Genomic DNA, 144,179 nt, shown 5'->3' with positions numbered 1-144,179 from the left:
AAGGTGCCCCCTGTTAATACTTGCTTGAGCTACAACAGACTCTAGAATCTCCACTGGTGAGACAACAGTACTAACCAAATACCTTGAATCTAGTTCAGACGAGCAAAATGAAAGCAAGACTCAGAACATCTCGATGTAAAATGTCGCTGGAGTTTATCTGATGGATTACATAGCCACAAACCTCTCAGCAGAGGAAACATAAGCTGTGGTTTTCTACAGAACGCTACAAAAATTTAATCTCTTCAGACAGGCTGCAAGACATGTTGAGCAATATTAAACATTATTTCTGTTTTTTGGATACGAGCTTAAATAATGTCCATGCAGTTAGAGATTAATAGCTGGCCTGATGAGGAGAGTCATTAATAAAATTATATCCCTAAAATTTAATCAACGTTACTTCCTCATTGTGTGGAAACTACTTTTGTTTTAACTAATTGGTTGTTTATAAATTGCTGCATTTATGAGTGCAATCTTTTATGTGAAATAGCGCTACATAGTTATTTTAGATCACTTGGTACAACATTGCAGCCTCTACTCTCAACAATACCCATTAAACAGTGAGACTTAACAACATCACCATAATAAACCCTCATTGAGTGGTTTCTCTCAAGACAACAAATCCACAGAGGTGATGGATGAATACTCATACCTTTCATACTGGATAGGCTGATGAGGAGGTTTTGTTTGGATTATTCTCTACTAGTTAAGAGTTAATGAACTGGATTTCTTGATTTTATGTGCTTTTGGAGAGCTTTTTGTTGATTGTCTGACAAATTATATGGTTTTACTAAAAGACTAGAAAGTCTGTGGTTTAATTTGGATGACTGAAATCCATATAGTGCATCCTGTCATGCATTCAACTTACTCACTATGATAACTCTCCCCTCTCATCCATATCCACCACATCATTGTTTTTTTTTTTTTACCTATATTGAGGTTCTGTTGGAGTCGGTGCAGGACTCAGGGTGCTGCTCTCTCCTCGGTATAAAAATTGACTAATACATGAAAAAGTTAACTAATCCTGGTATCAAAACATTGCTGCATTAACTATACTTCATATCAGACACAGGCACCCACCTGTTTGACATACTATGGTCCAGCTCCATTTTCAGCATTTTTTAAACGTGAGAATCCTGCAAAGTGAAAAGAAAAAATAAACACATTTCATTAAACTGATATGCAGCTGCCTCCACTGGCTGCTTCTGGCTGTCCAGCAAAAAAATACAAGAGTTGCACTGATCATTATCACTGAACTATTTTCTATTTTGATTTAATCTGATTTAACAAGAAATTTGAAAAGATAATCATAACTTGTATTCAGAAGTATTCATAAGTCATGGGATGGAGAATTTGGGGACTCTGCTAATGTCACTCTGTCGGCTGTGGATTTTTAGATGTTATCTGTGCAAAATATGGAAGAATCTCAATGTTGTCTTATTTTTGAGAAATGAAAATGAATGTACTTACGTTTATAGATAAGGAATAAAATGATTGCAAACATCAGCTGCAACACAACCACACGTAGGATCAAGGTCATCACTACATCAGAGAAATGTAGAACAGAAAATTATTCAGCATGACATTATTATTCAACTGCCGGTGCTGAAGAATATAGGAAAGATAAACCTTTTGAAAGTTTTGAGACTTTCACATCATCAGTCTATTTCTATGTTTTCATAAACTGTGTGAACATCTTCAGCACTTGCCTTCATAGCAGTTTTAAGATATTAAATAAATTAAATAAAGTCTCTCACCAGAACTCTGAGGAGCTGCAGTGGTTGCTGTGGTTAGAGGACCTGTTTCTGAGAAAAACCAGAGTCTTCACCGTTAAAGCTTTTTCTTTATGTTTTTATAAACTGTGTGAACATCTTAATCCAGCTTTGTCACTTCTTTTCTGCTGTATTTTTAAGATACTAATTAAAACCATCTCTTGTACAAGTGAGACATAAAAGATGTTTACCTAATGCAAGAGATGAATTAATTATTACTGCTGAAATTATTTTGTAAGAGTTCTATGAAACTCAATAGAACAAAAACATGTTAAGAATTAGTGATAAATTGTACAACTTACTGAAAGTCAAATGAAATCCATCAAAGAAGTCGTCACGTGTTTGATTGTGTTTGTGAGGGACTCTTGCTCCACACCAGTATATCCCGCCGTCGTTTGCTGTTACTTCTCTCACTGTTATGGTGATACTCCCGCTGTTCTCTTTCATTATAAACCTCTGTTCCACATCAGGCTCTGTGGTGGTTACTAGCTGTTTGCATACAGTTGAATCTTCTCCTTTGCAGATGAATTTTGTAAGTGAGGAGGCATCCTGGTTGTAGTTACACTGGTGTGTGAAGTTCTGTCCAATAGTTGGTGTAAAAGTTTGAATATCTGAAGACAAAAAGACAAATATTTGGCTTTAGCTTATCAGCCAGCTTTTATCATTTAAACCTCAGAGACTGAACATGTGGAATACTCACTTATAACTTTCAGGTGTACATGTGTGTGTGAAAATCTGTAACTTCCATCATTTGTTTCCACTCCACACCAGTAATCACCAGCATCCTGTGAAGTCACATCCCTGATGGAAATGTTAAAGGCACGGCTGCTGCCTGTGAGAGTAAACGTCCCTTTTGACTTTGGAGAAGATTTTGTTGATAAAATGTCCTCACAGTGGAAATGGTTCTTTTTACAGAAGAACTTTATGTGGGGCTCGTAAACATCTGGATAATCACATGTGATGGTGGTGTTAGCTGTTTTGTACACGCTGTGAAATGTTCGTGGGCAGTTTTCAAGCTCTGTAAACAAATCAGAGAAATAAAGTATTTAAAATTTAGCTCCATAGGCAGTGACTTTAAATCGATGAGGACTCGCAGACTATGGAAATTGATTAATATATCATTATTATTATTATTATTTGAACAGATGTCACATTTCTTACCATTCTCAAATTTTCCTTCCTGTATGTCAGATGAGTTCGATCTTTGGAAAAACCTGCACCTGTACTCCCCAAACTCTCGCTCGTTAACATGTTTTATTGCAACCTTGAGATTTTTATTTTTTGTATCATGGTAGAGGGAAAATCTGCCTTTATCTTCCCACACATCCTTCTTAAAGCTTTGTATGGTTGTTTCATTGGAAAGAACTACATCAATGTACTGATATTTGTTATTTGTTTTAGGATATTTGCAGGTGATTTGAGCCCATCGATGGTGACATGCTCTCACTTCAGATTCAGCCTCACAACCTGAAAATGAAAGAAAATAAGCTGCTTTGCTTACATGCCTTTTTTGAGTTTGTGAGCCTCGAGCTTTGTGTAATCATAGATTATTTTTGTATTACCGTAGAACTTTACACATAGTTTTTATACAAGCAGATTAAAAAAGATCAAACTAGAACTAAAACAAACTAGAACAAAATGTGTTGAAAAAAAACTTTATATATTAGTAATATAATAATTAATATTCAAGTCTGTTATCACTGTAAGCAATTGTTAGTAATCGTATTACCTGTGGTCAGAGAGAGGATGAGTAGTAGCAGTAACTTCATTATACTGGTTTTGAAGCTTCACGTCTCTGTTGTTTGTCTTCAGTTCGTGTCTCCAGTCTGTTGCTCGGCAGTTTTGTTTGTTGATTTTCAGCTTTTGTGGCCAAAATTTTTCACGCCTACCGTTCTAACCACCCCTCCCTCTTCCTCTCATGGCCCATTCACCACCGCCACCTCTGACAAACACAAACACAACTCTTTGCAGTAAACAGGAAATGAGTGGCTTGTGTTGGGTTTGGTGTTTGGGTGTGAAAGGGCAGTTTGGTAGAGGCATGTGACTGAACATCAGAAATAACTTAATAGTTCTATAATAAAAACTAGGAATTGAATCAGTTATAAGTAAATGAATCTCTTTACACTGCCGACTGAAACTCTGACGTTTTAGGTTTTAATGGCAGGAGACTCGGTTCATTTTTAGCCACACTCTGTGGTTAATGTGTCATTAAATACATAATGAAGCATCCAGATCTTTTTCATGTTTTTATGAGGATAATAGTACGTTTAATGTACCATTATCCTCACACACACAGACCTGTTGTTGTGTTCCTCTTCCTGTGGTGTTCCAGCCACACCTGCTGCTCGTCACCTGCAGCCAGCTGCAGCAGATTACTCTCATCAGGTGCAACCTAAGAGTGTGGCTGAGCTCCAGGCAGTGCGGGATTCTTGAGTCAAGCCATACGGAAAAGAAACAGAAAAAACTTATAAAAGACTTGCATAAGATGTGGCCTACTTCATATAGTGAATCATATAAGGCTTATATGATTTACTCATGAAAGTGGCCACTTTCTCACTACTTTCATATATTGTTTTAGTAAGTATCCAAAACATACAAGTTTCATTTACATAATTTTCAAGGGATCTTATATCTGTTTTCACTCTTGTATGCTTTTCATACAAGTTTCACACAAGACAGATACAAACTTATATTTATATATTTAGATTTATATATATCTTTTCCATATGGGAAACCCGTTAAGTACAGCTGTCGACTTATATGTTTGAATGAGTAAAGACTTCGTTATGAATTGTGGATTACCTGCTGAACTGTGTGTGTGTTTGTGTCACCAGGAGTCGGGAGCGGAGCGTCTTACCACAGAGAGAAGTCACGGGTTGGATTTGGGGTTTTGGAGTGGCCATCTTTTCATCTTTAGGAATATTTGCACTGTTAGAGTGAATTGTTAAATGTTGCCATTATTGTACTTAAATTTGTATGCCTTGGTTCAAACTGTATGATCAAAGACATTCTTCAATTTCTATTCTCCTCCCCCACCTACATCTGCGTGGGGGAGGCAATTGGTAAGTGTTTAACTGCAGACATTCCATGTGAGATTCTGGTTTCCTTATCTGGTAAAGGATGTTCACTCCCAGCCTTTTAGGGGCCTGCCTATGCGTGCATATAGTGAACCATTAAAGTTAAGCCGTATACAGGTGTGGGGAGATGACCTTTGGATAACTAGGAAATATGGTTAAACAGTTGTAAGTATATATTGTGTGGCAGGAAGTCACTAATACAGAGACACATACACACATGCATGCACACACACAGACACATACACATTCATTCACATGCTCGCACATGCATACAAACACACACTCAGTGCCTTAGCTTTTATGGCACACTATATGGGTTTTACATTGTGTAACCAATTTAAACCAGTTTGACTGTGTTTGTATAACCCACGGTGGTCAGCCTGGAGGGGAGTCAGTTTGAAGTCAGCTGAACATCTTGCCGGACTTCCCTCGCTAGCAAGTGAGAACCGTACAGAGTGTCTTGCTTTTGTCCACAGTGACGAACCTCTACGCAAGCGAGGTCTGACGTTAGACCTAACATGCACTGTGTGAGATTCATGGAGGAATCACCACGGGAGCCACAGTGCTGAATGCTGGACATTGTGTTTTTCTGTAAATAAAGCCTCACTGTTCTTCATTAACGTCCTGCTTTTGGGCCCAATTTCCTACCTTCATCTCCTTCTCTCTGCTGAGCCTCTTAACAGCTGTGACTGTAAGAAGAGAAGTGTTGAAACAATAAATGTGCAAGTGAGCAAGCTTTTATTGGGAAAACTTTTCTTTGTCTAATCAACTTTATTTAACTCAAACTAGAACCAATACTTACTCAGTGGATCTCCAATGTGTAGCCTCAAGTTTAAGAGAACAAGATTCTGGTCAATTTTTTCCCCATTTGCTTTTTTTGGACCTCCAACTTTGCCTTGGTGCCTTGATCAACTCCAACTCAGATAATCCAACTGGTAACAGCAGTGGTGATGACAATAAAAGGGAATATCAAAAAGAAAGGGAAACATCTCTCACAGCCTGCATGTTTTTTTTTAACAAGTATGTTAAACAAGTAAACCAATATTATCTATTATCTATTTTAAGATTTTTTATATCATATATTATCTGTTTCCACAAACACAATATCTAAAATCTGATTTTATTTTTTAAAATATAAATTAAGGATGAATCAGGAATATGTTTTAAAAAGTTGGCGCAGGGGTCTTCCATCACCTCTTCTTTCATCAGAAGTCTTTGGAACAGAATTCCACTATTTGGTTCCCTCAGTCATGGCCTCTTCATGCTTATTGGGGTCAGATTGCTTTATTTGCTGGTTTGATGCTACAAAAACATTCCATGAAAATTAGTTATTCAATTATTCATAGTATGGGTTAAAATTCCATGGCTTCATTAATTAAGTAAATGTCAATGTACAAAAAACCATAAAAAAAACAAAGATCACATGGCAGCTCCTGCTTGGGTTCGAACAAGGACTCTCATCAAATAGCTTGAGTCTAACTAAGACAAGCAAAGTGAAGGCAACACACAACATTGTTTTGATAGATTATCTAGCCACCAACATGCAGTGGAGGAAATGTAGACAGCATTTAATTTGGCTATAAAGAGAAATGAATTCCACAAAATTTTGGAATCATGTTGAGTTTATTGATGTTTTATTGATTATTGCTCCAGTTTGTTTTTCTTCCAGCTTCCAGATCAATTTTAATACCATTTCTGGAGGATCCCTCAAACCTTGGTGAGCAAATAGTAGTAGTATCTGAACTCTCTGAACGGGGCAAGAGAGTCTTTGTCTTTCAGAGAGAAAACTAGCATTAAAAGAAAAGGGGGACTTTTAAAAGAACTGCATGTTTTAAAAAGGCTCGAGGTTGACATGACATGAATCCAAAATAAGACATCTAAGCCTTGTATTTGCTAATCTTATGTAAAAAGTGTAGTAGTAAATAATACCCACGTACTTTAGTTCTGTTTTTGTATTTGCTGTTTATTTGCTCTCAGACTGTTTAACATCTCTGGGTTGCAGCTGAAAGAATAAGGCTACAATTTTTGTATATTGATTTTCTAATCTCACTACAGACCCTAATACTATATTCAAAGAGCTATTATAAATACTATATAACTGCACAGCACTACTCCTCTTACATACTGCTGCTTTGGTTGTGAAGTCCGTAGTTATGTGTCTAACATCTTTGTATAATTTGATTTTTTTTCTAAAATATATCACTCTGTTGACAGCACACCTGTCCAAGTTTGGGATTGTTTGTCATGTACTGCCAACGACACTCATTCATGCTCAGAGCTTGCCTGGGAAACCCTGAGTTGACTCCTGGACTTCATGCGATTGCTTGAACTGATGATTGATGTTAAGTGAAACTGAACGATGGACAGATATCCTGGCTACCTGAAACTTGCTTTATTATACACTCCACAAAACTACATATAATTACAGGTTAATTTTTTGAGGACACCTCCTCTGCCTAACAACATTTGAACATCTTAAAATAAATTATCTCTTTTTTCTTTAAAAAAAAAAATACACAAATGGAGCTTGTCATAAATATAAACATGATATACAATAAACAGCAGTCGATGAAGCTTCAATTTTAGCATGATCATAGGCAGATTTCTGCTCATTAGAAACTTTTTGAAGCAACCAGGAATTAATTTTTAAGCTCTTAACTTCAAATTAATTTTAATGGGATAAACTCCTCGACGTCTAAACAAACATTTGTACAGAACAATACAGAACACATAATACAACAAAGGCAGATCGTATATAACAACTAATTCAGAACAACGACAAACAAAAAAAATTAAAGGTGACAAATTCCAGTCAGCAGGAACCTAAAACATAAAGGTTTTTCACAAACTTCTGTCAGTACAAAAGACACCTTAATGAGGAACTGAACAGAACGTTTTAGAGGATGACTTGAAACAGAAGGAACAAAAAAATTGTTTTAGACAATCAAGATAAGAAAATCGAGTCTGTAAAACATAGTGAAAAGAACAGCCTAACAGAAATTTACATATCAAAAAAAATATATATATATCAAGAAAATGAAGACAATCTTTGTCTAATGTTGAATGAGAACAATGATCATCTCTGGTGTAGCACAATGAGAGAAAGAGAGGACTGAAACCACATCAGTGCATGTTGGGAAAGACCAATAACATTAAGATCATCTAAAGAAAAAAGAATGAACCAAGTCAAAAGCTTTAGTCAGACCTACAACTATCGCTCCTTTAAGATGACCACGATCAGCAGAGAACACCGGATGTTAAGAGAGCATTAGGTGGGAAGTATTTCAATCTGAAACCAAGTTTATGCTGTGAGAGGATACAATTATTATTAAGGTACAGAAATAGTTGATTATAATTTTTTTTTTTCAGTCACTACATGAAAGAATGTGATTGTGGATAAAAGTGATGGAAATGAGCTTCACCTGGAGGAAGGCTGGGCTCAGCCTTAAAGACAGAGTGAGGAGTTTGACCACTCAGCAGGGGCTTGAAGTAGAGCCACTCCTCCTGCATGAAAGGAGCCACTGGGAGAAGGCGACAGAAGGTGGATGGACTTTTCCAAAAACTTCGGTAGTTCAACTAATTTAAATAGTTCTACTTGAAAAAGGTAAGTTAGGTAAAGGTAAGTAATTCCCTCTACTGGGGCCGCCCATATTCGTCTCTTCTCTACACGGGCTCCAGTTAGTTCAAAACGCAGCTGCGCGTCTCTTAACTGGTACTAGAAATTATGATCACATCACACCAGTTTTAGCCAACTTACATTGGCTCCCTGTTGAAAATCGTATCAATTTCAAAATTCTCTTGCTTACCTTTAAAATTCTAAACAATTTGGCTCCCAGCTTTCTATGTGAACTCCTCCATTTGTATATTCCTAATAGAGCACTAAGATCTTCCAATCAGATGCTCCTGACGCAACCGAGGTCTCGTCTGAAGTCCAGAGGTGATCGGGCCTTTGCTATCGTAGCACCCAGACTCTGGAATAACCTCCCTCCTTATATTCGTTCCTCCGAGTCCATCCAGTCTTTTAAATTGCATCTTAAAACTTATTATTTTAGTCTGGCTTTTGATTCAAACTAGTTGGTTATTTCGTGACTGGTTGCACTGTTTACCCATATTGTTTCTTGCCCTTCTTTTAACTGTTTTTATTCTAACTGTCTTATACTATTGGTCTGACCAGCTGTGAAGCACTTTGGTCAACTTTGTTGCATTATTATGTGCTATAAAAATCATTTTTGATTTTAGTTGATTTCAAGAGTGACATTGTGAGTAATATGTGCACTTTTCCAGAGAGATGACATCGAGTAATCGAAAGATATAAATCGGGATTGTTGTTTTTAAAATCATTGCTTAAATAAAATTTACAGTAACCTGATTTTGACTTTTGCTAATGTTAGTTAGCAAAACACACGTCTACACCCCAACCCAAGCTGCCTGAGCCAAAACAGCTGCTTATGATGGGTTTAAACTTGAACAAGTCTAATCCCAAAGTCCAAACAGGCTGGTCAGCGGGAATCCCTGTTCAAACGAAGCAGCATCAAGTGTGCCTCGTATCGTTGGGACTCTACCAATTAATATCTAATGGCTCAGTATGGATCAGTGTCAGACAGGAGTTATGTGATTTCTGTCTCCATCAAGCCAACATCTAAGAAGTTTGGTGTTAATCAGTCTTAGATGGACTGATGTAATGACACAGATGTAATGACCTGAATTCTTGGCCATACAGGTTCTGTAATTTATACATTTCTAACAACAGAAATTAACTCAAATATCTGTTTTAGTTTTTTCCCGTCCTTTTTACTCTGGAGTACAAAGACTCCTCTGTAGGTCTGTATAGCTGATTAAGAGATGAGTTGGTCGGACGTTTGCTGAATGTCACAGCAGAATATTTGTAGGCAGAGGAGCTGGGTTTGACAGTCGGTGTCTCACCACCAGCTTTGTTAGACCTGCTTTGAAAGTTGATGGTAGAGTAATGCAGTGAGTCAGGCTGGCCTGGGGGAGTCACAGTGAGATAAACCGTGTTTGTTGCAGTTTCCGAGTCTGGATACTGAAGCTGCTCCTGGAACTCTTCATAGATATTCTCCTTGCAGGAAAGAATGAAAAACACCGTTGAACAGTTTATATTTGATCTAACAGTAAGCCTTTTCCATGCAAAGTGCAAATAAAATTGCTGGCCTACTCGCATTTCAATTGTGATTTTTCTTGTGATAACATTATCAAGCAAGATGCAGTTATCCAACTAGCTATAACTTAACATTGATGCACTGATCTGGCAATGGTTAGGTCATAATTTCTTGAGTATATTCACTCAAGATCATTAAGAAACTGGTTTCCTCTAACAATCACATTTTCATTGGTAAAATGGGCTTTATTACATGAAAACAAGAAGCAACCCAGCTGAAAAATCCCCACCCCAATACACCTGCGTCTTACTCCAAAAGCAAGGTAATCTCCATAAACTACCACATTATAATGACCAACAATACAGGATTGAAACGCCTGAACAAAAAGTGGTTTTGGCCTCATTGTATAGTTTCTCCAAGTATGACAGCTCTATGGAGGTCCCCGCCTCTCCTCCAGTTGTACACTGAGCAGTAGCTCCCCACGAGTGTGTGTGCTGAGCCCACTGCTCTACACCCTCCACACTACAGACTGCAGACCTGCTCACTCCAGCAACAAGTGTGACAAGTGCAATACCCCATAGTTTTTTTTATTTATTATTATTGTTACCTATTCAAAATGCTGCTACTGGGAGTTGCTTCTAATTTCGTTGAACATCTGATGTTTAATGACAATAAAAGAATCGTGATCCTTATTCTGACTTTTTATAATTCATCCATATAGATATCGTAGTTAGAGCTGTGACAATTCTGACTTGCGTTACATTTTAAATCAGGAATCTTGAACTGGCTCAAGTCAGACTTCCAGTTCATAAAGATATAGCAGTCCCACCAAGCCTGACTTAACACCGCACGGCAGTGAATGTAAACAGTAATAAAACTGTAAGACCTGCCACCATAATGTGTTCGTTTGTGACTCGCTAAAACAGACATGTTTAAGAGCTTTATCCAGGCTCTGTATGTGAGTGCGCTGCAGCTGCGGTTTTAAACAAAAAACAAAAGAACAAGCACTGCGATGTTTGTCTACTGATGAATGAAAGGTTCTACCTTTTCTAAAGAGAGAAAAATCCTGCATTTTCCTGCTTTTACAACTTTATGCTTAGTTATTGTTACTGTAACAAGCTCAACTGAGGAGTGATGTCACTCCCAGCTCAACCATCTGACTTCTGAGGCGAATACAATACAATACAAAACAATGAGCAGTTCAAACATGAAATGACACATGACACAGCCTAAGTCACTCACCTCTTTGATATTCTGTACTGCTGCTTCATTTCCTGTGTTTTGTAATTTTGAAATTCCTGCCAAACAGAAAAGAAATAGTGCAAATTGAACAAATTTCTACAGATCTTATAAAAATGGAATTTCTTCCACCAGCTCAATGACCTTTAAAGAAAGAACTGTAAGAGTTTCATCGATAATGTTGTATTTACATATTACACATTAACATATCAACTTAAAAAAGCAAACAAAAAAATGAATAGAAGCTGCTAACATCATCCTGTCTGCTGTGGGATTTTAGACGTCATATGTACAAAACACAGGGAAGGAAGTGATGGTTGTTCTGTGCTGCGCAAATGAATAATAAAATGTACTTACGTTTGTAGATAAGGATCAAGACTATCACAAACACCAGCAGCAGCAGCAGCAGCAACGCGACACAGACGATCACAACAATCCCTACATGTGAGGAAATGAAGGCAAACAAAAAGTCAGCATGGCTTTATCTCCCAGACTGTGGACGCTTGTGTAATTTTATTTGAGACTGTAGAGAAATTTAAATGACAATGTTTTTTTACACTTCATGAACATCTTCATCCAACGTGCCCACTCGTGTTCAGCAACAGTTTTAAAACATTAAATGTATGGAATTGGTCTTGGTTGGAAATCAGTTTTGTTGTTAGTAGTGAGAACAAAGAATTAAAACATTAAATATAATTTCTCACCATGACTTTTAGAAGCTGCATCAGATGCTGTGTTTGAAGGCACATCTGTTTATGAGGAAAAACATTTTATTTCCTCCATATAAAACAAACAAACCAAATATAAATGCATAAACACATGCACACATAGATATGTATACACATACTAACACAAAATAAACAAAATATAAAGGACATTAAATACCCGCTCAATTATGGAGTAGGAACATGTATGTACATACTTCCTACCTCAGGCTGAACACGCTATCGATTCACCATATTCGTCATTACCCACACTTCCCCTCAGTGCTTGTAAACACTCGCCCCACACAAAAAACAAGGTGAAAAAGAAATGAAAAATCTATGTATAAATATAACGCTAGATAGAATTCTGATATGAATTTGCATAATAATACTTACTATCAGTCATCAGTTTCGTTAATTTCTTATTTTTCTAAAAGCAGGTTAAAAAACAAAACAAAACAAAACAAAAAAACACTTCCACAGTTTTACTCCACAAATGGAAACACAAAAGGTTTTAACTGTTGTTTGTACATTAAGTCTTCAGATTTATCCCGAGGTTATTCTCTCTGAAAAACAACATCCTCTGTACATTTCCTGGTAACTAGGGATGCACCGATACCGGTATCGGGTATCGGCCTCGATACCACATTTTCTAAAGTACTCGTACTCGTTAAAAGTCCCCCGATACCGGGGACCGATACCACGGTCTGAGAAATGTCTATGTTTGAGCGGCGTGTAAGGGGTTAATCACAGGCGCCGAGTGCCCGCCCCCAGGCCCCGGCTGCAGCAAACTCTTGCAAGAGGAGAGAAAATGTCCAGAGACAATCCACGTACTGTGAAAATAACACAGGCAATTATAGAGTACATTGCATTGAGCGACCAGCCACTCTCGGAGGTAGAAAATGTTGGATTCCTGCGTCTCCTCCGTGTTCTGGAGCCCAGATATGATGTCCCAAGCCGCCACTACATGACTGACACGGAGTTGCCTAAACTACACGAGTCCGTGAAAAAACATATCCACAGCCTACTGCAAGCCTCCTCTGCGTTTAGTTTCACCACGGATATTTGGACAAGCAGTGTTAGCCCGGTGTCGCTAATTAGCCTAACCTCCCAGTGGATAGACGAGTTTCACGCCGCAACGAGTCATATTACATGCCAAACAATTCCGCGGCTCGCACACCAGCCAGGCTATAGCGCATGTGTTTCAGGAAATGCTCCAGACATGGGGTATACATAAAACATCAGTACATGTTGTGCTTCGTGACAATGCCAAAAACATGATTAAAGCCATGAATGACGCAGGGCTCCCAAGTCTGCCGTGTGTCGCGCACACGCTCCAACTGGCTGTTCACGAGGGCTTATTAGCACAGAGGAGCATAGCTGATGCTATAGCAGTGGAGCGGAAAATAGTTGGGCATTTTAAACATTCCGCCTTAGCCTACTCCCTACATTCAGGGACAGCTCAACCAGCCAATAAAGAGACTGCAGCAGGACGTACAGACGCACTGGAACAGCACGTATTACATGCTCCAGTCCCTCATAGAGCAAAAGCGAGTTCTGGGGGTGTATGTGTCCGAGCATGAACTCCCTGACTATCTCACCGCTCACCAATGGGCTCTTATGGAGAAGACTGTTGCCATCCTCGCCCCTTTTGAGGAAAAAACTAAAAAAGTGAGCAGCTACGACGCACTAGCCTCTGATGTCATCCCAGCTGTGACTGTGCTAGTGAGACTTCTAAACAGAGAAACAGACGAACAAATTTAAAATTAAATTTTGTTTTTTTTATAATTATTTATTCTGTAATATGTTGCATACAACATGCTTTTCATTTTAAATCAATGTTCTTAATTCCAAACTAGTCCCTTGTTTGTTTGTTTTTTGTTAAATTATATGACTAAAGCTGTTACCTGTAAATTTAAATCATGTTTTTATTAAGTACTCTGTATCGGTATCGCGAGTACTGAAATGCAAGTACGCGTACTCGTACTCGTTTTCCAAAAAGTGGTATCGGTGCATCCCTACTGGTAACATATCATAATTATACATGTATATAATTTGGCAGTTTTATATTTTATGAAGTCCATGAACTTCATTATTTTAGTCTTTAAAAGTAGAACATTAGTGTGGTCTCTAAATCCAGCTTGATTAATGATCCTAATTGTTTTTTTCTGAGGTTTACACAATAGTTACAAAGAAGTTTTGTGTGTGTGTTACCTCAGACTTCTACACAGACTATCAGGCAGCCTACAATGTAACAAAAACCACTGAACAACTACACTGTGTCAAACCAGTGTTGCTGAAAAAGGAACGATATATTATGGATAGGAAGTGTTGTTGTCAGTGTTGCAATAACCTGAAAAATGTGAACTTCATGAGGTTAATTTAAACTGCATTTTAAAATACAGATGAAAAAAAAAAGAATTTCAAAACTGATGCGATGTCAGCGATTTCAGTTGTGGCTGATAATTTCCTGCTATCGCATTTCTGTGGGTTACAGGGGGTGCAGGAAATGAAAACAAAAATAGCAGCAGCTTTACATGCTACTGCTGATCTGTGTTGCTGTTAGCGTTATAATAACAGAATTGACTTTTTACAGGAATGGGTCTTGGTTGGAAATCAGTTTATCATGTTCATAGTGAGAACAAACAATTATTTATTTCAGTCACTCCACTTAGAGAAGGACCGTGTTGTTTAAAATCAAGACTAAGTGTGTTGGTCAAGCAGCAAACTTTGGGGATGATAAATGATGCCAGTGTGGAACTAACACAATCTATAGTTCCTCTAATAGACTATGTGCGCCTTAGCATATGCTACTTCCGGTGGGGAAACTCCTGTATAGCGCTTCGTTTCCAGTGTGATATTCACTCCTTGTTTACGGTCGGGTTTTCCAAAACAAATCAGCCAAATGGATGAATCAAGTGGCGATTTACATTTCTCTGGATGTCTTGGGCATTTACCAAATATATCTGTAGATGATGTTCATCGACTTGTCGATATTTTTTTCCCCCGAGAGAAAGGATTCAAATTTTATATTTTTCATTATTTGTCTACAGTGGTCTCTTGTTCATCGGGGGTGTTATGTTCTAAAAATAACCCGCAATACGTGAAATCCGCGAAGTAGCCAACTTTATTTTTTACAATTATTATAGACGTTTTAAGGCTGTAAAACCCATCACTACACACTTTATACGCTTTTCTCATACAGACATTAACATTTTCACATTTTTCTCTCTCGTTTAAACAGTCCCAAGGTTCAAACCTTTGTAGAAAAATAAGTCCAGTGTTATAGAATGAAACCAAAGATCAAACCCTGTTTTCAGATCCAGAACATGGGAATAGAGCAACTGCCAGAGAATTCAACATTAATGAATCAATGAATCGGAAGTCCAACTTTTTGTGCGATGGTTAGCATCTTCCTCTGCCTTTTGGGTGCTACCACAGGTGCCTTTGCAAAACGTTTCGTCGGCATTGTGTTTTTTGTACTGTGAAGGAGAGACAGCACGGAGGAGATCGACAATGGTCTACAACTGATCAGGACACAGAACACAATGCATTGTAAAAAAATAAAAAATAAAAAAAAATGCAAAATTGCACTAATAAAAATCAGCGAAACAGTGAGGCCGCGAAAGGTGAACCATGTTATAGCGAAGGACCGCTGTAATTTTGAAGGTAAGTCACAACATACCCTTTGTAAAAACTAATATATAGAGACCCTTACCAGCTATCATTCATTTACTTGTATATCGTGTGTTTTTTTTCACGGTTTGTTGACATGCTGCGTAGGTGTGTACTTGACTAGCTGATATCGACATAACGAGGGAAACATCTGGCTTTGACTATTCTTCACCTGTAGTTTGAATGCTGAACATTTGCCTGTTTAAATCATAAGAACTGTCAGTATACAGAGATGTGCTTCTGAATGTGGACGATGTGTCTTCTGATTTTGTAATGCAGTTCTTCTTGTGTTGAGTGATGTAAACAACCAATCGATCAACACTCTTCAAACGTCAAAATTGATCATTTGATGTTTTTATGACACAGCAGTGGTGATTGTTCCCACCTTCTGCTCTTTGTAACTTAACGCGATCTTTGTGTTTTTGTATTTTGGACATGATTTTGGAGTCCATCTTCACAGTAGCGATTGACCGCAAAATAAAGCTACCGGAAATGTATAACTCTACATCCGGTCTTAAAACAGGGAGTTTGCATTTTCTCGTGCACTATTTGCCCCCTGAGGCTGGTTCCAGATGTGAGTCTATCTCTGGTACAGCTGCTACTAAAAAATCCTTTCCTCACATCAGCTGTATATGGTTAACTGTTTTTAAAATAATGATTGCATTTCTCGCAGTTAGCAGCTGCTGTGACTGCAGCACCTTTTGTGTGGTGCAGATCACCCACGTTTGCGCTAAGTATTTCATTAGTACATTTATAGTATTATAGTCTTTCTCAGCATTGATGAACAGATATTTGTGTGTTGCAGTCATATAGTTCAAAAATGCAGCTTGCTAGAATTAACTAATAATTTTGCACTCCATCATATTATGTAAGTATGATCACCTCTGGTTCCAAAAAACAACCTGATGGTGTCCAAAATCCAAACATTCAGACTTTTAAAAAGTTTAGAAAGAAACAGATGGCAGGTCAGCGGATACATCCATCTTTCATGTTAGGGCAAACTTTAGTTTAAATACGTTTTAAGAATTCCTGTCATGGAACTCCTTTTGTGGTTTACTGTACATCTCAAAGTGGCTGCTTTCATGGATAGCCCTTACTAAATTATTATAATAATTTGAAATAATATAAAAATCATGACTCACCTACAGTGAGGAACAATCTGCCAAAGAAAACGTTGCTTGTTTGGTTGTCGGTGCTTTCTGCTCCACACCAGTATGTCCCACTGTCATTTATTGTTATTTCTCTCACTGTTATGGTAAGGTTATTCTTTCTATGGTTATCATTCATAGAAAACCTGTTTATGTGAGTCCCTCTGGTGTTTATGAGAGACTTACATATAGATGGATTGTCTCCCTTACAGAAAAATTTTTTAAGTGAGGAGATATCCTGGTTGTATTCACACCAGTAGGTGACGGTCTGTCCAACAGTGGCTGATTTCTTTATTGCAGCTATAGAAGTAGAAAATAGAAAAAAAGAAAGACATGTTGTATTTGAGACTTGTTTTCGTGTATTTGAAACTCAGAAGCTGAAAATGCATAATACTCACATAGGGGCGCTGGGGTTAAGAGGTTAATCTTTACTCGTTTGAGTGAAAATCTTCCATCATTTGATACCACTGCGCACCAGTAGACACCAGTATCCCATCGGGACACATGACCGATAGAGGCGCTGAAGCCATGGCTGGTCAGAATGAATAATCCTTTTGACTTTTGAGGATATTTTGTTAATAAAATATCTTCACAAGTGAAATTTTTCTTTCTGCAGAAAAACTTGAACCCAGACTTGTAATCACCTCCAGGAAAGTTGCATATTTTTTTGTACAAAATGAGATTCAATGTTCCTTGGCAGTTTTGGAGCTCTGTAAACAAAACAATGAAATCAAAAATTTATTCATCTTATAAAGACTTGGAATGTTTCTTTCATGTTCAAATACATTTCCCTAACTCTTTAGGCAATGATTTGGAATACATGGGAAATAGATCTCTTAGGTCTCTCATGATCCAGTAAATTTTTATAATAATAATAATAATAATAATAATAATGATAATAATAACATAGTAACAATAATAACTACATTTCTTACCAGGTTCTGGTTTCTCTTCCTTTCTGTCAGTCGAGTTCGCTCTTCGGTTTAATTTACACTTCTCTTCAAGGTCTTTAATGGCTGCGTGGAGATTTTTAATTTTTGTATCATGGTAGAGAGAATATCTGCCTTCAGTTTCCCACACATCGTTCTCAGGGCTTTGAATTGTTGTTCCATTGGAATCGACTATATCATTGTCTTGATATGATTTATTTATTTCAGGATATTTGCAGGTGTCTTGAAACCATCCTTGGTGACATGCTTTCATTCCAAAGCTGACTTCATAACCTGCAAATCAAAGAGACAGTTATATCTCATCATATTCTGCAAAAGGAATGTCGTTCTCGTTTTACACTGTCAGCCACACACAGTCCAGTGTGATCTTAACCTCTTAATGCCTAGTGTCTCACGTTTGATATGTGAGATTTTGAGAGTTTTGAGAGTTCTATATCATCATTGTGAGTCCTTTTGAAAAATCTAAAAATAATTGCATAATACATTTTTAAGTAATAAATAGAAAAATAAAAAATGCCAGAATTAGCAAATATACAAATTAATGTATTTTTTTCAAATGTCAGAAAGTTTAATAAATGCTCCATTAAAAAATATATATATATATATATATTCTGGTAATCATTTCATAGTTCAAACATAAGTGAAATTGCCCTTCCAGTCCAAAAAGTTTTGTTACACATTTAATCACTGATGTATTTCAATTAATGAAGAATTGCAATTTCTGGACCTGATAAAGAAATGCTGACAGCACAAATATTTGAGCTTATATTGTAAGAAATAAATAATAATTAATAATAATAATAAAAAGTGACAGAAAAATTTACATCCTATATTATAAAACAAAAATTATTTGTTAATATAGAGATTTTTTTCTTTTACTGTGAACCCATTTTTTTCACATAAAAAAACAAAAGATAGACATATATGTCGCAGAAATTACTGGATTTTTACTAGTAAGTAGATAGTGATGAAAAAGCATGAAAGGTAATATTTAGCATTTCTTATCCCACAGAAATAATATATTTGCACCACAGTGATATGTTTAACATGCTGATTTTATAAAATTGGCACATATTAAGAATCGTCCCTGCACCACATGTAAATGTTTAAATTCAGATTGTTTATTTTAAGGTTTTGTGATTCTTGTCTTTTTATGTAGCCTTAAGCTGCATGTAACAGGGTGTATTTTCAGACAACATGCCAACAGTATCCAACGTCAGAAATTTTCGTGCACATATGTGATGAATGTAAATAATGTTTACATGTCTCATTTACTTTTTAAATTGTCCCAAATAATTTTTAAATTCATCATTAATTGTGTGTTTATGGTTATCACAACTGTGTGTATGTGACAGCAAATTTTTAAGTAAATTAAAATATTGTCTTTTTAAATTATTGTTCAGTTTGTGAGTCTGAGTATTTTATTATTTGCAGCTGGATTTCCTTTAGGTTCACTGTCAAACCGTTTCTACATATAGTTTGCATTCCTTTAGTGTTAAGCGGTCTTAAAAAAGATTACGACACATCAAAATATGTAGGAACAAGTTTATATGTTTGTTATCTATAATATTATACATTCAGAGACACTCTGAGTGTTAATGTGTTAGTAAATGAATGTTTGTACCTGTCGTTATTGAGAGGATGAGTAGTAGCAGAAACTTCATTATGTGGTTTTGGATGTTTGTTTAAGATCTTGAAGTCTGAATTATTTATCTGCAGTTTGTTTCCTGATGTCTGTTTCCCTCAGTCTGTTGGTCTGCAGTGATCTTTCATTAATTTCGGTTTTAAGTTACCTAAAATCTTCCTTCCCCACTTTTCAATCTATCCATTTTTTTTCTTAAACAGCTCCTTCCGCTTTGTAAGTTGCTTCTTCTAATTGGTGGTAAACAGGAAATAAGTGGCATGTGTGGTGGAGAATCATATCACGCTTTGATTAACAGGAAGTCTTGAAACTGCATGACAAAAATAGCAGTTTGTAGCTATTATAGAAAACTGTTTGTATCAGTTAGAAGGAGACAGGTTCTTCTGTTTGCACAGTTCAGTAATGTAAACTGAGCCTCATGGGTTTCAACACTTGTAAAGGCGGGCTCAGTTTGATAGTACCAAGCTAACTTTATGGAAAAAAAATGTAAACATTTGTCTGCAACTATACTCCAAAAATTATAGTACTAGTAAAGCCAGTTTCCCCATCTACCTGCTTACAGCTTTCATTAAATCTTCAAACTAATTTTGAAGAACTTTCTTCCATCTAGATCCACAAATGACATTTTAATTTAACTGCTGAACTCCAACATGGCAAAAAAACAGCCCTGGCATTTTTGGTCCAGACGGCCCACCATACATATATGTCATGTATATATTTCATTTTGTTTGATTATAGATATTAAAAACAGGTTTTAATCAGGTTTGTACAGTTAATCCCAGCTCCCAGCTCCCAGTCATTACACCCACCCCCGGCTTCTGTGGACTCCAACATACACACCCCTCCCCCAAAACCCCCTCTCTCCATCTCAGCACTTCAAGTGAGGAACGAGCTTCGCAAGATCAAGGTGCGGAAGGCTGCAGGTCCAGATGGCGTCAGCTCCAAGCTCCTGAGGTGCTGCGCAGATGAACTGTGTGGCATCCTAGGTTATCTGTTCAACCTGAGCCTGTCACTGGGGAAAGTACCACAGCTGTGGAAGACCTCCTGTGTGGTACCGGTACCAAAGACCTCCCATCCCAAGGACCTCAGCAGCTACAGGCCGGTAGCCCTCACATCGCATCTGATGAAGACCCTCGAGAGGTTGGTTCTAAACCATCTGCGCCCCCTGGTGAGGTCTTCATTGGATCGGCTGCAGTTTGCTTACCAGCCTGGCATCGGGGTGGAGGACGCCATCATCTACCTCCTGCACCGAGCTCTGACTCACCTGGAGAAGCCTGGAAGCACTGTGAGGATCATGTTCTTTGATTTCTCCAGTGCTTTTAACACCATCCAGCCACGACTTCTGAGGGACAAGCTGGAGCTATCGGGAGTGAACCACCACATGTCCCAGTGGATACTGGACTACCTCACAGAACGTCCACAGTATGTGAGGTCACAGGGCTGTGTCTCTGACACGCTGGTCTGCAGTACGGGGGCCCCACAGGGAACTGTGTTGGCACCGTTCCTCTTCACCCTCTACACTGCAGACTTCTCCATCAACTCCCCACGCTGCCACCTACAGAAGTTCTCTGACGACTCTGCCATAGTCGACCTCATCACAGGTGAGGACGACTCAGAGTACAGACAGTGGACTCTGGACTTTGTGGACTGGTGTCAGCAGAACCAGCTGCTGATCAACGCCGGGAAAACCAAGGAGTTGGTGGTGGACTTCCGGAGACGCAGACCCACCACACTGACACCGGTGAACATCCAGGGAGTGGACATGGAGATAGTGGACTCGTATAGGTACCTGGGTGTTCACCTGAATAATAAACTGGACTGGAGCCACAACACTGATGCTCTTTACAGGAAGGGTCAGAGCAGACTCTACCTGCTGAGGCGGCTGAGGTCATTTGGAGTCCAGGGAGCGCTTTTAAAGACCTTCTATGACTCTGTGGTGGCATCTGTCATTTTTTACAGTGTGGTATGTTGGAGCAGCGGTTTATCGGCAGCTGAAAGGAAGAGGTTGGATAAACTCATCAGGAAGGCCAGCTCTGTTCTGGGATGCACCCTGGACCCAGTGCAGGTGGTGGGAGACAGAAGGACTCTGGCCAAAATAACATCTCTGATGGACAGAGTCTCCCACCCCATGCATGTAAATGTTGCTGAACTGCAGAGCTCCTTCAGTGACAGACTGCTGCATCCTAGATGCATGAAGGAGCGTTTCTGCAGGTCCTTCCTCCCTGCAGCTGTCAGACTGTACAATCAGAACTGCTCCCAACAAACATAGATGTTTACATCAGCACTGTAACTGCAATAAGTTAATTAACCGAGTTGCACTACAACCTGGTTTGCCTCTTATCTGTAGTTATTTTTATTTAATTTAATAACTGTACAGTACTCTGTATATAGTAACCATTGTCCTTAATGTAAATATTTAAGAAAAATTGTGTATGTTTCTGTTCTGTGTCCTGTGTACTGTTTGTTTGTATATGTGTCTTTTTGCTGCTGTTACAACCAAATTTCCCCTTGTGGGACAATTAAAGGATTATTCTATTCTATTCTATTCTATTAATGTTAGTTGGGTTGGTTCTTACTTGTACCACCCTAAATAATAGGAGTGATGATTTCTAAAGCTCCATGTGCGTAAACAGACATGTGTTTTCTTACTGGTGTCAGCTCAAAATAAATACACAACAACATTTTATTTAGGCAATATTTTATTTGCAAGAAGCAGGAACAGAAAAAAATGTTGAAAGTTTCAGATATATTGTACATGAAACAGGAATTAAAATCTGATCAATGAGCCAAGTGAAGATGTGTCGGAAGTTAATCTGGTTCTAGGCAATGGCTCTTTGCTGCAGGTGGCATTAGTGGACTGGACTTCACTCCATCTGAGTACAGATAATGTACACTGTATGCTTTAGCTGCAAGGTTAGCAACCCTCAAATCCCACTGGAGTGATAACAATATGTGGGGAAAATGAGACAAGAACAAATCAAATCAAATCACTTTTATTGTCACATCACATGTGCAGGTACACTGGTACAGTACATGTGAGTGAAATTCTTGTGTGCGAGCTTCACAAGCAACAGAGTTGTGCAAAATACAATAATGTAAAACAAGCAAAATATAAAAATGGCTAATCTAAAAAGTAATAAATATATGTACAATATGTAAAGGTATATACATTACTGAATGTATATACTGAACATTTTCTCACCATATGCATGGAAATATCACCAGTTAAACAAAAACGTTTTTTTTTTATTAATTTATTTTTGCTCTAAACAATGAGATGGACATCTTGTTGTGTTTAAATTAACCTCAAATGTCCTGAAAATTTGCGCCCACAGCACATCTGTTTCATTCTCCCCAGTAAAAAAATACCAACTAATCTGAACCTCTAGCAGAGGTTTTTCTGTGATCCCTGTAAAATGCAAATCATTCAATATTGGCACTAGTGAAGACAAATGCTGAAATGGTTTGTGAATTGTTTATATGTACAGTCTGTGGGATTGTTAAAAGGATACCAGGGATGTGTCAGAGAGGAGATTAAGCACTCAAATAATGTCTCAAAAGTGTTTCAATAAGGAGATTTAATTTAAAAGAACATGATTTACTGACATAGAGAAATGATTGTATTTGGCAGTGAGACTCCAACAGCCCATCATGGCAGAACACAATCCCAGCAGTGATAAGATTTGGGACAGGACCCCCCAGAGTCTAGGTGGTGGATCTGAGGATGAAGACTGAGGTTTGGATGGCTCCAGCTGAGGTGTGTGTGAGGTGGTGAGGGGTGGATTTCATGAGTGAGAGTCTGAAAGGGAGAATGACGGAGAGTACAGATTTAAACCAGTGGAGGCTTGACATCCTGATGCTTTGTCATTTTATTAAAAATTATGCTGCTATGTGTATTTAAATAAAATTTTCTGTAATTTTAATTTAATTCATTTTGACTGACTCCTAGACCACGTTTTGACTTCCTATTGGTGGAGAGTCACAGGTGAAATAGTCCACCAATAGTTCTCTTTCTAGGTAAAAGCTTACCATTGGTACAGCAATAAAATATATGTTTTTTTCATAATCTCCAACTTTAACGCACCATTTACATGATCACGTTTTTTGTTTTTTTTGCTGAATGTGGAGTCTTTTAAGTTAAACATAACCACGCCAAGAGAATAAAGACATTTCCAGTTTGATTTGAAAAGAGATTTCATTTCAATTCTTAGATTTAACCTATTTTTATCATTTCCAAATATCACAAGATTCCACTAAGAAATGCGAGAACTGTGATCATAGAAATATTACAATCTTGTGTGAATCCTATCACTATACCAGCATTCATGAAAGCACAAGGACAAAACAGAAACGCATGCAAGCAGATTCATATTTTGTAACCAAAAACACCTCAAGGAAGGAAATGTAGACAGAATTTATCTACACAACAGAACACCGCAGGTTTCATCTTATCAGACTGGTTTCAAAACATGTCAAGCTCTACGTCGATACACTTCCTTTTCAGTTTGGGAGGATGTTGCCAACATTATGAGACACTTGTTTTGCACCCTTTTTTTTTTTTTTATTCCTATACACGATTTGACATAAATCAGTGAATGTATTTCATATTTCTTCACAGACCTTATTTCTGTTTTGGCTTCAACGTGTTGACTTTTGAGTAGAGAGGCTCCTGTGGAGGTCTGGGTGGGTGTGTGGCAGTCGACGTAGTCAGACTCCTGCTGTGCTTCACAGTCGAATATTTGCAGGCAGATGAGCTGGGTGTGAGGATCAGTGTCTCAGCAGCAGCTATGTCAGAGCTGATCGGAAAGTTGATGGTGGAATAATGGAGTGAGGCAGGATGGTTTGTAGGATGATCGACGGTGAGATAAACCGTGTTTGTGGCATTTTCTGAGCCTGGACTCTGGAAATGCTCCTCTATTTCTTCATAGATATTGTCCTTGCCAGAAAGAGGAGAAAAAAATACAGTTTATATTTGATCTGATGAGGTTTACCATCAATCATTACCTGTACATCTTGAAATTGGTGTTGCTAAAATTGTTAAGCAATGCTTAGTTCAGAACGCTGGCAAATAAAATGATATGAAAATGGCCAACAAAGCTAAACCAGGGATTTTTAATCATGTATCCATTAAATCAGTTCACTATTTTTTTTACTTGGGAGAGCTTGCAATCAGTCAGTGTTAGCAGGTACTATTAGCTCAGGCCTCGGTCGCACAGGTCTAGAGACTGGCAGGTGATGATGTGGCAGTGACTCTACTTTCATGTGTATTCTCTGACAGGTTGCTGTTGTTGCTGCAGGGTGCTGGCAGTTGCTAGGAAACTGCTTATTCCCTGGACACAGTGGACTAGAGAGGTGTCAGTGACCACCTGGCAACCACAGGTCTTTAGGGAAAAAATATGCATTGAGTGATTGGTTGGCATGTGGTTGCTGGCAGCCAAGTATATGGTACTGTTACGGCCTCTGGCCTCAGGTGGCCCCGCCTTCCTCCATGCAAATCAGTGTTCCAGGACTCACGGGGGATTGGCTGGCCCCGGACCTATGCCCGCCTCAACTACATGCAGATTAGAGTGTGCCAGACCACTCACACCATTGGCTGCTGCAGGAGCCTTGAACACAACGGACCAATGACACGGCTGCCTGCATTTACCGGGGAATACAAAAGGCTGGAGGTCCTTCACTCAGTGGCTGCTGCTTAGGACTGAACATGCAGTTTGCCCTTCGTCCTTCCCTCGTCAACCTTTGTTGAACTTGTTCATATTGCTGAACTTTGACAAACCTTGGTGCATGCTTGAACTTAGCCTGATTAGAGCTTTGAGCTGCTAGCTGGCTGTGAGTAGAATATTGTGATGCTGGCTCACCTTAGTTTACTCTTAGCGTTTATTTTGTGTGCCGCCAGCTTGCCTTAGTTAACCTTTAGCTTTTACTCTTGTCTTTTCTTTTGTCTTTATATAATAATTGTTTGCCCAGCGGTCTGTTGAACAGCCCTGTCGGTTTTCTGTTTAAAGTTTGTTATTAAAACCCTTCTTTACTCAGTTTTGTGTTCGGGGCTTGTGTATGTTACTCCTCCCCTGACGCCTAGCAGAGGGGGTCGTAACAGGTACTGCACCAGAAACCTCCCTGTGATTGCATGGATCATTAGCACATTGCCACAGTCACACATAGTTTGCATGGAAAATGCTAACTTGTGTGCAAACGCTCACCAAGCAGTAGTGAGACACTGAAACGTGCGATGTAAACCAGAAACGAGACAGATTTCTCTGGTTTGTGTCATGCTTTTCTCAGTCTCAGACAGCTCAGCATCTGTAGCTGTTAGTAACATCAGCAATCATAAGGTTTTTGTTGCAGAACCCTCTTAATGTGTGACCCACTATCACAGCCAGTCACACACGAGTACATGAGCTTTAGTAGAAAACTTGACCCGAGTCCTTCACATTAAAATGAAAGATCAAAAGAGAATTTCAAAGACAGCGACAAAGTTTCCTAATTCACTTTTGATCCTGAGTTATACTTTAAACTATCCAGTTCCATAACTATGCACCATTCACTCACCTCTTTGATATTCTGTGCTGTTGCTTCACTTCCTGTATCATTTGAAGGTGAAAGTCCTGAGAAATCAAAAAGAAACAGAACAACGTAGATTCATTTCAACACATGTCACTGAACTGAGACTTAACTAGCTCTTTATTTGACATCTGTCAGGATCCAGTGTGTGTGTTGCTGTTTTGGCATATTTTTCCACAATGCGCTCTGGAAGCTCCGATTCCTACATCCAGCTTCCCTCAACTACAGCTCATCTCTAGTAATAACCCGTCAGTATTTAAGGACCGGCTGATACCTTCACTTTCCGCCAGATTGTTAGTACCACTATAGTGATGGTCGGCCTCCTCTGTCACTGGTCCTTCTCGCCGACATTTTACCTGCTAGAAACTAACCACCGCCTTCTGTTGCTCACTCCGTCTTGACATCTTAGATCTGGAAATCTCACCTGTCTGCCCCCCTGCTCATGGCAACTTTCTGCCAGATGTATGATTAGATGTAGGTGTAAAAATGAAGGTAAGTGATAAATGAACTTACGTTTGTAAATAAGGATCAAAACTATCACAACCATCAGCAGCACTGGCAGCAGAAAAGCTATACAGACGATCAACACGACGACTGCCTCAGAAAAAACAAAGAGTCAGGATGAGTGGAAACTTATTCACATGCAATCATCTCACAACACTGTCGTGACGTCATGAAAATGTCTGTTAGTTTTCTGCGAGATAGTAAATGTACACTCTCACCAAAATTCTTATTCTCATGTGGATGTGGAATACCTTCTTGTGTCAGACCTTGAAGAAAAAGAGAGTGTTCAGAAAGCCGTATGTCTTATATAACTGAAACAACTGATGTTAATATGCAAACACACACAGTTTTGAATATTAAGTCTTATTCCTTTAAGAAAAGGCTCAAACGATGAGAATCTGTTTGGGTTTTTTTGTTTGTTTTGAGACAGAAATATTTTGAAATCGCTTTCACATCCTGCACAGCAACATATTGTCAAAGGTTCAGCAGTACAGACATTAGACATTATAATAACTTCTCTAAACTAAATTCTTCTGTTGCAGTAAAGCAGGTTACAGAGTTTCAGATATCGTGCAGATTAAACTGTGCTAAGATGTTTAAGGCTGATGGACTCTAGGACTTGTTGTAATAAACTAAAAGCTAGACTAGTGCCCTCCCCAGGTGGAAACACTGAAGCTGTGAGCATGCTGTTTGTTTTCCTTGAATATCAAGAAGACTGCACTGTGGGGGAAAAAGTTTTTCTAAAAAGTATTGTGTTCTGAGATTTCCCCTTCATATTAAATATATATAGGAAAATGAATGTTCATCAAGATAAACCTGTAAATATTTGACCTTTGAGTCACGTCACACCTCTGCAGGTGGTGCAGGAAGACTGAAGCATAAACAGCAACAGCCTCAGAGGTTATTACATTCATAGAGTTAACTTTGTCAAGTGCTTTTGCAGAATAGACTTTTGCAGACTTTGTAACCGATGCAAATGATGCACACGAATTGTTCTTTGTTGCTCGCCTATTAATTAATTCCTTGACCTCACTTTCACTAGTTCCGGGTAACTGATCCAGACCTTTCAGTAGCATCTGAGGTGTGTGTGTGACTGAACAGATTTGTATAGCCTGCTATGTGGTGCACGCCATGCAGGTAATAGAATGCTAGCATTAGCAGTCTGTTAAACTGTGCTAATAAGCAGATATCTGTGTGTTTCACTGTTACAGTGTATGGAACAACATGGTGGCCCCCAAAACCTTATCAGTCAGACTTCAAAAGTCTAGAAACCAATGTATATTTTTAATACACAGTTTCTGGTGTAGATCGTTATCGATAATATTGATGTTAAATAATTAACTAAAGGTCTTGACTGCACTTTTAGGTAGAAGTTAGTCCTAGGGGTGGGAGATCAACCTTTTAAAATGATGTCATATTTTAAGGAAATTTGGGATATTTCTGATGATATGTTGGAGAAAGGAGAACATTTCATCATCTGCTTGCAGGCTGCATATTAGGGCAAGTATAATTAGGGCATTTTCCACTTTTCCCAATGATTTGCTATCACTGATGACACAATATTGGGAAAGGAGGACTTATGCGGTGATGCAACATAAGACAAATGCAAAGACAAAAGTGTCCTAGCTTAAGTATAACATTTAAAATGCTGGTATTTTGTTACTAAACCTTGTAACTCTACAGGTTAAGCCTGCACAGTAAAATTTAAATTAAACTTTTATTTATGATGTTGTATCCTGGGTCAAGTTTTTTAACCAGTAGCTTAAATCCTTTCTTTCCCACCCTGTGATGATCATATCAGTAATTTCTATCCATTGTTATGTGCACTAGGGAAACTAAAGATATGATGTTGTTATATCACAAAAAAATTACCCTGCTATTGCTGTTAATTATGATTGTGGCATAGCCCTAGATATTCCACTTATAGTCCAGGAGTAAACAGTCACATTTTCTTTTTATTTCTGACTGACTACGAGCAAATGTCTTAAAAAAGTGACATATATTTTCTTTGAAAGGTTGATCTTGACAGTCACCCACACAACAAACACCACAACTTACTGAAAGTCAAATTAAATCCATCAAAGAAGTCGTCATGTGTTTGATTGTGTTTGTGAGGGACTCTTGCTCCACACCAGTATATCCCGCTGTCGTTTGCTGTTACTTCTCTCACTGTTATGGTGATACTACCGTTGTTCTCTTTCATTATAAACCTCTGTTCCACATCAGGCTCTGTGGTGGTTACTAGCTGTTTACATACAGTTGAATCTTCTCCTTTGCAGATGAATTTTGTACATGAGGAGGCATCCTGGTTGTAGTTACACTGGTGTGTGAAGTTCTGTCCAATAGTTGGTGTCAAAGTTTTAATATCTGAAGACAAAAAGACAAATATTTGCCTTTAGCTTATCAGCCAGCTTTTATCATTTAAACCTCAGAGACTGAACATGTGGATTACTCACCTATAACTTTCAGGTGTACATGTGTGTGTGAAAATCTGTAACTTCCATCATTTGATTCCACTCCACACCAGTAATCACCAGCATCCTGTGAAGTCACATGACTGATGGAAATGTTAAAGGCACGGCTGCTGCCTGTGAGAGTAAACGTCCCTTTTGACTTTGGAGAAGATTTTGTTGATAAAATGTCCTCACAGTGGAAATGGTTCTTTTTACAGAAGAACTTTATGTGGGGCTTGTAAACATCTGGATAATCACATGTGATGGTGGTGTTCGCTGTTCTGTACACGCTGAGAAATGTTCGTGGGCAGTTTTCAAGCTCTGTAAACAAATCAGAGAAATAAAACAGTTTATTTTAAGGACTTGTCATGTTTCTTTTATGTTCAGGTGACTTTTTGAAACGTCCTTTGCTCCATTATTTTGAATAGATGGGGACTCACTAACTGTGGAAATGTATTAGAAAAGTTCTTACTGCAGCTCAGGACTGCTCATGAGTCAGAAAAAAAGTTCCCAGTGTTTCCTACACTCCTCTTTTGTTCTGTATCGATTTTTTAATCAAATATTCTGATTTCCTGTGTGTGCCTCCTCTGATGTCTGACACAATGATAATGGTGATGATGATGATGATGATATTTCTTACCAGTCTCCAGTTTTCCTTCCTGTATGTCAGATGAGTTTGATCTTTGGACAAACCTGCACCTGTACTCCCCAAACTCTCGCTCGTTAACATGTTTTATTGCAACCTTGAGATTTTTATTTTTTGTATCATGGTAGAGGCAAAGTCTGTCTTTATCTTCCCACACATCCTTCTTAGAGCTTCTTACAGATGTTTCATTGTAAAGAAACACATCAATGTACTGATATGTGTTATTTGTTTTAGGATATTTGCAGGTGATTTGAGCCCATCGATGGCGACATTTCGCTTCAGATTCAGCCTCACAACCTGAAAATGAAAGAAAATCACTTTGTAAGATTTTGGAGCTGCAGTCACGTAGTCAAAGTAAGTCAAAGTAAATTTTATACATGCATGTTTGTTCTGGAAATATATGAGAGAAATACAATTTTTAGCACTTCTTGTACCACAAACATATTTGTACACTAAGACCTGTTTTTGATTTGTTGCCTGGTTGATGTTGTGTCATCCATGTAACTATTTAAATTCAGCGTTTGTTGTAGCGTTAGACTCAGGGTGTTATTTTCAGATGGTACGACCCGAGATTATCCAATCAGACATTTTACTTCCTAAAAGCTTTAATAACCAAGGTGAAAATGCATTATGTAAAAAAAAAAAGGTGCACATAATTAATATTAATATTTTTAAATAAATATAAAAAGCTTAAACCAATCCAAAATACATATACCAACATAATATATATTGTAATGTAATATTCAGTAGTCTGTTGTATTAACAAGTGTTAGTAATCTTTTTACCTGTCAGTGAGAAGATGATTAGTATCAGTAACATCACCGTGCTGCGTGTCGATGCTTCTTTAAGCGTCTGAATTATGTATCCTCGGCTTGTTTCCTTTCACTGGTTTGTCTGAGACTCTTCAGGGTTGTTTCTTGAATTTCACTCGTATGTGACTTAAAACTTTCTTGCCCCACCGTCTTTCCTTTTTAATTTTTTTCCTTAAACACAGCTCCTCCCTCTGTGTAGCTTACTTCTTTTGATTGCCAGTAAACAGGAAATAAATGCTGTGTGCGTGAGTGTGAATGAGTTGGTGAAAATTTCCCTGGTTGAATTGGAAAGCTGTGACAGCGTGGCACTCATGTCCAACAGTTGTGGCAGTAGCATTTATTATATTGACTTTCTTTTTCAGACTTTAGATACTTTTTATATGTTTCTATGAGCAGCATGAAAAATCTGAAGCATTTCACATATTTAAGATTTTGTCAATTACTGGCAAATCCTTTCAGTGTATAAAAAAGTACAGTTGTGTTCCGGAAACAATTAATAAGCCACTTAAAGATGAATGCTCTAAGATACATTAAAATGCAGTTTCAGTGTCTTATTATGTGTGCATTACAATTTAAAGTGCATTTACAAAAAAATGTAACTAAATTAAATATTTTTTCAACATGACCAAAACAAGAATTCAGTGTTGGGATGATTCGAACGCTTAATGTTTTATAAAATGTCACACCTGGGATCATTAGATTGCACATTTGATTTAAAAAATGAGAGAGAGAGAGAGAAACTGCAGGTTTGGATCCAGGTCTGGACAGCGCTGCAGATTTAAGACCTCTAGTTTTATAAGCTGTTTTAAAATTTGCTTTTCTAACTAAAAGAGCAGCTGGTTTTGTTTATTGGGAAATGATATCTTACATCAACAGCTTCAGCTAACTGTAATCTCAGAGATAATTTTGTACAAAAATAAAAGCCTGCTTAGTTTACCTTCATATCACAGACCCACTGGGGCTAAGACAAGAGTTTTTTTAATACCTCTTTTTTGAGATAATTTATACTCTACTCATATTCTACTCTTTTGTATTCTACTCTAAAAATCTGCCCTTTTTATGTTACGAAATCTATCCCTTTAGTCAGTTCACTATTCCTGTGGTTTATACACAGTACGTATATACTTTATTTATATACCTCATTACGGTAGGTAGTGTCATTAGGGTTCAAAATCTCTTTGCATGTAGTAATATATCTCAAACACACAAAATTAGCCCCCACCCTTCAGTTTCAAACCACTTCCTCTGATGTTTTCTGTGGTTTACAAGAATGTTTCCTTTTACATGTACAGGTTCAAGGGTTATTGGTTCTATGGCTAAAAGCATATTAAGTTAAAAACAAAGATAAAACGTGCATGATCACCATCGTTTCATTTAATGTACATCTCGCACCAGGGTCACATGAAGTTTGCTGAGGCCACAGCGCATAACAGCGACTAACATTACTGACTCAGTGACTGCAGACTTCCACACCTGTTCTCTCATTATCATCAGCAAACACCATCAGTAAAAAACTGCACCTGGAGCTTTGTGGTGTTTCCATGGCTGAACAGCTCCTGTAGGTGTAGTGTGTACAAGACTTGTATTTGTTGTCCATATAGGTTAGCTCTCATGTTTTTGCAAAAATTGTTACTATCACAGTATCTTAAACATAACATGAAAGACAAAACAGTTAATTTATTTTTATTCATTTAATGCTATTTAATATCCACTCTCATGTCATCAACGTACAATAAAACCAGCAAACATTAATGAAACTTTAACACTACATAGTCAAAGGAGTTAGCAAAGAAAAGCGTCTGGACTTCTTAAAGTTGCTTGAAGACGTTTCACCTCTCATCCGAGAAGCTTCTTCAGTTCTAAGGTCAAATGGCCGGGAGTCCCAGATTTAAACCCAGTGGGAGTATCCCCCCAAAGAGGGACAAAGGACCCCCTGGTGATCCTCTAATCACATGAGCCAAGGTGTGAAAGCGGGTGTGGGACCTAATCAGCCAGGGTTTCGGGTGTGCTCATTGTGAAACCTGGCCCCACCTTGTCGTGTGAATTCCTGAGGTCAGATGGCCCAGGATGTGAGTGGGCATTAAGGCGTCTGGGGAGGGAACTCAAAACTGGATTATAGATGGCAGACAGTTGGTGTCGTAAACCACCGCCTCTGTTCAAAGATGGTCGCTCACAGTGGAGTGTGATTAGAGGATCACCAGGGGGTCCTTTGTCCCTCTTTGGGGGGATACTCCCACTGGGTTTAAATCTGGGACTCTCGGCCATTTGACCTTAGAACTGAAGAAGCTTCTCGGATGAGAGGTGAAACGTCTTCAAGCAACTTTAAGAAGTCCAGATGCTTTTCTTTGCTAACTCCTTTGACTACGATGACCTGGATGACTGAGAACCTTCACAGACTTTAACACTACATGATCACAACTTTAGAAAAGCAAACAACAAAAACTGCACAGTAGATGTAGAAATAGTGAAATTGTTGTAGTAGTGAAATGTACAGCAGAGTTCCAGTCTCTAACATCCCAACAAATATTGATATTATTGCAATGAAGAAAGCAAATTCATGTTTGTATGTGCATTTTTATTGTTGTTTTTAATGTGTTGTTTACCAGTATACATTCAAAAATCACCCCTTCACCCCTGACCCCGTGGTCCTACTAGATCACTGTGGTAATGAGTTAGCCTAAAATCAAAAAAAGTCCAGTGGATAACAGTGTGATGATGGCATAACATAACACAACATGATTGTCACAAACAGTTTAAAGCAGGTAACAAGGAGGCAGATTCTTATTTCAGCAGAGCACACGAAGCGATTTACATATAGATTTTTTGTAGCTTTTTTGTTATAGACGCCTATAGCTTGCCCAGGTAACATCAAGGTGTTTCCAGGCCAGTCGAGTGATATAATCTCTCCAGCATGTCCTGGGACATGGCCAGACCACCTGACCCAGGAGGTGCCCAGTAGGCATCCTTGTCAGAAGCCTGAACCACCTCAACAACTGGCTCCTTTCAATGTGAAGGAGCCAGCCACCCATCCTGATGGCTGACCTCTTTATCCTATCTCTAAGGGAGAGACCAGAGACCCTTCAGAGTGAGCTCATATCCGCCGCTTGTATCCACAATCTCATTATTTCGGTCACCAGCCAAAGCTCGTGACTAGAGGTGAGGGTGGGAACGTAGATCAACCAGTAAATTGAGAGTCGCTTTTACAATCAGGTCACTCTTCACCACGATGAAGCAGAGACATGTTTTTAGACTTCTCTCTGTTGAAGCCACACATGTCACAGTGAAATGTTTGTCAAATGGTGTGATTGTACCAGTGTGTCAGACAGAAGTGTACATTTATACTTGTGGCATAGTAACAGTATCTTCATTAAGACATGAGAGTATTGGGCTTTGACACTGAATTTATGATACAGGTGAGCTGCTATGTGCCAGTTTCAGGTTTGTATGGTGGAATGGGTGTTATATGTCATATTGTATTATTTAATTACTATTGAATTATTATCTTCTGCCAAAACAGTTTGGTTTAATGTGAGAAGTAGAGAAGCAGCACCTCAGTTTTGTTTCTGTTTTATAATAAAATGATAATAAAAGGCATTCTGCTTCCGAAGATCATCTTGAGTGTTTTCATTTTTATTACAGAAATAACTACACGAGTCATCTGATATTTTACGTATAAAATATCATCAAAACTAGATCTTTTAAATGAAAGTTGTTATTTCACCCACCGTACCAGCACTACAATAAAAACTAATCCCTTCTGTCTGCAGAGTTCTGAAACTGACAATTATAACTACAAACTGTAAAAATGAAATAGCTTTATTGCCTCTAAAACTGAAAATGTTTTACAGAGTAATGACAGACCTGATAACAACAGCAGTGATTATTATAAACAGGAATTATGAAAAGGGTGATGACACATCCTCCACTGTCCCCCATGTTTTTTAGTTTCAGTCAGCCTACGTAAAGACAACAGGATGTGAATCACATTAAAGTCACTGAGCAGCAACACATTAAAGCAGATCTAAGCACAGGAAGTCACCCAGTTGTCTCCAATGAAACTGCAAAATGAGTGCAACAATTTTCAAAATTATTTTGCCACCTCCACGGGACAAGACTCGGCGGTCCATCTGCATCTAAAGGACAAAGGTCACTCTTTCGAGGATGCCAATGTTCACATTTTGGACAGAGAGGACAGATGGTTTGAAAGAGGAGTGAAAGAGGCCATCTATGTCCACTGTGAGCGACCATCTTTGAACAGAGCCGGTGGTTTACGACACCAACTGTCTGCCATCTATAATCCAGTTTTGAGATCCCTTCCCAGACGCCTTAACGCCCACTCACATCCTGGGCCATCTGACCTCAGGAAATCACATGATAGGGTGGGGCCAGATTTCACAATGAGCTCACCTGAAACCTTGGCTGACTGTGACCTACACCCATTTTCACACCTTGGCTCATGTGATTAGGTAGAGGATCATTAGGGGGGGCTTTGTCCCTCTTGGTGGGATACTCCCACTGGGCTTAAATCTGGGACTCTCCACCATGTGACCCTAGAACTGAAGAAGCTTCTCGGATGAGAGGTGAAACGTCTTCAAGCAACTTACAGAAGTCCAGACGCTTTTCTTTCCAAGCTCCTTATATCATACTGTGATGTTACTTATCATGTTTTTTCATTGGCCCATGATCATTGCTTATAGCTTTTAGTCATTTGCAAATCTTTTTTATTATTCTTGTTTACTCGGTCTATTAATAATTTTATTTGTGTCCACTATGTTGTTTTTTGTCTTCTGTTGTAACTTTACTCTTTGATACTAATGTCCATCTTTCTGTTTAAATGTAGTATTTGTATTTGCATGGTTGTCAAAGCACTTTGCACCAAGTGTTTTTAAAGATTTTTAGATAAGTAGAGTAAATTACAGTAAGTTACTTTTATTAGTTTCATTATGGTCTTGTGATGGTCTCCATGTCTCCCTGGCTGACCTAGTTTCAGGCCATGTGTTTGTGTTGCTGTCTCTCCCTCTCTTCTATCTGCCTGGCCCGAGCTCATCTTGGCAGTTCTCATCTCCCGCCCGTGGCCCAGGCACCTGGCCTCATCAACCACCTGCCGTTGATCTGTCTGATTGCCTGAGCCGCTATTTAAGATGGCAGCAGTTTTGTCAACTAAAGCTCATTAATATCCTCCAGCACATCAAGCAGTGCTGATGTCATTACCCCAGTCAAATATAATCACAACAGGAGTAATGTCTGCATGCTCGATGAAAACATTCCCTTATGCAATCACTTGTAGCTCTTTTCAATCAGATGTTTGATTGTAACATTTCTAGAAATATCCTGTCACTGTAAACTAACATGAGATAATATCATTTGGTCGAAATAGGCCCACCTCCTTCAGAGTTAGATGAGGTTAAATCATAACTCAACTTCCTCAAAGAGGAATGATCTAATGATCTAGATATTAAACTAAACCAAAGAGGTGGTAATATTAATTTTATCCGTAAAAATAGAGAATCATTTTGGATATTCTGTTTTACGAGTCTGCACTCTAAAGGTATGAATGAGGATTTTTCTATCAATGAGTTTTTGTGAACTGTACCCTTTTTTTATTCTTTTTTACCAGTTACTTTGCTCTGTCAATCATTCTCACACGGGTAATGTCTATCTATTTATCTATTTCTATTTATTTTTTCAGTAAAAGGAGTAGCATTCTAGATGTCTCGTCTAGTCTAAATTTGAGAGACATAAATGAGGACCTTTCCACAAATGTTTATCCATGTGATGATGTCCTCTTGTTTTTGAATGTAACTGCTGCACTGACTTCTTTTTGAATTAAATGTTTTTCTTTGTAATCATTTTTTTGTATATTTGTAATATTCTTTTTATGTATTTCATGCATGTATTTTAAGACAGGTGGGGATTATGTCTCCTCACCCCCGTCTTCATCATTAATGACCTAGTCCAGTATTTACTTGGGCGTGACTTAACCAATTAACTGTTTTTAATTTAAGCACACTTTTACTATGTGTTACTATGACCCTGATAAAGGCCACAAGCCGAAACGCATTGGTCAGGCAATAAAGTTGTTCCTCTTCCCTTCAAGTGTTGCTGGAGTTCCTGTATTGTGATTTTTTCATCCTTTTCATGCACCTTGGAAGTAGGTGAAGTTGTGCCAGAAATGTTTGCTGTGGTTAACTCATAACTCAAATATGTGAGGGTGTGATTTGAAAATGAGGAAGTGATGAAGTAGAAAAAGATGGTGGTGGTGATTTAAATAGCTGTGGTTTTAAAAGAAGCACATATAAGCAGTCCCATGACCAGAGACACAACCTTAGATTTGAAAGCAAAGACAGAACATTTGTACGCTTTAAAGACACAAAAATGATAGAAAGTGTGTGTTTATATCTGTTTACAATCTTTGTTTAGTGACTTTGTGCAGGACAACTCACTTGTCTCACAAAAGTATTCGTGTTGTACCATCTGTCTGACCCTCTCTTTGCGTTCATTATCAAAGAAAATTTGAAAGTAAAAACTAAAAACCATCACCAGGTTTGATCGTTTCCCTTATTTGGTTTGAGATTTCATCTTGAGTGTGGATGTACAAGTGTGTGTCAGAGTGTGGTCACAGTGGTTAGCACTGCCTCCTCATAACAAAGTATATATCATCAAGTATATGAAACTAAATGTTGTCTACATTTATGGTTAAAATTTGTCTTCGTACTTAGAATGGTCAGTCAGACTAGTTTGCCTTTGGCTGTTTGTCTCTCGGGTGTTTGGCGTCCAGTGTTGTTTCTTGATTGTTTCTCTTCTCTGACCTAAAATTTTGTTCCCTCATCTCTCTCTGTCCTTCCCTTTTAAGTTTATTTTCTCACCAAGCCTTATTGCTTCTTGTTGATAAAGAGGAAATAAGTGGTATAAGTATAAATAACAGGAAGTGTGTGGCACAGTGTGACAGAAATAGAGGTTTAGTACTTTCATAGAAAATTCTATTTTTGCAAGGAGAATCAGTTGAGCCTACACAGTTCTCACATGCAACCTGACAAAAAGATAATAATGACACATCCCCCACAGTCTGTATTTATTTCCCAACTTTACATCATTAACAACACTGCAAACAAACTGTTGCTGATGAAGTGACCAAATAACAAACCATGAATATCAATAATGAAAAGCTGGTTTGTGTGTCAAACTCACACCATCACTTGTGTAAAACCTTTGATTGTTTTCATGTTACAAACAGCTGCTGACCAGTTCACTCCCTGAGTAACTGCCCACTATTCTGACTGGTAGAGAACGGTGGATCGACCTGTCCATGTGGTGACACAGTTAGCTTCATGAGTATTTGTGCGTCACATTTTTTGTACTTTTGTCTCTGTAAACCACCACATTCAACTGTAAATATAACAACAATTAAGATGTGATTGAAGCGCAGTCTCTCAGCTTTAATCTGAAGAGATTTCCCCGTGTGCCTCATTTCCATTGTTGGTATCAGCTTAAATTCACCTTCACTAACTGTGCTCTGAACTGGTTTAGATCAGTGTCTCTCACTACATCAGCAGTAACAACTGAATAATTTTCAGACACCTGTGCCGTTCGGTTTTTCCTCTGATGTCCAGGTGCAGAGAGCCTTCAAACTCCGCATTGCGCTGAATGAACTGTGTTAAACTCCGTGCATCATACCACAGCATGGTATAACACAATCATTCAGGTCCATTGAGACACAATGCATTTCACTGCTGATGTGAACTGGTAGATAATCTGGCAGAAGTCTAACAGACGAATACATCACAAAAAATGTGAGACTTTCATCTAAATAGCTTGGTTTAAATCCTGAAACCCAAAAGTAATCACATGACTCCTTGCTAATTTTTAACAAGTTTACAACAAACATGTTCCTCACAGAGCTGATCTCTTTTTGGTTTTCATTTTTTCTTGCTGATAAGTGGAGAATCTACTTCACCAGTCTGTGTGGTTGGGTCACGGTCAGGTCGTCTGGACATTTGCTGAACTTCACAGCAGAATACTCACAGGCAGCGGAGCTGGGTTTGAGAATCACACCGCCAGCTTTTTCAGACCTCACTTGAAAGTTGATGGCAGCGTAATGTGGCGAGGCAGTGTGGTTTATGGGATTATTGGCACTTATGGAAATCGAGGTCACTGCATTTTCTGGGTTCTGGAGGTTCTCCTGTCTCTCCTCACAGATGCAGTCCTTCAATAAACAGAAAATGACAATTTATGTCTAAACACAATCCATAGAAATTGTTCCTATGTTGCCAAAACAAAAAATATACATTTTTACTCAAGAAGAGTGAGAGATTATTGAAAGCTAAATCACTGAGGAGACTGAATCTCACAACCTTTTTCCACTACATCCTATTCCACTGACCTAACCTGTGAGCAGTGCAGCAATTATAGGATTATAGTGTAACATGATGACTTGGAAAGTCCAAGTAAGCAAAGTTCACCATGTAACAAATAAGAATTTACAATAAACCAGCAGAAATGTCACAAACCTTAAGAAACAACTTTAACATTCGTCTGTTGACTCTGTAGTTTTTGCTTCATAAGGAAGCAGCAGTGGATCAGTCTTTGCTGGATTGTTGCCTCTGAAAGCCGTTAATGGAGCTCAACTCCTTCTCTTGCTTTTGCTTGGGTTAACTGTAATGTTATACTCACCAGTCGGTCTCTGTGCACAAGACTTCGAATTTACGAGACCTTGTGGAGACCGGACCTTCCAGCTGCTCTGACATTAGCTTTGTTTGGCTATTCACTGTAAATAAGTGCACTGCATTCACTTGGAGCCCTGCGTGTAAGTCCTGCCTCTAAATAGATGACAGAGCCTTTAGCTGTCAGGCCCATCTTCTGTGAAATAAGATGAGGGCTGGATTAGGTGACCCTCAATCCTCTCCCAATTATGCTGCAATAGGTGTTGGCTGCGGGGGTGATTCCCATGATGCATTGAGTGTTTCTCCTTCAGTCAGCTTTCTCACTCACTATGTGTTTATACACTTCTCTGCACTGAATCATTACTTATTATTACTACTTATTGTAGATCTCTTCCACAGCATGTCTTTTGTCCTGTCTCCCTCCCCTCACCCCCAACCAGCTGTAGCAGATGATCACCTCTCCCTGACCATGGTTCTACTGGAAGTTTCTTCCTGTTAAAAGGGAGTTTGTCTTTTCCACTGTTGCCAAAGCGCTTGCTTATAAGGGGCCATCTCATTGTTGGGGTTTTCTCTCTTTCTAACTCAGTTTTGATAAATAAAAGTAAAAGACGCAAACATTTTATCACTGACCTCTTTGACATGCCGTCCTGCTGCACCATTTCCTAAACAATCCATAACAATCAAGAAGAATTATTTATTAGTTCTTCATAGATTGGGTTTAATTTAAATCTGGTTAAACTAGGAATTGCCAAAGATCATTAATTTAATGAAATAAAAAAATATCTTGAAACTGCGAACATTCTTACGTTTGCATATGAAGATCAAAGCTATCAGAAACAGCAGGAGCACGGCTACAGACACAGTAACACCGATGATAACCTCTAAGCCATCTGCAAAATAAAAGAAAGACCATCCAGAAGGTCTCTGTTAAGGAATTTTAAAAAATTAAAGGGTGAAAATATAAATAATGCAAAATACTCTAAAAATTATTGAAAACACTGAAAACATTTCAGAGTGATGCATTAAACAAACAACATTTTTTCACAGCTTTTTATAAACTGGACCTCGACAAAATTCTTAAAACATGATGTCTTACTTTATCCTTTAACCTCACAATAAAGTTATTTTAAAATGCTCTTCAAATGTTTCTATTAAAAGAAAAATGTTTTGTTGCAAATATATTTATAATTTGTAGCATTTTGCAGTATTGGGAGTAAATTCCCTGCCTTCTTTGTTCTTATCTTAAAGCTCTTCAGTAACATGTAACACTGTCTGTGCTTCTTCACTTACATCTGCACTATAACATGTAGTATTTTATTCATGCCCTGATATAAAATTATACCATAAGAGGGTGAAGATGTGAATTACTCACCTTTAACCTCTAGATGTATTTGTCGAAGTAAAAACTCTTTGTCACCTGATTTCACTCCACACCAGTAGACTCCAGCATCCTGTGAGGACACATGACTGATGGAAATGCTGCTGCTGGTGTTTGTTGACATGATTCTCCAGTTTGACTGTGGTGAAGGGCTTTTTGGTAAAACATTCTGACAAGTGGAGTTATCCTCTTTGCAGAAAAAAGCGGGCTTGTATTTGCCATCAGGAGAATCACAGGTGATGGTGGTTTTATTATTTCTGTATGCAGTTTGATAAAATGGTTTGGGGCACCCATCTTTATCTAAAGGGAGAAAAAGAAAACCAAGATAAAACACTGTAAAGTATCGGATATTTTACTCTTCATTATTATTTTATTTCTGCTGTTTGAGCTTAAATAGTTAAAAAGCTCTAATAAATTTTCTTTTATGGGACCAAAAACCCCACAAAATCGTACCAATTTCAAATTCTGTCTCATATGATTGTTTTCCGTTGTTGTCGGCATTATTAAGCTGCTTGACGATCAACTTGCCAGGGTTTATTTTGTTTTTTTGAGGAAGATTAACAACTTTTTCCATTTGAAATCTTCCATTTGTTTTTTGATTGAAGATGAATTTAACCCACTCTTCTTCACAGGGCGCTCCTTCTGACATCCACTCACAACCTAAAGACAAATATTCACATCATGTCAGACGTCACAAGTCACACGCAGTTATTAATTTAATGTCTCATGCTAAAAAAAATTTAAATGGCCAGTTTGATCTAAATTAGTTAAAATAAATGCGAATGCATAATTATGGTGTATGACAAAACATACAAGTGTTCTATTTCTTCTTGTTCAGTTTCATTCTTTGTGAACGGTTTTGAAATGTTGTGTTTTTGTGTTGTAGGCGTGTCTTGCTTCTGTTTTTTGCTTTTAGCTCGATACATAAAAAATGAATTGCAAAATGTCTGTGAAGGTTCTCAGTCATCCAGGTCATCGTAGTCTAAGGAGTTTGGAAGGAAAAGCGTCTGGACTTCTTTAAGTTTTCTTGAAGACGTTTCATCCGAGAAGCTTCTTCAGTTCTAGGAGCAAATGGTGGAGAGTCCCAGATTTTAAGCCCTATGGAGTGTCTGCAAGAGGGTCACGGATACCCTATTGATCTTCTACCTAATCACATGAGCCAAGGTGTGAAAACGGGTGTGGGTCATAATCAGCCAAGGAAAACTTTAAAAAGTCAAGACACTTTTCTTTCTAAGCTTCTTAGACTATTGTCTGCAAAACGATTCAATAAATTAATTTGTGATACTGAAAATTTGCTTTGAATATTGACAGTTACTCTTTTATATTTAAAAAAAAAAGCACAATAATAAATGTTTTACTGCCTAACACATAAAAAACTGAACTGTCTCTTTACTGAGAGGGATTTTATTCTCTCAGCATTTTAATCTGTCTGCATGAACACATGTTTCTGTAAACTCATATAGTTGTCAGTCATAAACACAGTACATCACTGAAACTGTACTGACTGTATAGAAAACTGTACTGGAGGCAAAAATGTATGTTGTAATAAACGTTTCCATAACATGATGTCATAACAGTATAACAACGATTAGCATGTTATACCAGATATGACGTGTTAGAAACCGTTTACCTGTCATCAATGAGAGGATGAAAAGCAGCAACTTCATCTGTTGTTTTTGGATGCTCATCTTCAAATCTTGATTGTCTCCTGAGCTCGACTGATGTTAGTGAATTTCTGTCTGTCCTCACCCTGTTTTATTAAAAAAGAGAACTCCTCCCACCTTCATATTTCATTACTTTGCGTCAGTAAAATAGTTGTGGTTTAAGTTTAAATTAACAGGAAGTCCACAAAACAGGAATAGCAGTTCAGAAAATTACTTTATGAGTTTTAACAAGAAGAATCTCCATTTCTCGAAAACGGTCTTGAGAAATGAAGAAATGAATTCAGTGGTGGTAAAGGCTTTTTTTGTTTGTTTTAGTGGAATTTTTTAGTTGAAAAAAAAATCATTATTTATTTTTAACTGATACAGTTTTTACAGGGGAGTGGGAGAAATGGAGACAGCGGTGGTGATGACTAAATAGAAATTGGGAAAAGAGGCTGATTCATGCTTCGCTGTCTTTATATATTTTTAATAGTGTTGCATCATCAATGTAAAATAACAGGATATGACTCACATTGATTTTGCAGTACACCGGACACTAGAATAACTCTGAAATAGTTGCATTGTAAATATGCTTTTAAAAACAGAATACAATGATTTTCACAGCTGTTTAAAACCTGCATCGCATCAAGTCTTGTCATGTTTCGGCAGGCAGGATGGGACCCAAATGCAGGACTGTTACTGCCCGGCTCGGCTAGGGTGTAAGGAGGTAACACCAGAGACAGCTCCGGTCAGTGTCAAAGCATGTAGGGAAGCGGCCAGTGCACGCGTCACCTCTAATACCTTAAAACACCTTAATCAAATATCAATATCAAGAGAAGGGTCATAATCAGAGTCTCTTGAGGGCGGGACAGCTGGCAGCCTCATCGCCTCAAAGATGTCCCCGTTTCACTTGGCACGTCATCCTCCTTTTATAGCTGCATGGAACCTTACTCTTCATGCCATAGACTCTCTTCTTAGCCCTGAACTCCGAGGCAGCCACTCCTGTGCAAGCCCAGGCCCACAGAGCTTCCGTGCTAGAGCCCACCTCCTCGTGCTCCGTCTTGGCCCTAACAAGGACTCAGAGGGGTAAACTGAGAGAGGCAGCTTAAAGCATAACCAAAAACTGGAAACTAGAAACAAAGAACTCAGAACTGGAAAACCACGAGACTAGGAAACTAAAAAACTGGGAACAGACACTGAAATATCCTGGGAAACAAGGAGCACAGAGAGGACAGAGGAGAACACAGGGTGTCAGTGGTGTCCAAACCCAGGCCTCAAGGGCCAGTGTCCTGCAGTTTTTAGATGTGTCCTTGATCCATAACAGCTGATTTAAATGGCTAAATGACCTCCTCAACATGTCTTGAAGTTCTCCAGAGGCCTGGTAATGAACTAATCATTTGATTCAGGTGTGCTGACCCAGGTGGCTTAAATACACACAGGAGTAACAAAGGAATGAGACACAGCTCGGAGTAATCAAACATAACGAGACAAAGGGAAGCAAAACTAGATACACTGCATGCAGGACAAGGACTATCAAAATAAAACAGGAAGCAAGAGACAGTCACAAAGACGCAGACTGAGACAGAGACATGACTGACTGAGGAAACAGAAAGAACATGGAGACAAGAGTGACGAGACGTGAGACACGGGGAAGGCAAAGTAACAGAAACCTAAATCCTATGAACTAAAAATATAACACAAGCAGAAAACAAAGAGCCAAAACCACGAATTAACAATAATCAAATAATATAAACACAAAGCCTGAAACACAAATACTGGGTCGCAGACAAAGTACTGTGACACATCTTATTACAACAACTGTTTGGTCTGCGCTGCAAAGCTGAGTTTTAGACTCCTATTTTGATTTTATTGTTATCTTGTGCTTCTAGAGTGCTCAGTGTTTCCCCCTCTTGGTGTCCTCTGCCTTGTTTAGTTTGTGCACCAGTACCTTTGCCCTTCTCTATTCTCTTGTCTCTGAAATCAGTCAAATCAGTCAAATTGCCAAAGACATTAATTCTTTTATCTCAATAAATCAATTCTTTAATTCTTCCAAGTGATCTCTCCTTATTGAAATGTATATAGTCTTGTTTCCCCTTTGACCTCCTGTCAGACTCTAATGTTGATTTCATTGCTGGGATCTCTAAAACCTGCTTTAGGTCAGGTTTGGGTGTCAATTTTTAAAACTGTATTGTTTGGGGACCAAAATAGCCGCACACAGATATTTAGGTTATGTTTTATTGTAACAATATGAGTCAACCAGCAACTCAATGCTGCCCTCTACTGTATCTGCTGCTTATTAGAAATAGGAGGAGAATAGTAACAAACTGATTGTAATATCGCAAACAGTATAATCATGCAGTTCATGTCTTCTTAATGAAATGTATGACAGATATAAAACTGATGTTGTTGAATAAACATGATAAATTATCCCTCTTATTAAAACTGGTGACATTACAACAGCAAAAACTGCACCGTAGACGGTTTCCAGGCTGTTTCTATGTACAGCAGAGGTCAAATTATCTCACAAAGCAAAAACACTGATGTAAACAATATATCAAACACAAACAGCACCGTCAGCAACATCACATCTCCTCCTACGTCACATCTGTACATCTGAATGGATGAGTTCAAAGTTTTAACTGGTAATGTAAAAAATGAGATTGGATATATTTAAGCACGAAAATATTGAAGTCAAGCAAACTGTTTAACTACTACTGCACACATTTTCGTGGTACATGCTGGGAATGATCAAACATCATTTACTGACTCACATTTTTTTGCCAAAAGAACAAAAAATTTATTCCAGACAACCTCTTCAATATATTTTTTCATTGTTTAGAGGAAACATTGTGCAACAACAGTATATATAAACATAACTCATAGATCATAACACAACTGAAAGCAATAAAAACAACAGAAATTGTTGAAGAGAGAGTTCTGTGCTGTAAAACAGAGGTGCACATTGCACTTTCGACACATCACTTTTTTTGTTTCTGTGCACACAAGAACCCTCATCTTTACTCTTTGATTCAATTCACTTTGACTTATATAATCACAACAACAGTTGCATCAAGGTGCTTTATATTGTAAATTAATGAACCTACAATAACACAGAGAAAATCCCAACAACCAGAGGATCACTATAAGCAAGCGCTTGGTGACAGTGGGAAGGAAAAACTGCTCTTCTTGCTTTCTTTTTAGATTTGCACAGACTTTGGGATTTGGGATCACATTTCCACACATGGAAGCTCAGGTGTTTGGGCAACTTTCCCGATGTAAACTTCAAGTTTTGTGCCATCTGATCTTGTTGTATTGTATTAAAATGACATTTTTTGGTTTTCTTTTCATTTTCTTTTTTTACTGGATATGGTGTTGCCCTTAATGGCTCCATTTGGTCATGCGCACAGTGTTCCTTGCATAGGAAGCTGTTTCTGCTTCATGAGGATGTGATTAGAGGAACACATCATATCCCTTTTAGCATGGCAACTGTTGTCGCTGAAATGATGACATTTTTTGATGGCCTCCAACAGTGCAAGAGGTATCACATTAGCAACATGTGACATGTGTATAGATACATGTAATAATGCATCACTGCATGGAAACTCATGGTAATCAAAGTCTCTTTTAAAAAGTTCCAACGTTGCCCCAAGGCAATGAAAAGAAAAAAACAAACAAACACATTTTTTAACATTCATTTATTTACAGTTTATCATTTTAATTACAATTACAATGGCAGCTTCACACACCATGTGGTCCAGTGATTATATGTCAGAAGAGGATGCCCCACCTTACTAATACTGCTTGATGGTGACCCAAACGTCTGATCAGACTGAAATTTGATACTTTTTCCAACACTCTGATTGGTTGGCTCAGTTAATTTCACATGTACTGGGCATGTTGTTGCCCAGCAGCAACGCTGTGCTTTAAGTTATAAATAATACCTAATTCTTTTGATATATGCAGATGCCTCGGATGCTTTCACATTCATTGTGTTTAAATTCAGTGGATCTCAGTGTGGGTGTTGTTTATCGTACCACAGTGTTGTACAAAAGCACTTGACCTCTTTGTGGGCTTCTCCTCCTGTGAAAGAGGCAGGTCCGTATCTTCCTGATAGGCTTTAATAATCATCTTCACAGGCAAATAAAATCTCAGCTCTCAGAACAGATCAGTGCCAAAACACCATCACAAAATCACTGTGACTCAAACACTAAATACATTATATATATATCTATATATCTATCTATCTATCTATAGATAGATAGATAGATAGATAGATAGATAGATATAAAATAATCTGTTATATTCTTTAAATAAATGATCTCATTTTCTTGGTTTGTTGACTGTTGAGTAGAGAGGCTCCTCGGTCGGCCGGTGCAGTTGAGTGTCACTCGAGTCAGTTGGACATTTGGGAAACTTCACAGTAGAATATTCACAGGCAGAGTAGCTGAGTCTGACTGTCTCACCAGCAGCTTTATCGGAGTTTTGAAAGTTAATGGTAGCGTAATGTGTCGAGGGCGCGGGGTTTGGAGAGCTGACAGTAGCATAAATTGTGTTTGTTGCATTTTCTGAGTATGACAGCTGGAGGCGCTCCTGTATCTCCTCATAGGTACAGTCCTTCAGGGGAAGAATGAGAAATCGAGTTTTTTTTTTTTTTTTTTTAAAGCAGTGTATTTGATTTCTTTATTGAAGTATTATGATTATTATTTTTGGCCATGTGAGAGACATCTGACTATACGACTGTTGTGTGTGGAAATAACATCAACATCTGTCTGTTTATGGTGAAGTCTTTGCTGTCATACGTGTCACGATCAGAGGCCTGTGCCATGAAACGGAATTTGGAGCCTGCTGAGGTAACCTGAGGTTTAACACTGGTTTCAGGGTTGCACAGGCAGTTTACTACTTACCCATGTGACTCACCATAGTCAGTTATGCTGCTGACCTAAGTGAGTTGGTTATGTCTAAGGTAAGACAGTTGCTCTCTTTTTCTTCTGCTTGTTTTCTCTTTTTTCTTTCTCAACAGGTGATCCAGGTGATTGATATATGTATTTTTGGTCTGCTTATTCTGTTGGTTTTTGTTTTTTGCCCTTTTTCCCCGTCCCTCTTCCCCGCTGTTTTTCTTTCCCTCTTTCTTTCTCCCCTTTCTTTTCCTCAGTCATGTCTGTCCCGTATTTAGCAAGTGAAAATAAAATAAAATAAACAATAAAAGGTGAATCAAATAGACCATTACGGCAAGGCTGGGATGGTCCATTTGGTAAAGTAAATCCGTTGGGCATCTTTCTTCGCCTTTAGACAATAATTCTGATGGCAAAAGAGCCAAACGGGACAGGTGAAAAAAAAAAGATAAAAAAAAAAAGATCAATAATCCGTTAAAAAAAAAAAAAAAGGTAAGACTGTAAACTAAACACTAATGACCATGAGTTGTGATTGCAGGTGAAAGAACGAGGTTAAAACTGTTCCTGATCAGTGATATGCTGCCAACAGCACCTCCTTCATGTGAACATGCTGACACCTAGACTGGGAAAGTGAAGCCAGATAAAGAAAAGAGATCCTGTGTACGGTGAACCCAGAATGAACCGACTGGGAAGAAAATGAGGTTTTGATCTTGTTTGCTGCAGAAGTGTTGCACAGTAAAACTACACCGCACACCAGCAAGACATAAAAAAAGCAACATTTCCACACAAACCTCTTTGGTACGGCATGCTGCTGCACCATTTCCTGTGTTTTTTGAACGTGAAAATCCTGTTAAACAGAAAAAAAGACAGCAAAACATAAACGAGCAGAATCACTGAGTGAAAAGTTTGTTATTTTCTAGTTTAGTTACATTTGATCATTTGATTTGATACTTTAGCTGCTGTGCTTTTAGACATCATCTGTGTGAGATAAGGAAGTACATGAATGTGGTTTGTGGGTACAAATTAGCATATCTAGTAATGTTGCGCAAACAAACAGTAAATGTTCTTACGTTTATATATTAGGATCATCAGTATCACAAAAAGCAGCACAGCCACACAGATGATCACAGAAATGATGGCCTCAGAGACGCCTGACAAATAAAACACAAACATATTCAGCATCAGTTAAAAAGGCATCAGCAAACGTTTGTGACGCACACATTTCTATGCTGAGGAATTTAAAGTGAATTTTACTTAAATTAAAAAGTCAAAACTAAAATAAACTTTCTGAACATGTTCACAAGTACTCTCTCACCAGGTCTCCCAGCAGCTGCAGCTGCAGCTGTAGTCGTCGCTGTAGTTGTCGCTGTAGTTGATGAAATGGTAGACGTGGATGTTGGTGGTGATACTGAAAGAAAAATGAAGGTCAAGGAAGTTGTATTTATGAAAATGTTTGAAATTTTTATTGATTTTCATTTTAATTAGTTTGATAAATAAGATAAAATGTGTCGGTTTAAAGGTTTATTTTCTTCTTTTTTGATCCTTCTGTTAAAACAAGGACCTTAATAATACATTTTACTCCCAAATTTGTGTCAGTAGTTTTTAAAATTGACCTAATGTTTACCTATGGTTTATTGTCACAGAGACAAAAACACACAATTAGTGCAGCAGAAATTAACTGCATGAAAAAACTGATTAATGCTACATTTATTTGAATTTAGGATTCTGCCAATGTTCATAGTTTGACATCACACTTTCATAGCTCAATGGGACACTTAGAACCGTTGATAACGACATTCTTCACACTTGTGTAAATGTCTATCTATCCTTTAAGCCCTGATCTCGAAGCTGGAACCGCAGATTTTTAGCTTTGGTTGATAATTTTCAGCCATCACACACCACATCTCAAAGGGAGGAGCAGGAAATGAAAACAAATGCAGCAGCATTGCTGCAGGTACTCTGTATGCATGTTAGTTAAACTGATTCTTTAGCAGTATATACAGGACTCACTGCAGATCTCACAGGTCTGCAATCAGAGTAGACTGAAAGTTGTGGAAGCACACAGACCCACATTTAAGATTCTGTGTAGTTATTTTAAAGTTAATGTTTAATCATTTCCTGGCACAATATTAGTTGTACAATCTCAGTCCTTAATGAGACAAAAGGTTATCAGCTGAACACGCCCACTTTACTGTCATAAAGCTCTTTCTGTATCAAACCACTTCCTCTCATGTAACGTTTTCCTGGTTTGCTTCTTTCCATAAAATTAAAGGGTTTATTGAGTTTTTATTATCAGATATCAGAAGTCTTCACTTTGGATGAATGTTTATTGGCTGAAATTTAACAGGACAAAGGTATATTGTTGTTTAAAGATAAAGTGCATGTGAATTATTACTGCTCTGTAATATCTGTAGTGTCAGATAACACCCACAGAATAAAACAGCGTGACTCACCTACAGTCAGGATCAGTCTGTTGCAGATTTGTTGGTTGTTTTTTTTCGCTCGACACCAGTATGTCCCGCTGTCATCAGCTGTTACATTTATTATTGTAACAGTAATGTTTGTCTTGTCTTTATCATTTATGAAAAACTTCTTGTTCTTATCAGACTCACTGGTTGTTACTAGAGGCTGACATATAGATGGATCGTCTCCCTTACAGATTGATTGTGAAGGTGAGGCATTGTCTTTGCATTTACACCAGTATGTGAAGTTCTGACCAGCAGCTGGTGATCTTGTGAAATTCTTAATATCTGTAGAAAACAGAAGAAATCAAGTACTTGAAAACACAGGATTTAGGCATGCCTTAATATAAAATGGAAACTGCAACAACTGGAAGACATGATGAGAGTTACTCACGTTCCACATTCAGGTGTATTTTTTTGATCACAACCTCTTTTTTTAAATTCACTCCACACCAGTAGACACCTTCATCCTGTGAGGACACGTTACTGATGGACAGGCTGAAGTTTCTGTGTGTGTTTGTGAAAGTGAATCTGCTGTTTGACTGTCGAGGAGATTCTGCTGATACCATGTTCTCACAGACAGAGTTATTCTCTTTGCAGAAAAAAAATGGTTTGTTGTCTCCTTCATAATCACATTTGATCGTGGTTTTAGTTGTTCTGTATGCAATTTGATTAAATCGCTTCAGGCATTCGCTTTTCACTACAAAGGAAAAAAAGGTAGATTGAGCAAATAATCAAATGAAATTCATTAAGTTGTATCTCATATGAGTTATCCAAATTATTGTATTTGAAGTTGTAAATTATTTAATTTTCATTAAATTTGCCTTCTTCTTAGAAATTGCATCTTTAACTTATTAAAAATGAAGACTTGGAGGAGAAAATCATTTAGTAATTAGACTTGTCAGACTTATGCTTTCAGGCAGGAGAAAAAAATAAATGTTATAAAAGTAAAACTAAACTAATTTTGTGTGTTTCTTACATTTGACTTTTATAAATTAAAATAAACAAAACTTCAGATATAAGATGACTGGATTTTCAAAAAAGAAATTCTTACCAGCTGGTTTCTCGTTGCTGGATGATGGTTTAGACGTTTTGCACATTTTCTCCCAGGATTCCTCACTTTTAAGTTCCCTGAAGACCATCTCTGGGATTTGCTTTGATTCATACTTTATATAATGTTTTTCTGTAGCTTTTCCTTTGTTGCAGGTGAATTCAACCCATGTTCTGCATTCATTCTGTTGTGACATCTCACAGGCTGAGGACAAATATGTACTTCACCTCAGTCACTTAAAATAAATCACAGAGGTTCAAACAAAACTCTAAAGACACGTCTGTCTGCATTAGTACATCAGTAAGATGAATTAATACCATATTATGTTATATTATTATATATCAATAATAAAAATAATCAATCTGAACTTTTGCAAGTGTATTTGGACCTATTCCATCTTTTTGTATAATTGTGATGAGGCCCAAACATGTCTGCTGTGACTTTTATTGCATATTTTTAATTAGCTGGATAATTCAAACCACCAGGAGCTTCATTCACTTTTAATTTTACTTTCACTCCTGCATTACAATAAAGTGCAGAAAATAATAATGTATTAGCTGGTTATAGCTTATGTTTGTTAAGTTGAAAAATGTGCTGTGGTCAAAAAAAGTGGAGCAGTGAGTCTGTTAAGCTCATGTTCAAGATATTCAAAAAGAGCTGTAGCCATACCAGCCCACAGGATGTACTGATTCAAGCTACTTAAGATGCAGTAATAAATCTCTCTGTCTCTAATATCAGTAATAAAGCAATAGTTATAGTTTTTACCTGTCAGCAGGAACATAATGAGCAGGAAACAGCTTTTCATGTTGTTGGTCCTAAATGCTGAAGTCATCTTTAAGAAATTGAAACTCTGAGTTCTTCTTTTCATGTCTGGGGTGATGTGGTTGTGTGCACAGTCGTGTTTCCTCAGTTTATATTTTGGGCAAACTAAAAGTAACCCTGCCCCCATCTTCCTCTTCCTCGCCATGTTTCTGCCTCAACCTAACACTCTCCACAAACTCCTGATTACTTCTCACCTGCTACTGTTGACCAGACATGACATTTGTCAAGACAAACTGCATGAGTGCTGTAGTTTATGTCATGATAACAGGCAAAGACACACAGCTAGAGCGAGATCACAAAAAAGTGAAGACATGAAGACAACACACATTATTCTAACAGACAGGAAGCAGCAGGTGTGGCTGGCGTTAATCGGCACTTCTCCTCCCAGGGGTGTAGCCTCTCGTCTGCTCTTCTCCCTCTACACAAACAACTGCAGTTCAGTTTGCAGCCATGACATGACAGTTATCTGACTCATCAAGAACAGCAATGAGTTGCATACAGACGTGGGGTTGATCAGCTGGCTCTGTGGTGCAGTTAGAGATGATTATGCTCAGAACTCGAAGAGAGATGACAGGAGGAGCTGTTTCCATTGTCCCCCATGAAGTTACTTAACAGCACTGTCTGCTGTGGAAACCTTCAGGTTTCTGGGATCCACAGTGTCCCAGGAAAATATACTGCAATAATCCAGTCTGCTTGTCAGATCTAATATAAGTTAGACACAAAATCTTCAGTTTTACTAAAATTGGTCGAAGCAAAAATGAATACACCCCGCAACAAAAACTACTACATCTAGTATTTTGTATGACCACCGTGATTTTCAAGGACAGCACCAAGTCTTCTAGGCATGGAATGAACAAGCTGCGACATATTGCAACATCTATCTTTTCCCATTCTTCAAGAATATCCTCTTTTAGAGCCTGAATGCTGGATGGAGAGTGATGCTCAACTTCAGATTTGTTCACAGGTGTTCGACTGGGTTCAGATCAGGAGAAATACTTGGCCATTCAATCACCTTCACCCTGTTCTTCTTCAGAAATGCAACAGTAGCTTTAGATGTGTGTTTTGGATCATTGTCGTGGTGGAAAAGTGCATGACGACCAAGTGCACGGAGTGATGGCAGCATCTTCTCCTTCAGTATAGAGCAGCACATTGAGCAGCACGTTGAGTTCATGGTACCATCAATGAAATGCAGCTCCCCAACACCTGCAGCACTCATGCAGCCTCACATAAGTACACTGTCACCACCATGTTTCACTGTAGGCAAACATGCATTTCTCGTTGAAATCCTCACCTTTATGACACCATACAGTTTTGAAACCATTAGTTCCAAAAACAGTGATCTTTGTCTCAGTAGTCCCAGTAGTCTTCATCTTTTTCAGGATGGGTCCTAGCAATTTTTAGGCGTGCTTTTTTGTGCATGGGCTTTAGGAGAGGCTTCCTTCATGGACCCATGCATGCCATTCCTCTGCAGTGTGTGCTGTATGGTTTCACGGGAAACGGTCACTCCAGTTTGGCTTTCTACTGCTTTAGCTAACTGCACTGAACTTCCATGGCGATTTTCTTCAACCCGCTCTTCAACCCGCTGGCAGCATGAAATGGGAAGGGCTTTTCTTTGTTAAGTAATGCCCTTTTATCGTCACCTGTCTGCTGCACACCTCTTAAATGAATCATTAGACTCACCTGTGGTTGAATGCCTGTTAATTCGAATTTTGTAGTCTTAAGTGTGGCTTTACTCCTAACACTATAATTGGGGTGTACTCGTTTTTGTAACATGGGCTTGAACGAGTTTGTTCGGAAAATCCTTTTTTTGTGTGTGTGCAAATTAACAAATCTTGTTTGCAATCAATGGCCCACATTTGTGGGAGTATTTTGTATTATAGTATCTCATAGAAAATGTTGATTCTGAAAGGAAACTAAAGGTTTTCTGACAGATGTAGAGGGGTGTACTCATTTATGCTGAGCACTGTATGTAGACTACATATATTAAATATATTAAACTTTAGATATTGTTTTTATTGTTTATAACATTAAGGAACCAAGTGCAGGATTGACATATTTGATAAGGCTGATACAGTCTGATAAAGTAACCACCAAAATGTAAAAATCTTCACAGGAAGCCAGGAAAATGGATCATTCCAGGGGAGCATCACAGGTTTTACAGCAGCTGGGGGAAGGAGACACAGGTGGACATGTTCAGATAGTGAGACAGGGTAAGAAGCCAAATGCAGAATGAGAACAAGTTTTAACAAATAACCATTAATGAAATTGGAAAACATGAAGCATGAATTTAAATAAATAAGAAAATAAAGCCCAAAGGAAATAAAGAGAAAACATCTAATAATAAACAAGAATTCAAAGCTCCAAAGAACGAAAAACCAGGGACGACCACAGACGTGGAGAGAGTTATTATTAAAAAATGTGTTTTCAGGACAGGCAGGATCATAATGTCCTACTGTATTTATAAATCTTAAACAAGCATTAAACTAAAATTGTGTTTTATTGATTTCAGTCTGACAGCGCCATCCTCTGTAAATATGTTGTATGGCAGGTTGAGTCCTGATGTATTCAGATGCATTGGTGCAAGCACTTTCTAAATATTGTTTTTGCACACCACACGAGATGCAAATGCAAAACCTTTTTAATCCTCTCAGGCTCAAATTAAGTTTTAGTTACAGGAAAAATCTGATATTTGGGGAAAATTAACAAAAAAAACCAACTCATAAAATATGTATGTGGGGTAATCAGGTTGTTAGTTTTTAACTGTTGCAAATCGGCAACGCCTGCCTCGAGAGGGTTAATAGCATCAACAGAAGCTTTTTTAAATTTTCCAAATCAACTACAACACAAACTGTAACTGAGAAAGAAAAGAACAAAATAAAAAGGTACAATCATTAATATGATGAAGAAGAAGAATTGCTTAAAACATGAACCGTTCCATCCTGGGAGGAAACACATCCCATGGGGGTTGCGTCATGGTGGGGATAAAAAAAATGGCACCCTACTTTGGAAACCCTGTATAACAAAGGAGCAGCTGAAAGTAACATCAACTGAACCTGATGTCAAGGTGAACATGCTCAAAAAACAAAAACAAAGGTAAAAAAGTTAGAACAGACAAGTAAAAGTGCACATTTGGGAAGTAACAAATGTATTTATTTATTTAATAATAATTTTAAAAATAGCATAAAAAGGTTCCTGGTGAAGCTCTAATATCTGTAAATACATTTGCTGGATTGGATCAACAGTTAGGTTTGCCCCCTGTGGGTGGCAAACACACCATGTCTTCCCTTTCCTGGCCTATAATAGGCTTGAATTGTTTAATATGTAGTGCTGTGAAAAAGTATTCAGCCACCTTTCTGATTTTTTTTCTATTCTTTTATTTTTTTTGCATATTTTTCACATCTTACATTTTTCAGATCATCATTTTTTTAAACAATGTCTTTTTACTAAGAATATTTCCTTCATACATATAAACAAATAGAGAAGAGAAGGATTACAGATGAGTTGTACATTCGGGGTAATGGGCCCACACACTTAAGGCTGTTAAAAAAAAAAATTTAAAAGTGAAATAAAGAAAAAAAATATAAACACAAATAACATTTAGGCCCAGCAAAATAATCCCATTCATTCCCACCCAGGTCACCGCCCCAGATCTGTACACTCTATTTCCACACCTGACATGAGGTGAAAGCACCTGAAAAATTCTTATACATTTTGAAATGCATCAAGGAAACGAACCCACATGCTTTGAAATTTCCTAGATCATCAAAATTAAATAGCTATTCAAACATACCTGCCCCCACATGAGAAAGTAAGCAGTAAACAGAGGAGCAGTCAGGACTTAACCTGCCTCAGTGCCGCAGTAGCATGGCAACAACAGAGAGTAGAAAGGGTCAGTGGAAACTCTGGGTATATGATTGGCTGTAGACTTCGTATCACGCTGGCCTGGTTTCCACAGATTAAAATATGTACCAGAATCAGCCTCACCAGAGATGTTTTTAACGTTGACTTTAAACTCATGCATGAAGAGAGATGGGTTTGTGGGGAAGTTGGCAGTGGCATAAACTGTTTTCATTGCAGGTCTTGAGTCGGACTTCTGGGAAGACTCTTGTATTGCGTCATAGATATTATCCTAAAGAATGACAAACACAAAAAAGGTTTATATCCAATCTTAATAGTAAGCAGTACATGTACTACACACCTTAAAAAATGGAATTGCTGTCTATCACTAAAACCTGCTAATTACTGCGCAGGTGCAAATCCAGCTCTGGGCATCATTGTAAACATAACCAGCAGCAGCCAGAGACAGCAACGTGTATGAAAACTTGATTTTATATTTGAGTTTCTTGCAAATAGGTTTTCACTCAAGTGCACACACTGTCCTGTTAAATGCTGTATGTGTAAACCTGATTTAGACTGGTTATGAACTTTTACTGAACTACACAAGAAAACAGTTTTTACACAGAAAACAAACTGACAACCTGATAAAAGTTTTGAAACTCCACCTATTTTGTTTTCTGCGGCTTGCTGAAAGCCAGCAGTGAGTGCAGTTAATGCCACTTCCTGTGAGTAGAGAGCCTGAACTCACAGCAGCCACAACAGCTGGTGCAGCTGAACTTTAGTTATTCTATCAGCGTTGTTCCATGGATGCCAGCGTTGGTCTGGAAATAAGTCATTTCACTTTAGGAGAGAGTACCGTATGTTGCTGAAGAATTGGGGAGAAGTACCTTAAAGTTTAATGTCCTAGATGAAACATATCTTTATCAGCTGATTCACATTAAATAAGCAATAACTTTTCTCTAGAAATAAATAGTTAAACAGGAGTCTTTGTGGTGTTAATTGATTGCTTTGTTCTGTTGATCAGGTTTGAAGATTTATCAGGAATTGTGATTGAGCTGTGATTGAAACCTGGCTCATCTGCTGCTCTTCAGCTCTTGTCCTGTCATGTAGCTCTACCTTGTTTCTGCTAAAGACGTTACACTGACAGGACTCACAAAGGATGTCAGTAATTTAATGTTTTTATGTGATTATTCAGCGAGCAGCCTGGCTACGGTGTGATGCTATATTTCTTTATTTATAAGGAGTTAGAAACAAAAGAAAAAAAATACAGAGCTTCACTCAACAAAGTATGAACATCCTAATGATAACAAAAAGAGCGACATAGGCTGGCTTGGTGTGCGTGTTGTCCCTGGATTTTGACATTTTTAATGTCTGGTTTCTATCATTTATTGTGTGTTTTTATATTGTTGTGCTTGAGAGACACCATCAACCGGAACCAAATTCCTTGTATGTGTTTGTGCATATACTCGGCCACTATCTAGTTCTGAGTTCTTGGTTATCTTTGCATTAAGTTATTGTTAGAATGTATTTATTCTATTCACACAGCTATTAATTGTTTTCATTCCTTTGTGTTTACTTCCTGTTGATTTGTACGAGTTCTTTATGGTTCCTTTTCTACCCTTATTGTTTGTGCTTTCAGTTCTTAGATATATTTACTGTTTAGGATTTCTGGGGTTTGCAAGTTTTAAAGCTTGCTTAATCCTGAATCTTGCAGTTCAGGATGAAAAACTTTTCACCTTTTCAGACATGTGTGATAATGTTCCACATGGCTACATGCTGTCCTGCTCAACTTACCATTCATTTTAAAGCAAAACTACAGCCGCGAATACATTATCTGCTGAAATGCAAGACATAGGAGTAAAAATTAAGACTTCCTGTATATATATTTAGGGCCTCTGGGTTAAACCCCACTCACACAAGCCTAGAGACTGGACACCAGTCTCCTGATAACATGTTGTGGGGTCTTTTTTAAACTGGTTGGTTTCAGCAGAAATGCACAAGTTTCTGTTTTTTGTTTTTAATTGAAGGCACACTTCTGTAACTGCACACAAGTACACACACACACACACACACACACACACGCACACACGCACACACACGCACACACACGCACACACACACATACATACTTCTTTGTTCTGTGCTTCTCCATTTTTTCTGTGTTTTGACCATGAAAAACCTGACAGAGAAAAATAAGAAAACATAAGGAAGTGAAAAAACATTTTTTTAAACTAACAGACAAAAAACTGTCCAAACTGACAGAGTTACATTTGTTTCTTTTAATTTCACTGTCTAATATATGAACCGCTGAATGTGTCTGACTACTGAAAAGTAAATATATTTTAGATACTTTATACATTAATATGTTAGGATGGGCATTTTAAATTTATATTTTACCTACATTTGTAGGTGAAAACCACAATAACCACAAGTAGCAGGAGAGCAACAAGGACAGCCGCAGTGATGATCACAGTTAAAGGAGAACCAGCTGTAAGACAAAAATCACAAGAAAACCCAAAATGGCAGCTGTAAACACAGACATGTCTGCTAGAACTGTGAGTTTAATAGAGTTCACATAAATACACTAACAGACTTTTTTAATTCAATCAATAAGAGCACTTTCTCACAAGGACCTGTCACAGGAGGTGTCTGGGTTTTAGAACTGGTAGCTGGAGGATTCTGCGATGTTGAAGATTTAGTGAAGGAAGTTCTGGAGGATGTAGTGGAGGATGTAGTAGAGGAAGTAGTCAAGGGTTTTTTTGCAGTTGGAGGCTCTGGATACACAAAAGCATGAAAGTTGTTCATTGAAACAAGAGTAAATTAACAAGCTGTCATTACTACAGATAAACTGACAATATGTGGTGAATTAAAAAAATGTTCAATGTTTGGAAAAGTTGCTGCCAAGTTTAGTTTCTATATAACATTTAAATTGTACATAATGTATAAAATACAATCTGATTTTTTCTACTGCCTGTTTTAATTTTGAATGTATAACATTACCTTCTACTCAACAGATCATCAAAGCTAAATTCACTTCTACATGAACATGAACTGTAATTGCCACTGTAACTAGAATTAATGCATACATTAATTATAGTTAAATTATGTAATTAAATATAATTATATGGCATTTTATTTTCTTTTTTTTTTTCTTTTTTAAAAGGGAATATTTTGATCTTTTCCACTTGCAGTGACTGTAACATTATTAGACTTTGTATGTTTAATTTTGTTAAGCAACTTAACCACTTTTAGTAAACGTTGTTAAGGTTTCTGATTATTTCTGATTCCTAGTTAGTGCTCTGTAAAGGAAAAGTTTCAGTAGGAGGAGCTTCTATGAGCTTTACAGTGTCATAGATGACCATAATAGGGATATTGTCTCTCAGTATTACCTACAGATCAAACATTAGAAAAAAGTAGAGGATTTTGAAGCCAGAATTTTTGTCTCACAGAGATTACTTGTTCACGTTTGGCCATTTATAATTAGCTTTTAATAGTAAAGAAAATACTGAAAATAAAGCTTGTGTGTCTGAATTGTCCTGTTTCACTGTTTGTTTAAAGATTCTGAATAACATATTACATAATTTGTATACTTCTGTCAAATATATGTATTATATGTTCCTCTTCCTTCAACATCTACACAAAGCTGATAGGTGTGTGTGTGTGTGTGTGTGTGTGTGTGTGTGTGTGTGTGTGTGTGTGTGTGTGTGTGTGTAAAAAGAGATGTGCTATCAAAAAGAGAAGACTAAGAAAAAAAATTAAAAAAAAATGTAAATAAAAGACTAAATCATGCCCTGCAAATGATTAGAAGTTAGTGAAACCCTTTGACCAGATTATGCAAAAAAACAACAACAAAAAAAACCTCTACCTCGTGCAGTTGGAATTTATACTATGACTGATGTGCATTAAAATACATGAGAAGTGAGAGAACATGTGGAGCACATAAATAAATGTATCCTAATTGAATATCTCACCTTCAACCTCCAGTTTTATTTGTCTGAATGAAGCTTTGTAGCTTCCATCATTTGATTCCACTCCACACCAGTAGACACCAGCGTCCTGTGAGGAAACATCACTGATGGACACACTGAAGCCTTTGCTGGTGTTTGTGAGTCTGAATTTCCCGTTCTGACCTTTTGTTGACAAAATATCCTTACAGGTGAAATTCTCCCCTCTGCAGAAAAATTTGACCCAGGACTTGAAATCCTCTTCTGGATAATTACACATGATTTTAGCTGCTCTGTTCACAGTTTGAGTAAATGATCGCTGGCAATCTTCTGTGAAAAACAAAACAAAACAAAAAAACAGGACAATGAAGTATTTGAATGTCCTTCATTATATCACAACATGTAACTTGTACTTTGTCGCACACTACTTTAACATTTTTAACTTCCTCGTGTGCAGACAAAGGTGTGATACAGATGAAAAAATTAGCAAACTGTGAAATTTCCTTTCAAAAGTCTGAGATGTAAAGTAACTTCTAAGATTAAAAAATAAACAAAGTAATGTAAACATGTGTTTCACCTGTAATCTGTAATAAATCTTTACATTTCCAAACTATGATTTATGATTTTGTGTGATAGAAACAAACTATCTAATACCAAAATACAGGTGAGGAAATCTGTTTTTAGTTATTAATTTCTTGTGTTGTACTAATAACATCAACAACAATAATAATCACATTTCTTACCAGATTCCAATTTCTTTTTGACAGTAAATCTGTTTGATCTTTGACCAAATTCACATCTGTACATCCCAAAGTCTGCTTGTTTAAGATCTCTGATGCCCACCTTTAGAGTTTTATGTTTTGTATCATGGTACAGAGAAAATCTGCCTTTATCTTCCCAAACATCTTTCAGAGAGCTTCGTAAGCTTGTTCTACCGGGTATAACTACATTGATGTGGTCATATTTTTTATTTGTTTTAGGAAATTTGCAGGTGAATTGAACCCATCCTTGTTTGCATGCCTTCACTTCATCTTTATCATCACCATCGGCAGCACAACCTGCAGATCAAAGAGAAAAAGTTGTTCTGAATAGATTTTTAGTATTTCTGGATTGAGAGACATGATGTTGATACACAGTCGTCACTATGAGTAAAATGCATTTTGAACTTTTCCAACAGGTTTGTGATTTTTGCTGTTTTTTTCAAATTAGTCAAAACCTCTTCTCTCAAAATAGTTTAAAAACAATAGACGATGATGAACTTATCATTTGATTCAGGCGTGTTAAACCAAGGTGATATGTAAAACGTGCAGGACACCGGCCTTTGAGGCCTGAAGTCCCCCACCTGTACATATTAGAGACCAAACGTCTGCCCTGATGGAACCTGAAACTTATCAGGTCCAAATCATTAGTCTGGTCTTTTTGTATTTTTGGTCTATCAGGAAGGATTTCATTTCATATACATGCTCAAGGTCGTTAAGAGTGGCCTTTAGTGGTAAGAGGAAAGTCTGAGCACAGTTACTTATGGTTACGTCTCATGATTAATAATAGGTAAGATATTACAGGGTCAGCTTTCATAGTTTTAGTTATTTTTATTTGTATATTTATTGTCTTTAAACCTTTCAGCTGGTGTCTGTGTATTCTTTGCCATGTATCTTAATAGCTCATTTTTGTACATTACCACCAGGAGTCAGCAAAGCAGACATATTAGTTGCTTTCTGTATTTACTGTAGAGGCTACTTTGGTATACGCAGGAGTTTATGGACGACTCAACATCTGCAAGGTGCCCAGGTCCAAACCCAGATCAACACCACTCCACAACCATGCTTGACAGTTGGTATGAAGTGATTGTGCTAATATGCTAAGTTTTCTGTTCTCAAAACAGTAATTGTACTGTGTGGAACTTGTCCTGTAGCCTCACACGTGTCACTCTTGGGTTTTTGCTGATGACCTTGGGGTAAAGTTGCTGGGACATCCACCTCTGGGAAGAGCAGCTATCTTCAGTGTTTCCCACTCATGAATAATCTCTCTAACTTTTGAATGATGGACTTCAAATTGTTTGACTTCAAATTGTCTTAAAAACCCTTCACAAACTGACTGGCAGCAGCAGTTGCTTCCCTGAAATTACATGGTGTAATAAATGCAAGGTGCAATGTTCCCTCTAAGCTGAGCGCGTGAGCAATCGCGCACTGCTGACATGGTCTCCTCACACAGAAGATCTGCGCTGCGCACACACACACACACACGCACACACACACACACACACACAAAAAACAGCCTGAACTGGAATTAAAGTAAATACATGTATTTATTTTATTTCGCTGATTTTCTGTGTCAGCAGTGCGCGATTGCTCACACGCTCAGCTTAGAGAGAACAGTGATCATGTGTTGTTTTTCTGAGGCTGTTTTTATCTAATATTAAGACCTTTCATTATATTGTGACATGTTAACCCTTAGAATTTAAATAATCTATAATTTAAAGCTTACTTTGTTATAGTCATGATCATGTATATATTTAAATATACCATTTGATTGATTGATAGATAGATAGATAGAAAATCAGTGTAATAATGAATGTGTAATATTAGTAATCAGTAGTCTTACCTGTCATCAACGTGAGGATGAGCAGCAGGAGCTTCATTGTTTTGGTCGTCTCTTTGAGTCCAAACAGTGCGCTTGTTCAAGCGTCTCCGCGATGTCGTCTAAAACTTTATAGTGCCACTTTGTTTCAAGAAAAATGAGGAAACTGCTAACGTCATGATTATTTAAAAAAGGATGTGAAATATTTAGTTCTTCCTCAGTGTCTATATGTTTTTTTACAGAATTGCATCATTTAGTTTAAAGTTAGACTATAGAAACACAACAGGATGTGACTCACCTTAACTCACTGCCCATTGCACAAAAACACAAAACCACAGCTTGTTTCATCAGCTGTTATTTTTAAAAGTGTGGTACGAGTGGCAGCTGAGTGCCGTCTCACTTTGTATCAGATACATTCCTTCTACTATTTGACCCAGTTTTCTAAACTCGTCATTAGTCATTGTTAAATCATGATTACTGTTATCGTAGCAAGCTAATGCAGAAGCCCAACTCACAAAAGATGAGCCACGAAACACTCTACACCGAATCCCAGGGCCGGGTTATGAAAGTAAATGCTAAGTTTAAACCAAGACTAGTAGACCACCTAATAATATATATAAAGGGTTTGTTTAATTTTACTTAGCTCATCCAAATAAAAAATAATAATAATTTTAAAAAAATGCTGGGTCTAGCATATTACTATAATCACGTTTTTGGAGAATGCAGTAATTTAACAGCTTACTAAATCAGTAATATAGTGCAGTTACAATTATTTTCCTACTTCTGTTATAGGTTATTTTAAATAGCTCCATGTGGGCAGATAGAAAGGAAGAAGAAAGACATCAGTCGTGTTTATTTTTCTTCCTGCGTAGTTAAGCTGCAATAAAGCTGAGTTTGTAGCATGTGTGTGTGCATGTGTGTGTGTGAGATGTGACAGTGGCAGGACCTCCTGCTGTTGGATCTCTGGCTGACACACTTGTGTTCCATCAGTTTATCTTCCTGTTGTGCACTTATGGACGAGCGCTCTGTCAACATCATCATCAAATGCTTCCTGAGATTCATCTCTGGAAAGAAAAGTCACCAGCCTGCCCACTCTATAACTCAACCTCCAAAACCACCACCATTTAAGTGGCTTTTTAGTTTTTGCAGTAAATCCTTTAAACTTGAATGACGAGTTGATTTCCACCTGCTGCACCAGCTTGGGAACCAACAGAAACTTGTACTGACACAAAAATGGAGATAAATGAGCAAAGATTGAGTGAAAAGAAGAGGGAGAAAGTTTGATTAGACTAGAAATGGACTGTAACAATATGCTGCTAGCGTGTGTGAATGTTTGAAACTGGGCATTACTGGAGTTAAATGAGTGAATAGCATCTGTTGCACAAAACACCATTAAAGGAGCATCCTACAGGGATGCGCGGACCAAACAGTCCTCATACGAACTCCACAATCATCAGCAGATTGTGTCGATTGTGTTGAAACCTACAATTTAAACCCATCTGTCATAACTAATACTACGCATAATTTTTCCTGACAATCCTCAGTGGGTATCTTGGCTGTGTGGACTAGGAGGGACACCCCCTTATTTCATGCAGCACTAATGGCTTTTGGCCCATGTCATGGGTTTGGAGTCTGATAACATACATCATCTGCTCCAAGGGAAACATGGAACAATGGCTGAGTGTGTGTTTATGGTTTATGAGTGTGTTTGCAACCTGTGGGACAGCCAGCCAATCTGGAAAGAAAACATAGATAAGATAAGAGATTTTATATGGTTTGGGGTCCTCAGAGCCAAGTGCTGTACTACACACACATGCAGAGCTGATTGGTTTATAAAGACTCTGGCTGTGATTTATTGGTTATTTATGATCTGCTGGTGAGAAGAACAATTACAAGGGTGTTTAGTAAAAGCTCAAGTCTGTTAGAGTGATGAACAACAGGCCATAAAGAGGCAAGCAAGTGTATGCTTGATACTGTGTCTCGATGTGTTTGTTTTGTTTCTATTTTTTGTTCCTGTTACCATTTGGCAGTAAAGTTTCTGAGTTTATTATGTTCTAAAGCCAGTCCTGACATTAATAAATCAACTTTCAGACACTTGCTTTATTAACCTTTAGGTGCTCTGTCAGCATGTCCTAAAATTTGCAAAGTGTAAATGTACATGAGTATTTTCAGGCCATGCACATCGGTCCTTGATAGTCCCTGAACTAATTCCTTTCTGTGGAATCATGGTAACAGCCTCCTTTTTGAGAATAGTAAGTACCTGGAAAGTAGGTCTGTCATTAAGCTGGGTTCTTCTACACACTTGAAACATTATCACCAGACTGAATGGCTGTTATCAGTGGTTATCACTCTCATACAAATTACCAGTGGGCACTCCTGTTAACTCGTATTAGACTGACGATCTTCTTGCAGATTGTTATAATCCATTCCTTACATCGTATTTTAGCCAAAGCCTACTTTTTCCCAACCCTGTACTTTTTTGTTGAAACCTAAAAAATGGCCTAAATCTTTACAGCTTACAGCGTGGCTCAGGTGACTCTAAACCATTGCTGCTATCCGGTCTTTAAGTCTGAGGTCATTAGCCGTGCCTGGGTCACATGATCACTGCGGCATCACGCAGAGTTAAAAACTGTCTAAATCCTTTCATTTGAAATAAAATGATCAGCGTTGCTGCTCTACCAGGCGTAACAATTATGTTTAACACACTGGCATCCATGAAAATAGAATTTATTACATTTAACGGAGTTAGAAGTTAGCAGGAAGTTAGCTCGCTAGTTTCCATCTAAATACAATATACCATGTTCTGACTGAGGGATTTCTGAAAAAAATCAAATGTACAGCTCTGCTATAACTTCCAACATAAATGAAGACAGGAAACTAAACAGCAGTGACATTTGTAGGGTTACTGAAGTTGGGCTAGCTGGTTTATAATGATGTGCTACGTGATCGCTAGCGACACAGCTATGTTAGCATAATATAAACAGTGAAGCTGTCCTGTTTGTTGCAGTTGTTTCATACAGTGAAAGCTAATTGAGTATTTCTATTGTCTAAACCTAAAGCTACAGTCTCAATAAGGTAAATTGTGGTTGGAGACTACAACACTAACATTATTAAGACTGCATGCAATGAACCAGTACTCTTGTTGCATTTAACAGTTTTGTTGCTTCAAAGACAGGGATCAGGTCTGTGACCACTCACAGTCAGTCAACATCTTAACATGCAACAATAACACTTAAATGGGAAATATGGTGGAGTCACTTTACTCTTAGTCTGTTTTTAGTTTGTGATTGAATGGTGTTATATTGCAACACGTTCTCACTCCCTAAGCGTAACATTTTACGCTAGGTGACAAATCGTCGGAATATTACGCTTTCGGCCACCCAACACGTCCCTATGTTACGAGTTCGGAAAAATGAGGAAACATGATAACCGTTTATTTTACTTAAATCGCTTTGGAAAACACTATCTAACTATCTAAGGTGGTGGTTAACGTTAGGGATAAGATTAGGGTTAGGGCTGGAATACACGGCTGGAACGTGTGTTACCGCAGAAGCGTCATTCTTTTCGATTTCATGCACAATATGGCGTGTAACGCAGACAGTCACCTTCGCGTTCCCATGGAACTCCTCGGGATGTGACAAATCATCGGTATATTATTCATTGGGAGGGGAACAGGCTCTAATGGCGACTAAATGCAACCATTTATGATAATACAGTGTTTAACTTTGATAAATCAAAATTGCAAAAACAAAGTTGCTGCAGAACTGCAATTTAACTGATAATACCATTCACTATGTGCTCAGCTGTCTTCTTTTATATAGGAATATAAGCAGAATACAACCAGAATACAAACAGCTGAGTCCCGTCCCCTACTACAAAGAGACATGCCACAGACAAATAGCCTTGATTACTGCAGACTGATTCTGATTGATTGCAACATATTTGGCAATTAACACATCTCAGAAAACTGTTGTTCATCCTAAGTAATTGCAATTGGTCACAAAGCAAAAAAATAATTTTTCTCAAAGAGACTGGCATCCTAGTTTTACTCTGTTGTGACTGAGCCATAAACGAGTACATTTGGTTCCTGAAGATAATCAACCAGTCAAGAATGAAAATGAAAAACAGTTTGTAATTTGGAAGGTTGAGAGAATTAACAACATCCAAAAAGTAACCAAAAAAATTAAGCTCGGCAAATTAAGACGACTAATTAAACGGATAAAAAGCATGAGAAAATAATAAAAAACAGTTCAGGCTTTTCCACTATAGTACACTTACTGTACATCTATCAGGCTTTTTTTCAACACTAATTGTGAAAGAAAATGTGCAGAAGAATGATTTATAATGGCATTAACCTTTAGGTTTCTTTATGATTAAAGAGCAAATGTCTATGTGCTAAGATTGTAGCATGAAGCACTGCGATGTGTTGAGAGTGTGTGGTGAAGTTTGATTGATGAGGGTTAATGTTACCCTGCAGTTTGGGGAGCTGTAGTGTGTTTACTCAAGGATTTAAAAGCCTGACAGGAACCACCGGCTGCAGGTTGACCTCCTACAAATTCCTCTCTATAACTGTCAAACATACATTTACCCTGCCCACATGTCTAAGCCCAGCCACTGATTGGCCACAGAGCCAGACACTCTGAAAACGAGGATGTGTTAAATTCTTTATAAATAATCCACCAACATATTTCCTATTAAAGAGATTTAATTAGTGAATTACCACCAGTCACTTTAAAACTCCTTTTTAAAACATTTTCCTGAATAATTAATTCTTTAAGTGACCTCGTTAATCTTCATAGCTGCTGTTATCACACATTAAATAACTTCTATGATACAGTTAGAATGAAGCAGATAATACAGTATAAACATGATTATCCCAGTGGTGGGAAATCTTCCTCAGTTTATGCCAAGTTTTTAGACTCTAAAAGGTTTTCTGAGGATGTAACTGCAGTAAATTCCAATTTTTAAAGGAAAGATATGCTTTTACTCCCTCACTGAAAGCATTCCTGTCAGAAACACTGACAGTAGGAGATATCATAATTTACATGCTACTGTACGTAAACAATGAGACATTTTCATAAAATATCACATTGTTATCTCTTTAAAGCTAAACAGAAAATGCCTGAGGAGTTTTATTTTACATTTTTAATTTTCTGTACCACATAACTTTAAAAAAAAAAAAAACCAGACCATTGAAATGATACCTGCTCATGGTCAGCGGTGTTCATTTGGTAACAACAGATTTCTTTTGAGAATCATATTGATGTTTGGTTAACTCTGGGCTGAAGTGGACCAAATTTGTAGGTTGGATCATTTTGTCATGGAAGATGAAACTGACTGTTTCTTGGTCTCCTGTTGTTCTTCATATTGAAGATCTCTTTAAGCTTGATGTTAACTTTGGCACTGCCTTGAATGTAGACCCTCAGGTTGGCAGCATTTTTACATATGATGGTGCGCCTCAGTTTTCTCTGCAACTTCAAGGCCAAAACACTAGTTGTCAGTGGAGTTTCTCTCTTCAAGCTAATCAGTTCTCCTCCAATTAATTCAACAATTGGTTGAAGGAAAAAAAAGTACTTTGGAAATCTACAAGATAAAACAAGAGCACTGAGAGGAAAGTCGCGGTCATTGTGGGCTGTGGTGATGCAACATGTAGTTGATTCACCGAGGTACACATCGGCTTACAGCACGTTTTAAAGGTTGCAGTTAAAGTGTATCACAGCAGCAAATGTAAATCTGTTGTTAGTTCTTGGCTATTTTCTGTTATAGACTCAAACAGCCAAGTCGTCGTTCCTTTGAAGTTAGCTTGACGTCTATGTAGTTGGTGTATTATAATGTAAAGTACTTAGTTAGTGAGCAGTTATTGTGTGATTCAGTCTACGAGTGAAATGTGTCAACCAGCTAAAACTGAATATTCATTCATCTCTTTGGTTTTCTTGATTAAACAGTGCAAACATCAGATACATCTGGATATGGATTAAATATATTGTGTATCATCATGCTAACTATCTGATGATGAAATTTAAATCACTGGGACTCAAGCGGACTATGGATACGAAAAGTATAATGCCTATTTTAATGATTATATTTCTCCTACCCTTAATTGACAATAACTTAATTCAGTCAATAATAAACAGAATTCATTAATGAAGAACAGTTTCCATAGGCAAATATAATTAGTGATATGTGAGAATGTTCTTCTGCTACATGAGAGAAAATATAAAATGTAGTTTGAGAAGCTGCATATTCAAAGACGGCTCCTATTTCTCACTTCTGTGTGGCTGGCAGAGGTAGGACCTAAACGCAGGACTTGGAAGAGAAGGAGTAAACGAATATGTGGTTTTATTAAACTAAAGAACAAAATAACAAAAACAAAAAAACTAGGAAGAATCAAACCTTTAACACAAGAAGGAAAACATATGGGAAGAATATAACAGAAAACAGAGGACAATGCAGACAATTTATACACAAGGAGGATAACGAGGGAATAGGCCAAGGGTGGGAACACAGCTGACACTAATCCAGAGAAATTAGAAGCAAAAGCAACCGAATACACAGGAGACTATCAAAGCCAAACAGGAAGTAACACACACTTGAAAGAACAAACTAAGACACACAGGCTTGACACTGAGACCAAGGAGAAACAGACATGGAGACATGACCGGGGAGATTGAAGGAATAACAAAACACAGAGAAGACAAGGACAGACCACAAATCCACAACTATAAATACAAACTCAGAGTCACTGCAAAATGACGTTCAGAAACTAGAAGATGATTAACTCATACTTTCAAAGAAGCAAACAACAAATCCAAAGCAAAACTGAAACACCGGGGGTTAAAGACCCTGGACCATGACAGAATCAGTTCATGATGCTTACATGTAAAGAAATATAAGGCACAACAATACAGCAGCTTAAAGCATATACATTTTACTGCGCGTCACACTCTGTTAATGGCTAGCTTGTTGTGTTGTCTCAGTGTTGTGAGTTAGCACACAAGTAGGACTCTTCCTACTTATTTTTCTTCATAAAAGATTAAAGAAGAAAGGTAGTGTCCATAAAACATCTTGAGGCAGCTGCTGTGATTTGCCTGTCATGGGTAACTCTGTGTGGCGAGTGACCCAGAAGCGGGGCTCTGGAAGCACAGAGTGAAACTAATAAATAGGTTTATTGCTGAAACTCATGAACCACCAGAATTGGAAAACTAAACTATATGAATCAGAATCATAACATGAGGGACGCGCACAGCATGAGGAAGGATGCAACAACAAACAGCAGGAGATGGACACAATATGCGCACTTAGTAGGTAACAAGCAGAAAAGACACAGTGGGGATAAAACCTGGAACATCACAGATGATGAGACAAGTAGAACTAAACACAAGACGAGGGAGTGGCAAAATAAGACAGGAAGGACTAAACACAGAAATGCAAACCTGACTCAGACACAGAGACCAGACCGACTACATACATGGGACATTAGGGAGGACACAGAGACGAGACAAAGACTAACAAACATGGAGACACGACTTCAAAGAGACACAAACGGACAAAACACAGGGAGATGACAAAGGGAACAGGAAGGGAGCTAATAAACCTCAAGTCATTTATTATTAAATTAGAGACATAAACTAATACAACAGGAAACGAAAAGGAATCAGAAAAACTCATAAGCACCAAGGAAACCAAAACATAATTAATAGACTAGAAACAAAACCAGTGAAATTTTAAAAACTCAAAATACTGGGCCCTAAACCCAAGACCATGACACTGGTGCAATCTAAATAAAACTGAACTGGATCAAAAGATTTTTTGTAATGAATTTATCGTAGTAAAGTAGACACAAACTATCCTGTCATCAATCCATTCTTCCATCCAGTTTGTATGTGTAAAACCTTCCCTCTGTTATTTCCTTTAATGAGTCAAAGCTTCTCAGGTTGCAGCCCGTCATTGTTATTGCAGGTGCTGACTATTAGAAAGTGTGCAGAGGATCATCAGCTCATCCATCACAGCATCACAGTACCAGCAGGTTCAGACATTATTCCACACCCTGCTGACTGTGCCCGCCAGTCACTGTGTGTACACACAGTATTACACATACTGCAGTGCACAGTGATAGAGCTCCAGATGTACTGTTGCTCTTTTTATATGCACCGTTCCCCCGACCTTAGTTTAGGATTAGTCTTGTGTTTCAGTATTAGTTATGTTTTTGGTTATTTCCTGTTTTACTTTGAAGGCTAGTTCTCTCCTGCATCTTGTTGTGGTGCTCCTTCTTGTTTTTCCTCTTTACCATCTACGGTGATCGTCTCTCCTGCCCTTACCTGTGTCTGATTTTTTTTCACCTGTGTTCAGTCGGCCTTGTGTCGGTATATTATGCTTTTTTAATTTGTGTCTCCCCCGGATATTAATCCCAGCACATCGTTGTGAATGTTACCTCAAAAGTTTTGCTGGAGGAGCTTTAATTGAAGATGGGCAGGTGTATCCTTTTACCTTCAGAATATAAAAAACAGTCATGGGACAAAGCTTTAATAGAAAATCAGTGGGCATTACTCTTTGAACAACTTCTCCTTGTTATCCACAAGTTGCTTTAATTAAAACTGACCTTAAAGATAAGAATATTGTGATCTTTGTTAGATTGTTACAGAAGTTACATTTGTTAGATTTGCTACATTTGTTACATTACATTTGACATCATGTGTTAGGCTGTAACAAAAACCTTTTGTGGTGAAGCTTTTTAATTGGCATCACTTTAAAATGAAGGTGTGAGGAATCATGTGTCATGTTTTGTTTTTTGTCCCTGTTACCTCAGCTCCTTTCTCATCACATCCTTTCCTCGCCTCCTCCACTCACATCTCTGATGGCATGGACTAAGACATGAGGAGAGCTGAGAAGGGGATTCAAGGAAGAACATTTGGGGAAATTAAAGAAAAGAAAAAAGATGTCTTTCTTCTTCCCTTTTCAGTTCTCCATATCATCTGTTTGCTTTCACTGTGTCCACCTGTTGTTCCTCATGTTTATTGCGCCCTTTCATTGGATTCCTGTTGTCTTTTTCTTACATGGGCATTCTGTATGTATGCGATACTTATTTGCTTGCTTTGAATTTTGTCACTTTACCTCCCTCTTTCTAGCACCTTTTTGGGGGGGTAAAAATGTGTGAACTGGTTCTACAAGAGAAGAAAAGGCTGAGGATTCGGATTACATGGATTACTTGTTACATGTTTAATATGATCATCATCTGACTGTATGGCTATATAACAGAAAACAAGCAAAAATATAATGCATTCACTTCAAACAATTTCACTTAATCTAAGTAAGGACTTAGTCTTTGATTCAAATAAACACTCTTACGTGCAGCTTTTTCTTCCATTTAAAATTTTCTTCGTGTTTTTGGTGTAAGTGAACACGTCTCCGTCCTCTGGTGCGGTCTGTTGTTATTTGGCAATGAGTGCTGGATGTGGTAAAAGTGCCCTGCTGTTGTTTAGGTTTGTGTTGAGCTTTCCTGGCTCAAGCATAAGCTCTTTGGCTGTGTGCTGTCTCTGGTACCGTTACACTGTGTGCCATGTTTGCCTTAACAACCAACATCATCTGGACTTGTTGTTTTGTGTCGCTTTGAGACCTTGGCCTCCCTCCAGTTCATCGTGCCATGTAGCACAAAGGACCAAACCCCGTTAAATGTGATGTGGGCAGAAATGTCTGAATGTCCATCACCTGAATATTAGACAGCAGCAGGTGGTGGAGCTGCTACAGTAAACTTACATGCAGTGTTGTCACAGCTGGTAGAGACAGCTCTTAATTGAGTTCTGTTTAGATTCAACTTTTACAAGCAATGTGAGAAAAGCCATGTGTTTGTTCATCTGCAGTGATTACAAGTGTGTTTTTTTCTCATACAGTAGAAACAGTAAAGGTTGGTACTGAATAAACAGACGGCACACAACAAAGGGCTGGATTTTGTGTGCTAATGTTTGTGCCAGAAATAATCAGATATATGTTCTACATTTTAAAAAAGTACACTTATGAACCTGATGCAGACTTTCAACATATCTATATCCTGTCTATAATGCTTGTCTATTTTGTTTTATATGTATACATGACACATTACAAAGTTCACCTGCAGTGTGAAACATCATGTTGGATTTTTATGGATTTTATGTCTTATTGTCTACTTAACCCTTTCACGCAGAGTGCTCACTACAGTGGACAGCTATTCAAAGGCTGTTTTCTTGTATTTGTGTCAGTGTTGATGGTATACTTGCACATAAACACAACACACAGTGTATATTATTTATTCATTTGTCAAATTTATAAGTCAAAACGTATGTTGTCCATCTACTTTTTAAAGTGGATGTTTAAAAAACTGAAGATCAAAAATCTTTTTTCATTCCTAAAGATGAATAAAAATACTTAAGAAAAAAAAAATCCTGATTGAGGTTGTCATAATTCATGCATGAAAGGGTTAAAAAATTTGGATGAATTCTGTAGAAACACACAGAAGATGAAGGTGTTTAATTTCACATGAACTCAGTTCAAGTTGAAAATTTTCTACTTATTTTTTAATAAAATATCTTTAAATGTATCTGGCTAGTTAACTTTAACCAAGGATACAGTACTAGAACACATTACTGTAATAAATTTAGCTTTTATATTACAGTACTAATCAATGAATAAACAATTATTCCAATGACAGATGGATAGAAAAGGAGGATCTTTAAACATGCTTTGAGTAATTATCATTTGAGCTTAAATCATGTGGTGTACAGAGAGAGCTTTTGAGAAGTGAAAACAACGTGATGCAAAGAACAAAGTTAATCAATCCTTAAAGAACAATCTACACCTTGTAACAGCAGTCTGGCGAGGAAGGAGCAGCTAGCAGGTCCAGCGAGCGTGTGGTGTGGGGGTTAGCTGAATAACCCGAAGCCAGTCGGTTAAATCCAATAACAGACCTTTATTCGCTGTCAGCAACATTACTCCGTGCATACATGCGCAGAGATTGGTATCGCTGGCGCCAGCTGGTCACAACTGTAAGGTTTCTTTTTGGGAGAAAAGAACATAAGCAGCATGGAATGGCTGCCGCTAACAACACACACCCACTAGGAGACTCCCAAAGCTATTACAATAGTAGGGCAACCCCCCCTAGTGGTGCTATAACCCAAAAGGGTTGTTACATCACGTAAATATGACATCAAAGCTCGAGAGACACCTAAGAATGCAACCAAACCTTTAATCTATGATGCTGATAGAAAGCTAGCAGTGAGGTGGAGCGCATGCCAATCCCACCTGAAGCATGTCTATAAACAGGTAACAAAGATGAGGTGACAGAGAGGCTCAAATTCACTTTATTTTCTACTCTAAGTCACAGCATTTATCTTTGAATACACATTTAAATCACACACACATACAGATGAATGCATCTGGGGTTCAAATTTTTGCTGGTGTTGTTGTTGTGTGTTTGTTGAATAATCCAAAAGTAGTCCAATGGCATAGTAAATTGAAGTATAGGTAAAGTAATGCATGACATGTAAAAAAGCAAAGAATTATATCTAAAATATGTAAGAGTATCACTGAGTCGCATATGATGAAAATGATAAAATATTAAAGGGTTAATCAGTCAATTAAAAGCACTGAATGACCACGAAAACAATCATCAACAAGTGAATCAGGTTATAACCAGACGGAGCTCCTGATGTCAGAGACTTGGAGTCTAATTGTATGAATTGGAAGTTAACTTTGTGCCTCATCTTTGAATTCTGTGGCTGTTAAACAGGCAGAAATACACTGAATATTTAATCATTCAGTGCAAATGTGAAATCCACCTCATATTTATCTGTTCTCTTCTCTGTCGGGCAGTGAATGATCCTCCAGATTGTAGTAAAACTTCACAAGTGGCAGGATGCCTATTCTCTCACAGACTCATCGTCTGAAACCTCGAGACAGGAAATCATCCGCTCTCCTTCTTTTCTGTCTCTGTTTGTCTGAATCTGTCCTTCAATGAAGCTTTTTGTCTCCACAGCTCTGCTTATTTTGTCCAGTTTCTCATTTGCTCCTCTGTCACTTTATCTCTAGTAATCTTTTCCGGCTCGATAAATGGATGGGAAATAACACTACTAAATGATGTGAGATATTTAAAAGTACATCAAGTAAAATCAAAACAAAGCGTTAAACGTGTGATGTGACTGAGTTCATAGTGAAGAAATCAAACTACATTAGGCAAAAATAAAGATAATCGCTGTTTCTTCTCACACATGTAATGGAAACAGCATTATGGTTTTGTCCCAATATAGATTAGATACACAAACTCTTAATTTTTGGCCCAAACATCATCAGAGACCTCGGAAACACTCAGTCATGAGAGCAACAGCTTGGTAACTTGAAAGCTGCGACAAGATGACTAAACTACCAAACTTCATGCATCCAGTAACACGAAAGGACAGAGAAGAAAGAAGCCAGACCAACAAATAAAGATAAACATGAAGTTTAGAAAAAGGACAAAAAGGAGACTGGAAAGATCTCATTCTTCCATCCGTCCCCACAGAGAGAAGGTGAAAGGGCTGGTTCATGACTCATGTGCCCTCTGCTGCCTCTGATATCAGCCTGCTCTGAAGAAAGTCCAAACGAGTACCACCACGACCCAGAGTTGGACAGGACAGGAGAGGAGTATCTTATAGCATGTTGTTCCAATCTTCTCCCCAAGATTTACTGGCCCCACAAGAGTTGCATGTATGAGATATGATCTGATTTCAGTAACTTGACAAATTTTCCACTGACAGTGAGGAATGACCTTCCAAGCTGACTCATCAAATTTAGTTTACTTATTCACCGAGGGAGGCTTTGTAGTTGCGTCATGACATCCATGTCTACTTCTTTAACGTTGTTAAAATAATGAGAAACAGTTTTTCCAGAACAAAAGACGCATACAAAGAGTAAAGGAACCTTTGTTTTATCTGAAAATCTTATTTTGGCTGCTGTCCTTTCATTTCCTGTTTTATTTTGTAATCTTTGGTTCTCATGTTTCCTGTTTAGTTTTACATCTTGTCAACCTTTTTGTAATTCCTACAGGGTAAGCTTTGTAGACACTTCCCCTTGGAAGTTTTCCCCTGTTCACAGAATAAGCTGCAGATTTTGGAAAGCTCAGAAAAGCAGCTTGTCTTTCTGAATCAGTAAAAATACCCAAGCCCATTATTCAGTGTGAAGCTGAAGACATCAGGGGAGGAAGTTTAGCAGAGTAGTAGCTCAAAGACACTGGTGAATTTTCAAAATAAAAGACCATGTACAGACTGACTTCTCTGCTTCTAAGGCTCTTCCACCGTGATTTGAAGCAAAGGAGGAAACAAAACCACACTGGAGATCTTATATTTACCATGGCTCCTAAACATAAAGACATAAGACACAGTCAGGGTGGATTGGGACACTGTCATTTTAAAGAAGAAAAACTGCCATTGCTGCCTTCACCATCTGAATATGGAACTTCCCAAACTGGAAGTTATTAAAACGTTGGGCATATGACTGGATTTACTGTACCTGAGGGAGCTGAGGCATGCCCTGGTCATGCCACACATAAAAAGGAGAGCTGGAGAGATTTTACCTTTGCATCTGAATCATAAACATGAAGCCAGCAGCTGGCTGCTGGCATGTAACATGCCAACATGTCACTGAGTATTGCATGAGGTAAACTTGATGCTATAATTGCCTGTTGTGTCTGATTATCTCAGTTGTTTTCAGTCAGTTCTGGTCCGTGTACGGCCACAGTGAGAGCTTAGTTTGCACTGCCAGTAATAAGTCAGACTGGGCAGACAGGGCTGCCCTCTGTCACCGACTCTAGTCACAATATTTATGGACAGAGTTTCTAGGCTCAGCCAAGGTTTGGAGGTTTCAGTGGTCTCAGGGTCTTATCTCTGCCAAATGATGGTCGAAAGACGACCTCCAACTTGCAGTGGGGTGGTTTGCAGCTGAGTATCAAACGGCTGGGATGAGAAATAGCACCTTCAAGTGAGGCAATGGTTCTCAGCTGGAAAAGGATGGAGTGCCCACTTCTGTTCAGGGATGAGTCGCTTCCCCAAGTTTCTGAGTTTAAGTACTTGCTTAAGTGCTTGTTTAAGGTCTTGCTCCCAAGTGAAGGGAGAGTGGAGTGAGAGATTGACAGATGGATTGGTGCAGCATCTACAGTAACATGAACACTGTACCAGTCTGCTGGTGAATTGAGAGCGGATCACAAAGATTTTATGATTGAAAAAATGAGATGAAGCAGAAATACACTTCCTCTGAAGTATGTCTGGGCCCTCCCTTAGAGATACGGTGAGGAGTTTGGTCATTTGGGAGGGACAAAGCCAAAGAAGCCAGCCGAGGGGACGAGAAAGCCTTCAGGGTGAAACGTTTTGGACAGGGGCAGCGGGAGGAGGTGGGGAGGCCCCAGGGCAGACCCAGGACATACGGGAGAGATTAGATCTCTGGGCTGTCTGGTTGTGTGTTTGTTTCACTTATTTTACTCCAACAAATAATGTTTACTTGAAATTTCTGCAAACTAAGAGTCAAAGTTTAAGTAATAAAATGGACTGTAGTTGGGATAAAAGCTGCAAATTGTATTATAGAAAAGTTTAGATTATAATTTTATCAAATGTGCAACTGAATAGTAACTTTGTAATAATAATAATAATAATAATAATAATAATAATAATAATAATAATAAAAGATGACATTACATAACTTTAAGGAAAAAATAAGATGTGCTATCATTTTTATTTTTCTATTATGATTGTGTCTCACAGTCAATTATTCTTGGGGTCCTGAGTAAACCCAGTCCGTGGTCCAGTATGTATGTAAAATATGTCAATAGGATGAGGGTTAAGTAACGATCAGTGTCCACAGTGTTTACATTGATTAAAAGATCTAATCAGTATGTGATAAGACATACTGTTTGGAGCAGATAGTGAGACAGAAATCAGTTAGCAAGTGTAGCATACCAAACTCTGATCAATACAAGGGACAGGAAAGAAAAAAACAACCTGGGTTGTGCAGATGTAGTAATTCTCAGATTTGCATGCTCTGAATAAACAGCCACAGTACTTCCTCTCTAATAACTTAGTTTGTTATTTAATATTAAACTGAAAGGGAGAGCAATTTAGGAGCAGCACTGTATGTATCTCTATTATTTTTCACTGACTGCGATCACACCACATATTGAGGATAATATAAGGATTATATGAAACCTCATGCTTTTCAGGGGTATTCATCAACCATTAGCATTTTTTACAGCTCTGTTTGGGTCAGAGTTCATCACTAATAAACAAAATCTGTCCATGAATAAATGAGAACATAATAAAAACCTGTACCATACATGAGCAGCCAGAAAAGCAGATGAAATAAAAGAATGAGAATAAGTAAGACCGAAACAATCCCACAATAAAAAACATTTTCCTTTTAAAACATAAACAGAAATGATGCAATTAGAGGACTCATCTATGTTCTGCAGCTCTGTGCACCAGGCTCTCCGTCCACTCCCGTTCCCATGACAATGATCTCCGATTGGAGCAGAAGTGTAACCTCTCTGCTTTCCCCCAAAGGACCAATTGGCTTACATTAAGTGAGTGACCCGGTCCCGACAAAAATTTAAGATGCATGCTGTGGCAGTAACAGTAGACCAGGGTCAGGCTGGGCTGAAAATAGGACTGCTTTATGTCAAAATAAATAACTTGTCGGGGGTAAGATGTTGAGAGCAGCTCTTTATCTTTGATTCGCCAGCAGAAACACAGTCTTCAAAACAGAATCATTCAATCTTTGATTGCCTAACGCTGAGCTGCCATTCTAAACCCGTTTTGGAGGCTTCATTCTCTCGCAGAAATCTGTTTGTCTCGTGGCTCATATCAAAGAATTTTATCTGCATTCTGCAGAGCAGTTTGTCACTGTGCAAATAAACTCTGTAACTGACAGCGCACATTGTCCCGCCACATGTAGAGCTTGTGTTTCATCATCCTGGGACAAAGCCATCAGTCTGGAACTAATCTTTGTATGTGTTTCCATGTGGACAGATGAGAGGCGTCGAGGAGGTACATCCTGCGACTGAGACAGCGTTTCAGTTTTAAATACGTGGACTGCGTTTGAATGACCATACAAGGCATCGGGATTTTCTTCAGAACTGAGAGATCAGTCAGGAAAGAAGATTACAGGAGCCTCTTTTAGATCTCTCTTTCTTCTTCTATCACGTTCTTTCTCAGTGTCTTTTCTCTGTCTGTCAGCAGTTAAGTTTCTTTTCAAACTTTGTCTTTCTCAGCATTTGTAGTCCTTATCTGACTCTTTTTCACTCCCTTAATCTTCCCATTTCTTTTTCTTTTCTGGCTACTTCTCATTCTTTCCTTCCTTCCTCCTTTCATTTTGTCTCAGCCCACTAACAGACCTCCCTCAGGTCTCCTGTCCGTCCACTCCTCCCTCTCCTCCTCCGTCCTTTCTCTCTCTCCCCCCTCCTCTCTCCCCTCTTCTCTCTCTCATTCCTCCTCTTCTCAGCCAGCGCAGATAAGAAGGGGGCAGAGGCAATTCCCTTCAGCCACTTCTAAAACTGGAGCCACCAGAGAACAGTGGGAGTACAAAGATATTTAGCTCTTCAGCTTCACAGACTGTTTGGACACAACTGCTCATCATCTTCACATTACTTCTGCTTTTAAATTTGTAGCTTTGGGTTCTTCAACAGCTGATCAGTTGAGCTAATATATGAGCCCTAAAAAGTCTTTATTACCTGGAAGAACCCGGCCTCAGAAAACACAATTAAGACCAAGCAATGAAGACAGAGGAGGGAGGAATCCTTGGACATCTTCACCACAAATGAAGGAGACCATTTAGTGTGAGACCAGAGAGGCGATGCTTTCGGCTTTCTTTTCCAAAAACTGTGATTGAAACAGAAGAGAACAAACTAAATACAGGCTGTGCTGACACTCTTGTTCATATCCTGCACACAGACGTTTTCCTAAAGTTAATCGGGGTCAGAGTGTGAATGAGCTTCCTTTGACCCTCTTCTGCGCTGAGAAATAAACACTTTCATATAATTAAAGAGAGTGTCATGAAAGGCTTAAGTCTCAGCCGGGGGTTGCTGGTCCTTCTGCTCCTTTGGACTTTGTCAGCTGTCATTGATGCAGGCAGCGCAGAACGAGGAGTATCTGGAAGAAGGAGAGGAGGAAGTGGTGGCGGCGCCGGCGAGAAAAGGAGGAAGTTGCACCGCATCCAGCACGGCCAGTGCAGCTACACCTTCATCCTGCCAGAGCTGGACGGATGCCCCGGTGGAGGGTCGCCATCACAGACGCAACACTATGGTGGCTTTCAGGGCGGGCCGGGTGTCGTGCAGAGAGACTCGCCGCCTGCTGACAGCGAATGGTCGGCTCAGAAACTGCAACACCTGGAGAGCACGATGGAGAACAACACACAGTGGCTGCAGAAGGTAAGACACAAACTGGCTTCTTATCTTTCCATGAAAGTTCACGTCAACATAAAGTTACCGGTTTATAACAGATGTTGAAAAAGACAACAGCAAAAGGAAAACTGTGTTTACGGTCCTGTTTAACTGGGGGAAAATGAAAATATTCACCAGAAAACATCTGCAAAACTATACAGGAACTTTCTATTCTTGTGTTTTCCCACAAATACCACAACATAATACCAATGGGTACATTCATAACAGTGGAATCAAAATAACACGGTGATTAGAGACTGCAAGTATCAAGAGAATGTGTGTGTGTATTTGTGTTACCACATATGATGATGGGTGCGTTATCATGGAGCACTGAACTCTTTGATAGGAAAAAATCATGAAAACCATCCAGTGAGTGGTTATGTCAAAGCAACTCGGGATTCCTCCGACACACAGCGCTCGTGCTCCAGCAGCTGTGTGATTTTCAGCAGAAACAGTTTAGGTTTTGGTGTGTGGTGATCTGTGGGCCAGAGATCAAAGTTCCAGGTAATCACTCTGGACATGTGGTGTCTGCTTTCAATCAGGAGGAAAACAATGAGTGTGTTCCCTTCTGTTGTCCTTACAAACTACAGTATAATTCTGTCTAATCTAATCTGCTTTCAGCTGAGCTTTGGTTGCGCAGTCAGTGCTGTAATTGAGCACTTGTAATGCCTTTGTTTCTCCATTATCTCACGTTTGTGCTGCAGGAGTAATGCAGAAAATCCTTGCTGTATGATGAAATTAAGCATTCATCCATTACATTTCTTATCATGTTATTACTTTCACAGTTTTTCTTTCATCACAGATCATGGTTTTGGTCTTTTTCAAAGTACGGGCTGCTGACAACAATTAAATATCAAAATCATAGGATGCAAAAAGTAGGAAATGCCTTAACTATACATCAATACATCATAAAATTACAAAGTCAACAATACAAATCAAGAGAGAGAAAAGAGCAAAATCTCTAAATCCCATGGTAAAATAAGGGTAACATAGGAGGAGGATCTACAGGAAGGAATACTGATGTGCACATCAGAGAGATAGAGGTAATGGAGAGGCTTCAAAATCAGAAGCAGAATCTTAAAATGAAGCAATATTTTGCAGGCTTCCAATCAAACTGCTGGAGCACAGCAGTTATATGTTCTAAGAAATGACATAAACAGTTTTTGAACGATTTGAAGTCTATGGAGACTTTTGTGCGGTAAACCAGAGAGGACAGAATTACAATAATCAATCTAAGATGTAACCAGCACATGTACAAGAATAGCAGTACTGTTAGCTGTGAGGGACCGACACAACCAACTGATATTACATAAGCAGAAATATCCAGGCTGTGATTATTGATATGTGTTTCAAAATTTAAGGTGGTATCGAAAATTCGACTGACATCTTAACCTGGGATGAAGGAGAGATCAGAGAACTGATGATACAAAGAGAATTAACCAACCAATCGTTTACAAAAAGACTTTTAGTTACTACCAGAAGAGTCTCTGTCTTCTCACTCTTTAATTTAATATGCTTCGTACTTTGGTGTTGGTTCCTAATCTGAACCCAACAACATTCAGACCAGTGTTGGAAGCATCAACACTGGTAGCCACAGGAGGGCGGACCACAAGAAATCCACCGCTGCATGCTGCTGACTCTCAGACCTTAACATGTGGATTGGTTTTCTACAGTTGCCGTCACAGCACCACTTTAGTGGAAAAGACCAACTGTGTTCAGTGGAAGGTCAGTCTGTTCTCACTCGCAGATTTGACGCCCTGCGATACTCACAAGGTGCTTTTTGGTGTTGGAGCTGTGATGTCACATCATAGTGAGAAAAGTCTCTTTTCTAGTATCTTGAACGGGGTTCTTTGGTCATCATACGATTACTTTGCAGATTGTCTGCGTGTTGTAGTCGTGTACTCGCTGCAGTGTACTTTTTTATCGTGGTGTTGTTGTTCCTTCAGCCTGCTGCAGAGTACAGTGAACTTATAACGCACACTGAAGTGAAACCGAGTGTTTAAAAACTGTGAAACCTGTTTACTGCTGACACTTATTTTTAGCTTTGCTTTTCCCCCATACTTCCCCCAGTTTGTAAACTCTGCTGTTCCTCTCTTTCCTGTTCTGGCCCTCTTTTCAACCAATCAGCTTTTATCCGACACACCCAGGTCGAGCTGCATGGTGTTGGGTTTTTGGCGACTGCATTTAAGCATTCTAGAATCGGTTGCATCCCCGTTTGTGTAGGTTTTATGCTCTATACTGAAACTATATTAAATGCATCATCTCTGTCAGATAAAATGTAATAAAGAAATCAAAAGTAAAAGTGAAACAACACAAAGCTCTCAAGCTGGAAATGAACTGCAAACTCTTGGTTGCACAACACTGATGAACTGATACGGAGAATGGATGACTGAAGAAGTTTCCTTGTGGTTCCCTTATTCAAGTATACCAATCAAATCAATTTCGTGTACTTACACAGTTTGTATTTAAATCTGAGTTGTTAATTTTTTCATCAATCTTCTACCGAAATATGAACTGGATCCCTTTAAAGACAGACCACACAGCATCTTCCTGGGTTTACCTCTCTCCTCCATCGCCTCCCGACAGTTAAACCTTCAGTCAGACGCCTGCTGATGTGCAGATTGAAGTGATTTGGCTGCAGCAGGAGATGTTGATCCATTAAATAAGATTAGCTAAAGAAAACATTTTCTAAAGGAATCTGCGTGCAGGGAGTTCCCATTCATCATCATTAGAATCATTTAAAGCTTTCGTAGAATGACAGCAGCTGCATGAATAACGCTGCTGTCTTGGCAGATTTATTTAACTTTCTGAAGATGTTGGCTGCATCCGTCACGGCCACCACAAAGTTGACATGTGCTGCTAATTCTGTGGAGAAAAGAAAAATTTCCTTAATGTATCATAATTCACATAATTTTCAAACAGGCTGGTATCCTAATAAATTTAGGAAGTGACTAAAGAGCCTTAAACTTTGGCCTGCTTAAAAAAAGTTGTTTCAGCTGGCTGTTAGCTAGCGTACTGATGTGCCAGACATAGAACCAAAGTGAGGTGGTGCAAATGGTCTCGAGAAAAGAGCCGCAGAGAAATTGCGGAGAAATTGAGGTAAGTAGTTAAGTGAAAAGAGGATTTTTGTTTGGAAAACTCAAACAAAGGTAGACTGTCTGGTTTCCAGTAGCAGATGTTTGAGTTCCAGTCTTTTACCAGAATCTTTTTTATATGTCACCATCCTGCTGTACTCTTTCCAGAGTAATCCTTAATATTCTGCACTTTATGTCATAATTTCACCTTTTTTACTATTTATTGATGTGACAAAGTTAAGCAAAAATGTTATTTAATGCACCAAATTACTGATGTCACTTGTTGATTTATAACAAGACTCTGTCAGATTTCAGCCTTTGATACATAGCAATGATCAGATGCCTTACCATCACCTTGGCTAAGAATTTAACTTTGGTGGAGTAAGTACTCGTGGCTTTGACAATGTTGGTTCCGTGTACACTGACAACATTGGTTATTTCCTTATTTGACAGAAACCGGTGCATTATCATGTTATTTCTAATCATTTGATAGTAATTTTATCTATTTTAATTTGTGCTTCAAACATTTTTGCGGATGCAAAGCAACTCCTTTCAGAGGAAAAACCTTAAATATTACTGGAAAAGGTCTATCAAGCCCACGCACATGTTAGCAGGTTTTTCCCGTTCAAACAGAGCACATGGCTGAACTCTCAATGACTTTATCTCCACTAAATCTGCTTAAATCATGTCAGTGACTCCACTGGTCTGTCCTCAGTAGATCATTTCCCAATATCAGAGCCCTGACTGCCAAAACTAGCCGAGCCTCTGAAACAGACTAAAGTCCCGTGCACGTGCAATTAAAAGACCCAGAAGAACTTAGAAGTTCATCAGTAATATCAGTTCTAAAGCATAACGGGAGGCGCTGCTTTGTAGCTGCCAGTTGATTGCTGCGTTTACACTTTAGCAGTGGTATTACAAACTATTTAATGTTTTCAGAACATTTGCAGCACCTGTTTTTAGTGAACAAATGTAAAATGTACCAGTGCCAGTGTATTTTACAGTTATATGGTTGGGCTTTTTTTTTTTTTTTTTTTTTGGTGCTTTATTATTAATATTAGTGTTATTCTTTTAAAAATGGATTTAAACATTTTTCAAAGCCAGCTGAACAAAAAGAAATAATTGGAAAAAAATGAGTAAAAGTGCCTCTTTTTAGAAGCAGGGATGTGGAAAGATCATTTTTCTGTCAGTTTTTCCTTAAATTGTTTGGGTTTTTGGGGGGTGGGGGGGTCCATGTGTTGTGCACTCTTTACGTGTCTTTAATGCTGGTCACGTGATCAAAATTTGCACCTTTGCAACCTGCCGGAATACCAAAGGGTCTTTGAATCAGATTTCCTTATTGTAACAGTTTAAAGCAGATCTGCTGAGATTACAGTGGATACATTAAATTGTGGCTTTAGATACATTCCGGTGTAAATGGAGCGACTAAGAGTTTTATTGTTTCTGCTGCCCACCATAGTTGAGTGTTTCTTTTTTTTTTCATGGTAGCTGTTGGAGGGATGGAATTGCTTTCTGGAAGGCTGTTAATCTGAGTGTAAATTCGGTGCTTCGCTGGATTAATCCACTGAGAGTTTTCCAACGTCTTTAACAAGCCTTGTGTGCGAGCATGTGTGTGTTTGCCACCCACAATGTTAAAGCGCAGAGGAGACTCGGGTCAAGTCCACAGCTGAGGTCTGCAGCACCCCGACAGGAGATCGACAGTGACCTTTAACCTTCGGGGTGGAGTTAGGGTCAGCTGTCGGGATCTAATCGGTGTCTCACTTAAGAACATTGGTGCAAGCTGTCACCTTCACCTCATCTGAGCTTTAATTCAGTTCAGTTAAAAGATAACGTCTCCACTTTCTTTTTTCTTTGCTGACTTTGTCTCCGTTTCTTGTCCTCCCTTCAGAAAGATAAACCATCAAAGCCTCAACGAGTTAAAGGTTCAGAGTTAAAGTAAATTTCCTTATCATAAATTAATCCTTTGAACAAACAGATTTTTATGTTGTGCATTGAAACTAAGACTTTGAAGTTGGTGTTAATTAGAGACCAGTACCCATTCAAAAGTATTTACAGTCTCCTGCAGAAGAAAACACTAAATCAGGTTTCAAGAGAAAAGATAATTTAGTGCACAGCAATAATGTTTAAGTTTTTACCTACAGGAACTACAGGCAAAAAAACCAAAAACAAACCACTGTTATGAGTAGAAAAGGAGGCACATTAGCTAAAAAACAACCTAAAGTGTCTTAGCCCTGCCACAGGAGCAGCTTCTGTCCTCCTCGGCATTGATTCTCCGGGCCACCCGGACTGTATTGCTGACTTGCAAACTATATAATTTTATATTTGAATGATGGTGGTGATGGCTGCTCACTGAGTCCAGTGATGGTCACTCTGCTTAGGACTAAAAGCTGTATATAAATGATGGCCATTGCTGCCGTGAAGTGCATCCATGCAAAGGCTGATATTTTTCTTTTAATTTGTCACCTTCCAGTAATAACATCAGTGTTAAGTTGCATATAGCAGAAGCTTCTACTGAACCACAGCTGTGTTGCTTCTAAATCACAGAGCTCGGTCGAAGCACAGAGAAGTATCTAATTCCCCCAACCCTCTTAACTGACGCACAGTGGACTCACTCTATTTGTTCAACTCCTTCTCAGTATTTGTGTTTCTCTTGTATTCAAAGGTCCTCTCTCGGGGCTCAGGAAGTCACAAATCAAAACCTTAAAGCTGTGGTCTGTAACGTTGGTTAGATCCAGACTGCAGAAGAGGCAGCTGCTCATGCGGTGTTGCAAGAAGATAAAATGGCATCAGTGAACAGCTGTGAGCCAACAAACCTGACTTCACCATGCCACTTTCCCAGCAGTGGGTCATTGAATCTGTTACATTGTCTACTGTTCTTTCTGTTATAACAGCCACACCACAAACAGAAATTGATTTAATTACAATTTCTTGACCAAAAGGCAACTAACTGGTAACCGTAGTTGTGACCATTATCATTAGCATTGTCACCGGCTAGCTTTAACGGTATAAATGAAGAATAGAGATAAATAGTCTTGCTGTTTTGGTCCTCTATATCTTTTAGATGTCTCATCCTGTAGCCAGACTGACTCCAACTCTGTAGTCTCGGACTGCTGTACTATTACACTATGAAGATCTGTAAACTCAGGGTACTCACTAGTGATTGTGTTGGAAATGCTGCACAGAGCTCTGGCACCTTCACTCTGGACCTGGCTCTGTTTTTTGTTTCCCTCCTGGCAGAAATTATGGATCAATCCTAAAGAAATATTAATGTAGGACCTTCGACTTAAGCTATCAACAGCACTAATTATAATCAGTTTGAATGAGCAAACTGACCCAGACAGAGCAGACTCTCACACAACAGCCCTGGTTTGAAGTTTACTAACGTGGTCTCGAAATTCAGGTAGCTTCTGCAGGTTGCTTATGAAAAGTGAACTTTTAGATTTTATTACTGTTTTATATTTCTGTGAAACAATAAAGAACAATAAAATATTTTTTGAATCAGGTATTGTACCTAAAAATTCTTCTTATGGCTTTTATTTATTTTTTAATCTTTCCTATATAAATAAAATAATGCACACTTTTCTTTACCGGCAACAGTAAAGTGCAAATGTGTTTATCTCAAGTGTTACCGCTCACTCAGACACTGTTTGGCCTCTGCAGCCGTTTGGTGGTTTTCTCGAAATCTGGTCTGTAAACAGAAGTAAGTGAGGTAGTTAACAGGGGGCTTGTTTAGTTTTCTGCCAAATGACTGACTTCAAATGAAGCCGTGCCTGAGAGACGAAGAGAACGAAACAGGAAAGCCACTGTGGTTAGATCACAGCACGGTTATCAACTGCTGCCACTACCATGCCACGCTTTGATGTGGTCAAAGGTTCTGCTGATGATAACCCTCTGCAGAGAGACAAGGACAGAGCAGCAGCAGCTATGAAAAATGTTGTGGGATAAGACGGAGAAAGTTTGATTTTATAGCAAAGGATAAATATTTTATTAGTCATGCTTCACTATATCAGCCCGAGGATTGTCCTGGAGCATGAAATGATGTTTATTAAGTCAGCATGACATCAAATGTCAGTTCAAAATACTCATTTATGGAAAATGTGAATTTTTTATTGCGAAATTGGCTCAAATTAAAATACTTCATATGGACTCCATTATGAGCTGTTTTACAGGCCAGTTTATGATACATGTCTGGAGCACGTAGCTAGTGAATGTTTTCATTATAATTTAAATAAAATATTAGAAACATTTTATCAACTAACAGCAACACACGCAGCTTTGCAGAGTGCTGAAATACTTCAAAGTTGGAAACAAACTCTGTATATGCATAAAAGTATATAAATGTGCAAATAAAGACAAAAACAAAAAGTTGTGTCAATTAGTGTCACATAAAAATAGTTTTCAGATATTTTATCCCGTCATGAACACCTTTAAAAGAATATCTGCATAATTGTTTCTGTTTGTTGGTAAATATTTAGACTTTATTCATAAAAATAAAATAAAATCACAGCTTTTGAATTACTTTAACAATAAGTCAAGATTTGACTCACAAGTAAAAATCCAAAGAGAAGATCCAACCTAGAACTGTGAGCTGATACATGATCAGATCATTGATCATGTTTTGTGCTTATAAACAAGGCGTCTCTTATCAGTAGTACGTGGCACTCTGGTATCAGTGAGATGGGTTCCAGCCCAAATCCTGCATTTTCAGTGTGAAGTGGTGTGCAGCGTGGGCACTGTTACTCAAAAACAGTAACATATTACACATTCCGCATTACTTTTCCTAAAAGTACTGCAGTGCGTTACCTAATTACTATCCAAAGAAAGTAGTTCGTTACACTACTCTGTAACTTACTTTACTTTTTATGGCATTACTCCATAAAATGGCCTGAAATGCATTGTCAGATAATTACACTGTTAAGAACCTTTGTAATACAAGTAATAACATTATTGTTACTGTGATCTAATTACTCAAGCCAGTATAGTTACAATCCTGCATTACTGAAACATATACAGTAATGTGTTACTTTGGGAGAGATTACACTCGACAGTGCTGCTGTGGAGGGCCAGATTAAACCCAATCAGTCTACTAAACCTGCCAGACCCACCTGTCCCCTTTTTTCTGTCCCAATATGGACTTTTTGGCTCCGAACACGGTGACGCTATCAATCAGTGACCAAAGGAAACCTGGTGTGTGACTAGACGCACACAGGCAGAATCTGATGGTTATCTGACGCCACGGGAAGAAACGCATCACACTCAGCGACTCTTTGTCGTGCTTCATTGAACAACGTGTGACACGTCTGTACAGTTTAAAGTGTTTTCTGAATTCAAAACATGTCCTGGACGCACAGCCAGCGGGGTAATAACAAACTACACTGAGGAGCTTTCACAAGTACTTTTTGATCTTCGCTCAGAGAAACACCTGGTCTTTGAGCTACTGCCCTGTGCTCCATCATCCTTCATGGCCACACATCAAACAGCTCTGAGCAGACCCCACTGACAGCAATAATAGCAGCGTAATGACCGCCATTATCTCCCAGTCAGCCTCCTTCAGTCTAAACACAACTGCTGACAATTCGGCTCTTATTGAGCTGCTACTTGTTCCTAAATACATCGTTAACATTGCAGTGATGTTGAAAGACTCAGAAACTTATCTGATCTTTAAGAGGACGAAATAACAAATATCTCAGAGGAAGTAAACGTTCCTGATAATCGATCGATGATTCTGTGCTTTAATGCCATAGTTTCAGTTTGTGGTTTTAATCTGAGTAATAGATGAGACATCAAAGACTTTGTGGGGAGAATAAGATAGAATATTCAACAGCAATGGAGTTTTTTATGACCTCACTATTATTGGATTTTTATGACCAATATAGCATATTTGTACGAGGGCTGCAAGAGTATCAAATTTTCACTTCATTAGTAATGTAGCTGATAGAACTAAGAACATGAATACTTTAAAGATTTCTATACAAAATGTGAATCATAATAACAATTTGACTCTTGCGTGTTTTGTCCATTAGTCCATTTTCGTTGTCTTGTCCAATTCAGGGTTACACTCAGCTGCAGCCTGTCACAGCTGCCATAGGGCAAGGATGCTAACTGATCACAACAAGACAGACAACCACACACCTACAGCCAGTTTAGAATCAGTAATTAACCTTACATGTATGACTCTGAGCGCACACATGGGGAGAACATGCTAACTCCATGCAGAAAGACCACAGCTGACCAGTGGACTCAAACCCACGACCCTCTTGCTGTGAGGTAATGACGCTGACCACTGCACTACCACAAAGTCTTGTGGTTTGTCTTTTTTTGGCAAATGAATTATTCTTGAAATGCGAGTGTAAGGAAGTGGAGAGAAACCCTTTAACTAAATGTGTTCAAATGTTTACAGAAACAATAATGTCTCAATTATTTATGATATTATCATGTGTGCTATGAAAACAAAAGCGCTCAGAGAGAATAACTTCCCCTGAAGGACGAAGGCTATACTCAAACTGTTTTATGCTGTCATCAGCAGAAAAGATGTTAATATTAAAATCCCCAATAATGACATGTGCGTTATTTTCCTAGACAATTACTGCTGATGTCAGCATTGTTACATGGATATCTAGTGTGGTGTATTCATATTTTTGTGTCATTGTCATTGTGATTTTAAGACATGGACACGCGTTGTGTTTTTGGGGAAACTTTATGGTGTCATTGTGACATCAGAGATGTATTGAAAAAGTAAAACGCGTGTTGTACAGCTCTATCCATGCTCTTCCATATGATATATTAATCTATATGGTTTCTTGAAATGTATTATTTAAGGTCAACTTTCTCTTTGGGTGCTAACAGTGAAGGTCAAGGTCAAATGTTTAGCCAGCCTAGGTACTTGTGTCTCCTGTGGCCTAGTATTTGGAGATAAAGTATCTGAATTTCAGGAGCGGGACCACACCTCCAAACACGCTCCTTTTGGTTTTTATCTATGCGTTCCCCCAGTTCTACAAGCTGTTCGTTCTCGTCTACGTGCCCCACCGTCCCTCCCCTTTTCAATTCTTTAACTTCTTCACTTTACTTATTTAGTACATGTGGATCTACCAGGCCCGGGAACCACCGCCAGTCCCCTTCCAGGCTTTCCCCAAACCGCAGCTCAATTCATGTCCAACCTATTCCCCTTTATCGACTAAAATGCTGTCAAACCTAAAATGCAAGTGAAACTGTTGTAAAGTTTGAATACGAGCCATGAAACATTTTGAGTTTTAAAGTTTTTACTGATTTTTGCGTAAGATGGGACCAAAATGAGATCTGTTGTTGATGTCGACCATCACACAAAAATTAAAAACGACATTTTGTCAGACAAACAAAGTGAATAAATGACAGACACCTTTCCTTCAGGAGGAGATCAAATCTCTTAGGATGACTTCTGGGACCTTGAGTTTGCAGAATATGATGCTATTTTGTCAGATCACTTCTGTGTCTCATGATTATGCACAGGGTTTCCTCTGGTCTTGTTGTTTCAGTGGCGTTTTGGTCTCTCAGTGTTAATAACCCTGTTTTAGAGACCAGCACTAACATCAGGAGGATGGAACAGTGACTGTGGCCAAAGCCCGATTAGTGACTATTTGAAATCTTGCCGTAGTGTTCTGCCGTCTGTCTTCACATCTTTGCGAAGGCCTCAGATTAACAACTTTGGGTTCTTGTTTCCGACTTTACTCCCCCGTTGAGAATAATTGGGAAATGATTTTTGTAGAATTGGCTGCAGTGATGGGAATCTTTGGGAATGCTTTTACCACAATGATGTATTTTATTATGCTTTATGGAGATCTGCAGTAGGGAGGCGGGATTGTGTTTGGGTCTTTCAAAACCAGTTAATAAAAAGATGTGACTGCTGTGCGCCGGCTGAAGCGCTCGTGGTTTATGATCTGATAATGTAAAGGCCAGAGTCTCAGAGCAAAGGGCCTCTGTTATACACTTCTGTGTTTGTGACATCGACACCAGGATCTCGACAGTTTAATAACAGCAATCACCAAACCTAAGAACAAAATATATCATTACATTTTCTTTCTTACTAAAGTTTCATCTTATCGAGTTTATGGGATGTAAATAAAATGAAAAGAGACAGAGTTGCACAATGTAGTAAAACAAGGTCCAGAATAGCTATTAAAGTAGAAATTAGAAACATAAAAAGTGGTAACAGTGCAGGAAATGCACTCACAGGGGATGAGGCTGTGGTCATGAGTGGGAGAGTGTGTGTTTCTGCTTGTGGGTGTGTGGATTGTTTATTGGCATGAGAATCTGACGTCAAGAGAGGCATCATTCATATTGACTGCTACACTGAGCTTAAAAACTATGACATAGTGATACATGGTCCCTCCTGAATTTTGCAACATACAGCTTGTTCTTACTACTTGTCAAATATAGTGACATGAATCACAAAGGCAGGTAAACAAGGGTATGGGTTTTCACTGGAACACAAAATTGGCAGTTTGGAGTTCGTCAGTTTGTCAAAATTTAATCATTTTTGTTGCATCGCCTGGAACTCTGCACAGTATATGTTACATGCCTAAGGTTAAATGAAAGAGGAAAAGTTAAACAGAAGGCAGGGGGCTGTGCTGTTCAACACAAACAACTTCAGAACTAAATTCTGCAAGTGTCCAAACTCTTCTGGAGCAACGAATGCCATTCTTTCCATCCTAGACAGGATGGGCCACAGTTTCAAACTTGATGTAATTTCAGACTTTCCACACCTGCACTGTTAACGTTAAAGCCGGTTATTTAATATCAATCATCTGATAACAATAACTTAAAGCAGCAAATTAGAAGGAAGAGAAAAAAAGCACACAGGATGAAATGTGCACTAAAATACTTTTGTGAAAATAGAACAGCCAGTTTACTGCAGAGCCCAGGTAAGGTGCAAACGTTCTTTCCTGTCAGACAGTTTAAAAACAATATGCTGAAATAATTTTGTTTCCGTGCACTGACGCATATCCATGTTGCCCACTGCAGCTTTAAATAAGAGGATGACTCAGTCTGTTAAAACCCCAGTGATGTGTTTCCTATAGAAACTATTCTGGCCAGCTGAATGCCATCAGTAGTTACTTAGTACGGCAGCAGGAGAGGGAAAAATACACCTTGAGCATGTTATTAATAACATAATATTGTTTGGTACTTCTTGAAAATGTCTGCGAGTCTGACACCTGTGAATATACCGTCTGAACCTCTGTCAGAAATTGTTTGATTTCATTACACAAATCTACCTGGAGAGAATTTCAGAATATTTTGGTGCTGATATTATGTTGGAAATTGTGCAATCCTTTTAAATGTTGCTCAGCGTTCTGTAGTTAGCCTCCAGTGACTTTCTCTTGAACGCTCTCTGGTACAGCTTGCCGTTGTTGTCTGATACCTTTACTGTGTATTACAATTTGTGCATCTATGAGTATATGAGAAGCATAAATTCAAACTTCAGATGTTGAATCGCAGGTGACTCACAGTGCAGTTGTCTGGGTTAGTGTCTGTAATTCCTGCATAGGCCTCACTAGAATGAATTTGGTTGCGAAGCGGCGCTTCACCTAAATCCCCCATATGACTGATTTGGTCACAGTCATTGCTAATTTGCATGCAAGACATCAACTCGTCTGTCTGCAGTCACTAGCAAACTACTTGCCAAAGCTGTAGTGACACTATGGAATGAGTGATGCAAACAGAAAACAAAGCCTTTTCATACCTATTCCTGGTAAATTTCACTGTTAAACCCTCTGCGTTGATTCTCTGTAGGAAAATACACAAACAAATGGAACCATGCTTATGTAACGCATGCACTGGCTTCCACTGTCTGCAATATGACATTAAATTTAGCTAGAAGAGTGCAACAATGGTTGCTCCAGCCATTGTGGCTCAGAAGCAGGTCCTTGTGTTGTGTTTTAACAATTTTTGTATTGACATGATTATAAAATCTAAAGTAAGCCATTACATGCAGCATGTTAGACAGTTTGGCTGCTACTGCACATATCTGTTGTCATGTTTTAAATGGCAGCAGGTCAAAATAATTGCAGCTGTTTTGTGACCACATGTGGCCCATTTTCAGACCTGGTTACTGACAACTTTAACTGCCCCGTGAAGAAGGAAAGGATGAAACAGACTCACTCGGGGGGGTTCTTTTTAGTGGGAGCCAATTCAGACATCTGTATCACTCCCACTGATTGTCGTACTGTTATCAACACAGTGAATCTCACTGGCTGCCGGAGACACACTTCAAACAAGCTGGCAGATATGCAGAGGGAAGGGAAGAAAAAGAAAATCATTCATTCAAAGGATTCGAGTAACAGTGGCAAGTTTGTTTGTTCTCTTCAGAAGAAAAAACACATTTTTTTAATCACAGAATGAAAACTCGCAGCTGATTAGTTCCTGAACATTTTACCATCTTTAAGAGTTAACAAAGTAATACTTCCCTTTCAAAACATAAGTAAACCTCATCCTGTTTCAACAAAGAAACCACAAAAGCAAGATGTCATCAAAATGCTGTTAAGTTATTTTTACAAGATTTAGCTTTTTTGAGCTTTTAAATAATTTGTGCACAGTTCAAAGACCATATTTTTATGGATAATCATTTTTGTAATCATTACTTTGCTGTTTTGAGTGAAGCATGAATGCGTACTTGCTCAGCAGGAAAACTGTGGGTTGCCACAGGACTGAGGAACTGAAATCATTTGTCACAGGAAACCAAAGATAAAAATAAATAAAATACGTCCATCTGTCTTTGTCATGTCTACTTTGAGTTTTTGAGCAGGTGACATTTTGCCCCCCACCCCCCTTCCTGCTTCAGACTTTCAGAAATAAAATCATTTATCAGAGTGAGAGGCTCAGGATGCATTTGTCAGTGAATGTCCTCACAAAGATGGCAAAGTAATCATGAGAATATGTTTGTGCCTCTGAAATACTGACCGTGAAGGACGTATTTTAATCAAAATATAAGTACCACTCATCCAAATCAACACCCCACTTGCTCGTGCCCCAGCAGCACTGTGGTTCTGTGGTTCTCGAGACACAACAGATGGACAAGATTTCTTGAATTATTAGTAAAATATACATTCAATATTTCCCTGACCTCCTACATAATGCTGTTCTTATTCGTTCTTCATAACAGCGGCTCTTCTCGTCATGTGTTTCACGTACACATGCTGTCATGAGTAATAACAATTCATATAGAAACCAGACTGAAAGGCAGAAAGCAGCTACTTCCTAATGAGACTGAGATGATGGCATTAATAGATGAGCTAAAGGAGGAAGTCCGTGCTGTTATAATGTCCAACACAGGCTTAATGCTCGCTGTGGAACTCAGTTTGACTTAATGCTGTCTTGATTCAGCTCGTTGTCATGATAAAACACTACAGTTTAAATGTGTGAAGAGGCAAAGTGGATGAAAAGGAGGGTAAGTGCTTAAAAGAAACCAGAGACAGCGAGGAAACAAGGGAGGGGGAACTGAAGAGGAAGACATAGTTCAGCACTTTCAGACATGTCGCCTGCTAACTCATGAATCACAACAGTGAAGCCAAGCAAGCACGCTGGGGGGTGGGGGGGAGAGGGTGACAAAGATACAGTCAGCAGAGATAAATGTAAGGAAGGAGAGGGAGGTGAGAGGAACTGTAAGACAGAAACAGCGAGAGGGAGGAAAAATACAAATACATTTATACAGAGTTGCAAAACCAATTTTAGGTCAATATTTTTCCGAGAATGTGGCATAAAAGATGTAGTTGTTGTATATTTAAAGATTAGATGCTTATGATTTCAGGGCCTTAGGTAATGTTTTATTGATAGTTCTCAAGAATACAATAAAGTCTAGAGAGAAAGAGTTCTATCTTCAGTCAGGGTCAATAAATAAAGGTAACCGTTTATTATCAAGTGTCTGTGTCTGTGGATTTCACCCAGACGGTTTACAGCATGGTAACTAATTTTAAATTTAAATTAGAATAAAAGTGTTTTGAGGCACTCATGACTTCTTTATACTTTTTTTCCAAAAGAATTTGACTTTCTGTCTACACAAAACCGGAAACCTAGCAAAGAATTAATTTCTTCTTTGAAACTGTCAGCACAAAGAAGCGTTGGCTGCTGGAGATACACTTCTAACAAACCTGCAGAGATACAGACTGAAGAAGAGGAAGAGAGGAAAATCATTTATTTAAAGAATTACAGTAATAGTGGCAAAATGTTTTCTGTTCAGGAAAAAAAAAACACATTTTTTAAATAGATTCAATTCAATTTTATTTATATAGCACCAAATCACAACAGCAGTCGCCTCAAGGCACTTTATACTGTACAGTAGATCGTACAATAATAGATACAGAGAAAAACCCAACAATCATATGACCCCCTATGAGCAAGCACTTTGGCGACAGTGGGAAGGAAAAACTCCCTTTTAACAGGAAGAAACCTCCGACAGAACCAGGCTCAGGGAGGGGCGGGGCCATCTGCTGTGATTGGTTGGGGTGAGAGAAGAAAAACAGGATAAAGACATGCTGTGGAAGAGAGACAGAGATTAATAACAGATATGATTCAATGCAGAGAGCAAACTGCAAAATTTCAACTCACGGCTTCAGTTTCTTGAAACTTTGCTGACACCAAAGTCAAATGCAGCTCAGTACCTTTAAGAGTTTACTTCACTTTCAAACTGCCGCCTGGTTAAATATAAAACACACCAAAAAAATTCATCAAAATTCTGCTTACACAAAAGTCATTAAATTATTTTTACAAGATTTTGCTTTCGCTTTTAAATAAGTGCAGAACCCGTTTTAGGACAGTGTAAACTACGTTTTTGTGCCTGAACTTTGCAGATGTTCCCTAAACACAACAAGTTCAGGCAATGACAATTATTAATTTGCTGTTATGAAAGCAGCAAAGCTATAAGGAAGGACTCACTGAATACCAAAGTGCTCAGTGGGAGCTTGTGGGTTGGCAGTTTCCAAACAACATTACCATAGAACTGAAGTCATTTGTTACATGAAACCAATGACAAAAATAAATGGAATAAAAACATGCCCAGCTTTCATTGTCTGGACTAGCATGACTTGTAAACTAGATGGCGTTTTGCATATTCTTTAAAGGCCTGCTTTAGACTTGATTTTAGGGATAAAATTAGAGTTTGGTTAAGGTAAGTTTTAGGCACTCAGTTTTGAAGGTTAAAATTTGGGGGTAAGAGGCTAAGGAATGCAATTATGTCATTATTGTGTCTTTAGGAACTTAGTTACTAGCATCCATCCATCCATCCATCCATCCATTTTCTTCTGCTTATCCGGGGCCGGGTCGCGGGGGCAGCAGCCCAAGCAGAGAAGCCCAGACGTCCCTCTCCTGAGCCACCTCCTCCAGGTTATCCGGGGGAACACCAAGGCGTTCCCAGGCCAGCCAAGAGATATAATCTCTCCAGCGTATCCTGGGTCTGCCCCGGGGCCTCCTCCCGGTGGGACATGCCCGGAACACCTCACCCAGGAGGCGCCCAAGAGGCATCCTTGTCAGATGCCCGAACCAGCTCAGCTGGCTCCTTTCGATGTGGAGGAGTAGCGGCTCTACTCTGAGCCCCTCCTGGATGGCCAAACTTCTCACCCTATCTCTAAGGGAGAGGCCAGCCACCCTTCGGAGGAAGCTCATTTCTGCTGCTTGTATCCGCGATCTCGTTCTTTCGGTCACTACCCACAGCTCATGGCCATGAGCTGTAGACTGGTTGAGCAAACTCCCATGTGCCCTCAAGTATCCTCGAGAGGATAAAGAGCTGGTCCAGTGTTCCACGACCAGGACAAAAACCGCATTGTTCCTCCTGTATCCGAGGTTCGACTAACGGACGAACTCTCCTCTCCAGAGGAGAGGTTACTAGCCTCCAATTGCAAAAACACACCATTTGTTCCCATTTCTTTAGTTGAATCGATGAAAAATGCCAAAGACAACACAGTTTGACAGCCTAAAATTTTATTTTTTTAGTAGTAAGGTGATCCCAAAGAGCTATGAGCTGAAAACTAATCTCAAGATGGTATGCAGTGTGTGCTTAAAAAATTAGTACAAGTGTAGGACAAATCAAGAAGAAGATGAACAGAAGCTGAAGTCATGTCCTTAAAATATAGGAAAAAAATTCAAGCAAAGGCCTGACAGATTCATCTGGTACTCTTCCCTTCCTTGAAAGGCCATTTTCAATGAAGACTGAGGTACACAAGAAATGGACAGAAAATCAGTGGAGCTGCTTTTGGTTCAAATCATTGTCAATATGTACAGATGAAGACTAAAGAGAAGTGGAACACAGAGCGTATACAGCCATCTGTAAAACATTGTTGAGGCTCTGGCATATACCATCTGGAAAACCTCTGATTGATTATCAGTCTTAGATTGGAGCCCAGATCGCAGCTTTATTGAAGCAGTGTGGGACCGTCCTGACATAGAACGGACCAAAAGGCAGAAACATTGAAGAAAAAGAGCTTTGAATGTCCTTCAAGAAGCCTGGAGAACTATTACTGAAGACTGGCTCAGAGAGTTAAGATTAAAGGTGGTCATACCAAATGACTTTCAAGCTTGTTGTAATATAACAAACTTTACTGTATTTCTGTTTGTATGTTACAGTAAATCCCTTCCAAGAATTGAGGTGAAAGACTTGAAACTTTTCTTTCGAAAGAGGTTTGGTCTTGTTGGAGGCAAAGCCAAGACGGCTGATCGGTGTCATGCCTGGGTGTAGATGGACTTTCACTGCATTCTGTGTTTTGTTTAAAGAACCAGAAAGCGTTTTCCTCTCCAACTCCAAAATCTCACTTCTCTGTTTAGTTTTGACACCCTTTTTTCACATGTCATGTTTGGATCATTGAGATTTGTGAACAGTTTTATTTTAAATAGACTGATGAGCTTTAGAAGCTCATCATTCATTTCTGTTAGGACGGGGTAAACATTCCTACCTGATCTAATACTTCACAAGTTATCTGAAAAGGAGTGATGGCAGAAAATCAAAAAGATATATTCTCATTTAAAAATTCTTGTGTATCATCACTAACATGTGTATCAGAGTGAAGAATACCTTTTGAAGATTACATATAAATGTGAGTTTTACGTTATAATCTAATTCATGTAAAAGGAAAAATGTAATAAAGGGTGTTGTGCCATAAGATGTATTAACTATATATCAATAAATAAATCAGAAAATCTAATAAAAAAAATTATCTATGTTGCGATGAGAATATACAGGGTTTCTTCTCTATCAGTTTTTCAGACAGGGAGTGATAGCAGCACTTTACTGCAGAACATCACTTCAGCCGCAGCCTCTTCGTCTGCTGCACGCCAGCTGCTTCACGTCTCAGCTCAGACATTATCAAAGAGCCGAGACGGAGCTTTTATTTCCCTGGAAGTCCATCTCAAACTACAAGTATCCGCAACACCTTTTTTTTTAAACCGTCTTTCTCTGCTTCAGATCAAACTCGATGTCGCTGCTATGCAGACAGACAAATCGCATTACCTTCTAATTTAATGCTGTCAACGCAAAGCCATAAATTTCCCTAAAAGACAGTTTGATGAGTTCAGTCAATCAGGAGGACTTTAGAGAAAACCCACTGCTGCTCCATATCGAAAGGAGCCAATTGAGGCATGCACCTCCAGGATAAGGTCTTCCGGTGTGTTCCACCGAGAGGATGGCCCGGAGTAGACCCAAGACCCACTGGAGAGATTAAATCTATTGGCTGGACTGGGAACGCCTCAAGGTTTCCCTGGATGAGCTGAGGGAGGTCTGCGCTTCCCTGACTTCAGACCCAACCTGACATCAGAAAAGCAGAAAAAAAATGGCTGCATGATTTATCGCTTTGTTATTTCAGGTTTTAACTTGTATTCATTTTTTAGATATTAATTTGTCATAATATAATAATAAGGGAACTTTAGTAGTAATGTTTTCATATCATATCTGAGTGTTTCTTGGTTGTAGACTTGTTGGTTAGATAGTAACTTTTTTTTTGGTTTCATTGACTAAGAAATTAGTGACCAGGAGCATCCCTAATATTAATATTTCAATACAAGATCTCCTTAGAAGTGTTTGTTTTATCTAACAGTACTTCTGTCAATAGTCTCAAGTGTTACACTTACAATTTACTTGGATGTATTTTATCAGTTATATTTTATTATAATTTTGTTATCATCTCAGAGACAAACACCACCTAAGAGTGAATCTTCTCTTTTGTAGAGCGCTATACAGTTAAACTTGGCTCTTCTTCTCTTGTGTTTTCGCTAAAAGGTAGCCAGGTAATTATTGTGATTATTGTGACTCTAGCCCTACACGCTTGGTCCGCAGATGGTGACAGCAGTCCCTGTTCTGTCCTGGTGGGCTAATCCAGAACCTGCACCAGATGTAGTGCTGGTTCTCTTCAGGGCAGAACAAACAGACAGTTAAAAATATCTGCAGAGAATAACCTTTGTTACGGTATTTAATAATAATGGCTCCAATGCTTTCAGCCAAATAACTGGAGCGTTATCGTGAAATATAACCAATAACTAGGGCAGCCTAACCACCACAGAGTCAGCATCACAAACACAAAACCTATAAACAAAACTGTCATTCTTATCAGGTCAGTCCGACTGTTCGTCAGACTGACCTGCAACAGTAGGAGTACATCTGCTGGATGGTCACCGGTTTCATTTCTCAAGTAAAAATGGGAGCTGTTCTTGTTCGTGCTTGAAACTATGAAGACTTTCCACTGTCACTATTCTGCCTTTCTCATTTGTGTTTTTCTTTTTTTCTTTTTCTGTGCATCCTCGTTATCGCTGGTTTATGAAAGACCATAAATCCTGCATAAAAAATGTTGCCACTGACTTAGAGCTTATAGTAGCTGCAGGGCACGTACAGTATGGATATATGTTTAATTGTACAAGCAACACGGAGGACTTTCTTTTGGGGACAAAAAGCATGCTTTGCACAAATCGTTACATTTTAGGGTGGCAGCTAGATTCAAGATCGGGGTTAGTGATTACTTGGTAATTATGGATAGTTTCCAAGAAATTACTGTACTGTAAAGTCAATATAATGTACTCTGAATTGAGGGGAACACAACTTTGTGAGTGTGTGTTGTTGTTGTAACACAGTGAGTTCACGAGCAAATCCATAGCATAATTTTGGATAATTTCTCCGTGTTATGATCTGCAGCTGCTTTTCGTTTCACTGATTTTTACAAAAGCTCTGAGACTTTTTAATAGCACTTAAGTAAACCCAGATACCGAGATATGTTGCAAAAACACACACACTTTTCTTCTAATCAGCTGATCTGTTGCACAATGAAGTACTCTGATTACTTGCATGTATGAAAACAAAGTAAAAACGCACCAATGTACGGTCTCGGTCTCTCACACGGACATGCAAACGTGTTGACAGATGAAGCAGGTTCATAAGAAACATAGACAAACAGTAATATAAATTAATAAGAACGGAAAAGGTTACACAAAAATGCTGCACGGATCACACACATGGACACACACAGCTCTGATCAGCTGCTGTGATTCCCTTTGGATGTCCATTTTTCTGACATTATTTGTCAGTTGGCTTTTCCCAGAGAAAAGCTGCTGTCAGCACAACAGCTGGAAAACAAACAAACCAACAGTCAGCAACTTTCCCATTACTGCCCTGAGAGTTCTGTGTGTGTGTGTGTGTGTGTGTGTGTGTGTGTGTGTGTGTGTGTGTGTGTGTGTGTGTGTGTGTGTGTGTGTGTGTGTGTGTGTGTGTGTTAGATCAACAGGGGTATCATTAAAGAACATTTAATCTGATCCATACAGTGTTTATGTGTAGCATTTGCCCTAAATTATTTGTTATGTCCTGTAAGTTAAACAGTGTTAACATACTGGCTGTGTTTGTAGTGCACCGGTCCATCCTGAACTTTATGCAAGTGTTACATTTGTGTGATTTATTAACTCACTCTACATGCTTTTATTTACAGTTGCATTTCTAGTTGGCACCTGTTGTGTTGGTAGTGTTGAAAACTGAATGCACATTGTTGGCACTGGCACGGATCATCAGACATGATCTCTCTGTACCAGACATGAATTGAGTACTTGAATCAGGAAGGATGTCTGGATCCCATTAGACTTTGATATTTTCTTGAGAAGCTCGAGATGATGTCTTTTTAATTTTATTAGAATTTGTTAAGGTATGACTCAAAATGTCCAATTTTGCTCTGCTTCATTATGGTAAAAAACATCTTTCCAAAAATTCCTGGATCCAGATCTGGATTGACCTCAAAAGTTAATCATGTCTAGAGGAGGTTGGGCCAAGCCATACCTCCTGTAGGATTTCCATGCAAATCATCCATAACTTTTTGTGGAATTCTACTAACAAAGAAAGAAAGAAACTCAACCTCTGTGGAGGATGTAAAAAAGAGGTGCTGAGTGACGGCAGTAGGGTGGTTTAAACAAGCGACAATAATTTCATGTAGTAAGACGGCGCTGTAACAGTGAGTGGGCCATGTGACAATCCTTCAGTTCACTCTGCGAGACAAACAGCTTCTGTCTGACGGTTCATCCATGTCAGCATTCATTCACTATGGAGGTAAATACTGAGAAACTCCAGTCACATTTAACATGTTGACCAGGTGCCAAATACTTCAGTTCTCTCAGATACCTTTGCTCTCATATGCACGATGTATCTTGTGACATTGGCTCCTTATGTGCCCACAACAGCAATGATCTGAGTTATTGGTCCTGTTAAAAGGACTTAAAAAAAGTAGGTTTAGAAGTTGGAGGTTTGGAGGCTGGAGAAGGCTGCAGATGATCTACTGTTCAGTTCACAGAGTGTTGTGATTTCCTTTGTATTCAGTCACAGAGTTTTTTCTTCGTATTGACTTTTAGGTTTCTCTTTCACTCAACAGTTAAGTTTAGACCTCAAGAGTACTTGGCTAAATTTAACCAAACATCGTGGTTTGTGTTGAAATTTGTGGCTTCACAACGCTGAATGCTAAAAAATGACCGTTAACCAGTGCATGTAAATGTGATGACAGGGGGTCCATGTACGAGTGTCAGAGAGATGCCTGCTTGGTGCATTCAGGGTTAACAAAAAGAGGAAAAGGTAGAGCTACTCTGTGCAATTTTTAAATTTTGAAACATGAAATTGTACCGCTAACTGTAATTGATCATTCACATGGTCCATTTGTCTTAACGGACATTTTATCTAAATCGATCGGTGCAGTTGCAGTGAGCGTTTCACCACATCTTTATTTCGGAATATTTTCATGATTACAACTTTTGTTGTTTTTGCTACTGAACATAAAAACTGTGGAAATGTTCTGTTACACAGAAAAGTTTCGTTTGTGTTATATGAACAATGTGAAGTGAGATTCTTTGATTAGATGTGAACTGTCTCTCTAATGTAAATGTGTTTGCACTTTCTTAGAGGCCTTTTTCATCTGTGCACAGGACTCACTGATGTTACAGGATAAAATCATGTTTGTTTTATTTTCTGTTCATTTATTTGCAGCATTTGCGGCACTCTGATTTTAAATGCTGACATTTAAAGTCAGAGTTAAATCTTTCAGTTTAATTTCAAATTGGCACAAACTCTCTCTCTGCGGCTCAGACAGGTGGCCAAGTTAAACAAGAAACGATGCTGTATTTAATCAAGATTTAGAGCAGTGCTGTGGGTGAAAGTGGTTTTATTTGAAGCCGCCGGCCAAATATGTGTTTAAATGAGTGAATATCAGTCACTCTGTGTAATAATGCACAAACAAAACGCTATCAAACACACACAGCCTGCCAGCTCTCGAGATGGACACCGATATTTCATCGCTGACGTCTTTTGGAGTGTGTGTGTTGTTGGAGTAATACAGTACGTGCCATTTGTGTTTGTAATGATTATTCAACCTGTCACTGAGCGCTTAACCTACTGCAATTAATTCAGTCCACTTAGAGCTACGTGCTGTGTGACAGTGCCAGCTGCAGCAGCAGCGAGCTCTGCCTTTTATACGTCTTTCATTAAGTCCAATTATCTAAATCGTAGATAATGATATCGAAAAGATAAGACTAATTTTACAGGTTCCCAAAGGCGACCTGGGGAAATTGAAGTAGAGGTGGAGGCTGGTGAACAACGAGAAAAACTTACTAAAGGCTTTAAATTAAATGCAAACAGGTGGTTAGGCAATCACTGACAAGTAACATAATTCTATAAGACATTATTTTCTTAGTAAACTTAGGAGGGAATAACTGATTAAGTTCTGCTGGGAGCATAAAACTCTTCCATGCAGCTCTAGGGCGTCTGCAGAGATTCTGTCTGCAGAACTCCATTTTTTGTCCCACGTACATATCAGACAGATTCTCCTTGACCTAAAAGCAAAAACACTCAGTAGTGCGAAGCTCAGCTCAGGCCAAGATGATGGGAAGTCAAAAGGCTGCATAGCTGAACTTTGGAAGGATCAGCAGTTTCCCTTTGGGTCTTTAGGCAGTGGGTTGCCCAGGTCTAGCTGGCTGCCACCATTCACTCTCCACTGCTTGGATGACTCTTCGTTCCTGTGGCAGGTCAGACCTTGTCAGCCGTCTTTAGGAGACAGACGTTGTTTTTAAAAACACTCTGACTCCCTAGAAGATTACTCCAGCTCCAGCTCCCCCTGAAACCTCCAAGTGCTGCTCAGATGTTTGTTTGATTTTCATTTGAGTTGTATTTAAAGTTTATGGAAATCCCCTGAAAGAAATAAAAGCACAGCGTTTGTTAAATTAGTGAAAAATCGTGGGATTAAATTTTGAACTATAATAAATCCTTGGCTCAGGGGGTCTCCACTTGTTCTCATAACAGAGCGTCAGATACTGTCAGACATGGTCCTGGTGCCTCGATGCACCAACGTGGAGAGAAAAAGGCTCACATCAGGGTGTTGCATAGGAGGCGATTTAGGAGGTCAGATGTTTGTCAGTCATCATTGTGTTTTAAATTTAAAAATAATATTTGTTGTGTTATTTATTCTTTAACATTGTTCTAGTTTTAATAATTTGCCAAACCAATTTAAAAATGTTTATTGTTTAATTTTTTAATTTTTCTTTTTCTGTTTAATTATTTACTTTGATTTGATTTTTGCAGAACAGTTTTACAGTATTTGCATCATTTTTCTTACTCTGTGAAGGACTTGAGGCTGATATATAAATATGGTAAATGGACTGATTCTTTATACTCTCCTGGAGTACTCAAAGCGCTCTATCCAACATGCCACATTCACCCATTCACACAAGCACTGTTTCTATGCTTTAAAGTGCTTTCTAACTACCATTCACACACATTCATACTCTGATGGATGCATTGGAGAGCAACTTGGGGTTAATATTTTGCCCAAGGATATTTGGCATGCAGACTGGGGGGAGCCAGGGATCGAACCACATACCTTCCGATCAGTAGATGACCTGCTCTAGAGCTCTAGAGGTAGAGCAGGTAGAGCAAATAAACCCCAGTTGAGCATTTGTGTTACTGTTGAATCTAATAAACTATATGTTAAATATTCTATCCCCTGATCTAATATTTGATGCATACTGGTAATGAACACTGAATCACATCTCACCAGCTGTTCCATCAGTCCTTCTGCATGTTCCTCGCAGCTTAAAACACCTCATCAGAAAATAATGAGTGAACATGCACATACTTAGAAAGATGTGCATGTTCACGCCAACTGCGCTCTCATAATCACACAGACATCCAAGGACACTGTGGTGGGAGTTTCAGGCAGATGTGGCCCACAGATTTACCAGCATGACTTTCTTCTAATTAATATTGTTCTGACTTGTATTAGATAAAACTAAATAATATTTGGTTCTTAAATCTGTTGAAATGGTTGTAGTTGGTTCTCAAAAGGCACCAAGGCAAAACTGACTCTGCATAGAGACGCATAGAAGTAAATGTTTACAATGTAGTACACCAGAACTGCATCAGTAGGAAAGAGGTATTTGGGGTCTTGGTGTGTTTTGGAGCATTGTTAAAGCTAATATGATGTTTGAGTTAGGGACTAAGATGTTTTTATTTTGGTTTTAGCAGTGAAATTCTAGTGTGTCAGTCTGGTATTTAGTACTTTTCAGCAGACATCTCCTTCTGTACATAGGCTGTGAATGCAACTTGATAACCAAGGTTGCTATCATTCATTGATAACTTAGCACTACACCCTGCATAGACCACAATCATAAGATTCTCCCAAAAAGTTGATTCTGCAGTGGGAGACTAAGAAGAGTACTTCCCCCTACAAGACCAAAACACAAAACCTCGAAGCTTCCAAACTGGGGTCTAAAACCAGTTCAGTTAAGTCCATCCAACCATCCATGCATCCATCCATCCATCCATCCTCTTCTGCTTATGCTTGTCAGGGTTGTGTTGGGGCTGGTGTCTATCCCAGTTACCAGACAGATCTCCAGTCTGCCACAGACAAAGCAAAGAAAAGAAAAGAAAAGAAAGGAAATGGAGAGCACAGGAAGAGAGTACAAAACACAGACTGAGGGAGCAAGAGGACAAAAATGCAATGGCATGGTGCAGTGGTATAGAAACATGTGTGGAGTGAAAAGAGGTGAGTGGAGAAGAATTTCATACAGCCTACCACATTAAGTCCTGCAGCAATCTGAGCCTATAGCAGCACAACTAAGGAATGGTTCAGGGTCACCTGATCCAGCCCTGAAAACTAATGGATGATATCATGGTGGCTACCTCCATTTTTTATATGCAGCCTGTAAATTACATGGATATGATTGTAAGTGTTTCATAAACCCAGTTAGATGTTGTTCCTGGTAGAAGCCAGATTACTGTAGCAGACCTGTAACCTGGTTCGGTCTCACAGGGCCAAGCTGGACTCGTTGCCCTATGCTTGACCGAGTCCAAAAAGCCCTCTGCTGTATTCCTAAACTCGACCGGGAGTTGATGTAAAGCTTGTTAAATACTTGATTACTCTGGTCAAACAAGCCAAATGGTCTCTTCGGCTCTCAGATGTCCTCCCACGCGTCTGCGTTTGGCTGTGTCCTGCCTGACTTGGCTGAATATAACAGGGATCCAACATGCGCAGTCCTGCAGTGATCACTGGTTTATCAGGTTTTTGGCCTCAAAGGCCAGTTTTTCTGTTATTAATGTTGTAGTGCAAGCTGTGCACACATAGTAGAGCTTTATTGTTGAGATATTAAACGTTTTATACAGATGTCTTCGTTATAATATTCAGAAGGTTAAAAAGAGTCACATTTCCTACTTAATGGCAAACAGAGATATGAAATCAGCCGTAATTACAAAGACATTTGTTCCAGTGAAACCCAGAGACTGCACATTGTCAGCTAGAGTGTTTATTTTTACAGTTTAACTCACAGAGACCTTTATAGCATCACAAACAAGCAATGCGGCACCCAGTGACCGAGCAGGACTCGGGATCCACGCTGAGTGAAACATTTGACCACACAGCTGATTCACACTAATGAAACATGCTGTATGAATGACATTTAGCATGCAGGGCGTTTGAATGCTTAAACCATATTTAGATAAGTTATAATCCGTGATTGTGAGGGTGTATAAAGGCTTTTATGTAAACTGTTAGTCACAGACTGCACGGACTGTGATGCTTCTTTATTAGTGAGACACAAACCAGCTCAAACCGACATCCAACAAATCCGGGGGATCAAGAATATTTTGGTTCATGTGCCACGTACAGCTCCGTTTGATTTCAAATGTGGTCAGATCAGTGAAATCATTGCATACTAACCTGTAATCAAAACCCAAACGCCTCAGATTTTTTTTCTTCTTCCCGTATGAAGATGTACAAATACGTGTCCGCTTTCAAATCAGATTTAGTGAGAAATATGTGCTTCAAACAACACGTCTCAGTTTTTCCACACGCAGCCCTTTGTGAATCAATAAAACATGTCATGATAGCTCCTCTGTGCTTTCATCGCCGTGCTCTGGTGTGGTATGGAAGGCCGTAAGACCGAGATGATTCAGACCTCTGGCTCAGATGAAATTAACAGTGCAGACCACTCTCTGTCATGGTGCTGGGTTTTGTGTAAAGTTTGAGTCTTTGTTCCTGTTTTCAGTTCATTTAATATTCTTTGTTGTGTTTCTTGGTGTTTACCTTTTTCCCAGCATCCTCTGTGTTTGTGTCTCTCATGTTTCTCTGTAGTCGTTTCCTGTCTCAGTTGTCCTACCTTTGTCTTCTCATCGCTGCTCTTCTCTAATTGATTGCACCTGTGTCTTCGTCCTCCTTTCCCTGCAGCCCTCAACACAGATCTAATCCTGTTTCTGCTTCCATAATCTTTTACGCTCCCATGTCCATTAGTCACATTGCTCACCTCCTGTGTGTTCTCCTATCCATTCCCTTTTTTTTGTCTTTTTTCCACCTGTCACCTTCCTATTTGGCTATACTGTTTAAATAAATTATTAAATAACTTATTTGCCCAGAAGTGCAGTTGCAGCCTCTGAGATTTTAAAAACACTCACGATGATTCATTCTTTGCAATATAAAGCTTCCTGCTGCAGAATGTGGGGAAACAAGCTACTTCCTTCTTTTCTACTATTTTCACAGTTTCATCAGTGGGCTGGATTTGACCTTTACGTGAAGCAGTTAACTGTCTGATCAATCAATCAAATGTCAGACTAAAACTAGGAACTTTTGTTATTAACATCGAATTCTGAAATCAGATTCCTCATCACTCTCTCTCATACGCAACTGCACAGTCACGATGATTCTTGTCGGTGCTTTTGGGACTAAACGGCCACATATTTTAAGCTTGTGGTTGTGAACAATTGATGTGAACGTGATTCCCTTTACATAAGCCACACTAACAGAAGGCCTGCCTATCCAATACAGCAGTCTGTACATTAACATATATACGTGTATATTACTGAAAAAGGCTGGTAACTGACTTTTAATAAGCGTTTTTGATGAGCAACAATATGACCGAGGTGGCATTACTTCTGTATTATCAGTACTTTAGCTCTTTTGCTGTGCTGTTGGCCAGTCACTGTTTGTTTATGTGAGCCTGAGAGAGGAATCTCAGCCTTTGGCCCGCCGCTGCTCTTTCCCTCTGAGCAGCCGGGTCAAAGCACTCAGGCCCAGTTTGGGGGAAGCCAGCACCATCTGAATTGCAAAGAAAACATCAAATCTACTTGAGGCTCAGTCCTAACTTTATGATAACACATAATTAATCGACTGGAATCTTCTGGCGCAATCAGCTGTGGCCTTAACCCTGCACCTCTGTGTAATTACAAGCTAAGGATGGAGAATATGAAGTGTGTTCTGGGGGGGAAATTGTTTTACTCAGAGTTGCTCCACATGAACAAACAACTGGGAGGAAGTGTTTACAGCACGTCTGGGTAGAACGTTTTGTGTGTTGAATCTCTGTGCGTACTGCAGGATACTCGGTTTGTTGATTTGCTTATGGCACTTTCTGGAATAAAAGCGTTTGTCTAGAGGGAAAACAAATACTGCAGAGAGGTTTGGTGTCTGTGTTTCAATTTGTGAGGCTCTCTGGGGAGGTAGCGTCTGGACTTCAAGTGGACATTCAGCCCACAGCAAAGCGTCAGGAAGCCTCACCGCAGGATTAAAGGATTAGTTTGTCCAATCATACCAAATGCAGGTTTTTATGATGTCAAACCATCACCGATTATGAGACAGATGCTAAAGTCAAAGAGGACAGAGTCTAAAAAGATCAAATTGAATTATAAATATTATCTGTTTTATGTGACAGTAGGTCAGGTTTTACAAAATGGGTTCCTGTGGCTACTATGAGAGTACCATCAGAAGGTTGGTGGTTGATGGTTCGATCCCTGGCTTCAGTATTTAACATTGAGCAGGTAGAAACAGAGACATTGTGAGATGTAGTGCTAATGAGTCCTGAATGAACAAAGCATCACGGTTTTCCCAGCCTGCATCCCAAAGAACTACTTCCTGCTCGGTTGCATGCTCACAGTCAAGGTTCATAACATTTTAACTGTGTTGTGTTAGGTGTATCTAATCGATGTCACAGTACAGGTGTAGGTAACTCATGTCTTCATATTAGCATCATGATGAAAAAGTTCCCTTGTGGAAAATTAGCAGGTTTATGAAGCCGTGAACTACTGAGTGAATTTTGTTTTGTTTGTTTTAACACAGACTTGGTTTGTCATCCCAAACAAGCCGTTTTTCTGTCCTGGTGATCAATGAAATGAAACTATTCTCTTTATTCATTAAAAATGGGCTTCAGTATATGTGCCAATTTCCAAGAGAGCTGCCAAGTGCTTAAACCTCTCGTTATTCTTATCCTGTTCAGACAGATACCCATCTGACCGATGAAATTGTTCTTATTTTTGCAAGAGCGTAAAAATTTTCCATCCATCCATTCCGCTTGTCCAGTTCCAGGTTGCAGGGTGGCTGGAGCCTGTGCCAGCTGTCTTAGAGTGAAAGGCGGGGTACACCCTGTACAGGTTGCCAGTCTGTCACAGGGCTAACACACAGAGCACTCACATCACCAATTAACCTGTGGGAGGAAGCCGGAGTATCCAGAGAGAACAAGCACAGGGGACATGCCTGATGGTGGAAATGACCTTCTTGCTGTGAGGCAGTCTCAAGCACAAGACTCTGGTTATAAAAGTATGAGGTTTGAAAACAGCAGAATGGCTCCTCTCTAACATGATGAAGAGTACTTTCTCTCTTTTTACATGAAAGAAAGTTGATGAGAACCAGTTGCTTCATCCTTTTCTGGCTGGAGTGCTTCTTCATGGTGTTTAGCAAAAGTTTGGGATACATAACCAAACATTCAGTTAATTTTTCCTGTGGACACAGCGATGTTTGTAACTGAGATGATTAAGTTTAGTGGACTAAGGCTGCAGTGTCTCAGTTCCTGCAGGTCAGCAGTACAGGTGTATTTCCTCCACCTTAATTTCCTTCCTGCAGTTTTAATGAACTGTGTGTTTGTTGTCTGATGTTATCGGCATCCTGCGAGCAGGTGAGGATTTGAGATTGTCATCCTTTCATAAAGTAAACACAGCTGCTTTTCCATGGACCAAACGACCACCAACATCTTAGGAATAAAAAAAGGAATAAACAAGATATTTAGGCATAAACAAGCATATGAGACATCAGCACAGTGAACACAGGCATGCACCAGTACTTCCTGCAGTACTGTACTACACTGAGATCCTTTTACAACTCAGCTCTGATTGGCCAGCGAAGGTTAGCTGAGGACTTTTCCTTTCTGAACCATTTTTGAAATCACAGCCGTTTAGTATAAGAAAATGAATTTTACTTCTAATAAAATTATACTATGAGTCATATTGTGTTTATATCAAATCGGTTGCACATTATTCCCAATCTGTAGTCCGTAAGAGTTGCATTAATTTGAACTATTCTCTGGACAGATTTGAAGTCCAATATCAACACAGGAACCTTGCAGAAAACAGTCTTTACTTGTAGAGTGGTGAAAGGAAAGGGGACGCAGCTCGTGGTGATGAATAATCCTCATTTTGTATGTCAGCAAAGCTTCTCCATATGAAATGGTATCAAGGGAATTATTGGATACCTGTTATATTATAAAATTCATCTTTGGTGTTTTTCTATGAGCTCTGCGTGAAATTCTTAGTTTTTTTTTTCTTTTAGTTTTTTTTTTTTTTAGGCTGGTAAATGTTGCCAATTCAATAGAAAACGTGTAAGTACTGCCTTTTCTGTGTACACATATGGTAAAAGAAGTAAACAGTCTGAGACTGCAAACTTCCACTTCTTTAAAATTCACTCCATGCCATGCAGAAGGACATAAAACTGATCCAGATGACTTTTTCTTGAATTATTCTTGAATTATCAATATGATGTAGATGTAGATTATTAAGAGAACTGCCCCCCTCATAGTCATAAAGGGCTGTGGTAATTTGAGGTTGCAATTATTCATGTTTTGCTAAATAAATTAGTTTCTAATGGATGTAGAGACAATGATTCTCATCCAACTTCTTCCTCTCAACCTAAGCACTGGTATGGAAGTTCATTAGGACTGACTGATTTCCAATAAACAACTGATTTTCCTGCTGAAAGTCTGTTCTAGACTCTATGCTGTAATTTCACAAGTTTGAAGAAAGTTTTAAAATAAAAGACTGAGATTACCAGACACCACAGGGAATATTCTTCCCCCTCTTTCCACCTTAAATACAATTGTAGTGTTGACCCAACTCAACAAGATGCTGTAACAGCAGGAAGGTGAAGCAGAGCTTTTAAAAAGATCGTTTAGGCACCGATTGTCCCGTTTTTGCCTGTCAGGATGGTCAGTTAAAGTGCTGTTATGTGCAGTACAATTTATTAGCAATGAGCTTTTTGGGGTTACATTCGTACGTGTACTGACTCTACGGCCTCTTTTCTTCTGTAACATGGGCTGTTATCGCACACGCTTTAAATTCATGTTCGGTCAATGCAGTGCACAGACATGCATCCGTGTTTTCTTCGTATATAAATTCCTCGACCTTTTGGCTGTGACGGTAATACACAATACTTCTGAACTTCTGGATATGAGGCAACATTTCCTCCTGTGGATCATTTCCTCTTCCTTTCACAAGATGCTTTCTGCCCCAGAATCTGATTTATCACAGCCTCACCTCATGCGTCCTGCAGAGAAACCTTCCTCATGCTGTGGATCGTAAATACACGAGTCTTGTTTAACATCCAGAGTGGATCAACATATGTCCAGTGTTGCATTTAAGAGCACACTTCAGGCTCCCAAACTGTGCGTAAATCTGCTGCTGTTAGAGAGTTTGAGTGCTTTATAAGCATCAGCCACACTCAGATAGCAGCTTATACAGAAGAAATATTGAACACACATGAGTGGCTGTGTGGGTTGCGGTCTGCCTCTAGAAGCTTCCGACCTCACAAGATTATACGTGCAGCTGTCAAAAAGATTTGTTCAATTTGTTCAAGTCTTTTACTGATCCCTGAGAGTTTCATTATTCTGATTTCTGTTGATGGTTTTATTTTTTGTTTTTCCACTTTCTGTGAAGGAAATTTGACCCAGCAGGACGGCGACATATGACAAAACCATCAGTGAGCTCTGTGGGGTCGAGCAGACGTACTCACATCTTCTAAAGTGAAAATAAACTAAATACAAATTCTAGTGTTAGTCAAGAAGCTTTGTTCAATTATTTAAAAATGAAAGGCATAAAATGACAATGTGTTAAAAAAAAGTATTTAATTTCATTTCACTGAGCTAAAGACAATGTTTTTAGTTTAAACATCACCAGGAGAAATCACTGCAATAACATGTCTGTTGTTCTGAAGTTATGAGACCATGACCTGCATCACATGACTGAAATCACACAGGTCTGTCTTGCCATAAGTCAGTGAGAGCGATGCATTCAGTCTTGATGTTTTACCTGTAACTTTGCACCATAAAACTTTCCATAAAACTACACTGCATTTTCAATTATCTAACAAGGGAAGTGTATCTTCTGACAACAAAAAAAGTCGTTGGCGTAGGTTAAATGTGAGAAGGCTGAAGCTTGAGCCCCATGTGAGACGTGGGGTCAGAGTGGAGGTGAACAGAGGTGGGAGGGCTGTTTTCCAGCCTGGCTTGATGATCATGGTGATGATCGTGGTTATTATAAACAGGTTAAATGACAAAATTACAACAATAACTAAGAGATAAAGCATTTAGCTGGTCTTCCTACCTACAGTATGCAGAGATGAGTTTCTGGATGTCCACTGCATTTCATTTACAATATGCCATCGTGAGCAAAGTCAGACCAGTATATAAAACCTACAAATGCATTTATAACATTTATTCATACTAAGGTTTGAGAACAGCTTTTGTGAGTTTCCTACAGTAGAATTTGAAATTGTGCAGGTAGAAGGGACTGTCTTCAAATCAAGGAAAAGGTAAAGTGGGACTGTTGCAGGTACGCTGTTCAGTTAGGCCAAGAAACCCAAACTTCTTGGATAAGATCAGGTAAATATTTAGGTTGTGTTATAGCACACGACATGATTCTGAAACGCTGAACTTACCTGACGCACCTCACCGAGGAGGTTTGAAAAAGGCATCTTTTCTCAGAAGCTAACATCGTCTGCATGGAAAGTCGTGTTTTAGGAGACAATGGCATTGTGGGTAAAACAAGACTGTGTAGTCAGCATGAGCAAAGCAATATGTGAACAAAGAAAAAAGCCCCAGCGATTATGTTGTGACGGGCATTTAATCTCCACAAAGTGCTGTTCCAGCGCATGAAGCGCATCAAAGGGCAAAACAAACAGGCTCAGGTGTTTGTCTCAGCTCCAGTTTTGAGCTGCTGACTTTAAACATCCCTGTTCAGCGTCTCTAGGAGACGTTTTTGGGGCGCAGAGCCAGAACTTGAGACCCGGTGCTTTATGTTACAAATAGGCAAGAGGAGGAAAGCGAGAGAGAGAAAGACTGTAAGTGAGATTTATGGTCTGTTCAAAAGGCCACCGAATTTGTTAGTGCAGCAGACGGGCTTTTATCAGCTGGACGGGGATAAAGTATTGTGTGTGTGTCCCACTAAGAGAATGGGAGTGAGTGGTGGTTCCTTTTGTTTTCAAATCCCAGTTTAAAAAGTCATTAGTCACCGTACAGCTGCGAGCTGCCATAGTGAGCGTTGCCGTGGAAGTCGGCGAGCTGAGGGCAAAGGGAGGACAGACGAACAGAAGAGATGAAGAAGGAGGAAGAAAAGGATTAAAACAGGCACGATTACTGTGAAGTTTGGGGCAGAATGATGGAGAGAATCAAGGTGGTAGATGTGTGAAAGAGTATAAAGATGGGGAGTGTGACTTGAGACGAATAACAGATAAAAGTTAGGAGGTGTGAGCGGCGAACGGGGCTGAAAGAAGAAGTAGAAAGAGGGGGAGTAAGAGAGGGAGAGATTCCCAGTGACTCGTGGCTGAGCGCCAATCTGACCACAACCACGCAGGGCTTCTTGGAAAATCTCTTCTTGTTCCTCCTCACTCCCGCTCTCTCTTTCTCTGATTTTCACTGAGCAATCAGAAGCTCACTAACTGCACACACACACACACACACACACACACACACACACACACACACACACACACACACAAACACACACACACACACACATGCACACACACACTTGTATTTCTGTCTTTGCGAGGACCATTGTTAACATACTGCATCCCCAGCTGCTTATACTAACTTACTGAAAACATGATTTTTAATGGTGGAGATCTATGTCCCTCTGTATAACGGGGTCATTAACGCTCTCTGATGAATACTGTAAATCAGCAAAAAAGCTGATAAACTGCAGCTCAGGATGAACGTATGCTGTATGTGTCGAACCATCCCAAAGTACAAAAAAGGATTTGTCACTGAAATGCAATTCATCGCACACTAAAGAAGTCCTCGCGCACATCAGGTAGACCTTTTTTGGTGTAAATCACTAAAGTACGACAAATACCTCACACTGAGAGGGGGTCCTGCTGCTGCTTTCCTTGCCTCAGGCTTTCCATGTAAGGCAGGAAGGTCCCAGAACAGAGAGCCATCACCAAATAAGAATTACTGCTGATGGAAATCGCCATCATCTGTTCACTGCAGTGGTAACTAAATTATGGATGGGCTGTTAAAATCCTTTTTTGGTGCTTTGAACTTGTTTCTTGTTTGTTTCATTTCATACGTCCCTCTCTCTGTTTGTCTTTGCATAAATCCACAGATTTTCTTTCTCACTAAAATCATTAAAAACTTGGCTCACTCCCACTGTCGCTTTCTGAGGAGGGAAAGGGAGCTTTGTGAAACAAATTACATCACCCATATTCTCTATAATGCATGCAAATGTCAGGCAGTTTGGTTTAGTGTAGCTTAATGTTTTTGTAGGTGCTTCATATGTGACTTGTATTGCACAGAAAGCTAGGAGAAACAGGTAGTTTGTTAGTGGATCAGTTGTTGGCTGTGGGCATGGTTCTTACTGACAACAAAAAAATATTTTCAGGTTCAGTAACTTTTTGTATAAAGCCTGAACCCTGAAATAATTGCCAGAATATTTAAAATTGTGTTTCCTTAACCTTCTGACAATTAACAAGTAGAAGAAATTAAATATTTTTAATTTGCTTAAATGAGTTTTGATCTGTATCACATTGCTATATCTGGCTCTTGTGGCTCTTGTGTATTTTGCAGTTCGTATTGAAGGGTTAGAGATGTGTGTCATATTTGTTATTTTATTTCATTGTTATAAATGCTAATAATAAAGAAAAACAGGATGATTAAATGTTGCTAAAGCTTCGGTGAAATTTGACCAGAACATGATCCGAATCCGTCTGAGAGCAGCAGAAATCCCCACAAACGATGACTGAAAGCTCCTGAGAAAGCAGAAGGTGTCCTAAAGCTTATCCACAAGTGTGACTCTGCACTGGGTTACACTCACAGAGGTCACAGTCATGGAGTAGGAGGGTGGTGGAACAGAATGGAAGTGAGTCTTCTTCTCTTATTCCTTTCCTATTTACTTTGTTTCTGAAACGCATGAGGCAACGCTGCTCCATCAGTTAGAAAAACTGGCCAGCATCCACTGGATTAGCATGTATAACCATAAACATTTGTTACCCTACACAAACCTGAGCAATAAAACTACGTCTGGATTCTTATATAGTTCTTGGAGGATCAGCCAGTATCCTCTGAAAATGTTCACACTCCCCAGATCTCAAATGGTCCCTACAAAGACAGATGATCAAGTACACACACTTATGCTGGCCTGTTTCCAAGCATCACAACCACTCACAGGCTGAAACATTCCTTTTTTATTGCCCTACAAATGAGTGAACGCAAATTTTTATCTGCTCTCCTTCCACGGTTCTTAGGGGACAGCAGGTAGTCAAAACCAAAACCCCGATCGTAATCAGACGTATGAAAGTTTTTAGGATGTGTGGGAGTACATTTGGCTTTCTTCTTTCATAGCTAGACTGCGAGGACAAACAGGAAGGATAGGAGAGCGTGAGCGAGAGGGCATGTAAGACAAAAGTCTTGGATCAGATTCAAACCCACAACGTCTCAGTTACATGATTAGCACAGCAGACCCCCGAAGGCCAAATTCTGAGCTCTTATTTGCAATTCAGTCCTGTCATTTCTAAACTCGTAAGTCAGCAGCTGTTATCGCCAACAACTAAGCCCCACATCCTCAGGTTCTCTGCATTTCCCATTTCTGCAAACCACACTTTGATTTCACACTTGTAAACTTTTATTCAGCATGTGTTCACAGTCCCAGGTAGACTGTAACGTGCTGTTGTGGTCAAACAACAAATGCAAACTTCAGCTGCTCCAGAATGTTGCAGCAACTTCAGAATCCAGTAAAACGTAATTAATTTAAAGCATTCATGGGATTGGTTCCTGATTGCATCCCCAAAATCCCCCAGATCCCTTTATGAGCCCTAATGCAACCTTCAGCAGATTTCCTAGGTCATTTCCTAACCGGAGCCAGAGCTATGAAGCCCCTCTAGGGTCAGCTGAGAAAAAGAGAGGCATTTATGACTCTTGGTTTATAAACTGTGCTTTTGGTTTTGTAATTCATGCCCACAGATTTGCAATCAGAGGCCACAAAGACAGATTATATTTCTTCTCTATCTTACTATGTGCATGCATTTATATACAACTACTGGAGTCCATTAGCTTTTGTTTTCTCTCTCATGTTGACCATCTTGGCTCTGCTGGAAGTCTCTCCCTGTTAAAAAGGGAGTTCTTCCTCCCCACTGTCAGTGCAGCGCACCGCTATCATCGGGTCATTAAACAACTTGTCTAAAGGTGTTTAAGGTTAGTGGTTGTCAGTCGGTGCAGTACGAATAAAGCTGTGGTGCAGTGGTTAGCACTGTTGCCTCACAGGACTCAAATCCATCTTTCTGTGTGGAGTCTGCATGTTCTCCCAGTGTCTGTGTGGGTTCACTCTGTATTCTGAGGCACAGTCCAAACACATGCATGTGGTTAGGTTAACTGGTAATTCTTAACTGGTGTACTCTTCTCTCAGCCTGTGGTTGGATAAGGATGTGCTGTAAGGATGTGCTTACTGTTGAAAAGCTCCGTTCATTGTTCTGTCCAGAAAGAGATCATGTTCAAATGTGTGTGCGCTGATTATTCACATGAAGATGTGATTTATGAACCAAAAGTTTACTTGCTGTCTACAAAATATTTACTTTTTTGGAGCTGATCAGAAAGATAGAAAAGGGGATAGAAACACCACACTATGTTTTTGTTTATTTTGTGAATTTATTTCTGTTTTATTTGTGATTTTAATTTTAGGTTTATCTGAGATTCTCCTGATTTTATGTCACTGGTTGAAAAACTAAAGTTTTTTGTAGTATTACTTGTACTGCTTCCTTGAGTTAATAAAGATAAAACTACAGCTATATACAGCACAATCTGATCTCTGAAGAGTCAATTTTGCCCTTCGGCCATGGCCAAGATTTTTTTAGAAAACCCTACAAATCAGGTGAACATGACGCAGATCGCCCCGTGCGTGGGGCTGCACGGCGTCAATGCATTAGCGCGGTTAGCTCGTTAACGCGTTAGCGCTGTCCAGCCACGCATGAGGCGATCCGCGTTAACTTGCTAATGGAGATTTGCCGCATTACTGCGGTTATGGTGTCAACGTCATTTTAATGAGATTAACGCTGCCAGCACTATTAAAAACCTCAAAATTATTGGTGTTTTTCTACGTTTCAACTGTAAAAATACTTTAAACTTGCCAGATATTTCCACTGTGGTGTTTTACTGACGAGAATAGAGTGATGTTCAGCTGCTCACTTGTCACAAGGCATCACCACAGCAGGTATCTCCATATATTTGAATTTTCAGAGTTTTAAGACTGGACGCCTTTCCTGATGCAAACAGGAAGGGGGTTTGTGTCTCTGCCTGAAACCGAATGACGAACAATTTGCCTGCGAAGACAATATGTAAATCACCACACTATAGGCCAGACATGCACAAGAATATCAGCGTACTTTAACAAAAGCCCTGCAATAGTAACTGACTTCAGACTTACAGCCATTAAAGAGGCCCAAACTGGACCCTTCATTCGGTCTGCTGTGGCTCCTGGGCCACATGTTTGACACCCTTGTCCTGAGAGGTTTTCTTGTACAAAACCTCTGCGACCACAGATCAGCTCTCTGACTCTTTCCACCATTGTTTGCCTTCTCCACCGAGGATTGCAACATCCACAACCACAATCACTTTTCTTCTTGCTTTACCAAACTAACATCAGCCACGCCGTCTATCATCCAGCAATAAGTCCGTCATCGAGTGGCGCCCATCCAGCACCATCTGTTCATACACGCTGACGGTGACAACACTGGTCATTAATATTAAACACTGACTTTATTTGTTGTGATAGTAAATAGATTAGGACATGCAGGTAATGTTACAGACGCGCCTTTCAGCATCTGTAAGTTTAGCTAATGTTCAGGACAGTGAGTGCGGAAATAACAGCTGCTGTAGCTCATTTATTTTCCTACACCTTACCTGCAGCCATCACAGCCTGGGCTCAAGGATAACTATATTCTATGTTTGCATTCTTCTGCTGGTTTTGAAACCCTCTATTTTACATCAGAGCATTAACCCCTGTGGGCTGTCTGTATATATGAACCAGACAGTCACGCAGCAGGACAGGTTCTGGCCTCGAAGCGGAGCTGCAAAATCCTCTTTCCCAACCCGTTGTTTCTCCCCCTGCTGTGTCTTTGCCCTCTGATGGGCCTGGCAGATTCTGGTGCTTTCATGAAGCCTCTACAGAGTCCACAGCCATGCTTACTGAGGCTCTACTGTCCCCTCACACTTTAAAAACTAACATCTGCACAACTTCACACTCACACATGCGCGCACACATCACTGTGTTGACTTAGCCCATCTGGTCCTGATTGTGGCGAGATGATTGGGATATTTGTCGTAGCTCGTTTGCGGGGGTGTAGCGGTGACCCGGTAGGCTAACTGAGACGTGTGTATATGTTGTAGATGGATTTACTCACATGCACCCACTCGCTCGTTCACTTTGCACGCGCAGGCATTCAGACATATTTTCAGTGCTGTGGATGTAACACACAGCAGACAGTTAAAAGGTCATTAAACTCTAATATTTAGGTTAGTGACACAGTGGAGGGTTTCATTAAACAGACACAGAGAGCTGTGATGCACTGCGTGTCAAACAGGAAGCTTTTCTTTTGTTTTCTTTTTTATTATCTTATCTTTTCTTATCTATTCCTGTCATGTGGGTATTTGTTTTACAGCTGGAGTCATCAGTGAGTTATCCTGGCTGCGATTTGATCTCCAATGACAAAAATTCCAAGTAAGCGGTGGTCCAAATTTCTAAGAAAAGTTACTAATGCTGGAATTTTTTGCCATATTTGAAGTGAGGCTATAGAGATATCCTGTCCGTTCAGACTAAAACACTGCCATGAAATTTAGCACAGACGGGAACGTTGTAGTCACAGTGAATGGCATCATTTCTGGCCTCTGACAAATATCACCATCATCATTTTTGTATGAATCACATACCTTTATGTATGCTCTGCTGTCCTGACGCTGACACCAGCCTGCTGATTACATGATGTTTTTGTAAACGTTGGTCTCAGAAGAACCCACATTTCAGAGTCTCGGCTGAGACGCTACCACATCGTGCAAACGTCTTCAGCTCAGATGGATGTGTATTCGATGGTTTACAATTTTGCATGCAGTTTTGAAAACTTGGGTTTGAACACACCTTTATTCTTGTTTTGTTGCATGACTGCATGATGGTGCTCACCATCTGCTTGGACATCTGTGCTGCTAGTTTAAGAACACTCCTGTTCTGAGCACCTTGCTCTTGCTTATCTTTGGTGCATGTAGGATCCTCTAACTTGTGCCAAAATGGTGACCCTTTATCTTGAATTGTATAAGAAGTTGTAGAAGTCAAAGTCATGGGGATGCACTCCTGTAGAGTAGAGCATTCAGGATTGGATGCAGCAGTAAAAGCCTGTGGTGACAGTCTCTCACATCCCCGTGAAAAAACCGACCGGTTTGTTCTTTCCAGCGAATTACATGTGCTCTAAACCTGTGATGATTCACAACATGAACATGTTGAGTCAGTGTGACACAGAATGTGTTTTTGTGCAACTTTGAGGTCCGTGGTGAAGCATAGCTGAGCTGGAAGCATGTCAGAGATGCACAAAGAGCTGAACATGAAGGGGAAAAGTTATAAACTTGTTTCTGGTGAAATATATATGTGTGTAAGAAATTGGTCCATGAGATGACAGTGGTCTTTTTTGGGGTGTTTGACATTGAAGAAAAACATTTGTATGAATAATCCTCGCAAAAAATGGTTCTAACTGTAGCCTAAAGACATTACTGGGCATCACTGCACCAGAATCTGTGCTGTTTGTGTTTGTCCCATGCCTGGTGCAGTCTTTCTGTTGGTGTCCTGTGGGAACAAGATTCAAAATAACTAATCTGGCCCCACATCACCACTTTCCCACTCCTACCTCTTTCATAATTTTAGACTTCCCATAAAAAGGATTAAAAGACACTCAGGCTTGAGTAGAGAAAATGAAAGTTAAAAATGCATCTGTTTTTCATTCAGTTTTCTTCTCTACAAACTGAGCGCTGGAACATGAACTGTGTGTCGAGCACATCCATAAATATCTGCTCTAACAAAGATGTCAGTACAACAGAAGAGTCACTTAAAGACATTGTTGGACAAAGTTTGAGTGATTTAAAAACTGCTGACAATCACATCAAACACATTTAGACACTTGTGGCTTGCATACATTCCCTCCATGAGATTTTTGAAGGCCTGACAAATTTTGCAGACAGCCAACACAAACAGATAACAGTTTGTTAAAAAGGGCTCAACGAATTGTCATCCCCTGGAGATTTTTCCATTGCAGTCTTTGCCTGGTACCAAAGCAACTGTGAGGTCCATGTCAGATTTAAAAGAAACCACAGTGACCCTGATGGATGAGAGAAATGAGAGTATACGCTCTCATCCATGTTCCTTTATTTACTGATTTAGAAAAGTAACTTAGCTTTAAATCCACCATTTCCCCTCCTGTAGTCACCTGTGCCTGGACTATGAAGTATGATTAGCGGGGTATTAAGGTCCAGACTTAATCTCTCATTTTTACCCGTGATAAAAGTTAACTTCAGATGCTCGGGGATATCACTCATACAGATGCTATAAAGGCATTAACAGAATAGTTTGGTGTTTCCAGGTGTGTCCGCAAACAGAAGTACTGACTTGAAAATGACAGCATCATTTGCATCCCGCCTGATTACACAGCAAATCTTGACTTTAACTAAAGATAAAGCTGAAGTCTGATATTTTGGGGCCTGAAAGCACATGAGGAGTCCCGCCTTGGATATGTAGGTGCCAGAAATCTTGGAGTGCTCAGACATGCTTTAGAGATTATTGCTGGGATTACATCATTTCATTTTTTGGCAATAAAGTACCTGAATTTCAGGAGCAGGCCCACGCCTCAAAACCTCCGGTTCTTATTTATATGTTGCACACTTGGACAAAACGACACTTCCAGGCGTGCATGAGATTGGAATCATTTCTCTTTACTTGTTCATTTGCTCTGCAAATACACAAACACAAGCACTTTGGTTCAGCGTGGCTGCACTCTGCAGGCTGTCTGTGCAGTAAAACACACAGGACCCCCAAGCTGTCCCATCCAGTGCCTGCGTGAGCGTCACTCATGGGAATCATCATTGACTAAATTATTCTAGCTGGAATGCCAGTGAGCACAATATGTGTCAGAAATGCAGTAATAAAGACTTGAATGCACCCAGTAACAATGATAAGCACCCCAAACACATAATATTCACATACACCAGTTCCCCCAGTTCTACAAGCTGTTCGTTCTTGTTTTCATGCCCCACCCTTCCTCCCCTTTTTCCATCATTTCACTTCTTCACTTCTCATTAGTACATGGGGATGTGTCAGGCCCGGGAGCCTCCGCCAGTCCCATCCGAGGCTTTCCCCAAACTGGAGCTCAATTCATGTCTAAGGCATTCACCTTTGTCTACTAAAAACACTGTTGAACCTAAAAATGAGTTCAGCTGGTGAACTCCATGATTCCAAAACTCAGACTCTTTTGTTTTGTTTAAAGACAAGTTCCCCAGATGTGACACATCAGAGGCGTGTTCTTGCTCATTGTCTTTTTATCCTCAGATGTCCTTTGGTGGTGGTTCGTTTTGCAGTATACAAAGTTATTGTTGCAAACAGGACTAAGGCAGCCTGGTTGAAAAACCTGTGAACCACCCTCATTCCTCCATCTTCCTAACACAGACCTTTTGGGCCTCAAAAAGAGGACCGTTATCTCCTAGTGGCCAACAACAAATACCAAAAAGGCTCTTAGAGATGAAGAAGATGTCCTAAATGAAGTATGTGGAGGTTTGCAGACATTCTAAAACATTTTTATGTTTTTATATTTTGCTTTCGTGTCAGTGTGGAATGTGAATGTGGAGACCTGTGACGTTCCTGCCACTGACTGAAGTATTGGCTTATAAAGGTCAGGAGCTGTTATCAGGAAGTGTAGGCGCAGGGATGAAAGTGGAGCAATGAACTGGTCTGTGAAGTCTGGATGAACTGCAAGGTTCAAATCAGGGGTCAGATGTATTTTTAAATTTGTGTCAGGGACGTGGTGAAGTTACAACTTCATGTTAAGGGGCTCTTCAAATTATTAAGTCCAATTGTAAAAGTCACACTTTATAACCTACCAATCCTGTAATCGTGAGGGTGTTATTGTATATTCCCTTAGAGGACCATGTGCAAAGCATCTTCTTGCTGCTCTGGTGTTTTTGAAAGCACCTGTCAGGAGATGTGCTAAAGATGGAACATATGAGGCGTGGGGAATGAAAACAGCACGTTGTGGTTTTTACAGCTTTGGACAGGTGAAAAAACACGACAGCACTTACAGATGATTAGCAACTGACAGGAAGACGGGAATGCCTTAAAGTGCGTGTGGTTAGCGGGACACACGAGGCATATGAATTCAATGGAAAACACATTAATGAGGTATGTAGTGAGTCTGAAGGTTTCATCAGCTCCGCTTTTACAAGAACACGACTCAAAATGTGCCTTTAGGGGGTGACAACAATAATCACCACGGGTCCACGTACAGTAAAGTCAAGTCTGTTATTTATATCGCACATTTAAAAGTAATAGGAGCTGACTGAAAGCAGTTTCCAGTCCGGGTACATGAACTGACTGACGCATGTGTGGTGTAAATGAGAAATACAGCGAGATAATTATAAAACATGATAACTGCAACCTCAGACTGAGTTACAAGATAGAAAAGGAAAAGAGGTGCATGTGAAAAAATTAAAAGATGCCAAACAGAATAAATATAAAGTAAATAAAAGAAAGCATTATTTTATTATTTCCTCTTTACTGAGGTAAATCATTTCCATCTCATTTCATCAGTTTTCTTATCCACTTCAGGGTTATGAGGGGAGGCTGGTGTCTAAGCTAATGACAACAAGAAATACTTTATTTATCCTAAAAGCTGGGAATAGGGCTGTTAGAGAGAGAGGTGGGGTCATCATGGTCACCAGTACATCAGAAAGACCAGCACAAACCAATTACACTCACTTTACAATGTAAAATCTCCAGATAACCTAACACGCGTGTCTTTGGACTGTGGGAGGCAGAACGGAGAACCCGGATGAATCCCACGCAGACACGGGACTCCGAACTCTGCACAGACTCCAGACTCAAACTGAAGTGACGGTGCCGCACACCACAGAGCCAACCAGTGCCTCATAAACAAAGACATGATTTTACTTTGAAATATTAAAATAACAAAATATAGCTTTGGTTCCGGGTAAATTCCTCTAACAAAAACATGCTTCTTTAAATCTCAAACATATTTGACTTTTCTCATTTTTATCATTTAAATTCATATCAATATTATTATTTTGTACCATATGCATAATGCATATTATTGAATTAACATCAAATTATATAATCATTATTATATTGTTTCAATATTATGTTATATCTTATTTTAGTCCAGTTCAGGCTGCTGAGTAACAACATCCCAGATCTGTGGGCAAGAAGAAAGTTACTTTAGAAACTTTTAGCTTTTTTGTGATATGTTAGAGAGTTTTACCTTAAACTTAAAATGAAGGTATGTGTGGATTTATTCTATGTCATGTTCATTACTGTACAATATTGGTCAAAAGTACACTTCAGTTTGTGTCTTTGACTCCCTGTTGGTCATTCACTCTATTAAAGGACCGTCTTAGCTACTCTCTTACTTCACACACACACACACACACACACACACACACACACACACACACACACACACACACACACACACACACACACACACCCTAACCATCAAAAATGAGTGCCTGAACCCTGAAACCACATTTTGAGTCTCAAAAATGCCTTCAAACTCGTGTGGACCTGGATCATGGTCCCAATAAGTGACTGTATAGTAGCATGCCAATTTTCTGTCCTCACAAAGATGTCTAAACACACGCACACACACACACACACACACACACACACACACACACATTTACACAAACACACAAACTCTCTTGCAGAGTATGATGAGATGTTTTAAGGTTTTTTTGGTTTAAATGTGGCTGTTTTGGGAAGCCGTGACATGCGTGTGTCCTCTCACGTGCTCCTCGCTGTCCTCTCATACACATTATATATTTATTAATTATTGAACAGCAGCAATTTTCCGTTGAGCTTGTGGGAAGCAGCTGTTGTTAAGGAAGCATCGGGCTCTTTGTTTGGGAAGCTCATGTTGGAAGTGTTCATCTTTATGGGTCAGATGTTCTCAGGCACAGTATGGACTGACAGTGACCTCTTAATTTGGAAAGTATGTTATTATTACTGTCACATAATTTTCACGTGTGCATTTGTGTAAAAATAAAACTTCTACAGTGTCGTAGTGCAAAGTAGAAGTATTTGAATAGTTTATATTGCAGCTACCTCAGAGGTCTGCAGAAGATCCTGACTGGCTGTTCTGTTTTACTTTTAGTGACTAAATAAGGTGCAGAATATTTATCAGATTTTATAGATTCAGTTGTTTGATGGTACGAGGTTCTGGAAAGGCAACGAAATACATTGAATAGAGCTATCTTGACCAAATGTCTCTTTGCGTTAATGGCTTTCATGCTGAAGGCTTGGAAGTAAAGCAAACCTGTTTACAAAATGAAATATGGTCCATAAATTGTGTTTTTAATCGGGGATTGAATGTTGCTGTTAAACTGTCAACTTTTGCCGCACATGCAGGAAAAACTTGGTTTCCTCTTAACAGCAATTACAGTTTTTAACTTTATCGTGTAACTATATTTTTAAATTCTTTGCTTTGCCCCCCACTAAGTCCTAATCTGATTTTTTGTGCTTATCTGCGTTGTGTCCCGACACTGTGGAGCTTCATAAGGAAATGAAATTCTGTCCAGACTACCTTTAGGGATTCCTGTCTGTATCAGAAAGACCAGCATTAGCAGGTGTCACACCTCAGGCACAACCACTGAAAAAACTTCACTCAGCAGCTCATCACTGCACAGATCTTCACAAATAAAGAGAGTTTATTTAAATTTATAAATGTTATGCAGTTATCTAAACAAAAAGTGATGAAGTATCCTGATTATGATCCTCTGCACATGAGACCCTGGAGTCAAGTTCATGCATGAGGCATGCACAGAGAGCACAGAGGGGAAAGAACAAAAGTTGGCGAGTGCACAAAAAGAGGAGAGAGCAAAGGTCGGGTACCACGCAGGCAGATATATTTGCCTACAGTGCAGCAGTGCTCAGAAATGAAGCCTGAGGCTGTTGGCTCGTTCTGCCGGTTTATAAAGTTCTGATTTTCAGCCAAAACATCTGGCCGCTCTAATACTTACAGGCACACTGCAATAATATAACACAATCCGCAAGTGTGCCTTTCTTGTCTCCTGTTCAGCTGGATCGAACTCAGCATGTTTGTCCAAGTCAAAATATATCATTATGTAGGCTAATGGATGGGAAGGTCTGAGTTAGGAGAAGGAGCGATCTGCGCTGCAGTTGTGGATGACAAACAAACACTAAAGTTAATTATCTAAATGTCTTCTGTTGCTTTTTGTGTGTGTCTATGTTTGCACAGGGTTTACAGTCACTTCTATAGAAAACTTTTAATCTTCTCCTGCACTCATGAATTTCTGTGCTCACATGCTGGTAATATTTCCACATTTACACTTGATAATATCTTCATTTTGCTACCCACTGGCACCTGCAGTCTTATTTAGCTTTCAGGCTGGTCAGCACACCTTTCCATCCGTGACCTCAAACAAAAATTCTGCTTTGCAAAGAAAATCTTCCTCCTTATAAACAGAAACCAACAGGCGATGTCAACTAAACGCCTTGACTGGACATTCAAGCAATCATTCAATGTCAAATATTTGCTTAACAGAAATTGTTTCGGGCTTGTTAGGTGAATCACTCAAGCTTAAAAAGATTGTGGTCATGGGGAAAGGAACTGTTGAGAAACAGGACTTAAACCCTTGTTTTTGATGGTGAGCTGACCTCCAAACTTCACATTTCACTGCACTCAAACATCACACTGCTTCCTTCCTCGGCACTAAAGATAAACACAGAGTTGATTTTAGCTGTTTGAGCAGAGGGGCGGCTGCAGCCATGTTTCAGTCCCTCAGCGCACCTTCGCATCCTCAGCTGCCAACTCAGACCCCGACACACTCCAGCGACGCACGGTGCACTTGTTACCCCAGATCGCTATCGGTGCTACTTGCCTGTGCGTCAGTGCTGTAATCGAGGCTGTTTGGCGACCCCACCCCAGCGCCCCCACCCACTCTCCTCCCCCCTGTCCCCTGTGAAGTCACCCAGAGGGCCAGATCACAGCAAAGCCAACATGTGGTTTGAGTTAGCGTCTCAGAAACCAGCCCTCCGTACGTGGGGTTGTGTGCGTAATCCCAGGGCTCGCTGGTCAGGCTCTGCTTGTGTAGTGTGTAATTGTGAGCGCAGAGCTAATTGTGTTTGTGTGTGTGTGTGACTGTTTTTATAAATATATGCCAGTTTTTGTGAGTCTTAAAAGGAAGTACTAGTTTGCGTGTGGTTGTATCCTCACACAGGAAGTCAGCATGCTCTGTCTCTGGGGACTGAACAAAACCGAGAACTAATTTTAAATCTCAAGTGTATTTAGTCGCTCTCTCACACATAAGCAGCATATTTCTGTCCATACTGTGTCTGTTTCCGCCTCTCTGGCTCTGCTGGTTGGACTGCGCAGCAGCCAGGTGGAGGTTTTGGCTTTCATCAAACTTTTATCTGCACGGCATCTTAGGAAGCAGAGCAGGAGGGAGAAATGAACCGGCTCGTTCCAGCTATTTTCTCCTTTGCTGATTATTTGATTAAGTTCTCGCTGAGACAGAGCATCAGATTTTTCCCCTCTCTCTTTAGTCCAGGTTAGCTCGATTTACTCGCTCACACAAAAGTCCCTAAGAAAGGCCATTCGAATTTGTGACCGCTCCGATAGGCATCTCCCCACTTGTAAAATCATTTTCTGATTGAACAGAGCGATGCTTGTTCAATCTGAATCCGAATTGAAGCAGACTAAACATAATAGCACTGGAATCACTTTAATTGGTTAGTGAAAATGAGTAATAGTGCCGTCAGCATGCGTGAAGAATGATGAACATGATAAGGTCAATCAACCAGGATAACATCGGCAGCTGATGGGAATAAAAGCATGAAAACATAGCATTGCTGAAAATCAGGCGGTACTTATTAAAAATGAATCACCTGTCAGTGTTTAGCAGTCATAACAAGTGAGTTAAAGCCAGAGTCTGAAGCACTTTTTACACATGAACATGTTGGCAGCATCAGGAAGGAACAATTTTCCATTATGGAGAGTATTTAAAATGAAAGAAAATTAACTATTGACACATAATCAGGGGCATAATCTGGGTTATCAAAGGTGGGGAGGGATCCATAGGAAAACATAATATTTGTCATACATGCATACACATGTTTTAATGAAAAGGGGTGATGCAAATATTAAAATGATAATCCGAAAGGTCCGATAATAGGTAACTAAAGCTTTAAGATAAACAGCATGGAGTGCAATATTTATGAAATACTGTGGAACAGATGAAGAAAACAGCAGAAATACTTAAATAAATTACATTAAACTGATTTTAGGAAAGTCTTTCACTTACACTACAGTCCTATCCATGCTCTGCCTGGTGATACTGGTCTCATATAGCTTTTAAGATTAATAGTACTTTAGCCAAAGGAACTGGTGTCTCCAGCTTGTCTTTTGTTGGCATTTGTTTATCATTATATCAAAAACTAGTTAATTTAATTTGATCTAAAGTCTAATTTTGATCAGGCTTCATGTTTTTTAATCATTTCTTGAAATCCTGGCATTGCTTAAACCCATGTTCATAGATTTTGTCCATGTGCTCCACTCAATCACCTGCACACGATGCTCATGTATTGATCTTGTGATGAGTATCTATTTGAACACATGAGATTATCACTGCGATTCATTTCTTGATTTTTTAGGGAAATACAGACATTCATGTGCTTTTCAAGACGGAGCATCAAGATGATTTTCAGTTTAGGCAAAGTAAATCTGTTTTCTCTCCAAACACATTTTTAAAAAATATCTGTGCAAAAATGTGATAATGAAACACAAAAGAAACAATGATGCCAAACCACAACTAACTTTAAACACTAGTTAAACCTTTGAAAAATGTCACTATTGGGAATAGCAAATTAGGTTTTGCAACGAGACCCCTGCGAGAAAAGTGATCTACACCAGAGCCGAATGTGCTCTGGGCACTCTGGCCTGAACTTTGCTCCGTTGGTTACTGGCCGTCCCACTGGGACCAATCTGTTTGTTGGTCCAGCGGTATATTTATCAACTCCTTTTTCTCAGTGGCACTGATATCCTGAGGACGTGGAGACTGAGGCACGAATGGATGGCTGGATGGATAGATTATTTATTTGTCGGGGTTGAAGATTACAGCATGGCAGTGCGAGCTGGCATGGGTTGATATTCCCAGAGATGGAGAGTCCTGCGTCTTTATATACCAGACCCCCTGACATGTTTTATTAACATGTTTGATTTGGTGAACTTGATACACTGAGTGGGTGGTTTTCCAGAATAAAACAACTCACTGCTGAACTGTGGAAAGACTCAGCACAAGTCATTTTATTTTAGCCGTGAGGTCAAACTTACTCATTAGCTTTTCATCACATACTCGTCTTTTCTGTTTTATTGGCTCTGTGTCTTTTTATCCATGCATTGCCCTGCACCTGTATGAACACTCGTGGGTTCCAGATGATGAATCCCAGTGGTTGTAGCTGAGACAGACACTCAGCAAATACTGAATAGTATACTGGGATAACACCATAACACCAAAAATGGCAGTTTCCCCATCAGTGTCCCCAAAGAGCAAATCAACAGCCAAAATGAACAAGTCGTCCACGACGAAGTCCAAGTTAAAGTCTTTAATCCAGCAGAAATGTTGTGAAAAGACAAAAGTGAAGCGTTTATGGGAGGACGCTCGCCAACATCGTGAATGTTTTCTGGGCATTATAAAGGACTAAAAGTGGATCATGCCAAGTAATAAAAACAAAGGCTCTTAAACTGTTACCCTCACAGATAATAATAATATCAGATCCTTTTCTTAAATAAACAAAAGTCCAATATTTTAATTTCCTTTTATTAGTTGGTTTGTCTTTTTCTAGGACATCTAGGACTAATATCTGATGGTGCTGCGTTCATGTTTACGCAGAAATTTGCAATATTTCAGCTGCTCTGGATCCTGTGGGTTGAACATTGGTTCCTCATTGGGTTGGCTCATCCTACAGGGTTTCAGCCTCAGTCCTGAGGCTGAGTCAGCGGCTTGAATACTGTGTGCTGTTTTTCTTAAAGCTTTTCCTGAGCTGTTATCATGCTGATTACCACTACAAACTTCAAATACTGCAAGGGTTTGTAGTTGGAGGGTAGGGGTTTATAGAGCATGCAGGATAGAGGACGTGTTGTTCTCTTGCTATATGAACCACAATATTCCAATTTCATTGTACTATTGTACGAAGTATGACTGTGCAATAAAGAGTTATCTTATGCTCCCGGGTTTGGGTTCACTGATCACATGTTTCTGGCCCAGAAGCCTGTTTTAATGCATCCAACTAACAGCTCCATGTTTTATTGGTGGGATACAGTTTTATGTTGGAATGCTGTGTTTTTCCTCCAAACACTTCTCATTCCAAATCAGAAATTTTTAATTTAATTTACACACAAAACATTGTTCAGCCTTGTTCATGTGACTTCAGCAAACTGCAGACAGGCACCAGTGATCTTTTTGGAGAGCAGATGCTTTTCATCTTGATGCTCAGTGTCGTCTGAGAGATTCATTTTAGATGCTACAAGTTACTCTAGGGCAGGCTTGGCCAACTCCAGGCCTCGAGTGCCGGTGTCCTGCAGGTTTTAGATCTCACCCTGGGTCTACACACCTGAATCAAATGATTAGTTCATTACCAGGCCTCTGGAGAACTTCCACACATGTTGAGGAGGTCATTTAGCCATTTAAATCAGCTGTGATGGATCAAGGACACATCTAAAGCCTGCAGGACACCGGCTCTCGAGGCCTGGGTTTGGACACCACTGCTCTAGGGTCAGTTGTAATATCCGTGACTATAACACACCTCATTCTTGAAGGGATCTCTGCTGTCATTAAAATCATTTAGTTTGAAGTCAGTCTGTTTGATTTTGGGTGGATGACTCCGCTGAGATGACTGGATGTGCACTGGATGGATTTCTTTGTGTCTCTTGTGTTACTTCTCATCTTCCTCTCATATAACAGACTCTGACACCTTGTGTTTCCCTTTCGTTGAGTGCAGTTGGAGAACTTCATTCAGAAGAACAACAGGCGTGACGTTGCCAACATGCAGTCGCATGTCGTTCACAACCAAACGGCCACGATGCTGGAAATCGGCACGAACCTGCTCACGCACACAGCAGAGCAGACACGCAAGCTCCATGTGGTCGAAGCAAAGGTAAGGAGCTGCCAGTGTGCCAGTGAACCTGTCATCTAAAAACAGACTTTTGTGAGTTTATTCTCTGTTTTTGTTTTTCATCAGGTCCTAAACCACACATCTCAGATAGAGATAAAGCTTCTGGAGAATTCTCTGTCCACCAACAAGCTGGAAAAGGAACTGTTACTGCAAACTTCAGAGATCAGCCGGCTGCAAGATAAGAACAGGTGGGAAATGTTCTTGTTCAGTCAGCGTAGGTGGAAATTAATCATAAAACCAATTTAAAATCACTCTGAGTAAAGACAAAGGCTAAAAGGACTACTTTTTCTACAATCGAATGCTTGTACAGGGTTTGTCCTGACTCAGAATTGGCCTTTGGGGGACATTTGATTAACAAAAACATCTGCTGTGAGTTAATCGAGTTGATAAAACCTCGGTTAACAAAACTGGTTAAGAAACAAGAATAATACAGGAAGGGATTGAAGCCTCTTAGAGTGAGGCAGAATTTCTTTTTTCTGTACAAGAACAACTCGGCAATAGTGAAGTTAGCACATCACAACATTTAAAAGCAGCTGCCAAGTGATCATGTGAGACTGACATCGTACGCTTCTACGACAGAGACATGTCGCAAAGTAGCCGAACCTCATATAACCTCCTTTCTAACACTAATAAAGACCACAGCTTGCAAAAGGAACATCATATTGTATTCATTAAGACTCCAGCTAGCAGCTGACCCTATAAAGTCACTGAGGTCATAGATCAGGTTAGCCTGAGGGTAGTTTTCCCATGCACTTTTATAAAACTAGACTTCTTTTGGCGTCAGAGAAATTAATCTGTGTTTGAGGCACTTCAGCGCTGACTTTACTATCAGACCTGGAGACTATGTTTATCTTTTATGACCTCATCAGGATCCCAACATTATATTTTGTCAAAACATAATGAAACTGATTGGATAATATATGTATGACTGATGAGCTTTTCCAGTAGCTATTAATAAATTTTTCTTTGCCCTCATAAAAATAAAGCCATTTTTAATGAAAATGTAGCTGAAATATATCGACTCAAATGTTCATTTATGAAAATAATCATTAAGAAAAAATAGGTTTGCTGTAAACTGAATGTATACCAATCAAGTAAATTTAATTTTACCAGATTACATTAAATTTAATATTTTACATTCTACTTCTGTTATAAATTACATATAAAAATGTAAAATTTTTAAAAAGTAAAAGTCAGTATTTTGAGTGTAAATCTTTGTTTTAAGTGTTCCTGAAATCAAACAAAGTGATTATCTTACAGTTATTTACACAAAAAAGAAATTCTGACTGAAGGTTTTACTTGATTTTATGACAAGTTTGGGTAAAAAGGTGGATTTATTTTGCTATTTTCTTAGTATAGTTAGTATAGGTTTTGACAGACTTCAAACACATTGTGTGTTCTTGTATTTATTACAGGTGGTCTTATACATTTAATAAGCACTGTATATTCACCTCTTTATAGTTTTATGTATTTGGAAGTCAAGTATTTATTTTTTCATGTTCAGATGATGTCGTTGGATCAGGCTTTGTGTGCTCGGTGCTGCAGCCCCCTGGGGCTCCTGCACTGTGGTTGCTGGGTCTTTCTTTCTGTTTTTTCTTTTCCGTCCCCCCGGTCTTGTCTGTTATGGTTGTAATGATCCAAAATAAAAAATACTAATAAAATTCTAATAAAATATGACTGTCAAGTGGACCATTATAACAAATGCCGTAATGCTCCACTTGTGAAAGTAAATCTGTTTGGCATTCAGAAAACAGTTCTGATTGCTACACTGCCGAACACGACAGCGAGAAAAAAAAAGACTGGACAAGGCTTATATAAATTATTTTTTGCAGTGAACACGAGGTAGCTGACAGGTTTAGCATTCCTGCTACATACTGGATCTGCTTCTGGACATGATGTCAAAATGTTGCTTCTTCAACAGATCAACATAAAGAACAACAACTCAACTTCATGCCGTTTTGCGTACGTCCACGATCAGCCTCTTTAATAGTGGCATATTTCTGAGATTTCCCCTGAGACAGACCAATGTCTAAAACATATTCTGTTGCAGTCAGACAGAAAAAAAGGCGAGCAGCTTATCAGTGACAACATCTGAAATACAAGCAAATCATCACAGCGACGTAAATATGTCCTCAGCTGTTACTGCAAGACGCAGAAATATTTGGAGACACAATATTTTTGTCATTTTTCATTGTGAGGTGAACTTGGACCGTGCACTGTGCAGTAAAACATGCAGAGCAATTATCGAGCATGTTTACAGTAACAGACCAACAGAGTGCGTGTGCGGGTGTGTGAGACTGTGGTGAAAAGGGAACATTCGCTGATGATCAACCACAACATCAAAAGCACAATGAAGTCGATAACAAATCAGTAACATTGATCATCTCGTTATCGTGAGATGTTCTGCTGGGACCCCATCGTCCTGGCTTTCATGTGGATTTTACTTGATGAGACCTGTATAAACAAATGTAGGTGTCATGTTTGGTCCAGATACAGAAAATGGGCAACCAAACCAGTCTGACAATGCAATCAAAGAAGAGCTGATAACATGTCAGATGACATGATACAGATCTGAATTCTGTTAAAGTCCTAAGTTGGACTTTATCCAACTCCATCTTCAAACTGAAGCCAAAGTAGATTGCATCACTGAACACATTATTAGCAATCGTTTCTAAGTTTGTGTCAACAAAACTGACGTCTTTGTGTCTTTTGTGCCCGATTGCTCCTGATTTCTAGGAGTAGAGACTTCTAGAAATCCTGAAACCATAAACACCCACACAATACATTTTTGGCTCGCATACTTTTGAGACCTCAGTAAAACAGCTGTCTGAATCTACAAGAGTACATAAACTTTGCACACACATTTTAACACACACATTCACACACACCACTTCACTCATGCTGCACAAACCACAGCGATCAGTGGCTCCCCATCAGTCCACACCACATTAGCGTTTCCCCGTTCATGTGCAGGTCAGCATGTTGAAGTGATCAGAACCAGAAGCTGATAGCGTGTTTCAGCTCCTAATGTGACCAAAGTCTCACCTGCTAATGTAGAATAGCATCAGTCATCGCTGTAAACGAGCTGCATGATACAGCATGATGGTGGTTCACGTCTGACTTATGTCAGCTACACCTCTCAGAAAGTGGACGTGTGGTTGTAAGATTCATATTCACATATTACAGAACTACAGGAGAGTATTGAAGCCTAAATCCTCTTGATATCAGTTTACTTATTTATGTAGAAAGTGTGTAAGAAATAAGTGTTCACTGTATACTACTGTATACTAAATTCAATTCTATTTTATTTGTACAGTGCCAATCACAGCAACAGTCGCCTCAAGGCGCTTTATATTGTAAGGTAGACCCTCCAATAATACATAGAGGAAAAACCCAACAATCATATGACTCCCTATGAAATACCACTTTGGCGACAGTGGGAAGGAAAAACTCCCTTTTAACAGGAAGAAACCTCCGGCAGAACCAGGCTCAGGGAGGGGCGGGGCCATCTGCTGCGACCGGTTGGGGTGAAAGAAGGAAAACAGGATAAAGACATGCTGTGGAAGAGAGACAGAGATTATTAACAATGTTAAATGACATTATGTGTCAAATTTTTAATCTTAAAATCTAAAAAACTGCAGAATTAATGGTCCTTTGAATCAGCCTCAAGAGACTGTATGGTTGGCTACTTAGCATGCTAACACGCTAATCTCTGATGGTAAAGACACGAAATGTTATTGTGGAGCATTTAGCTGAGTGTTTTTTGGGGTGTTTTTTTTTTTTTTTTTAAAAACAGATGTTATGAGTGAGGCGTGGATCTGACAAAGACACTACATCAGGGGTGGGCAACTCCAGGCCTCGAGGGCCGGTGTCCTGCAGGTTTTAGATGTGTCCTTGATCCAACACGGCTTATTCAAATTGCTGAATCACCACCTCAACATGTCTTGAAGTTCTCCAGAGGCCTGGTAATGAGCTAATCATTTGATTCAGGTGTGTTGACCCAGGGTGAGATCTAAAATCTGGAGGACACCGGCACTTGAGGCCTGGAGTTGCCTACCCCTGCACTGCATGATCACATGGATGCAGTCTGTCAATTACAACGTGTCCTGTCCTTCACACTAACTGGGACCATCATTTGCAAAATGAACATATTACATCTAATAAGACTTGCAACGCAGTGATTGAGCCCATAGTGCCACCAGAAAGGTGTTTATCAAGACAGAAGTGAGAAGTGGTCAGTTGGATTTTTATTGCCTGGCTGTTTGGTGGCTTTGGTGGAACCAACAGCCGTGATCAACACTAATGTACAGTGTAACCATGGGTGTTGGATCCACATGGAGAAACTTTGACCCTTCAAAGTTTGAGTCTTCCTCATCAACTATTTAATACTATATTTAAAAATAGTGTTCTGATAGTGGCTGCCAGCAGTTAGTGTGTATTAAGCATATTTTCACCACATAGGTCACTTAGATGGAGCTTATTTGTAGAAACATTTAAAAGAAGATAAAAAATTTTCCACTGGACTCCTGCAGACCAACGCACTCTTAGCGAGTTTGAACTAGAAGTTCAGCCACTTCGAGTGTCCCACGTTCCCCTCTGAAACTCCTGCCACTCCTTCATCGGGTTTCATTCATTTGGCTCATACTTTGTTGACCCAACTGTGGGCTGGAGTCTATTTTCAGCAGCTCTACTGCTGGTTCAGCTGCACAGATAACGAGAACTGTAGTCTGATCTGGCACCAGAAATGATGGTCGCAATATTAATCTTTATTTCGCTTCTGCAGCTTCGCTAATGAGACGGAGTAATACGGGAGGTAAAAACTCCGCTCCATCAAAAACAGAATAAAATACGGTCTTTCAGACCACCTTAATGTTTAACAGTCTCGTGTTTTTATCAACATTTTGCTGCTCCTCCTCTTCACTTGGATGTAATTAGGATTTCTCAGGAAAGCCTTCATTTCTTCCTCTGTCTTATGCTGCTTGTTTGCATGCGTGTAAAGCTATTACAAGGGTAGAAATCATGACTGAATAAAGTGAGCTGTTCCAGAACCCTTCTAGTTTACATTTTGGTTTTGTAAGTGTGGAATCTCCTGGGCCCTTTCCATTATTTCTTTACAAGTGTTTGTGTAACACCAGGCCTGCAGCACTAGAAAGGCAGCTTTTCTCTTTGCATCTGAAAAAGAAAGAAAAAAACAACCTGCACAAAAACTTGATCTCCCAAAAAATAATATTAGTCCTCAGGTTTTAAAAGACTCATACAGACAGTGGAATTTGTGCAATCTTGCAAATATCATAGAACAATTACTGACTCACATCTGACCTGTGAGGCAAACTGCGAAACCGCGTGCAGCGAAGGACATCAGCATCTCTCATGTTTAAGGAAGCTTCTTATTTCTGTTGTGATGATATTACTGAGTCTCATTTTTCCTTAGTAAAACAAGAAATAGTGTGACAGCAGAGTTTATAACAGAAAGCCTTTTTATTCACATTTCCAGATATGAAAAATTTAAATCTAAGTGCAACGTATAAGAAAAAATATAGCAGAGGAGCAGAATGAGAAGCATGAAGTGATGGACTCCGTATGCAAACCCAGTTAGGATATTCAGCCTGTGCATCACCCAAAACCCTCACATCACCACAGTTCAAAATGACTCTTGATAAAACTATTAAAACATCACCATTACTCTCGTCCTCTGATGCTCCTGAGGGTGCGTAGTCTGACGGGATGACTGAGACTGTTATTCATTCAAGAATAAAGAAAATAAACTTTTCTGTAAAGTGAAGTCTCGTTTTATTTCCTGACATTTTCTTCTGTTTTTCTTTTTGTTGCTTTGTTTTGCACTTTAGGGCCACCGTAGTCTAACCTGGTTAAAATCAAACAGCATGCATAGAGCTGATAACACACATGAGTCAGAAAACTCACAGCAGAGCATTTTATTAACTTTGTTGGTTGTATCATCAAAATACAAAGATATACTTTGACTTGTGTAAATTATGCAATCAAAGCATTTTTGCAGTTTCTTTGATTTACTTTTATGGGAAAAAGCTCTGAAACAAAAACTGTGCTGTTCTGCTGTGAGCTGAGGATTTATGAAGTTGTTTCTTTCTTTTGTTTCAGTCATTTGGAGAGCAAAGTTCAGATGTTGGAGTCTAAGCAGCGAGGAGAACTGGAGGACATGAGACAGGAGAAGAATAGACTTCAAGTTAGTAAACCTTTGTAATTTTATATATCACCATCAGAAACATTTTTAAGTTTATGAAATCAAATATCAACATGGATTTTTGCCTTATGTGATATTTGCAAGCCCAAGTGGTTTAAAAACCACAAACTTCTAAACTCGAGTGATAAATGTTAATTATAGAGTTTTAAGCACGTAGATGATGATTTTACTGCTGTAATCTGGGCTGTCTTGGCGAGGGAAAGTCAAACATTACAAGAAATCTGTTAAAATCTGTAAAACTGTTAAATCATTAAAAGTAAAAAGTCAAAGCAAAGAATAAAAAAAGTACATTTTCAAGTCTGTGTGGATGTAGAACCAAAAAGCAGAAAGTGCTTAAACAGCAGTGAAACTTTTTTTGGCTCAGTCCGTCATCAGGAGTCAGATGGCGGCCATCGAGTCTTTAGAGAGGCAGCTGAGAGTCGCCAGCACCAACAACACCGCCCTGCAGAGACAACAGACGCAGCTGATGGAGTCTGTCCACACGCTCCTTAACATGGTGGCTAGTACTACAGGTACACACACACATACAGGTACACATGTAGTATTTTCCACACAGTACATTTATATTTCTCACAATCTTCTGGCGTTTTGATGTAGCAGCGCCTCCCAGGAGCCAGATGTGGAGGGACTGTGCAGATGCTTACAAGGCCGGTCACTATGTGAGCGGTCTGTATCACATCTACATCGGCAACAGGACTGAACCTGTGCAGGTAACGCCTCAACAGCAAACATGTGCAGTGTTGCAAAGGGCGACTCAAATGGCAGCAAGTCAGAATGTTTTTTTTGTACATTAAAATGTTTATAAAATGGCTTTAACAGGAGTTTTCTTATCAAACTCATTTTTTGTCATCTGTTTCCTGCTAGCTAACAACTGCCCTTAATAATCAGCTTCAACAATTATATTTAAATTACCTCAAAATGTTCAACAGAAAGAGAAACTGTCTTTATATTCAAGTGTCTTTGTATTTAGAATAATGTGATTCTAATAGTTACAGTTAGTATAATTTAAATCATCATTGGTAGTTAATGATCAGTCATTTCTGTTTCTCCCCCTGAAGGTTTACTGTGACATGGAGACGAGTGGTGGAGGCTGGACAGTCTTCCAGAGACGGTTTAATGGCAGCCTGGACTTCCAGAGGAGCTGGAGGGAGTACAAAATGGTGCGTTTGTGTCACAGTCACCAGGATTTATCTCAGTCCCAAAGTTGGAGTTATCAGTGTAAAGTGTGCTCCTCTTATGATTCTCCCTGCAGGGTTTTGGGGACGTGTTGGGCGAGCACTGGATGGGTAATGAAGTTTTGCACCTGCTGACCAATCAAGGTGTCTACTCTATGAGGGTGGAGATGATGGACTGGGAGGGAAACTCCGCCCACTCCCACTATGACCGATTTACACTGACCAGTGAGCGACAGCAGTACAGGTACAACCGCAGTACACACACACACACACACACACACACACACACAGTGTTTTACTTTAATGTTTTTAGAGTTTATTTTTACTATAATAATGAAAATAAAACTGCTGATTACATCTGAAGGCATGTATAATATTAAAACTTGAACAGACTAATATTTATTGTTTTGGAAATGCTGCTGTGTTGTAACTCTGCGATTTATTTTCCTGCTATTAATTATAATTAAATTGTTAATGACATGGTTCAACCACAGATTCATAAACCCCAAAAATGATGTCCTGAAATTGTTGAGCTTGTCAGCTGAGGAAATGAGATGCTGCATTATTCAGAGTGTCTGTGGGAAAAAAATCACTTTATAATTTATCAGTTATGAAAATTCCTGTTAATTTGATGAAAACTGATAACACTGCAGCTCAGCTTGGGGAACTGTTTTTGGCACGCTTCAGTGAGTGGATGCACTCCTCTGTGATTGTGTTGAGCAACAGAAAGATTTTCACATAGCTTTATAAAAACACCTTATGGAATTCTATTAATTCCATAAAGCTGGACCCATGGGTGGTCAGAATTCAATGAATTCCATAAAGGACCAACACACTTGGTCCCGCCAAAAGTCACCAGATGGTGATCCATTGGATTAACTGCCTCATAGATGTACTGTAAATACATCCTGTCTACAAGAAAAGATTAAATCAGTGTTTGTTTCATCAGATCTCATCCTCCTGTGTGTCTCCTCTCCCTCAGGTTGTATCTGAGAGGTTACAGTGGCACAGCAGGAAAGCAGAGCAGCCTGACCACCCACGGGTCCGGCTTCAGCACCCGAGACAAAGACAACGACAACTGTGAACACTGCAAATGTGCCATGATGCTCACTGGAGGTAGAAGCTTTTCTGTTTGTCAGCCGTTTAAAGCAAACAAATGAAATAAACGAGATTATGTATTGGAAATACTCCATAAAGTTGAGATACTAAGATATTTTCGAAAAAATAGAAACACTGCATGCATTACATGGACAAAAGTTCTGGGTCATCCCACCTACAGGAGCTGCTTGGCCACAAACGTGGGACCTTTTACGCACTCTGTGACCCCACTCTGAAACTTTACATGCTCTCACACTTCATGGCTGAGTTCCTGTAGTTCCTAAACATTTCCACTTAACAACACAACTTACAGCCGGTCATGGAAGACCTAGAAGGATCGTGGAGCCATGTTTGAAACCATGGAGCATGTTTCAGTCAGCTCTTTAGAACAAGCCCGTCTTTCACAAATGTCTGTAAAGGCATAGATAGGTACATGATTTTATAAACCTTTAGCAAGTGGGCTAAAAACACCTGAATTAAAAAATAATAAGGTTCAGTTCAGTTCAAATTTATTTATGAAGCACAAAATCACAGCAACAATCACCTCAGCGCTCGTGGATGTAGTCTGTGTGTTGCAAAGACACAATTTCACTTAAAACCATGAAAACCATGAAACAACTGGATACGTTTATTGAAAGTTTACTACTGACATAACAAATAAAACACACATGATGATTAACAAATACATTGTTTGTTGTTTGCAGATCAAAATTAGCAGTATTTCCCCCCAAAGTTCTGCTCTTTCAAACATCTGTCCCCTCATCTTTCACTGCACTACCCTTCACCTCACGTCAACGCCAAGACAAACAGCTCTTTAGACTCCCCTCGATGGGCTGTGAATTAACTTAATCGTTTTGGCAAAACGTCAAGTCCTTTGAGAAAAAGACGCCAGTGGTCACCATTAGACAGTGAGTCATTTAAAATCACAGCAATTTACTGAGTGAAAGAGAGACAGTGACACAGACGAAATAAGAAACAGAGGGAAGTAACAGTAAGGAGAGAGACGAAGAACAGCCTTGTGTATCTGACAAACATGTACAGCTACAGTTTTCTCTCACGGAGATGATGATGATATAAACTTTATAAAAGAAAAAAACATACTGAGATCAGGAATTAAAGTATTGTTTTCGGACACGTGTCACTTATTTACAAAACTGAGAAACAGATCCCAGTGGGTCCCCCTGCTGACATTTTATTGCTTTAATAGTCACTGTTAAAAACTTTTTATGTTTGTCGAACATTTCTAATTGTTTGCAGGCTTAGAACAAACATAATTATAAATCTAAATGAAGCTTAAACAGAAATGTGTCCTGTACTGAGGAAACTCTACAGATATGAGTCTTGTGTGATTATTTCAGAATGACATTCTCAGTACTAAACAAAAATCAGAGAGGACATGCCACTCACTCAAAAAGCACTGACTGTATATCAAAGACGGTAGCCACAGTGACATCACTCACTGGTTTCTAGACTCTTTAAAACCTTGACCAAAATCAATGCACTGTTCTACTTTCTATTCCCTTTCAATAGAAATTCAGTGCAAATTGGCTTTAGGGCAGCAGAGGGCGCCTGTGAGTCAGTGACACTGACTCAAGTGGCACTTCAGTCTTGTGGTGAACATATTTATGTGCGTGAACATATTTATTGGCATGCTCAGTTAGCAAGTTGCTTTCAAAAACTTTATGGGTGCATCACAAAAATACAGATATCTGCTAATAAGTGCTAAAAAACAAAGAAACAAACAAAGCTCAAACTTCTTTAACCATCTATTAGTGCAGTTAACTACACAACAAGACACAACCAAACAAGCAGCAAATTAGCAGAGTTGCGACAACCAGCACACCTGTCAATTAAAGAAACTGACATTTAAAAACATGGGTTACATATTTATGGTAACTCGTCACAAACGTGCTCTGTAATGCTATAAAGAATTAATGAGCGTATGTCAGGGGACCCAGTCACAGTCGATGAGACGCCGTTTTTTACCTGTTACTAGATCATTTCTATTTTTCAAAGCAGAACTTTTCTTGTTTTTATGCTCATGTTGTTTTAATGTTTGCAGCCTTCATCTTTGTCTTTATGGTAGTCAATGCATGTAGTCAATAGACGCTTTGAAACTCACCCCACGTGATGCCACTATGCCAATCAAATGCTTTATTCAGAAAACTCAAAGGAGGAGACGAGACGTGAGAAGAGGGGTTTAAATCTGACATGGTTCACACATGAGAGGTAGCTAAGGAAAAATAAGATAAGGGAAAATCAAACTACACTTTTTCATTATTTTAAGTTCAGCACTTTTTCGAAAACAACTTTTTAAAAAGATTTTTCATTATTTTTGAATACAAACCTTATTTTACTTGAAACAATTAAAGACCCACAGTTCATTATAAAAATATTAGTAAACATTGTTGAAATAATGTTGACTTGTGTTTTCTCTAATTGGACCTAAATAAAAACATTTGGCAGGTTCACATTAGCTGTCACTCCTCCATTCAAATTGTACCATTGCAGTCTGCTTGTTTTATTACTGGATTAGTATTATTAGTTGGTTTTTGTATCTCACTCCCTCTTGCCTCCATCAGGTTGGTGGTTTGATGCCTGCGGTTTCTCCAACCTAAATGGTGTGTACTACTCCATCGGCCATAACATCAGGAAGCTTAACGGCATCAAGTGGCACCACTTCAAAGGTCCCAGCTACTCCCTGCGTGCCACCTCCATGATGGTACGACCCTACGACTTTTAAAGGCACCCCTCACCCTCCACAATGGTTTGATCCAACGGAGCTTAAATACCACAGCAGTATCGACCTTCAACTCCTCCGAAATACCATCCTAATGATAGCAAAGCTTCAAAACAATGGCTTCCACCTTCACCACCATCATGGTACAACCCTAAAACACCTCTTGGATATGATATGGTACAGCCCTGAACTGAGGAAATAGTGACTTTAAAACAATAATGGTTAAAGTCATGTGACTCATGAGGACCTTGTTTGTTACATGTCTCCTGGACTTGTTTTCATAACCAAGGATCATATTGAGGAAAATAAGGGATGGATCATGTAAGAAAATATCTAGTCTGCTTGAAATGTGATTGTCATTTAAATATGATGATAACGGCACACATTTTCAGCCAGTCTGTGCTGGAAGCTATTAAAATGGTTGTGCTGGTTTGTACACATGAGAAGTGCCAAAAGTGTTCACCCACACAGCCAGCCAGTCGCTGTGAGACGTGGGTTGGATTGTTGCTTTTGGGTTGGAAAAGGTACACTCTGTGGTACTCAGTCACTCCACCCCGACTGGTACAGAAAGGGTGACTGAGGGGTTTCCAGAGCTGGAGCATACTGGCAGCTTCACGGTACTTTCCTATATGACATTTGAGAACATGTTTAATGGTAAAAGGCATGAATGTGGACCCTCGTAGCTACTGTAGCCTGGGCTGCCCCCATTAAACTGTCACTGTCTAATAAAGACTGTAAATAGGAATAAATAATATTATCCACAAATCTGAATTGAAATACCTCTGTGGCTAGCATGAAGGTATTCACCTACTTTTTTAGGAGGGAATACGAGATTCTCTTTGATGTTATCAGTGTGTTTATAGTGCCACTATCTATGACCGGCACCGAAACACAGACAAGATTTAGATAGCTGATGTCCGTGTCTACGGGAGGTGCTACGGCCTCTGTCTGCCATATCACCTTCCCATGGACCCAATTTCTGCTTCTCAGATCTGTTGAAGTGAGGAGAGTCCTAAGGGATAACTGGCTCTGCACCAGCACAACAATGGAAAAGAGGTTTGAGTGATTGGCTGGTTTTTGGTCTTTGGTGAGCAATTGCATTATATGTGCCATAAATGTGATTGCATGTGGAAGCACTGCAACATGTTAATCAACAAACCAGATATTTCACAGACAGTGATTGTTTGTTAACAGATATCAAAAGACTGTGGAGAGACTGCAGATTTCAGGATCTGAAAATGTACTTTCCAGATGGTACACAGGGCAGCAAATTATACAAACTCATCATTTTTGTAGTGTGATTGTGAAACCTCAGCGCTAGCGTTTTGGTCCCTGCTATACTGGGCTCTTGGAGCCAGAAGTGGCCATATTTGGATAAAAGGGTGGCGTTCTGAGTTACCAATTCCTGGAAATCTTGGTGAGGAGCTTCATCTCTCAAACAGATCCCTGCTAATTGCTAACACACTATTCAAATACTAGAATTTCACTCATCAAAACTGGAGCGCAAACTTTTTGGACAGCCTGCACCACACAGCACGCCATGTTATTAGTCAGATAATTGTCAGATCAAAACTGCTCCAACAGGGAGCAGGATGGCAAACATGATGCAGCGACTCTAAGCAGCAGCTCTATGACAGCTCGCAGCCACAGCAGCCTGCAAGCCTCCAAATACTGAAACAGGTGAGTTAGCAAAAAATATTTACAACCTTGTTTTTGTTTTAAGGGCTAAATGACCTCTATGAGTTTGCCCTGTGATTTCTGTTGCTGCGAGTCTTTCTACAGAAAACGTCTATGTTTAAGAAAACGTTAATATAAGGCACGAGAAAACAAGCAGTGAGGATATTGGAGTTTATTACACGGACAGCTTAATACTGAGAGATATGTGACTGAGCAAAGAGTGGAGTTGGCTTTCACAACCCACTTTTACTTGGACTGTTTTTAAAGGAAGCCAGCGTTTCCACATGTTTATCAACAATTTTATAAACGTGGACGGTAAAACTGGTGTGACTGCCAGAACATGAATCAGATCAAACTGATGAAAAGCGAGAGTCACATTGAGGATTGATCTGATTAGCTGGAACAACATCAGGAGCCACAGCGGATGATGTCCAGCAGGAGAAGGTGATTTTCTTCCCGCTCGCCTCCTCCTTTGGGTGGTTTTGATGCGCGGTGGTGGACGGTCCATCCTGGGAATGTCCTTGTGTGAGACTGGATTAATTGTGGGACGTCTTAGATGCCGAATCAGCACATCTCAGACTCTACTTACCGTGCACAGCGTTGATTGAAGCTTGTGCATCATAAATAGAGAATGATGCATGAGACACGCAGCTGGAGAGACCCTGAACGCTCTGGTTTTCATTATTGGTCAAGAAATAATGGCAAGCAGACTGAGTTTTTTCATGAATAAGTAATCGCATGTTTGCATATGTCAACACTTAAAGAACTCTACAGGAAGAAAAGAGGCAAACAAAACACAGATCAACCTTTTTCTGCTGTTTTTGTTTTGGACGATGAGCAAAGAAAAGAATTCAGTGAAAGTGAACTACACGCCAGTGATTTACCAGATTCTGAAGCAAAGTATTGTTGCTATAGTTATCTTCCTAATACGAACAATATTGTTTTTTTGTCTCTTGTTGGTCTCTGCTCTTCATTACTGCACAAAAAAAACAAATTCCCATCGCTCTCATACAAACAATAAATGATTTACAAGATATGATTTTATGATTTCTGGTTGTGAATTGTTCATTTTCTGTCTCATGAAGGCGCTCTCAATCTGTGGGCCCCCTGCAGCCGGGCAACCAGATAATATGCAGTGAAACTGAGGCTCCATTAAATTACTGTGTTAAAATTGTGCAGTTGATACATTGTAGCTGCGTGAACTGCAGCATCTATGGTCCACTTGGTAGTAACATGCAGTAAAAACATCATTATTGATTAACACAAGGATAATGTCTCTGCTAAATGAGA

The 144,179-nt window shown here is 39.2% G+C and overlaps 2 protein-coding genes and 2 long non-coding RNA genes across 5 annotated transcripts; 1 reads left to right on the top strand and 3 right to left on the bottom strand.

Moving 5' to 3' along the window:
* Nucleotides 1–22,589: 22,589 nt before the first annotated feature.
* LOC134626891 (uncharacterized) lies at nt 22,590–25,926 on the bottom strand. The gene is made up of 3 exons (XR_010093858.1): nt 25,871–25,926; nt 23,942–24,257; nt 22,590–23,120 (listed from the first exon to the last, which is right to left on the bottom strand). It is a non-coding gene; the product is annotated as an uncharacterized LOC134626891 (long non-coding RNA).
* A 20,352-nt stretch (nt 25,927–46,278) lies between these two features.
* On the bottom strand, nt 46,279–51,244 carry LOC134627360 (uncharacterized). The gene is made up of 8 exons (XM_063473371.1): nt 51,149–51,244; nt 50,387–50,587; nt 49,727–50,032; nt 49,324–49,620; nt 48,186–48,278; nt 47,941–48,021; nt 47,662–47,717; nt 46,279–46,592 (listed from the first exon to the last, which is right to left on the bottom strand). Exons 1-8 carry the CDS (start codon nt 51,213–51,215, stop codon nt 46,299–46,301), a joined length of 1,395 nt encoding a protein of 464 aa, XP_063329441.1. The 5' UTR covers nt 51,216–51,244; the 3' UTR covers nt 46,279–46,298.
* A 3,366-nt stretch (nt 51,245–54,610) lies between these two features.
* Nucleotides 54,611–57,534, bottom strand: LOC134626890 (uncharacterized). Its single transcript, XR_010093857.1, has 3 exons — nt 57,444–57,534; nt 57,172–57,221; nt 54,611–55,334 (listed from the first exon to the last, which is right to left on the bottom strand). It is a non-coding gene; the product is annotated as an uncharacterized LOC134626890 (long non-coding RNA).
* A 20,584-nt stretch (nt 57,535–78,118) lies between these two features.
* Nucleotides 78,119–143,925, top strand: angpt4 (angiopoietin 4). Of its 2 annotated transcripts, none has more exons than XM_063473369.1 (10): nt 78,119–78,976; nt 129,806–129,961; nt 130,046–130,167; nt 136,097–136,181; nt 136,564–136,711; nt 136,800–136,909; nt 137,258–137,359; nt 137,452–137,618; nt 138,357–138,490; nt 141,055–143,925. In XM_063473369.1, the coding sequence occupies exons 1-10, from the start codon at nt 78,602–78,604 to the stop codon at nt 141,213–141,215; spliced, it is 1,560 nt and encodes a 519-aa protein (XP_063329439.1). In that variant the 5' UTR covers nt 78,119–78,601; the 3' UTR covers nt 141,216–143,925. The 2 variants fall into 2 exon arrangements, with proteins under 2 accessions (XP_063329439.1, XP_063329437.1); XM_063473367.1 differs by having other exon boundaries at nt 136,797–136,909.
* Nucleotides 143,926–144,179: the final 254 nt, after the last annotated feature.

Source organism: Pelmatolapia mariae, linkage group LG5 (assembly GCF_036321145.2).
Source record: "Pelmatolapia mariae isolate MD_Pm_ZW linkage group LG5, Pm_UMD_F_2, whole genome shotgun sequence".
In the NCBI taxonomy this organism is placed as follows: domain Eukaryota; kingdom Metazoa; phylum Chordata; class Actinopteri; order Cichliformes; family Cichlidae; genus Pelmatolapia; species Pelmatolapia mariae.
The sequence above is the reverse complement of the archived record's forward strand: the minus strand, read 5'-3'. Positions and strand labels throughout refer to the sequence as shown.

Coding starts and splice junctions, on each gene's coding strand:
- LOC134627360 (XM_063473371.1), bottom strand. CDS start 51,215: ATGACTTCAGCATTTAGGACCAACAACATGAAAAGCTGTTTCCTGCTC. Junction 47,718..47,940: donor GATGATCCTAATATATAAAC/GTAAGAACATTT, acceptor TCTGTTTAACAG/GATTTTCACGTTCAAAAAAC. Junction 46,593..47,661: donor CAGCATGCCGTACCAAAGAG/GTTTGTGTGGAA, acceptor CTTCCCCTGAAG/GACTGTACCTATGAGGAGAT.
- angpt4 (XM_063473367.1), top strand. CDS start 78,602: ATGAAAGGCTTAAGTCTCAGCCGGGGGTTGCTGGTCCTTCTGCTCCTT. Junction 136,182..136,563: donor AGGAGAAGAATAGACTTCAA/GTTAGTAAACCT, acceptor TTTTTGGCTCAG/TCCGTCATCAGGAGTCAGAT. Junction 137,619..138,356: donor AGTGAGCGACAGCAGTACAG/GTACAACCGCAG, acceptor CCTCTCCCTCAG/GTTGTATCTGAGAGGTTACA.